This window comes from Myotis yumanensis, unplaced genomic scaffold, assembly GCF_028538775.1.
Source record: "Myotis yumanensis isolate MYYU_CA2020_CCGP unplaced genomic scaffold, mMyoYum1.0.hap1 SCAF_13, whole genome shotgun sequence".
NCBI classification, from domain to species: Eukaryota; Metazoa; Chordata; class Mammalia; order Chiroptera; family Vespertilionidae; genus Myotis; species Myotis yumanensis.
The window spans coordinates 27,229,623-27,373,801 of record NW_027223764.1 but is presented as its reverse complement, the minus strand read 5'-3'; the positions used below and the strand labels follow the sequence as shown (position 1 = coordinate 27,373,801).

Sequence of the window (144,179 nt, the reverse complement as noted above, 5' to 3'; positions counted from 1 at the left end):
TGCTCAGACTGACACCTGGAGGACACGGAGCGGGAGCGGGGGGGAGGAGGGGGGAGTTTTCGGCCAAGGCTGCCGGATACAAATCTTTGCGAAGGACTGTGATCCCACAGCGGTGCCAGAGCCAGCCCGCAGGCCGCGCCGGGGAAATCAGGCGCGGAGGCAGGGGGAGGGGTGTCCCCGCTGCAGGGACCGTCCCGGCATGTCCCGGTACCATGCCCTGGGCTGCCACCCGGCCCTGTGCACCTGTGCGCAGGTAACTTCCCACCCGATACAGTGACATCACTCCACGCACCCGCCCCGGCTTTCACCTTCAGCGCCCCGCCACCGCCTGCCCCGCCTCCGGCCGGGTCTCTGGGCGCAGGCCGAGGCTCAGCTCGTCGCCCCCGCCCTGCGTGGCTGCAGAAGCAGCCGCGGCAAGTGCACCTCGGAGCCGGCCCGAGCGAGCCCCGGGCGGCCACGCTGGGCATGCTCAGTGGCGCCTGCAGGCTGGGCGTTCGCACCCGGGGCTGCCCCCTCCCACCACCCTTCGCTGCCCCCGTCCTTCCCTCCCCCGGCGCGGCCCTGTCCTCCGCCCCTCCTCCCCCCGGGCTCCCGAGGCGCTCGGGCTCCCGGCGCGGCGGCGGAGGGGGCGGGCCCGCGGCGGGCGGTGATGTGGCGGGACTCTTTGTGCGCCGCGGCAGGATACACGCGCGGCGCGGAGCGCGGCGGCCCTGAGCTCTCCCCTCTCGGAAGCTGCAGCCATGATGGAAGTTTGAGAGTTGAGCCGCTGAGAGGCGAGGCCGGGCGCAGGCGAAGGAGATGAGAGACGGCGGCGGCCGCGGCCCAGAGCCCCTCTCAGCGCCCGTGAGCAGCCGCGGGGGCAGCGCCCTCGGCGAGCCGGCCGGCCGGAGGCGGCGGCAGCGGCGGCGTCCGTCGCCTCCTCTCCGTCTTCTCTTCTAACCGTGCGGCAGCCTCTTCCTGGGCTTCGGCAGGGGACCGTGGAAGCCGCGGGCTCGGGCGGGAGCCGGCAGAGGCGCGGCGGCACCTCCCGCTCCTGGAGCGGGGGGCAGAGGCGGCGGCGGCGGCGGCCGCGGCGGCGGCAGCTCCGGGGAGCGGGTCGGAGCCGCCCGTCACCATTTCCAGGGCTGGGAACGCCGGAGAGTTGGTCTCTCCCCTTCTCCTGCCTCCAACACGGCGGCGGCGGCGGCACAGCCAGGGGCCCGGGCCGGTGCTGAGCCTCCCCTCCGCCGCCGCCGCACCCCCCCTGGCCCGGGCTCCCGAGGCCGCCGGCGGAGGCAGCCGCGCCGAGGACTGTTCGTCTTCTCCCCATTCCGCGGCCGCCGCGGCCAGGCCTCTGGCCGCTGAAGACAAGCAGGCCCCGCCGCCGCTGCAACCATCCGGCGGCCGCCGCAGCAGCCATTACCCGGCTGCGGTCCAGAGCCCCGCGGCCGCCGAGCGAGGGGCCTCCGCGGCCGCCAAGTCCAAAGCCATTTCCATCCTGCAGAAGAAGCCTCGCCACCAGCCGCTCCTGCCGTCTCTCTCCTCCTTCTTCTTCAGCCACCGGCTCCCAGACATGACAGCCATCATCAAGGAGATCGTTAGCAGAAACAAAAGGAGATACCAAGAGGATGGATTCGACTTAGACTTGACCTGTATCCATTTCTGCGGCGGCTCCCCTGTGCCTTTCTGTCACCCTCTCTCCCTTTAGAACGTGGGAGTAGACGGAGGCGAGACATTGCCATACATAGTGGGGTGACTATTGCACTGAACCCCGGTCGAATTTCTAGATTTTTTTTAAATGTGTATATATATATATATATATATATATAGTGTCTCTTTTGAATGCATTCAACCTGGGGATGTGTTCGGCTAGACGGGACGCTTGCCTGGTTGCAAGTGTCAAGGCACCGTTTGGTTTCTCGGTCTCTATATCTACGGGGTCTCTTCCCTAAAGGCTATTGTCCGTTAATGCAGAATACAGTGCGCTCTTAGGGAGGAGGGAGCTTGGGGAGCCGGTCCACGAAATGAACAGAAAAGTAGGCGCTTTGAGGTCGAGCATGTTTCGATTAAATCTTGGCTGGAGGCCCCAGATCAAGGGTATAAGACCAGATTAAGATGAAAATTAGTGTTGCACGTACGCATATTGCATCAGAATCTTGCAGTGATTGTGCTTAGTTTCCTGGGTTGCCTTGATAGATTCTTTTGAAAAAATGTGAGCTGTGAGCTGATTTGCATAATTTTAGAAGCAGAATCATTTGCAGTCTATATGGTGCTCATGGGAGGGCAAAAGTGGGGTTTGCATGTTTAAGCTAAGTTAATGGCAACTTTGACCTGCATGTAGAAGTTTTGTCCTTTGAGGTGAATAGTGCCATAATATACCTCAGAAGGTGCTCTTCCTAGATCTTTGTTAAATTTGCCTTTTCTCTCCTGATGGGGTGATGTAGGATAGAGCATGAAATTTGCAGTTCAAGTAGCATTTTATATTCAGTGCTCTTGTTACACCTAATAGAATGGAGATTGAGTGGTTTTTGATCCCAGATAATAATGTGTAGGTTCAAGGGATTGTGTGTAGCAAATGGTGATTGCAAAGATTAAACTTAAGTTCTCACTTGAAATTTAAGTATGGTGATGCCAGAATTGCTACTCAACCTTATTTAGGTTTCAGGCCCTCTGACATCTTTCTGAATCCCTTAAATTTACCCTGACTCGTGTAGGATGTCAAGTATAATTTACCAGCTAATAACCAGAAATGCTGGTGAGAGTGGATTTCTCCTGCTTCAGATGGTAGGTATGTTAGCTTTTTTCAGTGTTAAATTTACTGAGTCAGCTTGTTGAATAAGACAGAAGCCCAAGAAATTTTAACTGTAGTGTATAGTTTTTTGTTTTTTTTTTTTAAATATATTTTATTGATTTTTTACAGAGAGGAAGGGAGAGAGATAGATAGTTAGAAACATCGATGGGAGAGAAACATCGATCAGCCGCCTCCTGCACATCTCCCATGGGGGATGTGCCCGCAACCCAGGTACATGCCCCCGACCAGAATCGAACCCGGGACCTTTCAGTCTGCAGGCCGACGCTCTATCCACTGAGCCAAACCGGTCCTGGCTGTAGTGTATAGTTTTGATTGTCTAAAAGTTAAGCCTTTGTACTTAGAACAGATAGTGGTTATCAAAAGGCAGTAATCTTTGCAGTTTCAGATATAACTGGTTTTGATCAAGGATGGGGATAGAGCCCCTCCTTTTTTTTTTTTTTAGAATGGAAAGTATCACAGGGATTGAGAGTTACTGATAGGCCAGTGTATAAGGCATGAGAAAACAGAATTAAGTTATTGGTTTGAGGTGACTGAAACATTCGATTAAGGCCAAAAATTTGGTGGTGTGAATTGTAGCAGTGGACAGTAGTTAGTTAAAATTATGTAATTGCTTAAGTGCTAATAGAGTATTCTTAGTAAAAATGATTTTAGCAAATATCAGTAAACATTTTGCTTTAAGGTAGAATGACACTAACGTGTATATGTCCTGCTAAATATTATGGGGAAGGTTTTTTTTCAAAGAAAACATTTTATATTTGAAGAAGTTATATTCCTTTGGATATGTAGTTTCACATAAATGTGCACAGCTAATTTTGCCCAAGTTTTGTTTTGAAACAATGAAAGTTCTTGAAAAAATAGCGTTACAACACTCAAAATGTTAAGTTTTCTAAGTTAAAGATAATATTAAAAAGATAATTGGAATTTTGGAGGTTGCATTAATTGAAGAACTTCATTAAGGCTGAATTTGACCCACTTGCCTAGAAATAATTAGTTGTAGGAAAACTCTTCTGATTTGTAGCATTTCAAATGTGTGTGTCATTGACAGTCATCTAGATATATAAGAACAAATTAATTAAATGTTTGTTTAACTTTTTAAAAAAGCCCATTCAAAAAAACTTCTAGAATGCCTTTTGGTACACAAAATTCGTTTATGCTATTTATACTTTACCTATTTGATTTAAAATTATTAGGATTATAAAACTAAAATTATTCTACCCGGTATTTATATGTGAGTGGTGAGGTGGTTGGCTATTTCTCCTTTCATTTCAGAGCATGCGTGCCTATATGTGTGAAATTTTCTCTAAAACTTTCTCTAAAACTGTATATTTAGTTATGGAATGCATAGATAGCAGTATCAAATATTGCATCAAATGACTAATAACATTTAATTTCTAGAGTTGTGGTTTTATTGAGCCAAATGTTGATACGAAAAAAATTACTTAGGAAAAAGTCAGTGAAGGGCTCTTTTTGGATAGTTCCACTTCCAATAATTTTGATATACAAAAACTTTGGTTTGCTTGGTTTCACTTTAGTGTTTTGTGTTTATTGTGGGGGGGTGGGAATTAAAATGGCCATTGAAGCTTTTCTCTGGCAGATTGTAGGATCTGTTTCAACAGCTAGCCTGTTGAAAGTTAAATTCTTTTATGAAAGTAGCAATTGGAGTATTTTAGTTGATAAAAATTAACAATGAAGTGATTTCTCAAAGAAAAATTGAAGACCATAATTGTAAAAGATTTTTGCAAAATTGAATTATCCTAAAAATAATTTGTTGGCAGAGTTTTATTCTTAATGTTAGTCTAGAAAGTAGTGCTGAACATGACTCTATAAACTATTTAATGTCTTTAGATTTTATGAAAACTTGAGGCTTCTGGTATTTTCATTGTTTGGTAAGTTTGTGTCTTTTCAAATAGTAACCTTCATAGGAAATATTTTTAACTTGTAGAGAGTACAGTAGCTATTGAAATTAGCTGTATTATCTCTTAAGATTAGTGATTACTAAAATGACCGTATTGTGAGTTTTTTTTTTTTTTAAGATTCTACTTACAACTTTTATTTTACCCTGTTATGTATCAAGTTGTATTTCTTTCCTAAACAACATAAGTGGGCCACCTAATTGCTATGTGATAATTGACAAACTTTATTTCATATAGATTATTTAAGAATAAAGTGCATCTCAAAGGATTGAGTAACTTACAGTTTATATGATTCAATATAAGGAAAAAGGAATTTTATTGCTGTCTACTGTAAATATTTGCACAGTAGTTGTCATCAATGCAGCTTAACATTGTTTATGATATACTAAAATGCTAAAGGAATACTATGATAAAATATGGTGAGATATAACCACCTTAATTTTAAATTCAGTTTTCCAAAGATAGTAGAGAAAGATGCATTTGTGTGTATTACCTTTAAGAATTTTAACAACATGAGAATGGTAGCTGGGGATATTATTTTAATTTTTTGTGTGGAGTAATTTACCTACTTTTTCCTAATAACCACACATAATGTACTAACCTCTTAATGTTGCAAAATTCCTTGCTTTTTGGAAGTGAAGTCTTCAATTCTTTCTTTCAAGGGTTCTTATTTTGAGATTTGCCCCATTTGCTGTTTTTCATTTGGTGATAGCTTAATACTTTTAAGTAATTTTTAAGGCCCTTAAGAAGTAATCACTTGAGTGACTTTTGATGGAGGAGTATTTATTATGGGAAAATCAATTCACAAAGTTTCAACGTTAATTGACACTCAGTAAACATTCTATTTTTAAATTTTTACCTCAGCCTTTTTAGTAAGACAAAAGTATGGGAAATGTTTTTATATTAATATTATCTGTGAAATTGGAGTTTGTAAAGAGAGATTCAGAAGTGTGTATGCATATAACAGTTTTTTACTTATTTGAAATATTAGGTCTTGGCTGTACTATAAGGATTTAGCTTCCAGAATATATGTTATTAATATAGTATAAGAAATTTATTTGGTATCATGTTTGTTTGTTTGTTTAAGACTCCATTAGTTCTGAATTTTTCTATTTCATAGAACCCTCATTCTTATTCTTTCTCTTCTCCCAACCTCCTTCTTAGATAAACTTGATTTTAAGTATAGTCATAGAATTCTTTTGTGGACTGAATTCATTAAGGGAGGTGTTAGGATTTGTTCTAAGGATGGTGATTTAAGACATTTGTATCACCTTGTGAGATTGGGGTCAGTAATGATTTTAGTAAATACCTAGTTCTGTTTTACAGTTGCTTTTTATCTGTTAGTTTTGAAATTAGTGCAGTTGCTATCAAGGATATCAGTAAAGTTGAGGTTAGACTTAAGTTGGTAAGGATTTATTGAGTAAATTGATATCATAATTCTTTCATATAAGCCATATGCAGCCACATGCCATCTTTGCTAGATGGTCAAAAGTATTTTGGTCTGTGAATTATAAGTCTCTTTGGAAGTATTGAATGCACTTACTGATGTAAAATGCTTTGATTTGTCAGGAAAGGTGAAATTAGTGTATTGGATTTGACTGTTTATCCCCTAATTTTTTGAAAAATTTTCATTGGTTACAGATATTAGCAAGTTGGTTCTTTTAATATAATTTGCACACGAATAAAAATAAGGTTGTTGGAAAAATATTAATATAAAAAGAATAAACATAATTTAGGGGGTGAAATAATTTTGGTTGGGAAGTCTTAATTTAATTCCAGTATAGTTAAGGCCGATACTCTTCATTTGCAACAGTTGGCAGTTAAGAAATGGGTGGGCATCTTCAGATTACTGGGATTACACTTAGTGTTGAGAATATTGACAGATGGCTGAATCTGTCAGCAAAAGGATAAATACTTAACTTGTACACAGAATTTTCAAACACTTACAAGTTAGATTCACTGTCCAAAAATATGAAGAGTGAATCTATATGGACAGTGTATCTAATTTTTAAGTGTGTGAATATTCTCTATATACAGGTAAATAAATACAGTTAACAAATTACCATAATATTTCTTAAAAACTTATTTTCTCTTTAAAGAAGAGATTACCTTGGTAGATACTGTTTTAGAATTTTTAAATGAGGTTAAATCTATTTTAAATTACATTAAAACATTGAGTAGTGGTTTTATTTACACATTATGTGTACATTGTTTCATTTTAGATTTTATGGTGGCAGTATACACTCTGGAGCCAGCCTGCCTTGTGTTGGAATCCTGGCTCTGTCCCTTAGTGTCTGGATGACTTTGAGTAGGTTACTTAAGCCTCTTAATCTGTAAAATAGGGATGATGGTAGCTAGTCACATAAAGTTTTTCTTCAGTAATAAATGAGATAATGCAAGTAATTCACTTAGCATTGTACCGGCCACATTGTAAGTGCTTAATTGATACCTGCTTCTCTTCAAAATTATAATTTCAGATTATCCACATATTAGAAATTATTTGTATTTTCACTAATGGGAGGAGCAGTGATCATAACTGAATTTCCTCTGTTTTGGATATGTTAGAATATTAATTGATTCAAGCTCTGAATATTTTTTAAAATAGGGAATATTCCGTTAGGAGCTTTGAATATATGTGTATATATATGTAACATGTCTGTAATTTTGCTGTTTCATCATAAATAGAATATAAATCTCTGCTTACTCATACTATTGACCAAACAAGTTAATTATGCTAATCAAAAAGTATTTGCTGGCACACTAAAGTGGAAGTTTTAGGATAAAAATGTTACGATATTAAATTTTTTTTAGTGTAAAAGATAGATCAGTTAAAGTATATTTTTATTCACAAAGAGTAATCTCTGCCTCAAATGAAAGAAAACATGATACAAGAGTTATCTAAACTGTTTATCAGAAAAGGCAGAAAAGGTATATTTCTTAGCATTTCTTTTTAAGTTCAGATTTTGGGGGAGTTCTGCAACTTTGAATGCCAGTTACATTTATTACAATACAGTTTACACTTAATCTGGCAGTGCATTAATACAGCATAGGAATTTAAATTTAGTTTTAAACTATTGTATTATTGTGTCCCATTTTCACATTTAGTCAAGATTCTCAATATAATTTTAGGCCCTAGAAATTGGAAGAAAGAGCTAAAGGATTTTTTTCCTTCATTTATTCTTACCAGGTATGGAGAAGATTGAATAAGCTTGAGATCTGCCTAGTAAAGACTATTACGGTATCCATAAAAATAATTTTTTCTGCCCTAACCGGTTTGGCTCAGTGGATAGAGCGTCGGCCTGCGGACTGAAGGGTCCCGGGTTCGATTCTGGTCAAGGGCATGTACCTTGGTTGCGGGCACATCCCCAGTACGGGGTGTGCAGGAGGCAGCTGATTGATGTTTCTCTCTCATTGATGTTTCTAACTCTCTATCCCTCTCCCTTCCTCTCTGTAAAGAATCAATAAAATATATTTTAAAAAATAATAATTTTTTCTCCCCTTTGCCTATTCTGGTCTCCCAGCTGTATCACAGTACCTCTATATGAAGCACTTGATTATCAGGGTTATTTTGCTTATTTGTTTGGCATTGCAAAATGATTGGTGCCCTGACTAATTATATATTTGACTATCTGATTATGTGATTTTTAACATTTTATGTGTTGTAAAAACTGGCTATATTTTGGTCCAAATCTAGGTTGTAGAATTGAACTGTGCATTTTGACATCTTATAGGAAAATTGAGTTGTCTAAAACACTTTCTCACTTTGTGTCTCTCTTTAATGCTACATGGACCGATGTTTTGCTTTAAATCACTATCCAAAACTTAAAGTTAATTTAGTATTTTGAAAGCCCTTCAGAATAGTTTTGAACTTTATTGATTTTTGTAAATTTTCAGGCTAAAATACAATAAGGTTCTCTCATTCTGCTATTTTTATATTTAATATTTCTGATCTTTTAAAGAGGATGCAATTATTTAAGATTTTAGGAAATGCGTTGTGATTTGAATTAAGTATTCAAATCAGATGTGTTCTTAAAATTATTTATAAATATAGCATGCATATTCAAAGATGCAAACAACTGCTTTAAAATGTATGCAATTTTTTTCTATTTAAAATGATTTTGTTCTCATGAATAAGTGAGAATCTTTGAGTGTTCTAATTACTCTGCACTGATTGGGGATTAAATAGAACTGAAAACTTTTTCTACTTTTAAATGAAATTTGGGGGATATTACTGAGCTGGATTTTTAGGTATTTATTTTTCAAATGCATATTTATAAATTACTCTGAGTCTTTCCTGGGCTTTTCTGTTTTTTGTTTTTGTTTTTTTTGGTTGTTGTTTGTTTCAGTAAAGTGAAAACAGTGCTTTGCCAGGCTTAATTTATCTGTGTTATGAAATTTAACATTTTTATTTAATTATTATTATTTTTTAAAATATATTTTATTGATTATTCACAGAGAGGAAGGGACTGGGATAGAGAGTTAGAAACATCGATGAGAGAGAAACCTCGATCAACTGCCTCCTGCACACCCCCAACTGGGGATGTGACCGCAACCAAGGTACATGCCCTTGACCGGAATCGAACCTGGGACCTTTCAGTCCACAGGCCGACGCTCTATCCACTGAGCCAAACCGGTTAGGGCTATTTAATTATTTAGAAACATGAAAAATGAGGATTTGAGCCAGAAGGATCTTTTTCCTTTTTCTTTTTTTAATATGTTTTTATTGATTTTTAGATAGAGAGGACGAGAGAGATAGAAACATGAATGACAGAGACACATCCATTGGCTGCCTCCTGCATGCCCCCTACTGGGGATCAAGTCCACAACCTGGACACTTGCCCTGACTGGGAATCAAACCTGGGACCTCTTGGTCCATGGGACGACACTCAGTCTACTGAACCACATCAGCTGGGTGGATATTTTTCTTTTTAATTGATGTAACAGAATTAGCTAGCATGTACCCTGTCTTATATTTGTTTAGGTTTTTTTTTTTTAATCAACAAAGCCTATTTATTTGGGTAGATTGAGAGAGAGACATCAATTTGTTGTTTTACTCATTCAAGCATCCATTGGTTCACTCTTGTATGTCCCCTGACTGGGGATCAAACCTGCAACCTTGGCATATCTAGATGATGCTTTAAACAACTGAGCTACCTGGCCAGGACAACAATGCCTTTTCTTAAAAGCTGGTTATCAGCTTGTTTGATTTGGCAAAGGAAAAAAGAGGCAACCTAAGAAATAGGGTAAGCATTACTTTCTTTCCTCTTTTATAGTATAGGAATTGTAGCTCTAGTAGAATCAGTAATTTGTTAAAAGCTGGTAGAAGATTGAGTGCAAAGAAGGATGCAGGGTTTGGGGGCACTTGGTGCAGTACTTTTCTGATTCTGTTACATCTGTAGTTCTCAAACTTTAGGAGTATCAGAATAACCTGGAGGGCTTGTTAAACCATAGATTACTTGTGCCACCTCCAGAGTTTGTGATTTATTAGGTCTGGGTTGGGGCCTGAGAATTTATTTCTAACAAGTTCACAAGTGATGCTGATGCTGGTGGCTGGGGATCACACTTTGTGAACCACTGTATTTCACGATGATCTGTTAACCAAATTCTTGATGTGTTACTTCCTTTAGGTTAATAGAATTTACACATATATTATCTCTAACTCCTAGTTCAGCATGGTAAATATTATCCTGATTTTGTAGATGGGCAATGCGCTTAGAAAGGCAGTATAGTGGGGTGGAAGAATAGATTTGGGAATCAGTCGGACCTAAAGTCTAGCTTAAATCCTTGCTTAATCACTTTATCAGTTGTGTAATAAAAGCTACACTAAGCCTTACTGAACCCTAGTTTCCAGGTCTCTAAGGATTGTGGTAAAAATCCTTAATATGTGGGGTGGATTTCTAGGCTTATTGGAAGTGTAGAATAGATGTTTTCAGAAATTGGAAACTAGGGGTGATCACCCCCTTCCACCTCGTCTGGGCATTTGTCAATGTCCAGACATTTTTGGTGGCCATAGCTGGGAGGTGTGTGTGTGGGGGGGGGGGGGGTGGGGTGGGATCAGGGGGGCCAGAATGCTATTAGCATCAGTGGGTAGAGGCCAGGGATGCTGCTCAACATCTTACAATGCACAGAACAGTCTCTCCCACAACAAAGAATTTTATCTGGCCCAAATTGCCAATACTGCTGTGGTTGAGAAATCCTGGTTTAAAGGTATAAAGTGTCTGGTATATAAGAAATACAGTATTCAATAGAAGTATCTTTGCCCTTAGGTTGTGGTATTTAAGGTCAAATTGATAATAATTGATGGAGTTAGGCTTTTACTATCTAGGTTTTCTGACTGCTGCTAGACCAGTATTCTTTATAATAAGAACTTTGTCCACAAAAGATATCTCTGCTAATAAAAAAAGATTTATTTGAAGAAGGCTCATGTGTTATTAGGCTGATTGTGAAATTGTTTCTTACAAATTCTGTTAGAAAAAAGGCTGAAGATAGTTTCCATAAACATGTATAAGTGTAATGCACTGGAAGGATGCTTCATAGAACTGCTCTAACAAGATGGGTATGCTTCACTTAAAAAAAGCATTAACTTCTTTTATATTGCCAGTAGTTTTTAAAGTAATCCTTTACTTGTTTTCTTTAATTATGTAGTTGTTGGGAGATATTTTGCTCCCAGTATGCTTGTTTTTTATTATTGTTTAATGCATTCTTTAAACTTAAACTTTCCTTTATTCTAAAGCTGCTTTTGTTACAGTCAGATATAGTGAAATTAAATCACTGATGTAAAATGCCAAAATTTGACAAGTTATAAAAGCTTCTCATCTCTTTCCAGATAAAGAAAGTAAGGTTGACTCTAAGACTCGCTGATGCATGTACTACATTTCTTTTCTTTTTTAAAATATGTTTTATTGATTTTTTTTTACAGAGAGGAAGGGAGAGGGATAGAGAGGTAGAAACATCAATGGGAGAGAAACATGGATCAGCTTCCTCCTGCACACGTCCTACTGGGGATGTGCCCGCAACCAAGGTACATGCCCTTGGCCGGAATCGAACCTGGGACCTTTCAGTCCGCAGGCCGACGCTCCATCCACTGAGCCAAACCAGCTAGGGCTACATTCTTTTCTAGACCCTAAATTTTCTCTCAGCCTGTTGAGTTAAAGTGTTTTATCTAAATTAAAAACTTGCATTAATGTGAAGTTTTTGGGAAAGTTCAGGACAGAGTCTTAGAATAGTTCAGATAAGCTGCCAAGGGAGTAACTTAGTGGATTCTCAAAATATTTTTGCTTTGTTTTGTTTTTAGGGCAGACAAACATAATTACGAAAGTGTTCTAGGAATAGATGGTTTGCTATGTTTTTTTTTTTGTTTGCTTGATTTTACAATTTATTTTGCCTAAGCAGAGTAAAATGTCAAGGCCTATTATAAAAATTCTTATGAAATTTAAGTTTTGACTGAGTGTTATGATTCTTTTTGAAATTACAAGAGATATTCAGAGATACTGATAAATATTTTAAGTTTTTTCATAACAAGCTACATGATTAGCTTATGGTATTTCAGCATATGAATAAAAAGCTCCATTTGCTTACTGTACTTAAAATTTCTTTTATGAAAACAATTAAAGAGAATTTAAAACAAATTTACCCATTGTACTATTTCTCTGCAACTTCATGCTTCCATAGCTTCTTGATATGTTCAGTTGTATCTGCGTATTTTAAAATGTAATGTATCCTAGTGAACTTAAAGGATGTGTGTTTGAACAACTTCCAAAGCACCTCATAATTGCCTGAAGTAATGATTTTTAAATGGTGAAGTCATCAAAAATATTTATTTCCCTTTAGTTATACATTAAACTTGTTTCCAGCATTGGCTAATTTTATATATATATATATGCTATTCTCTTTTTTTTCCCAGAGGGCCAATATCTTTCTAAATATTAAGAAAGATTTTCATCCATAAAATCATAATCTGGGATGGATGGGAAGAGATTCACTGAAGAACTTACATGCAAAAAAAAAAAAAAAAACACCAAAAAAAACTTACACACAAAAAAAGACAGCTGAAGTGTTAGAGCCTTGAAGCTTTACTTAAGGGAAATTATTGCATATTTAAAATTTAAGCATATTTTACTTAAGTGAGATGAAATAAAATTTGGAATTAAAATGGATATAGAAGTTATTAGGATAAACTGTATCACATCATTTTATATTAAAGTAGTTATAATCTATTGCTTTTCTGTCTTTAAAGAGAAAAGGGTATGACTCATGATGTTACTGTTTCCTGGAGCATATTTTGAGTGATATAATTTATATTTGCATAGTTACCTCAGTAATTGGTGATATTAACTGATGAAGGTTTGCTGTATATTTGCGTTTATGATCAATATTAATTTTTGTGGTCAAAAATTGCATGTTATGTCCAGTACTATTTGTGTCACATATTACAAAATTTAAAAAGGGTAATAATTTTAACTATATTAGTTAAATGATAATTCTTTTTAAAAAAAAAATAGATTTTTATTGATTTCAGAGAGAGGAAGGGAGAGGGAGATGAGACAGAAACATCAATGATGAGAGAATCATTGATCTGCTGTCTCCTGCATGCCCCCTACTGGGGATCAAGCCTGCAACCTGGGCATATGCCCTGACCCAAATCAAACAATGACCTGATGGTTCATAGGTAGATGCTCAACCACTGAGCCACACTGGCCAGGCAAATGATAATTCTCAGTGAATTTATTAATTCATGTAGTTAGAATGAAAAATATTGAGGAAGAAACAAATTCTTTTCTTTTTAAAACAAAATTACTTGTTAGAGTAACATTTTCCAAATGAAGAAAAATTGTTTCAATTTTTAAACAAGGAAATTTTGATCTAGATGTGGTATATACCTTCTTGATGTTAAAGAAAACACTGAAGGCAAAAATATTTTTTTTTGTGAGTGCATGCAAATATGTTTTTTGAACAGTCGAGAAGCAATCTAATATCTGAATAGTTTTCATAGATTAGTTGTAGGAAATCTGTATAAAAGAAATAATTTAGTCACTGAAAGTGTACAATCTTGCATATCTAGATTTTGTCTAAGGTAATCAAGATTACTTGTAATATTGTAAAATAGCTAAGGTGCTCATTATTAAGGTTGTTTTGGATTCTTTTTAATACTGAAAAGGTCACACAGATTGTGATTATTGTGCAGTGTCCAAGAGCTAAGGCTTGCCATCTGTTACTTAAATATAGGGAAAAGTTAGGAAAATCTAGTGATAATAAGTGGTTTTGACACTTCTATTTTTGGAATTATCTATTAATTACGAGTTTTAAAGACTAATATCAAAATTTTAAACTTTTACAAAAATGAAACAATGGTTATGCTGCTGTTTACATTTTTCTACTAAAATACAAAGATACTGGTTGGGAACTAATGATCATATAATGAAAGTTTGTCTTTTATTCATTTACCTTTATAAGATTGTTTTGATATTTAAGTTGAAACATCATATTTTAATTTGATATTAAGGTTTACAAGGCTATGATAGTTTTAAACTGTAGTTTTCTTAACAGTTTTATATATAGGAATTTATTATTATAAAACTTAACCAGGCAACTGACTTAAGTATTCCTTGAAGATTTGCTTTAAATATTTTTCAGCTTTTTTTTATTTTCCTACAACTCAGTTTTTGTCTGTATGCTAGTAAATAAGTTTCCCCATTTAAAATTTTACTGTTGTATTTTGAGCCACTACAAAATTTGTTTCTATAACTTAATTTCTTTTTACTCCCAGGCACTTGGTATTGCCAAGTCTTTAAACTTGCATATCAGGCCTAATAAGATCTGATTAATCTACTTTGTTTTATTTATCGTTAACATTGTTTTTTTATTGAGAAGTTTGTTTTCATACCACATGATTGATATGATCAGATATAATATTTCAGTTTAGATATGATTTTGAATTTATGTTTTCAAATGCAACTTCATTTCTGGGGCCTCTATTTTTTGTATAAGAAACACGTTGCCAATTTTAAATTAATGTCTGATGAAAGTGGATTGTTTTACTAACATCAGTTTATAGCATTTGTTTAGGCCTGAATTGTAGGCCATGAAAAGAATGATACCTTTTTGGATAGACGGATAATATGTACATAAATTACATATCTTACATTAAGAGAGGCACACGTGTAGCTGAGATTTTTATTTAAATATTAAAAGTTTAAAAGTCTTTACCTATCTACTTAATAGTATATAAAGGGTGTGGTGTTAAAGAGTTCCTTTTCCTTGTTTTCTTTTCTATCCGTCCCATCTATTGGTATTTTTGTCTTTCTGTATGTTAAATGTTGTTTTTTAAGTTCGTTTACTGGTTGAAAAAGTTGACTGCTTAATTTTTTTTCTTTTACATTTCAGCATAATTATTTTCTAAGATTTTTAGTATGTTCTCCTTTGAATATGAAGATTCCACAACTAACCATTATTAGTAATTGTGCTTCCCCCCCCCCCCCCCAATTACAAGAATTGGATTCATACTAAAATGGTATCTTTTCAGAAATAAGCAGTTATAGGTGGCTGATTAAAACTGAGTTTTATCTTTTTAAACCAAGAAATATAGACTAACTCATATCTGATATATTTTAAAATTGCATATTATTAAATTTTAAAACCGGAATTTTAACTAGAGTTTTGGTATATGTGAATTCAGATATTTTGATAACCACTTATTCAAGTGATTATAAAGTTGATACAATGATTAAAATACCTTCAGTGAGAATATGAATCATATTTTCAATATTAGAACAAGGCAGTTACAAAATCAGTAATTTGACTTCACCAATATAGTAATGAATGCCATTGTGTATGCCTTCATACTTTAAAATCCACAAGTATTTCTAGTTCATATTGTTCTTATCCAGATTAAAATACTGCATGCACTTAGGCAAAATTATTTTTGCCAATTGGGAAAAAAAAAAAAGAAAGCAAGTCCTTTCCAAATGATTTTTTGGCTTAAGGTACAGAATAAAGAGACTTGATTTTATATTAAAGCCAATATAAAAGGAAGCTGTGTAACACACACATATTTGGAGCTTTTCCCCATAAAGTAGTTCAAATTAACGGCTTTCTTTGAAACACAAATTGGATTGTTAGAAGTAAATTTTAAAAAATTTGCAGTTTCGGCTTAATTGGAAAAAGAAAGCCAACTTGCCAGAGACACCTTTGTATTAGAACCTTGTTTTCTTAGTACCTTGTGTATAGTAGTTTTTGAATATTAGAAAATTAGTTCATGGTTGTGTCTAAAAGATTGATACAGTTGGGAATCTTGTAATCTTTTATTTTTTCTGAATGCAGTTTGCTAATATTGAATGAATTTGTCATTGAATATTACTAGGTCTTTGTTCTCAGATTAGTGACAGATCCCTTAGCTTCTTCTGTTCCTTAATTGTTTGAATGTCTTTTTTTTCTGTGAAAGTTAATGTTTTTTCATTTTGTTTATAGCTAAAATTTAGTGTTTTAGGTAGTCACTTCTGGTAAAAAAAAGTATGGCTTTTATAATAGAATGATATTACAGTAGTAACATAAATCTAACATTAAATATAAAGATTAGAGTTAAAAGATACCCCCTTATGTTCTTTATAGTAATGCTGGACCAATATTATAATTTTAACTTTCATAATCTTTCATATGCTTATTCTGATTTTTGCTGTAGAAAATTAGAGTTAGTATTTGGCTTGGTTCAAGTATATAATGTTGACAAGTATGTCTAATGCATGTTGTTGAGCCGATAATCTTTTTGGTGGTAGTTATATAAGTTATAGTCATATTTTTGATTTGTTATTGGTAGTCAATCTTAGATGTTTTTTAGTGGGAGCAAAACGGTAGAGAGGGGTGTGTGTGTGTGTGTGTGTGTGTGTGTGTGTGTATTTTAACAGCAACAGAGTTCTGAAACAGGAAATCAGTCTTATCATATTCATCCAGAGACCTAGGAAGAAGGTAATTGTTTGGTATACTCGTTAAAACCAGTTAGTTGGGCAACCTAAATATTTAGAAGTTCTCAGATGTATCCTTGCCGAGTTGTGGACATAATTTTTCAGGATTAACAACTACTCTCAAGAAAAATTGATTAAATTAACTGAAGGGACTAATAGTGCCTCAGCTAATACACTAAAAAATTACCCTTTGGATTATAGAGTATTGCTAGCATTATCAATGACTTGACAAGATATTTTTCAGTGATTAATTTGTTTCAATTTAAAAAGTTAAAGTTAAGAGTGCCATTATTGTTCCTTTAAAAAAGATTTTTTTTTAACTCGGTGTAATTTTACTATATCTGGTTTGAAATTCTTTCAAAATGATTCTTAAATTTAAACAATTCAGTAGAAAAAAGTTAATTCTATTTCAAATGTTTGTTTTTGGAAATTATCTTTCCCTGTTTGCTAATGTACATATGCACATAATTACATACTTGTAATCAGTATTTTCCTACTGTTCTGTGAGCTTTTTTCCCCACAGACTTTCATCTGTCAGTGGGAACTTGTTATTTTTAAAGCTATATGGGTAATATTTCATCAGGCTAACTATTAGTATTATGCTTTGCGTAGGGCACTGTGTTAGGATTCTCTTCATTTTTTTCTTTTATAAACAGCATTGTTGTGAATATCTTTGTATAGTTTACTTTTGTCTTTGTGTTTTAGAGGATAATAGAGTGGGATTGTTGGATTAAAAGGTAACAATATTTTATAGCTCTTTATCTCAGGTTGTAGATTTCTTTTTAAAAATATATTTTTATTGATTTCAGAGAGGAAGGGAGAGGGAGAGAAAGAGAGAGAGAAATATCAATGATGAGAGAGAATCACTGATCAGCTGCCCCCGGCACACCCCCTACTGGGGATCGAGCCTGCAACCCGGGCATGTGCCCTTCACCAGAATCCAGCCTGGGACCCTTCAGTCCACAGGGGGGGATGCTCTATCCACTGAGCCAAACCGGCTAGGGCATAGGTTGTAGATTTCTTGCCAAAAGAACCAATTTATAATGTGGCTTAGTAGGATTACTAGAAATTCTTGATGTTTTCCTTTAGAAAGTGAGATCTAAACTTCTATTTCAAAGCAACAATATGTGTAAACTTTTCAGTCAAGACGGGTTGTTATAAACATGTAAAAGTTGTGAGGTTTGAATTGTTTAGAAAAGTAGAAAATTTAAGCAGAGTTCATAAATTATTTGGCAGTAAGTTTTCCTTTCTGGGTTGGCACAGCAAGCAGATAATTTAAAAAGTGTTAAAAAGAGCCTGGCCAATGTGGCTCCATGGCTGAGCATTGACTTATAAACCAGGAGATTACAGTTCGATGCCAGGTTGTGGGCTTGATCCCCCGTAGGCGGCGTTCAGGAGGTGGCTAATCGATTCTTTCTCATTATTGATGTTTCTATCTCTCTTCCTCTCCCTTACTCTCTAAAACCAATAAAAATATGTTAAATAATTTAAAAAATTTTAAAATGGGATATTTTAAAGTGTTTAAAAAAACTAAAATTTCTGCTAAAGTGAATTTATCATATTGGAATTCTTTTTATAATTTGTTTATAAAAACACTGTTTTGAGTTGTTTTGTAATGAGACATTTAAACTAAAAAAGGACATTTCTAACTCATGCAGTCTCAGATAATAACCCCTTATTTACAGTTATAAAGCCCTTTCAGTTTTACGGATTTAAAGATATTTCCAGATATCCCATTTGATCCCTAAAACAGCCAGTGGTGAAGTTACAGCTAGAGTTACTATCATTATTTTATAGAAAACTAAAACAAAAGTATGTGAGGCCCAGAGATATTGAGTAACTTAACCTGAAGTTAGGCTTTTAAGGTATAAAGCTGAGAATAAAATTATGTTAGTGATGATATGCATTAACTGCTTAGTACAAGGTCTGACATTTGTAAATATTTTAAAGGTTCCTGTGTCTTGTGTTATACTTGGCCATTCTTTATTTTTAAAATCCCTAATTTGGGGAGCATTCTTAATATTTTTGTAGTTCCTTCTTTTTGTACCATTTCAGTTTAGAAAATAAGAGTTTAAGCTGCGTTATTTGGTATGGATTATATGCCTTATATATTAGGAAAAATTGTTATTAAATAATGAACAATTAGCACTTCATTAACTGGAAAATTAAAGGAACTATTTCTGCTTTTCTCCCAGTATGAATCTTCAATTTAGAAACCAGATCCAAACATTTACCACACTTAATAGGGAAAAATAAAACCTAGTAAGAAATAAAGTCTTTCATTTAAATGAGAAAGTCATATAAGTCCAGACAGTGGCTAGTATTTAAAGCATAATTTGAGTAGAAGAGATAATGTGGATATAACTGACATCCTTGGAAAGTATTTGTTAAATTCAAACTTGTTAAAATTTTTTGAGAGAAATGTAAACTTAGTTTCATTTCCTTTCACCTGGCCTTAAGTGTCTGCTGGTTGAAAGCACTAATGGAAAGCAGGGAAAATCTCCAGAAATTCTTGGAAAATAAAATTAAATGGTGAAGTATTGGTATTTGCTAACTTGCTTTGATTCTTGTTTTCTCTTATTAGTCTGACTTCATTCTTTCACTCTTTAAAAAAAATAATATATTTTTATTTATTTCAGAGAGGAAGGGAGAGAGAGAGAGAGAGAGAGAGAGAGAGAGAGAACGAGAACAATGATGAGAGAGAATGATTGGTTGGCTGCCTTCTGCACGATCATTGAGTGCCGTAATCCAGGCATGTGCCCTTACTGGAATCAAACAGTCACCTCCTAGTTCATAGATCGATGCTCAACACTGAGCCACACCTGCTGGACTCTTCCTTCACTCTTGCTGCTGTTTTTAGTTCAGTGTTCCTCTGGTGAACCAGGCAACTTCAGATTTGCTTTTGATGCATTTTGATCACTACCTCTCTAAATCTGTTTATCACTTTCTGTTTGGCCAGTCATGTTTCGTGTATGTTATAGCTTCATGTTGTTACTATAACTTGCAGTTAACTAGAATTTTAAGAAAAGCTTGTTATGTGATCTATGGAAATAATTTTCCTTAAAATAATTATGAGGGGAAAAAAGGCAGTTTTTGTTTTGTATACTAGCACTGCATTTTAGTTTATAACTTGTTCAGGGATAAGCATATTTATGTGTTATATAGAGTACAACAAAGAAACTGTTCAGAACTACTTTACTTTCAGTAATCATCATAATTAAAATAAGATTTAGTCGTTAGATGAAAATTTCATATTAAATACTACTTATTCAAAAGTATATCCAGTAAGTGCTGGTTAAGGCTGTTCTGTATTACAAATCACTTTTCTCTCAGTCTTGGTTTAAAATGTCTAAAAACATGTCATAAAAATTTTAATGTATGGGAAAGCAAAACAGTTATATTAGAGATTTTGTTTATTGGTATAATACTTGGCATAAGAAGTATTTGCCTCACAATTCAGCACTCATTAGTTGCTGACATCAGTTTTGAAAACGATTTTTGTCTTGTCTCTTAAATAAGATTTTAAGTTTTAACATTTGATTGGTAAATCACTTTGATTTTTGCCTACTTCCTTGAAAATTTTGCATTTTCATTAATGATTTGGAAATATAAAATAATTATAATCTTATGTGAGGCAGCATGGTATAAAAAGTTGGGGCTTTGTAATTATGTACATAATGGGTTTGAATCAGAACATTACTTACTGGCTTTGGGATCTTGGGCAGTTACCCAAACTTTTGTCCCTCAGAATTTTGTCATCTATGAAATGGTAATATTGTTTCATAGGATTGTTAGGATTACATGAGAATTTATTTGGCATACTGTTTGGCACACGTTCTTTCTAGTTTATGATGAATGCCAAAATCTTGGGTAAAATCTTAAACTATAAATAAGGAAGGTGAGAATCTGAAGCAAATGAAACCTTAAAAAGACTGAATAGAAAGATTTCTCTTTAAAGAAAGGATTTGATAGTTACCCTGCAGGAGATTACAGGGCAATGGACTGTTCCTCTGCAAGAGACTGCCAGGGTGATGTAGGCCTTTGACTAATTATTTCCTAATTAAATTGAATTCCCTGCCATGGCATCCTTAAACTAGGCCTAATGTTCTGCCAGTCCTGCTCCTAATCTAACAGTCCTGTTGCCTTCTCCATAAAGCTTCGTGCATGAGCTGCAATGGACTGCTCAGTTTTTTTTGAATATTTTATGTATTTCCATATCTGCTCTATACTTTGCTTGGAGTGTTGTAATTGCTCTCCTTTCTTCTGTCTACTGTCTGACTTCTTAAGGATTATCTAACATGTTACCTACTTTGTGAAACTTTATCTCTGCCCCTACAGAATTAATCCCATTTTCTGTAGCTCTTAAAACATCTTGATATGTACATAATAGGGCTTTTGGCACAGTTGTAGGTCTTTGTGTCTGTCTTCTCTGATAAAATAAGTAATTCCTTGAGTGCAGTAGTCTTAACTTTAAATTCTCAGTGCCCCTTCCAGTGTTTGATATGTGTTTGAATGGTTAAGTGAATGAAGGAAGAGGCCAATTGAGTTTAATGAGTACTTAACAGTTTTCTTAATTAACTGAGTTTTTTGCAAACTTATTTACTTTATTAGAATTCATAGTGCAAGAATAAGCTTGAATTTAGTCCTGCTTAAAATGACTACATTTAAAGGGGTTTTATACTTCTGTGCTTTTTTTTAATAAAGCTAAAATCAGCATTCTCACTGAAATTAATGGTTAGGCTAGGTAAGTGTTAGTAGAAGTAATTACTACTTAATAAGAAATAGTTCTCTTGTATTAGTCAGGAAAACTTGCATGTTTTGAATAGGTATTTTGAACTAGAATGTATTTATAATTTTATAGATAGGCATTCCAGATTGGTGGTAGCTGCCACTGCTTTGGTTTTCTCCTTCTGCCTCACTTTCTTTTGTTAGCATCACATTTTCTTGCCCTGGCCAGGTAGCTCAGTTGGTTAGTGTGTTGTCCCCATACACTAAGGTTACGGGTTTGATCCCCTGTCAGGGCACATAAAAGAATCAACCAGTGAATGCATAAATAAGTAGAACAACAAGTCGATGTTTCTCTCCCCCGCTTCCTCTCTCAAATCTATAATAATAAAAATGTATTTTTAAAAAGCCCTACTTTTTTTATGTTTGTGCTTCAAGATACAGTTAAAAAGAAAAGATTATTCATTTTCAGGAATTGTACTGCTATAGGCTTGATTTGAACCTCTATTCTCTTCTGCTTTTTTTCCCTCATGAATGAACATAATGCCCTAAAGCAGTGGTCGGCAAACTGCAGCTGGCGAGCCACATGCGGCTCTTTGGCCCCCTGAGTGTGGGTCTTCCACAAAATACCACGTGTGGGCGCGCATGTACAGTGCGATTGAAACTTCGTGGCCCATGCGCAGAAGTCGGTATTTTGTGGAAGAGCCACACTGAAGGGGCCAAAGAGCCGCATGTGGCTCGAGAGCCGCAGTTTGCCGACCACTGCCCTAAAGCATGCCAATAATTGACCAAGAGCTACATTTTCAGTGGGTCTACTTTATTATATGAGAACTAGGGGCCAGTGCATGGATTTGTGCACTGGTGGGGGGGTCCCTCAGCCTGGCCTGCAGGGATCGGGCCGAAACTAGCTCTCTGACATTACCCGAGTGGTCCTAGATTGTGAGAGGGCAGTTCTTGGATGATGCACCCTGGAATCGGGCTCCCTCCTCTCTGGTTCCGGGTGCGTCACCTGAGAACCGCAGCTGCCAAGTCACCGCAGTGCTGCAGCTCCTGTGTTGAGCGTCTGCCCCCTGGTGGTCAGTGAGTATCATTGCTACCCATTGGCTGGTCGCTTAGGCTTTTATATAGTAGTACATATATAAAAGCCTAAGCAACCATTATGACCGTTTGCTATGATGCACACTGACCACCAGGAGACAGACACTCAATGCAGGACTGCCCCCTGGTGGTCAGTGCGCTCCCACAGCCAACTTCCCGTGGCTGGCCAACCTCCTGTGGTCCCCCCCCCCCCCCCGCCCCCCCCCCTACCAGCCTGTCCGGATTGGCCCTGATCAGGACTGGGCAAGATGGCTCCAATTGGCCGTGATCCCCAGCCAGGCCGAGGAACCCCACCGGTGCATGAATTCGTGCACTGGGCTTCTAGTATATAGATAATAGATGATAGCTAATATTTGTGATGTTAAAAATGATCATCCTAATAGTTTTCTTTTGGGAATTTTTACAGTAGAAGAACCCTTTGAGATTTGGGGTGATTTTATGTATCTTAAAGTGGCAAGAATTGTTCCTGGCACATAGGAAATATTATTTAAATCATAGATACTATTATTATAATAATTTTGGGGGGTAGAAATTCAACATTTAAAAAAACTACATACAGAAATGATTCCTAGTCATACAGGCCAAGACAGTATTTTCTCATGATACTTAGTAAATAGACTTGGAGATAATTAAAAAACACAATTTTAAACATCTATTACAGAAACAGTGCAGGTGCATTGTTCCCAAAATAGAAAATACAAAAATTAGAAAAAATATATATTCCCACCACTTAGAGATTATTACTTTTAGTACCTTAGTCTGTAATCTTTTTGTGTACATATACTATTTGGATTTTTTTTTTTTACATTTCCTTTTACCAGGATGGTATCACACTGTACATTCTCTTTGACAACCTCCCACCCACCCATTAATGTCTACTTATTCATTTCAGTAGATTTTCATTTCATCTAATACTCAGATTATATTCAAATTTATTTAGTTGGCTCAAAAATGTCCTTTATGGCTGGTTTGCTAAAACAGTATCCATAACAGCATTATACCTGTGAACTTGGCTGTTAGACCCTTTAAGTCTTTTAAAATATATGTGTAAATATTTCTTTACCCAGAAAGAAAATGTTATTTCTTTTATAAAATATTTTTATCCAAAATATAATGTATACATTGTTGTGCACATTTTTTTCTTAGTCTGTAAATCTATCCAACCAGTACATAGTAATCATATGAATAGAACATAGATTATACATACAACCTTTTCTTAATTATCAAAATAAAAGCTTTCAGTAATTTGATAATTGTCTTTGGTTTGAAAATAATAGTGAAATCAGCTTAATAATGTGAGCAAGCAGAAAAAAAAATTTAGAAAAGGGCACTGAATATGGTGAATTTTGAATTGTATTTGGAAGATGAATGGGCCCAGAAGTAGGTGGGCAGAGAACTTTAGAGATGGTCTTGAAGGGAGGCTTTAGGCAGATTAGTTTGGCTCATCTGAAAGATTCCAGTCAGAAAATCCTGGGATTAGAGAGGATTGATAGAGCTCAAGAAGAAATGAGAGCTGGTATGATGGACACAATGCATAGAAATGTAGATTGTTGGTAGTTTTTTAGAGTTAGCCTGATATAAATTATTCTGAAGTGTAGATGTTTGTTGTTATGCCAACTGTAGTGTGTAGCAAGGGACTAGAATAAGGCATGCCAAATATTGATTACCGTGATAGGAAATGAGAGTAAGTTTCTATCCCAGTTCAGTATTATCAAGTCATAACACTAAGGGTGAGGAGATCTTAATGGTTGTCTCAATGTAATCATGTGGAATAGGAATTGAACTCTAAAAGGGTTAAGTGACTTGTCCAAATTATATGTTTTAAATCTGATGTCCTAATTCTTAATTGTATCTACTTTTCTGTAAACCATGGTGTCTTTTATAATCAGGAAAATTGGAGGATGTGTACATTTTTGTTGTCTTGTTTTTATTTATTTATTTATTTATTTATTTATTTATTTAAAATATATTTTATTGATTTTTTACAGAGAGGAAGGGAGAGAGATAGTTAGAAACATCGACCAGCTGCCTCCTGCACGCCCCCCACTGGGGATGTGCCCGCAACCCAGGTACATGCCCTTGACCGGAATCGAACCCGGGACCCCTCAGTCCACAGGCCGACGCTCTATCCACTGAGCCAAACCGGTTTCGGCTGTTGTCTTGTTTTTAATTGGCTTTTTGGTTTTTGTACCAAGACATTCAGTATTTGTGATTATAAAGTCTGAGGTTTTCATTTTCTATATATATCTAAATACTATAGTATGGCAGCTACCTTAGGTACATTTTTAATGTACTAAGTAGAGGGATTTTAAAATTATTTTGCCAAAAAATTTTGAGTATTTAAAAAAAATTAATGTATTTAACTGTATTAATTATACATGATAGTTTATAGATAAATTGACAATTTTCATTAGCAAAGCTGTAGTGGGGAAAGCTTCCCAGATAATGTTTTAAAATGTATACATGTACTTTTCATTGTTCCATATTTCAGATATTTTCTTAACTTAAGTACTCAGATATTTATCCAAACATTATTGCTATGGGGTTTCCTGCAGAAAGACTTGAAGGTGTATACAGGAACAATATTGATGATGTAGTAAGGTAAGAACTCTTAATTTTTAATTTTGAATATTGATATATTAATGTTGTATTTTCATTTAGAAAATATATCTAAACCACCGAAAAAGATGTACTTTGTCATGTAAACTTGATGTGGATATTATGTTGGTGTTCTATAACTATTTTTTTTCTTAATATGTCTAATGGGCCTCAATAGGATACAACTCATTTGAATTTGATAAGAACAAACTTTTTACTTAATCAGGTGTATGTGCTATGCTTTCGTGGACTCTATACAAAGTGCCCTTCAGTAGGTTAATGCCTGGATTCATTACACTGTGATTTTTATGTATTTATTTTTTATTTTACAATTGGGGGTTAGGCTTAAAATTCTTGAGTGTATTTATTTACTTACATATATTTATCCTAAGGTATATACACTGAGTGGCCAGATTATTGTGACCACCTGATGTTTGTAGGCAAATTAGCTATAATTTCGCACTGAAGTTGCTAGAGGGCCAGACCATTATAAATAGGGAAGCAGGTTGTTTACCGCGACAGTAGAAGTGATTTTTTTTCTGAAGATATGGGTAAACAACGTGATTTGACAGCCTTTGAACGTGGGATATATTTGAATGTGAGTCGCCAGATTATTATGACCACCCCATCAGTACTTCGTTGGGCCACCTTTTGCCTTCAATACTGCGGCGATTCTTCTTGGCATTGACTCCACGAGATGTTGAAAGGTGATGCAAGGAACCTGACACCATGCCTGATGAATAGCACTGTCCAGTTCTGTGAGATTTGATGGCTGTGGAACCAGCTGCCTGATGGCTCTTTTAACTTCGTCCCACAAATGCTCAATTGGATTGAGATCTGGTGACTGTGGGGGCCACCTAAGCAAGGTAAAGTCTCCCTCGTGTTCTTGAAACCACTCCTGCACAATACGAGCACCGTGGCATGGCGCATTGTCTTGTTGGAAGAAGCCATCTCCATTGGAATACGCCATCAACATGATAGGATGAACTTGATCAGCAACAATACTTAGGTATGTTGTGCTATTCAGACGTTGTTCCACACGAATTAAAGGGCCCAAATCATGCCAGGAAAACATGCCCCCAAACCATAACACTGCCCCCACCAGCTTGAAGGGTTGCACTCATGCATGTGGGGTGCATGCTTTCATGCTGTTTCCGCCAAATTCTCACTCTGCCATCTGCATGATACAACTGGAAACGTGATTCATCAGACCACATGACTTTTTTCCAATGCTCAACTGTCCAATTTTGTGTTCCTGTGCGAATTGGAGACGTTTTATCTTGGTAACTGCAGACAGCAAAGGTGTTCAAACAGGCCTTCGGCTTCCATATCCCATACGATGCAGTGTATGGCTAATTTGCCTACACACGTCAGGTGGTCATAATAATCTGGCCACTTTGTGTGTGTGTGTGTATCCCAAGTTCAAAGGCTGTTAATTTGCGTTGTTTACCCATATCTTCAGGAAAAAAACCAATTCTGTCGTGGTAAACAACCTGCTTCTCTGTTTATAATGGTCTGGCCTTCTAGCAACTTCAGTGCGAAATTATAGCTAATTTGCCTATAAACGTCAGGTGGTTTTAATAATCTGGCCACTCAGTGTATAATCAATATACCATGTAGTTTTACATATAGCAGTTTATAATGGGTCATAAATGTACCAAACACCTGAAGAAGTATTTGGTGCAAAGAATCTTGAAAAAAATTGCTGGGCATACCGAGACTAACGGTCCATTTTGTAATTTTGCATAATTTTCTTAGTGTAATTATCATTCAGCTCAGAACAAGGCTGAATGAAAAGGCCCATTTAATTAATTTTAATGTGTTTATGACCTAACAGTACATGCTATATTTTATGAGAGAAGGAATTTGTATCTGCTGTGTAAATAGTCTTAGTATATTTTCTGATGTCAATGCAAAAATCTGCTATGAATAAGTTAACTGTAAAATATTACTAGAAACTATAATGGCTTTTAAAAGTTAAAATTTGGGTTATTTTTGAAGATTTTCAATTTAAATATTTGATGGTTATGAGAATTAAATGTTATAATTAGTTTTAAAGCATTATGCAATGTAGAATTCTTTTTATAATAGTTGTCTAAGTATATAAGCCTACTTATACCCTTATATGAACTAACCATAAGTTGTTAATTTTTAGCAATTCTTTTGAACCAAAGTATATTAATATTTTTGCAGTACTGAATTGTGTCCAATTGGGTTTTTGTAGTGTTCACATTGTGTTCAGAATTAAATTTCAGTTTCTACAAGAACTACAAAAGAACCCAAAACTATTTTCTTTGTGGTTTCTGTTAGAATATAGATAGTATAGATGAGGCTGTCAGAAGTACTACTTACACTGAAAAGAGGGAAATGAACTTGCCCTTTTCATAGGCAAGACACGGGAAGGATGCTTAACATTGAAGCAGTTTGAGCTGGCTTAGTCAGTGGTAACACATCAACAGAAAATGCAATGGGTGATAGAAAAAAGAATGAGCAAAGTAAATTTTGATTGAGAGATGGAGAGTCTGGGAAATGAGCAGTGCAGTCACCAGGCATGTATTCTCTGTTGTGCAGGAGTATTTATCGGGCCTCTTTATGGCTTAGATGAACTATCTCATAAGATGATCTACTACACATTACTGTAATTCTGTATTCAATCAAATGATGATTTAACCAAGTCAGATTAGTACTTATATTGGGAAAGAGTAAAGATGAGTTCTGTGATCATTGTGAGGATATTTTTTGTGGTAATCTGGTGTGCTAGTTTTTTCATTATTCTCTTGTGAATGTGAATTAATCTCTTTGAGTTAGTCACTGAGGCTAAATGATCCTCTTTTATGTTACTGATAAGTCAGTTTCTGAAGCAATACATTTGATTATCAGACCTTAAACTGTAATAACTTCACCAAGAAAATACTATGCTGGGAAGTATTTTGATCTTTGATCTTTTGACTTCATAACCACTGCTTTTATGCTTCTGAATTAAGATTCACACTTTTAGTTTGTGTAACCAAAGTTGAAGTTTATTCTGTCTGCTTTAATGTATCTAGTTTATTTATCTAGCTTTTAACTTTTCAAATCTGTTATTCGTAAAAATATTTTATGTATATGGTTGATTATGTAGTCAATGGTTGCTTTAGCTGATTACTCTTGTCACCTAATGGTAATGATAATAGCATATAAAAAATGAATTATAAACTGACTGTAATAGTTGCACTGTGCTTATTTTTGTTTAGTCTTTATTTTAATTTGGGGGATAAATGGCTAGTAAGACTTTGTTGGCTTCAGTTGCTTAACTCCTCCCACCCTCAAACTCCTTTTTTTTAAGGAGGAAAGGCTGAACAGAGACTGGGAAAGGAAGATGTAGTTTTTTCTGGAAGCTAAAGTGAAAATAAATAGTTCCTAAGTAATTTGTCTGTTAGGATTAACCTTGATTTTCTTGATTAGTTCACACTGTATTGGAGATAGTAGTTATAATTGGTATTTTGCTTTTGGTCCAGAGATGATAACAGCAGTGAAAAAATGTCTATTTCCTTATACCTTTTCTGTTAATGAAACTATTTCTAGTTGGATTGTTCCTTACCCTGTTATTTGGGATGTCTAAAGAATATTATCTTTTTTCCTAATTCCATATTTTTTCTATTATTTTCCCCCAATCAGTAAATATTATGTAGAGTTCAGACTTTGTTGTTGTACATCAGTGCCTTGAGTAAAAGAAATTCCAATTGCGAATACCTTAATGCTTAAATTGTCCAGCATTATTTAACTGTTTTGGGATATGATTTATTATAGCAATGTGAATTTTATACTTGAGGTACTCAAAGTATATTTGTGACAAATATTTAACTTCTCCTTATTAGGTGACTTCCTAGGATCAGGAATTAATGTTAAAAAATAAACAAAAAGGGAGAGGAGGGGGAAAGTGAACCAAGGTGAAATTTTTTTTACAATCCTAATTGCAAATTTTTAAAAATATTTATTTTTATTTCTTTGTAAAAAAAAATCTTTGCTCAAGGATATGTTGTTATTGATTAATCAGAGAGAGAAAAGGGGGGAGAGAAAACATCAATGTGAGAGAGAAACATTGATTGGTTGCCCCTCAACCTTTTGGTGTACGGGACAATGCTCCAACCAACTGAGCCACCCAGCCAGGGCACAAATGCTTTGTTTAATAAACAATCAGGATTGACACTGCAGGACAAGGACAGCTCATAGAAGGGAAGTTGAAGAGCTAACTCTTCCCAGACTGTTTTTCTTTTTTTTCCTCTTATTACCACATTTTATCCCCCTTCCTTCTTGCCACTAAACTCTTGCTCCAACTAGCTGGTAATATGAAACAATGTTTTATTCAGATAATTGATTATTCTTTGATATGTATATTAGTCTTATGTCTCAGGCTAATACTGAAGATATCTAATTTATATGTTATCTGCTATAGATCTAAGCAGTCTTTAACCAATTAATACTTCATGTGTTTAACAGACATAGCCCGAGAACTGTTCTGTACCTAATAACATCTGGGAAATGTAGGTTTAAAGAGGTGAACTGGCTTTCTTACTGTAGATTCTCAAGTGAAATTATAATATGCTTTTCTCTCCCCCTTCTTTTCCTCCCTTCTTTCCTCCTTGTCTCTTTTCTTTTGTGTATTAAATAACATATTTCTAAATTGTGTTTTATGGAGCATAATTTGGAAATGCTAAAAATGAAAAAATGCATATAACAATATTTCCCCCTTGTTTGAATTAGTAGGAAATAATTTACTTCCTTCTCTTTTATTGGAAAGATTTTAGGTATGAAAAGATTCCCATATTTATTGTAAGGAAATGCTTAGAGCTCAGTTTTCTGATATATAGTGATTAAAAAAAAATCCATTATCTTGTATATTATCAGTTTTTATTCATATATAAGCAGCTGACTACAGATTTAAGAGTTCATCTTTTTTCCTGTTTTATGCAATTTTCTTATTGAAGACATTTTTCAAATATTCTTAATTATATGTTGATCTTTCCAATCAACCTTAATTGTATGTCGATTTTTCAATAAAAAGGAAATGTTTTTGTTACCCCTACATTATCATCCTTTGGCTATTCAGTTAAAAAGAATTGAGAGGAGATTATTTAGAGGATTTAATGTTTAGAGATTATATGGAGAAATTATTCAAAATAAATTAGAGGAAAGTATCAATTTCATTTTTCCTTTATAACAACTTTTGACCTCTTCTCTCATGTAGGAAATCATCAAGGAAGGTCTTTTCTGGTTTTATTATACCAGGAAATTTCTGTAGGACTTGAGTTTCCAGATTGGAAATACCTATATATTTGTATATAGGCCTAAATGAAAATAGGCCATTACCAGGCAAATTATTATGAAATTTCTCAAACACCAGAAATAGTGAGAATGTTTCAAAAGTTTTTAGGCTCAATTAGGAAGTTTTAAGAAATATGAATGGCATCTAACTTCTTGGCAGTAGAATTAAAGATAGAAGATGGAGAAAACAGCACTTCAAAAGTTGTATGTTCAGTCTAGAATTCTGTATCTATATAAACTACCAACCAAGTGCAAAAGTAGGAAAACAAGATGCTCAAGGATTAAAAAGAATATATCCATGTAACATTTCTCAGGAGATTACTAGAAGATGTGCCCCAGATATACAAGGGAATAAACCATGCAATAAAAGGGCTTCAGTAAAGAGAAAATGCAACTCAAGCGAAAAAGAAAAGTCCCAGGATGACAACTGTGCTACAAGCAGAAGAGCAACCAGTTCTGATTAGAGTAGCAGGATAGAGGGATTCAGGGGAAGAAAGAAAAAGAACTGATAGGTTGATATTGAAATATTTGGGGAAAATATGCAAGAGAGTTTTAGTAAAACAGGTAACTTAGAAACAGAAAGCAATTATTAGTATTTGTTGGTTGATTTAACCCAGTATCGTGATATTACCTATTAAGGGGGATTAAGAGGAGTGAAATGTGTGTGTGAGTTCTACTGGTTTTGTAAGTCTCCTTTACCATGACAGAAAACATGCAGGTAATTAGTAAATCTGTAAGATGCTGTATGATACTATATATTATATAGAAATGCTGAATTAAATGCCAGGAAAAAGAATCTGAGTAGTTGAGTGCGATTGCTTTTAGGAGAGAAGCAAAAATTTGGCTTTGAAGATGGATGAATAGAGTTGGAAATGAGAAACTTTTTTTGTGTGTGTATGATAAAATATATGTAAAATAAAATTTTACCATTTTAACCTTTTAAAAAATAAATATTTTTATTGATTTCAGAGTGGAAGGGAGAGGAAGAGATAAAAACATCGATGGTGAGAGAGAATCATTTATTGGCTGCCTCGTGCATGCCCCCTCTACTGGGGATCAAGCCCATATCCTCTGCATGTGCCCTGACCAGGAATCAAACCTTGACCTCCTGTTTCATAGGTTGATACTCAACCATGGAGGAACACCTGCTGGGCCACATTTTAACTATTTTTAAGTGACACTTCAGAGCACTAAGCACATTAATATTGTTGTGCAGTCATCACTGTCCATCTATAAAACTTTTTTATCATCTCCTACTGAAACTTTGTACCCTTTAAACAGTAACTCTCCTTCCCCTTAGTCCCAGCCTCTGGTAACCACTGTTTGGTCACTACATATTTGACTATTTTAGGTTCTGTATATAAGTGGAATCATACAATATTTGTCTTTTTGTGACTGATTTATTTCACTTAGCATATAATGTCTTAAAGGTTCATTCATGCTGTGGTATGTATCAGAATTTTCTTACATTTTATGTGTATACCATACAGTGGGGCCTTGACTTACGAATTTAATTCGTTCCATGACGGAGCTCGTAACTCAAATTACTCTTTTTTTTTTTTTTTTTTAATATATTTTATTGATTTTTTACAGAGAGGAAGGGAGAGAGACAGAGAGTTAGAAACATCGATGAGAGAGAAACATCGATCAGCTGCCTCCTGCACATCTCCCACTGGGGATGTGCCCGCAACCCAGGCACATGCCCTTGACCGGAATCGAACCCGGGACCTTTCAGTCCGCAGGCCGACGCTCTATCCACTGAGCCAAACCGGTTTCGGCTCAAATTACTCTTATGTCAAATCAAAAGTGAACGAGTGAGACACGTGATGCTGGGCTGATGTTGTGGCGTTCACTGTGATGTTTGCTGCGCCAACTAGCGGTGGGGTATCTGAAGCTGGCTCGTAACCCGAATTTTAGCTTGCAACTCAAAGCAAAAAATCGGCTGAGAGATGGCTCATATATCGAAAAACTCGTTAGTCGGGACACTCGTAAGTCAAGGCCCCACTGTATTCTGTTTATCCATTTATCTGTCAATGGACACTTGGGTTGCTTCCACCTTTAGACTATCCTATATAATGAAACCCTAATATGCAAAACGACTGAATGGTGGAACGACTAGTCGCTATTACGTGCACAGACCACCATGGGGCAGACGTTCAATGCAGGAGCTGCCCCCCGGTGGTTAGTGCGCTCCCACAGGGGGAGCGTTGCTCAGCCAGAAGCTGGGCTCATGGCTGGCGAGTGCAGCAGTGGTGGCGGGAGCCTCTCCTACCTCTGCTGCAGGCAGGTGGTAAGGAGCGAGGGGTCCTGTACTGTGAGAGCCCCAACTTAGGCCCAGTCCCCTCAGGACATCCCCCGAGGGGTCTCAGACTGCGAGAGGGCACAGGCCGGGGTAAGGGACACACACACACACACACACACACACACACACACACACACACTGCACAAATTTCGTGCACCGGGCCTCTAGTTGTAAATAATGCTGGTGTGAACATGGGTGTGATGGTATCTATTCGAGTCCCTTCTTTCAATTTGTTTCAGTTTACCTATAGCAGTGGAATTGCTGGATCAAATGATAACTATGTTTAATTTTTTGAGGATCTACCATATTGTTTTCTATAGTGGCTATACCATTTTACATTCCCATCAGCAATACAAAAGTGTTACAGTTTCTCCACATCATCACCAACACTTATTATTTTCTGTTTTTTAATAGTTTTTTAAATGAGTGTGAAATAGCATTTCATTGTGGTTTTGATTTCATTTCCCTAATGATAAATGGTTTCAAGCATATTTTCATGTGCTTATTGACCATTTGTATATCTTTGTAGAAATGTCTATTGAAGTCCCTTGCCTGTTTGGATGGCTTGGTTTTTGTTCTTGAGTTTTAGGAGTTTTAAAAAATATATTCTGGATATTAATCCCTTATCAGATATGTGATTTGCAAATATTTTCTCTCATTCTGTGGGTTGCCTTCTTATTTTATTGGTAGTGTCTTTTGATGCACAAAAGTTTTAAATTTTGCTGCAGTCCAATTTATCTATTTTTTTTTTTGCCTGTGTCTTTGCTGTCATGTCCAAGAAATCATTGCTAAATCCAGCATCATGAAGCTTTTCCTCTATGTTTCCTTTTAAAAGTTTTATACTTTTGGTGCTTTTATTTAGGCATTTGATCCACTTTTAGTTCATTTTTTAATATGGTGTAAGATAAGGGTCCAACTTAATGTTTTTTGTGTAGATATCCACTTTTCCCAGTTCCATTAAAGACTGTCTTTTCTCTATTGAATGGTTTTGGCACATCTGTCAAAAATCATTTGACCATATAAAAAGGGTTTATTTCTGGGCTCTCTTGTCTATCCATATGCCAATACCATACTTTGTAGCTTTGTAGCAAATTTTGAAATTGGGAATTGTGAGTCCTACAACTTTGTTGTTCTGTTTCAAGATTGTTTTGGCCATTCAGAGTCCTTTGAGAGTCCATATGAATTTTAAGATGGAATTTTTATTTCTGCAAAAAAAGTCTTTAAGATTTTGATAGGAATTGCATTAATCTGTAGATTGTATTGAGTGTTATGGAAATCTTAACAATAGCAAGTCTTCCAAACCATGAAACTGGGATTTTTATTTATTTATTTAGATCTTTTCAATTTTTTTTCAACAGTGTTTTGTAGTTTTCTGTGTACAAGTATTTTAACTCCTTGGTTAAGTTAATTCCTAGATATTTTATTCTTTTTGATGCTATTCTAAATATAATTGTTTTCTTAATTTTTCTTTTTTCAAAATTTTTCTTTGTTAGTGTATAGAAAAGCAACTGATTTTTGTATGTTAATATTATATCCTGCTACTCTGCTGAGTATTTATTCTAACACATTTTTTTTTTTTTTTTGGTGTGTGTAATCTTTAGGGTTTTCTACATGTAAGATTGTGGTGTCATCTGCAAATAGATAATTTTACTTCTTTCCAATTTGGATGTCTTTTTCTTGCCTAATTGCTCTTGCTTAAATGTTTAGTTCTGTGTTGATTAGAAGTGGCAAAAATAGGCCTCCTGTCTTGTTGACAGTAGAGGAAAAACTTTGTCTTACCATGGCATATCATATTTGATCCATATAGTCATGGAGTGCTATTTATTTATTTAAATAGACTATTTTTAAAGCCATTTTGTGTTCACAATATAGTGACAGAAGGGACAGAGATTTCCCACCCCCTTGCCTCCACACATGCATAGCCTCCCTCATTATCATTGTCCTCCACCAGAATGGTATATTTGTTGTAATTGATGTACCTACATTGACATATCCATTATTATTCAGAGTTCAGAGTTTACATTAGGGTTCACTATTGGTGGTGTACATTTTTGGGTTTTGGGTAAATTTATAATGATGTTTATTCATCATTATAGTATCATACAGAGTAGTTTGACTGCCCTAAAAGTGGTTTGTGCTTCGCCTATTCATCTGTCCCTCTAGCAAGTATTGATACTTTTCCGGTCTCCATAGTTTTGACTTTTCTAAGAATGTGATATAGGTGGAATCATTCAGTGTGTAACATACAAAACGACTGCTTCCTATACAATATGGCAGTATTTAAAAAACCTACAGCATGTAAATGATACAGCCTCTTTGGAAGATGGTGGTTTCTTACAAAACTAAACAGACCCCATATACTCAAGAATTTGCATCCCTTTGGGTATTTACCTAAAGGAGTTGAAAACTTATAAATGAACGTCATACTTCTTAAGTGTCTGTCTCCCAAAAGAGGAAGAGGGGAAAATTTTAAGAAAAAACGAGGTGGTGGATCTAAAATCCCCTGGAAGCTTTTTCCGTCAGTGGGGATTGCTATAATGATAGTCTTCTTCTGTGTCTGCACATCTGCAGTCAGAGGCAGAAGTCAAGGATAGGAAGGAACACAGATCCCTAGTATTTGGAGGACAAGGTCCCACATGCTGGTGCAGGATGCTCCAGGAATACTGAATGGCTGCCTGCCGGGTATGAGGGAGGGATGGAAGAGGTTGTTCAGGTCAGGAGCTGCTACCATAGTAAGAATTGAAATTGACTGAAATTAACTGTGATTTTATTGTCCAAGCCTACCCCTAGAAGCTACAAGCTTTGAAATAGACTCCAGAATTCTAAAATAGTTAATCAGTTATGCCAGTACAATTTTTGTCTAGGTGGGAAGATGGATTCCTGGTGCTTCCTGCTCTGCCATCTTCCATCAACTAATTTTTTAAATCAAACTTTTTATATCTGTTGAAATATATATGCTTATATATTATTTTGACAATAGGCAGCTTTATTTAGAACGATTTCATAGAAATTCTTTAAGAAATGTAAAGACTGAAAATATGAAGGCAATGTTTATTCTCACAACTTTTTAATGAATTAAGATTTTAATTCATTGACATTTTTTAAAGTAAGGTATAATTGTGTTGGAAAGATTTGTATTCTTGATTTTCCAAGTTTTGTGGGTATTACCTCTCTGCTCTTGTTTAAGTGTTTGTCTCTACTTTCCAAATATCTACAGCTAAATATTCTCATTTCCTTTTGGAAATGCTGTTTTCTTGCTTTTTTCCGCCTTTCCATTGTATCAAACTTATGAGGCAGTGAGCCAGTTGTGGGCATGAAATCCTTGGGAGGAGGGAGGAGGAAGTGGGAGGGGCAGCCACAGTGAATGTTTCCCTAAGTAATGTTCAAGTTCTTTAAGAGAAATTACCCTCCTTCCTTTTTAAAAATGCTGTGATATTTTCTTTTAAATAGATTGTTTATTCTCCTGCTAGTCTCACTGGTGCCCAAAAGTGCTAGATAAGAAACCATAAAATTCAGATGTTAAAGGCAGCACACCAAAAATATGATTTCATGAACCCTCACTAAAAAAATATAAGAACAAAGCAAAAAGAAAAAAAATCCTTACACAAAGCCTATAGGAAAATACTGTAAAGGAAAGAAGTCAGTGTTCTTAGTTGCACATGATTGAAAGCAATTCTAACTTAATCAGAAAATAATTTTTTGAAAAATATTAGGTAGTTCATAGCTCATAACTAGAGAACCAAACTTTGAAGATTGAGATGCTAAGGGAAGCAAGACATGGCCAAGAGGTTACAGTAAGAGTAGTCTCTGTTTAGGACATTGCCGCTTGGACGCATGCTGTCCCAGGTACCGCTGCCGTGACTGGGTATTATTGGTGACTGCTCATATACTTGGTGACCGCTCTGGAGATCTTAGAATAATCTCTGACTTCTCTGTACCTTATTCTCACTACCAGGACTCAGTGTCCAGAGCAGGAAGACCTGCATGGTCTGGCCTGCACACTTGAGAGAAAGATTGGGAAGGGAGTATTTGCTTCTCACTTCTTGAAATTCTCTTCAAATCGGAATTGTTTTAAATGCTTAGCAGCCTAAAGATGACAATATCCTTTACAAATTTCTCCTACATTACACTTCATATCCTCAAACCTCCTTCCCAAAGATATTTGTAATTAAAAGTTTTATATATTCTTTAAAAAATTGTTTTCATCTTATACCTGCATTTTAAGAAAAAGAAATGGGAGGGAATATACTGCATACTCTTCTGCATCTTACTTGTTTTTATTTAACATACTTAGGAATTTTCCATGTTGGCAAGAAGATATAATTGGTTCTTTTATTGGCTGTTTTTTATTCCATTTTATCATACCATAATAAATAGTCGCCTCTGATACATATTTGGGTTGTTTCCACTTTGTGGCTGTTTAAAACAGTGCTCTAAAAACCTTTTCACATGCATATCTTGGTATCCTTTTGCAAGTACATCTTTAAGGTAAATGCTTAGCAGTGGAGTTGCTGGGACCAGTGGGTCTGTGTTTTAAACTTTTACCCTCAAGAATGGTATCATTTTATATTCTCACCAACATGTAACAGAGTGTTGTTGTCTTCTCACAACCTTGGCAAACTGAATATTATCAAACTTAAACTTTTTGCAGTTTGTTATAATTTGACTTTTTAGTACATTTTTTCAGTTGAGGGGTAAACAACTTTGTGATGTTTATTGGCCTTACATATTTGGTTTGTAGGTGTGTACTGACCCTATCTTCAACTGATTTATTTATTTATTTATTAAGGGGCCCCCTCCCCCGCCCTGACTGATTTTTATGATCTCTTTGAAAAATAAGAAAATTAATGGTACTTTTTCTTTAGACACTTTTATAATGCCCTGCCTCTCTTGCCATTTTAATTTTATAAGATTCAGATGAAGCAGTGATAAAGAGCTTGGCGGACTATCTCTGTTTTGAATTATTAATTGCTTATTATCTGCTTTACAAATATATATAATCATGGAATATCAAAGATTTTTCTGTTGATAGATGTTTGTTAAGAAACATCCTTAAGAAATAGTCTTGCTTAAGTAGCAATTTAGAAAATGCTTTTAATTTAGAGAAATGTTGCGCACTCACCACTCTTGAAATCACCCTCCTTACAAATATGAATCAGAGCAACATTCTCTTGGACAGCGAAGATGGAAGTGAAAAGGGAATTTCCTGCTCTTTTTCTGCCTCTAGCATTACACAGCTGTCTAACTTGTGGAATTCTGCCCTCTTTATTGTTCTTTCTGGTCTAAACATTTCCCCAAGTCCAAGCCCTTTCTCTTGTATTTACAATTTTTATGTTCTTTTATGTACACTATTTTATATTCATTCATCTGTGATTATTTCCTTTCCCCCCACCTAGTTATTATATGTACCTTTTAAATCTGAACTTCGTGGATAAATTCTTTGCAGCTATGTTGATTGGTCTTCTTAGATAACTTTTGTTTTTTTCCTCTTTTGTGGGCCATTTGTAATTGTTTATACAGAATTCTAGTTATAGTCTTTCCTTTTTGATTTTTGAGTTATGAATTCATAGCCTGTTATTTAAATGAAGCTTTTCAAATCCGTTTTACTGATCTGTATCATATCTAACTACGCCAGTATTTCCTCCCTTCTCTGACGTGAACTCTAAAATTATATGAGCACTTTCTCCGTTTCCTGGCATTTGCACTCAAACTTGTTCTTCATTCTTAGTTAGAAATATGTCCAGTGTTGTAGTTCCCTTCTTTATTAATCTACTGAAAAAAGAAAATTAAGCATATCAAGAATTTAAAAAACTGCATATAGTTAAAAATATTTTGACAATTTTGAAGACCCCAGTTATTGTATCTTTTCCTCTGTTTCAGTTTTATGCTCTTTTCCAGGAATATGCCAATTTCTACCACCTTTCTAATAGGCATATATATTGTCTTCCAGTGGATTTTTTCATACCTATGTAACTTTTAGACTTTTGCTTTCCAATATAGTAGCTTTTAGCCACATGCAGCTATTTATGTTTAAATTTAAATTAATTATAATAAGATAGATTTATTCATTTTCATTTGTACTAGGTCACATTCTTTTTTTTAAAATACATTTTTATTAATTTCAGAAAGGGAGAGAAAGAAACATCACTGATGAGAGAGAATTATTGATCAGCTGCCTCCTGCATGCCCCAAGTGGGGATCGAGCCCACAACCCGGGCATGTGCCCTGACCGGGAATCAAACCATGACCTCCTGGTTCATAGGTTGATGCTCAACCACTGAACCACGCCGGCCGGTCCATATCTAATGCTCAGTATTTACATGTGGCTAGTGGCATTTTCATCACTGTGGAAAGGTCTTTTGGACTGTGGTATTCTAGACAATGCTGTTTTGCTTTTCATTCTAAAAAGTTATAATTCCCAAAGATCATGTGCTCCTTCTGTTATCTCTGATATTAATCAAAAGAAATTTGAAATTTTTTTGAAGTGGGTTGCATTTTACAAATTGATAGTTATCAAATTGTTTTTAAATAAACTATATTGAGTTATAACTTATATGCAATAAAATGTACCCATTTAAAATGTGCAGTTTAGTGAGTTTTTGACATATATATGCACCCCATGTAAACATCACTACAGTCAAGATTTAGAACATTTCTGTTACGATAAAAAGTTTCCTTTTGCCTCTTTGTAATCAGGCCTCAAATCCTGTTTCTAGGAAATATATAAATCTGCTTTCTCTTACTGTAGATAAGTTTTGCCTGTCCTAGAATTTCATGTAAATGCAGTCATATAGTATGTACTCTTTTGTGTCTGGCTTCTTTCTCTTAGCATAATAATTTTGAAATTTATCCCTGTTGTTGCTTGTATCGGAAATTTTTTTATTGATTAATATTATTCCATTTTATGGATATGATATGATTTATTCACTCACCTCTGATGGACAGTTGGGCTGTTTTCAGTGTGGATCTACTATGAGCAAAGCTGTTAGGTGCATGCATGTACAGGACTTTTGTGGATATATGGTTTCATTTCTGTTGGTTAAATACCTATGAGTAGAATTGCTGGACCATATGACATAGATTAGTGGAACAGAATAGAAATTCCAGACAAACTCACATGTACATATTTTTTTTATGAAGGTGCCAACATAATTTACTAGGGAAGGGATACTCTTATTAACATATGATGCTGAAACAAATGGATGTCATTATGCACATTAAATTAACCTTTACGTCTCATAATAGACAAAAATATCCTTAAAATGGATTATACATAGAAATATAAAAGTAAAATGTAAAACTATAAAATTTTTAGATAAAAACACAGATCTTTATGACCTTTGATTTAGTCAAAGATTTCTTAGTACATACAAAATTAAACATTATAAGAAGAAATAGACAAATTAAAATTTTCTTAACATTTAAAATTTCTTTTCTTTGAAAGATACCATTAATAAAATAGCAACCATAGTCTGGGAGAATTATTCACAATGCATATCTGACAAAGGACTTGAATTCCACACAGTATAAGGATGCTCGTACAAATTCATGGGGACAACTCCAAGAAGAAAAGGGCAAATATGCAAACAGAAGCATTTACAAAAGAAGATATATAAACGATCAATAAGCATATGAAAAGATATTCAAAATAAGTCAGCAAAAAAGTAAAATGAAAACAGTAAGATGCTGTTTCATGTTTACTGGGATAACTAAAAGTTTAAAGGTCTAATGGGTTGGCAAGGATGTAGGTCAATTGAAATTCACACACATGTTGGTAAAAAAATGCGAAGTGATACAACTTCTTTGGAGAGATGTTTGGCAGTTTCTTATTCATATTTTTAATAGCCCTCTGCATTTTTTCAGTGGGTTATAGGTCATTTGTTTCTTTTCCCTCTGGTACTGAGGATCACTATCTTCAAGCAGAATTTAATATACAGCTTATTTGTGCTTTTTTATTTAACTCAAGGTAACATAGGAGAAAGCAGGCAAGAGTTAAAAGTACGATTTTCAACAAGATACTTTATTTTCCTTGTAATGGATAATTAATTTTAATTCTGAGAACTTGAAAATGACTAGGAGAAAATAGTTAAGGACTAGAATATTTGGAGCTTGTCTGTACCAATGGGACTATTAAGGCAGAAATTATTTGAGTTTTGAAAAGAAAAACAATTCAATTTTATGTTTTAGTAGTAGCCTTTATAGGTATATTAGAGTTCTAAGAGCAAATGTTGATTTAACATAAATTCAGCAGAGGAAATAAATGGTTACCAAATAGTGTAGCTATAGAAAAATGTAGTAAGTAATTATTTTGCTTTTTTCTTTTCTTTCTTTTTTTTTTTTTTAATAATATATTTCTTTATTGATTTCAGAGAGGAAGGGAGAGGTAGAGATAGAAACATCAGTGATGAGAGAGGATCATTGACTGGCTGCCTCCTGCACACCCCCCACTGGGGATAGAGCCCGCAACCCGGGCATGTGCCCTTGGCCAGAATTGAACTTGGGACCCTTTAGTCCGCAGGTTGACGCTCTATCCACTGAGCCAAACTGGCTAGGGCTGCTTTTTTCTTTTCAAATGTTTTCTTTTTTTTCCTTTTTTTTTTTTTTTTAAAACCTATTTTTGGATTAATAGGAGCTGTCCAATGTTCTTAGGCTATTTTCTTTCTTTTTTTTTTTTAAGTGAGTATTTTCTTTTTTGATATATTTTGATATTTTTACAGAGAGGAAGGGAGAGGGATAGAGAGTTAGAAACATCGATGAGAGAGAAACATCGATCAGCTGCCTCCTGCACACTCTCCACTGGGGATGTGCCCGCAACCAAGGTACATGCCCTTGACCGGAATCGAACCTGGGACCCTTCAGTCCGCAGGCCGAAGCTCTATCCACTGAGCCAAACCAGTCAGGGCCTTAGGCTATTTTCTTAACTGGATACCTTAAAAAGAGGGTTTGCTGCTGGGTTTGTCTCAAGCTGCTAGAACCATTTGTTGTTAGGATTGTGGTTGTCAGACTTGGGGGTTTTTTTAGCCCTCTGTCTACAGTAGTGCTTGTCACATAGCATGTGCTCAATAAATATTTGTTAGATGAATTTTTATCAATTTCCCAAGCAATTGAAAATGATACAAAGCTCTGATGACTAGTATACAAACTTTAGTATTAGTATGTCCCAATGCCAAGCAAAGGTACACCAAATTGACCTTTAAGAAACACAATGACTCTTGGACTTTACAGTAACACTTGGATTTAACCCAGTGGAATATATCTAGTTTGTCTACATAAAACCTTTCAGTGGAATGAAGGATTAATTAGTTATTATTAAAACATGGAGAAAGTATGGCCAAAGGAAAGAAAATGAATGTAGTTAATGAACTTCATATTTTTGACAAGACCATTCCTGTTGTGGAGATAGAAACATCAGAATGTTAGTCTGTTAAAAATAGCTTCATTTACCTTAACTCTTTTCTTTTGATTCCACATTTAATCAGCAGCATTCTGATTTCACTTTTCAAAGGTCTGCTTGTGGTGAGATATTGAACTGGTGATAATGATATGAATAATTTAGTTCATGTGTCAATTGGGTTTTTCAAGTAAATGAATATATTTTGGTTATGGTCATTATGATATTTATAAATCAGTTATATAACATGAGTTTGAATTTGTCCCTGAAAAAAAGCACCAGTTAATATGCTGATAAGATGAGGTCTAAAGAGGTAGGGGATCAGACCCTGATCTACCACAGTAACTTCACCAAAGTAATAACTGAATTTCTTAGGCCTTTTCAGAGTCAATATAAAACTTACCTTGCAACTCAGACTCTTTTCCTTCTATTGGAGTAGTTAGTTCAGGAGCGTGGTATTAATGTATAGAGAGCCAGCATTTGATTAATGTAATCTTCTTTAGATGTGAACATTGAATAGTATAGTATTTTGCCTGTAGAGTGCTCCAACTTGTATAGCCAGAATATGTAAACATTTACTGTATTTCATATATAATCAAAGTCAATTTTGAAGTTGCTCTATAATCACTGACATTCTTAATTGGAGTGTTTAGTCCATTTATATTTAATGTAATTATTGATAATATTTTGTTTAAGTCTACCATCTTTCTATGTAGTTGTGTGATATTCACGCATTCATTCACTCTCATTCCTCTTTTTCTTTCCTCTTTGGAGTCAATAGAATATTTTTAGGTATTCCATTTTAATTCTATAGAATTTTTAGCAGTACGTGTGTGTGTGTGTGTGTGTGTGTGTGTGTGTGTGTGTGTGTGTGTATTTTAGAGGATACATATACGTATATATTCAGTTAGTGAGTCAGGAATTCAGAGGAGGTGTGGTGAAGATGGCTTATCTCTGCTCCACAATGTCTGGGGCTCTATAGTTGGGAAGACAGTGACTAGAGATGAGTTAGCAAGTTTGGGGCTGAGTCATCTAAAGGCGTTTTCACTCACATGTCTGGTAAATGCTGGCTGTTGTCTGTGTCTTCATTTGGCTGTTGGCCAGAAACCCCTATACTTGGCCTTTCCAAGGTGTCTTTCCACATAGTCAAGTTTCCTCACAGAATGGCAACTTGGTGCCAGGATCCATAGTCCAAGGTGGAAGGTGCATGGCATCTTTATGATCTAGCCTTAGCAATCACTTAATGTAGCTTCTGCCATATCTCTTGGTTGAGGCAATCACAAAGGTGCACCCAGGTTCAAGGGGGAGGAACCATATACTCTATCACTTGATGAGAGAAGTGTTAAGGTTATGTTGTTTGAAGAGCATGTGGGATGGGAGATGGAATCATTTTTGGAAAATAAATCTCCTACATCTTTCTTCTACAGTCTCCAATCTTCTGTTGAGACCATGCACTAGTTTGTTTTTTTCAGATATTGTACATTTGAGGCCTAGAATTTCTGTCTTTTATAGTTTCTACATCCCTGCTAAGACTTCAGCTTTTCACTTACTATAATCATTTTCCTTTACATCCTTGTATGTATTTGTAGTAGCTGCTCTAAAGTCCATGGCTGCTAATTCTAACATCTGGTTTGTCTTGGAGTCAGTTTCTATGGACTGCTTTTGTTTTTTTTTCTTGGTCATTGGTCATGTTTTTCTGCTTTGCAGGACTAGTAAATTTTAACTATATGTTGAATGTTGTGGATGAGATGTTGTAGGAATTATGGGTTGATACTTCATTTAAGGGTTCTGGATTATTGCTTTCTTTCATACCTGAGTTTTATTTTAGCAGGCATTTAAATTAACGTTTAATCTTCTGGTATTGTGAGGCTTAGTTTTCTTTGTTGAGGCAGGCCTATTTCAGTTTTCTCTTTTGTCTTAGGGTGTGGTCCTTACTCCTAGGTGTGGCCTTTCTGGGGTCCCAACTGAATACCTGAAGTTCTCAGTGAAATCTCTCTACTCTGGCTGGGCCAGAAAACCCCTCCCAGTACTGTGCTATCTCTAGTGTCATCTCTGTTATACTTTCAGATTCTGCATATATGCAGACCAACCCTAAGCCAAGGTCCTGAGGTGAATTTCCATACAGACTTCTGATAACCCCTTTCTGTTTATCCCCTTTTTTCTGCTACCCTGTTCTACAAATTCTTGCTGCTTTAGCACCCCAGAACCCTGTTTACCTAAGTGAAATCTTTGTTTTATTTCCTTTTGCTGTGTCAGAAAAGAGCCTGCGAGCAGAGATTAAGGCAATCATGGGTGTTACCTCTTGTTTCTCTCCTTATTTTTAAAAAAATTATTGTTGAAAGTATTACAGATGTCAGCTTTTTCCCCATTGACCCTCTCCTCCCCTTGACACTCCCCACAAGCCTTCACCACATTATTTTCTGTGTGTATGGGTTATACACATCTATATATATAAAAGTCTAATATGCAAAGTGTCCCCTCAGGAGTTCGACCGGGATACCGCGAGTTCAATTACTCGCTGTGACGTGCGCTGACCACCAGGGGGGCAGCGCAGAACATGGCGGGCGACCACCGGCATGGCAGGGCCTGAGGGAGCGAGGGAAAGAGGAGGCGGGGAGGCGGAGAACCGCACAGTGGCGGCACACAGGCGGTGAGGGAAGGAGGAGGTGCGGAGGCAGAGGACCTGATTGGCCCTGATCACCAGCCAGGCTAACGGACCCTACCCATGCACTAATTCTGTGCAGTGAGCCTCTAGTATACATATAAGTTCTTTGGTTAATCTCTCCCCCCATCACCCTACTTTCCCCCTCTGAGATTCATCAGTTTGTTCCATGCTTCTATGTCTCTCTGGATCTATTTTGTTCATCAGTTTATTTTGTTCCTTAGATTCCACATACGAGTGAGATCATGTGATACTTATCTTTGACTGGCTTATTTTGTTTAGCATAATACTTTCTAGGTCCCTCCATGTTGTCTCAAAAGATAAGAGGTCCTTCTTTTTTACAGCTGCATAGTATTCCATGGTGTAAATGTACCCAATCCTTTTTCTTTTTTTAAAATATATATATATATATGTGTGTGTGTGTATATATATATAATATATATATATTTAAATTAAATCTTTATTGTTCCTATTATTACAGTTGTTCCTCTTTTTCCCCCCATAGCTTCCTCTACCCGGTTCCCACCCCACCCTCTGCCCTACCCCCCTGCCCCCAACTGTCCTCATCCATAGGTGTATGATTTTTGTCCAGTCTCTTCCCGCGCCCCCACACCCCTCCCCCCCTGAGAATTGTCAGTCCACTCCCTTTCTATGCCCCTGATTCTATTATATTCACCAGTTTATTCTGTTCATCAAATTATTTATTCACTTGATTTTTAGATTCACTTGTTGATAGATGTGTATTTGTTCATAATTTGTATCTTTACCTTTTTCTTCTTCTTCCTCTTCTTAAAGGATACCTTTCAGCATGTTCAAAATTACTTTTTATTAAATTTTACCCATAAATTTGTATTGATTTTCTCTATAAATGGCAAATAGAGTAAAAATTTTTATATTTTCTCTCTCATTAATGACAGATATTGCTAATCAATCATGATATTCTTTCTCAGTCTCCAACCTCGATGTTGTCTTAATAGCCTGACTGTTGCATCTCAATAAGCCACCACCAATTTGATGCCTATTTGCCATCTCTATTGTATTTCCTTGTATTGTTTCAATCACTGTTACTTTGTAGGATATTTAATTTTATGGAAGATTATCTTAATACTTTTCTAGAACTGAAGTGATTTTTAAAAAATGATTTTTAAGGAATCCAGTGATTATTTAGTAAGTTCTTAGTACTTCTTAAATGGAGCATAGAAAAATAAAAAATTGGGAAGCAGAAATTCTTAGCAGTTATGCATATAATAAATAATATTTAAAATTTTAAAGAGAATAAAAAGTTTGCTTTGAGTATACATTATAGTTACCTAGCTAAAGTGACATAAGAAGTGTCGAGAAATTAGAGAATGGACTTTCTATGGCTAAAGTCTCTAGGAGGGATGTAAAAAGATAGTATATCCAGCATTTTAACACATTATTCTGTTTTGTTGGCTATTCTTTCTGACCCAGATTTGTGATTTTGTGATAGTGTGTGCCAATATATTTTTTTTTTAAGTCCTCAAGATAGATAGGTTTAGTATGGATGAAGATGTAATTAAGAACAGCCTCAGGAATCTTTATAAATAGGAATCTCATTAAAATTAATTATTTCTCAAGGAGGACTGTTGCCACATAAAAAGAACTCTGCTTCTTTTTCTTTAAATTCTTTATTGTTTGAAGTATTACATAAGTCTCCTTTTTCCCCCATTGAACTCTCCTCGGCCACCACCCCTCCCAGCACATCTCCCCCCAAATCTGTGTTCATTGGTTATGCTCATATGCATGCATACAAGTCCTTTGGTTGATCTCTTACCCCCCCTCACCCCACCGCCTTCTCTTATAGGTTGGACAGTCTGTTCGATGCTTCTATGACTCTGGTTCTATTTTTGTTCATCAGTTTATATTGCTCATTATATTCCACAAATGAGTGAGATCATGTGATATTTGATGTACCACAGTTTTCTAATCCACTCATCTGCTGATGGGCACTTAGGCTGTCTCCAAATCTTAGCTATTGTAAACTGTGCTGCTGTGAACATAGGGCTGCATATATCCTTTCTGATTGGTGTTTCTGTTTTCTTGGGATATATTCTTAGAAGTGGGATTACTGGGTCAGAGAGGAAGGGAGAGGGAGAGAGAGATAGAAACATCAATGATGAGAGAGAATCATTGATCTGCTGCCTCCTGCACGCCCCCCTCTGGGGATTGAGCCCGCAACCCAGGCATGTGCTCTTGACCGGAATCGAACCTGGGACCTTTCAGTCCACAGGCCGATGCTCTAGCCACTGAGCCAAACCAGCTAGGGCTTGCCCATTTTTTGATTGGATTGTTTATCTTCCTTTTGTTAAGTTTTATGAGTTCCCTATAAATTTTGGAGATTAAACCCTTATTGGAGATAACATTGGCAAATATATTCTCCCATGCAGTGGGCTTTCTTGTTTTGTTGATGGTTTCTTTCACTCTGCAGAAGCTTTTTATTTTGATGTAGTCCCATTTGTTTATTTACTCCTTAGTTTCCATTGCCCTAGGATCTGTATCGATAAAGATATTGCTACGACAAATGTCTACCATTTTGCTGCCTATGGCTTCTTCTAGGATTTTTATGGTTTCCTATCTTACATTTAAGTCCTTTATCCATTTTGAGTTTATTTTTCTGTATGGTGTAAGTTGGTGGTCTAGTTTCATTTTTTTGCATGTATCTGTCCAATTTTCCCAACACCATTTATTGAAGAGACTGTCTTGACTCCATTGTATGCTTTTGCCTCCTTTGTCAAAATTAATTGAGCATAATGGCTTAGTTCAATCTCTCAGTTCTCTGTTCTGAAGAACTCTGTCTCTTATTTTTTCTAATTTAAATATATATATATATATATATATATAATCTTCATCAATTCTGTACTCTTGGAAAATAGAATAGGACAGAACATTTTTTTCCCTTGAAAGTAGCATATGCTTATGTTTTAACAACACAATTGTAGAAGTGTTGAAAGTGAATTTGTGAAAACCTCCATCTCCGTCTCTGAAAACTAATGATAACCAATATGACCACTTTAGTATGTAGCTTATCCTCTAGACTCCAATTTAATATGTATGCATGGCTGCCAAATGTGGATAGTGTTCCCTGGAGCTGGGCAAAGATATGTACATATCCTTATTAATGTAGCGTTGGTTTATGTATTAGATTAAAAACTTTAAGTTACCAGACTTAGAATGAACTAAAAATGAACTGTTGACCCTCCAAAAGACCTTTTTTTTTCTGCTCACATTTACATTGTATTCTTTTTGTGAGAAAGTTTTTTTGCAGATCATTTGTTGCTTACTCACTTTCTCTCAAAAGCAACCCATGGAGAAAGATATGGCAAGTAGCAATGAGTTGTTTTCTAAATTTTATAATCACTTCAAGTAATTTGTGCTTGTTTTGGTCATTCCAATTACCCTCAGCACATTAAAATACTGAGAAAAGACTAAAAGTATAAAGCTTTTTGAAGAAAATGTAGAGGATATTTTTATGAATTTGAGGAGTAGGGAAAGATTTCTCAGAGAGGATACAAAATTCTAAACAAAAGAAAAATTTAGTATGTTGGATTTCATCAAAATTTAAAATTGTTGATTATTAAGACATTAAGAAAAGGAAAAGACATTGTCAACAGGAGCAAATTTTTATGATACATATATCTAACAAAGGACTTGTACACAGAATATATAAAAGACTCCCATAAGTCAGTAATAAAAAGATATTATTAATTTGAAGAAAAAGAGCCATTGACTTGAATAGACATTTCACAAAAGAAGCTATTACAAATGTTTAATAAGCCAATGAAAATAAGCCTAACATCATTAGTCATAATAGAAATGAAAACTAAAACCCCAACAAGTTATATCATACCCATTAGAAGGGTTAAAAAAAACACATAAACAAACAAACAAACAAAAACTAGCACCAAATGTTGATGTGACAGTGGAGCAACTGGAATGCTTTTGAAATGTTGATAGGATTGTAAAATGGTACAATTGGTTTGAAAAACTATTCAGTGGTTTTTCATATGGTTAAACATATATCTACCCTTTATACTCTTATTACCCAGCAGTTCTACTCCTAGCTATTATTTAATTAAAGGAAATGAAAGCATATGTCCCCCAAAAGACTTGCAGAAGAATGTTTATGTACTGTATTTATAGTAACTCCAGACTGTAAACATCCTAAATATCCATCAGAGAAAAATGGATAAACAAAATGGTGTTATATTCATTCAATGGAATAATGTAATAAAAAGAATGAATTATTGATATATGGAATAAATTGAAAAATATGAAAAACATTAGATTAAGTGAAAAGCCAGATACAAAAGAATACATATTATATGATTACATGTTTATGAAATTCAAGGCCAGATTAATCTATGGGAATATTGGTAGCTACCTGGGAGCTTGGTGTAGTTTTGAGGACAAATGGTTATGAAGGAGTTTTTCTGGGTGGGGGAAGTGTACTTTATCTTGATTGGGGTGGTTGTTAACAAAACTCATAGAATTGTACCCTTAAGATATGTGTATTTCAATGTATGTGAATTTTACCTCAGTTTAAAGAAAAGTCCAAAACTACAAATTGAAAATGTACAACAATGTAGAAGATAAAGAGGGTAAAAGAGACAGTGAAAGGGTGTGCAGCATTTTCCGACAAGTTCCCAGATCTAACACACATGTTGGCCAGCTTCAGACCACACCAGAGTACACACCCATCTCACATACAGATGGCAGACTCTGCAGGCACTAGAGCCCCACTAAAGCAAATCCTTTTTCATGGGGTTAGCCTCTTCACAATAACCCCTCTGCTATAACCGTGGTCATTCCTCACAGCCAGTCAGCCTGAGAATCAATCCCTCCCACTGAAGTACAAACAGCAAGCAAGGTTCAACTACAACAGGAGGACACACAATCCACACAAAGAGATACATGCACCTGAAGTAAGTACTCAGCTCGGGTGACCAAGGAGATTTTGTGCCCAGGCTAACTCTATCAAGATTGGGAGATGTAGTAGCTCAACCTAATACATAGCAGCAAACCCAGGGAGGCGGCCAAAATGAGGAGACAAACATTTCCCAAATGAAAGAACAGCAAAACTCCAGAAAAAGGACTAAACAAAATGGAGATAAGAAATCTATTAGATCCAGAGTTCAGAATACAGTGTTGTTGTTGTTGTTTTTTAAATGCTTTTATTGATTTTTTTTATATATAGAGGAAGGGTGAGAGATAGAAACATTGATGAGAGAGAGAGACATTGATTGGCTGTCTCTTGCATACCCACTATTGGGGATCAAACACACAACTGGGCATGTGCCCTGACCTGGAATTGAATCAGGGACCTCTTGGTTCATGGGTTGATGCTCAACCATGCCGCTATGACTGGCTGGGCCAAAACACTGGTTTTAAGGATGCTCAATTAACTTAGGGTAAGAGTAGATGAACTCAATGAGAACTTAACAAAAAGATAGGAAACATAAAAATGAAGATAGAAAACATAAAGGGCCAGTCAGAAATGAGGAATACAGTAACTGGAATAAAGAATACATTAGAGAGAATCAATAGTAGATTAGATGAAGCAGAGGATTGAATTTGCAATTTAGAAGACAAGGTAGCAGAAAACACCCAATCAGAACAGCATAATGAAAATAAATTTTAAAAAAATTGAGGATAGTTCAAGGGGCCTCTGGGATAATATCAAATATACCAACATTCATATCATAGGGAAACCAGAAGGAAGAGAGCAAGGAATTGAAAACCTTTTTGAAGAAATAATGTAAAACTTTCCTAACCTGGTGAAGGAAATAGACATACAAGTCCAGGAAGTGCAGAGAGTCCCAAACAAGATGAACCCCAAAGACACATCATAATTCCAATGGCAAATGTTAAAGACAAAGAATCTTAAAAGCAGCAAGAGAGACAATTAACTACAAGAAAACTCCCATAAGACTGCTGGCTGACTTCTCAACAGAAACATTTCATATCAGAAGGGATTGGCATGAAATATTCAAAGTGATGAAAAGCAAGGACCTACACTACATTACCCAGCAAAGCTATCATTTGCATGTTTTGTTTTTCCTGGAGTTACAACTCATTTTCCGCCCTTTCACTCCCTCTTTCTTTTTAACGTTAGTTTCTATGTTCTTAACTTTAATTCATTCTAAACTTGCCCCCAGCTATATAAATCTCTCAATATGTTTCAGCACATTTGATATTGCATCGATTTATTTTCTCTAGGAGTCTTCTGGTCTGCCTTAATCTGGATTAGTTGTTCTCTAGGCTTGATGTAATGCTGTCTGCTTGAGATGTTCCTTCACCATCATTCTTTTCCCTTCTCATGAGTTTGACTCTTCAGTTCCTGGAACTTGTCATCTTCTTTCATGGTTTACCATCATTATTTTGGTGTAGCACATTTTCTAGTAACTCCCTGAGAGAGAATATACAGGAAGCAAAATTATTTGAGACATTGCTTATTTAAAAATGCCTTTATTATATATTCACACTTGATTTATAGTCTCTCTTGGTATGGAATAATTTTCCCTCAGAGTAAGAAAGTTTTGCCCAATTTTCTTTTAGCTGCTAGTGTTGCCATTAAAAAGGGCGATGTCATTATGATTCCAGATTCTTTTTATGAAATCTATTTCCTCTCAAGTAGCTTCTAAAGTCTTAATGTTTATCTCTTCAATATTCAGGAACTTCACTATGATATGAATGCCTTTATTTGAGTCTATTTTCATAATTTTTGTGGATAGTCTTTGTGTCCTTCAGTTTGGAAACTTTTTTTTTTTAATATTTTTATTGATTTTTTACAGAGAGGAAGGGAGAGGGATAGAGAGTTAGAAACATCGATGAGAGAGAAACATCGGTCAGCTGCCTCTTGCACATCCCAAGGTAACACGCCCTTGACTGGAATCGAACCTGGGACCTTTCAGTCCGCAGGCCAACGCTCTATCCACTGAGCCAAACCAGTCAGGGCCAGTTTGGAAACTTGTGTCCTTCAGTTTTGGCTATTTTTCTTGAATTTTCTGTGCTTTTCTATTATTTTCTCTGGAACTCCTATTCATATATTGAACCTCCTGGACTTTAAATCTTTTAAAATCATACCTCCTGTTTTCCATTTGTCTTTTTATTCTATTTATCCTGATATTTCCCCAGACTTATACTTTTCTAATTCCTCATAGGATTAAACAAATGCATATACATAATGTACTTAGTTAACATAGTTCCTGGCATATAATAAGTTCTTGTGTTGCCTGTAGTTGTTGCTGTTGTTAGTTTCTTAACTATTTTGAGGGAGAGGTCTTTAGTCTTGATTCTTTGACTTATTAACTATATATGACTTTGATCAAGTTCTGTAATTTCTTTGATACCTACTTCCCTCTGTAAAATATGGATAAGCTCTATCTCAGATGTTTGTGAGTGAGCATCAAATGAGAATATATATGTGAAAGTTCTTAATAAACTTTGTAATAGTTTAAACTATTACAGAGTTGTTAGTTTCTACTTACATCTTTCAAATATCAAAAGTTTTTAGTTTGAAAAAATGATGGCTTTCAGGGTTATTTTTAAGATTACTTGCTTGCATGTGACTACTTCTTGCAAATCTGTATGAATTAGCTAACTAGCTAAATGCTAATACTGCCCTTTAAGAAAGTTATCTCTTAATATGGTAGGCTGATTATGAAAATATTCATCCTATGAAAAGCTATGGCTTTACTTCAGATTGTATAAATCTGTGTAATGTAATAATTATTTAAGAATGACTTGATTACTAATTTTAACCCAAGGAAGGAATATTTATTGGAGTTTATTTATTTCTCCTAAATGCTATTTGAGGTTAGGAAAAATAGAATCTGTCTTTTGGTTTTTCTCAATAATATTAATGTAATTTCAAATGTTAGCTCATTTTTGTTAATGGTGGCTTTTTGTTTGTTTGTTTTGTTTTAAGGTTTTTGGATTCAAAGCATAAAAACCATTACAAGATATACAATCTGTAAGTATATTTTCTTTTTTGTATGCTTCCAAATACTTCTAAAATAAATATTAAATGAAAGTTATTTTCTTAGAATGAGGTAGAGTTAAAGGTATATTTGAACAGAATGTATTCCTAAAACCTTTAGTTCAAGAAGTCTGATAGAGAGCATTGTTAGGTCATTTAGAAAGTGTAGTGATGAGATAAAACAGTGTTGGCACAGATTTATGTTACTTAATGTGCTTTAAATGAGTTGGCATTTAGCCCATCTTTGAGCCCATAGCCATGTAGTAACTTGAAGTGTAAAACACAGTAGAGCTTCTGTTAAAGCATTAATGACATCTTCCAAGGAGGTATGCTACACAGTGAATATAATTTTGTTTATTCTGTATCTCTAAGTCAGTTGATTAAAACAGCTTTTAGGGTAATCTCTAACTGTATATAATATAAATAAGTTACCTAAAATTGTTGAATTGGGTCATTTTTTTGTTTGAGGGAGGAATGTAAGGATTGCCCATTTGATACACCTAGCTCACCTTATCTTTATCTTTAACCTTTTGTTTTTTTCTTTTGACTTTGTGATTAGAGATGTGAAAAGGAAAAAAGGAACTAAAGAAAAATAGGAAGAAAATATTTAACCATTTCTGTCCTTGAAGACTATTTTCCTTTCCCCAAAATACGACTATTTTCTATTTTTTAAACAATGGCATATAATATGTGTTATTTTTCTCCCTGGCTCTTATTTTTTCTATGTGATCTATATAAATTATGCAACAGGAAAATTTTAAATCTGAATTTACTTATACTAATTCACTGTTACAGTTTCATAGAATTTATTTATCAAATGTAAGGACAAGATTCTTGTCTACCTTCAATGAGCATTTAAATCTTTACCAACAAGTATGAAAGATTCTCTGTCTGTTGGCTTGTGAGATGTTGCTTTTTTTTTTAGCTTTAATTGAGGATCTGATCTGATAAGACCTGAGAGTGAAGTAGACACCAATATTGTTCCTCCTAGTGAGTTTTCACTAATTTCTTCAGATTTACAAAGAAGCATTTATCATGTACTTGACACGTTCGACATGATAAAATATGTTGTGGGTCAAGGTGAATAAGATGTGGTTCTAGTTCTCATGTAAATTGTAGTGTAATGTGCAAGGTAAAGTATTATAGAAGAGATAACTCTTGTATAGAAGAGACTGTGTAGAGAACAGACGAAATAGTAATTGTACTCCAAAGGGATGATTTCACACAAAAAAGGATGTTTGAGCTAGGATGAAAAGAATCAGTAGAGGTTGACCTACAGGCCTAGTAGGAGAGGAAATGGCGTGGCAGGCAGAGAGAATGGCATGTGAGAAACTTGTTGGCATAATATGGCATATAATTCATTATGGTCAGATTATGGTGTGTGTGTGTGTGTGTGTGTGTGTGTGTGTGTGTGTGTGTGTGTGTGTAGGCTGTGGTAGAGGTAGATGACAAGATGGAAGAAAGTAAAAGGTGCTGTAGACACACATTTAGGTGGGCCCTAGCTTACAAATGATCTGTACATGTATCATCCTCTTTTCCTGATTAACTTTTCCTACAATAGTCCTTGTTTCAGATGCCAGAGGGTTTCTGTGCAGGACATAAAAAACCACAAAGCTTTGTACTTTTTTAACAACTGGATTTAGAAGTTAAGTAAAGAAAGAAAGGAAAAAAAAACAGGACAAGAAGTGGTCAAAAGCTGGAATCCATTAAATGAGTCACTTCAGGCTAAGACTCTCAGGATTGGGCATTTAGAGTCCCTGAAGGAAGGTAGAAAGAGATACTAAAGATAAATTCTTCCTTTTTCGAAATTTTATTCGAGTTTAACATTATGTTCAGAGATAGGAAAGGAAATTCTTTTCATTCGTGTATGTAGTGGTTTCCTGCTTCCAGAATTTAGGACTTCGGCTTGTACTGTCAGTATTGTGGTTCACTTAACATTATTATGGTTAAAGTTGGCATTGGGAACTTGACTGCCTGTTTGTTTTTGTATTATTGAACGTTGGACTCCCAAGGTAATGAACTGTCTTGTTACTAGTTGAGAGTAGCTTTTGGTGCATATATTTTAACTCCCTTTCTCCACTCTATTTAATGGAATCAGACTTTCAGAACTAGAAAGTATCTGCAAGAGATCAATCAGTCCAACCTCATTTTACAGATGGGGAATCTGAGGCCTAGAGAAGTTAGTGAGTTGAATAAGTTCACACAGGTACACACGGTAGCGGACCATCCAGTTTATGCCAATGTTCCCTTTCTGGGTAATTTTGTTTGTTCGTTTTTGTGTTGTTGTTGTTTTTAACCTCCCCAAATTTTACTTACTTTCAGAAGTTTGTAGCGCTACCCAGTTGTAGCATGTTTTGATTTCTGATGTCACTTTTCAGTCTTCGTCACCTGCTTTCTACCCCAGTTTATATTTCTGGCTCAGGATAAGTGAGTCTGGCAAGCAGTGGATGTTTCTATTTTATTTCTTAACTTTAAGCATATTAATTATGTGATATATATATATGAATTAGTATTACAAACATATATAAATTGAAAGATATTAAAATATTTGTACTAGACGTACCTGAATTTAATAGTATGTTAAACTTTTTATGGCACTTTCTGACATATATGGATGAAGAGGAGTTCTCAATGTAATATTGAGTTCTTTTTATTTTTTAAACGTATTTATTTTTTTTTATTGATTTCAGAGGGGAAGGGAGAGGGAGAGAGAGATAGAAAATAGAAACATCAATAATGAGAGAGAGTCATTGATTAACTGTCTCTTGCACATCCCACACTGGGGATTAGCCTTGACCAGGTATCGAACCATGACCTCCTAGTTCATAGGTTGATACTCAACTACTGAGTCATGCCGGCCAGGCAATATTAAGATTTCTTATTGTATAAACAGACTGTACCTGTTCATACCTCTATTAAGCATTCAGTAAGTTGCTTTAAGAAAGGACAAATTTAATCAGTCATTACCAAATTCAGGTATACTGATACTTAGTAAATTAGTTGTGCAAGTGTGTATATTTTATTTTTGAGTGTTCCTCTGTATAATCTGTATTCTGGTGGGAATAAGGGGAGGAGTGGGGAGATAGGGAATGAAGACATAGTATAGTTCTTGCCTTTGAGGAACTTAAATGTTCACTGGATACTATATATTCTATTTGACAAATAACTCCCATTATTTTGTGGTTAAAAAAAAAGCACCTCTCCATTATTTTGTGGTAAACATTTAGCTGTGGTTAATTTTTATCAATTAAGTTTTCTTTTGTAAGATGGGGATAACTCCATTCAAGAGACTACAGAAGATACCTACATGCCTAGCTAATTCCATGTCAAGTCTTACTTCAAAGGAAGCTTTTCCTGTTAATCTTATCCCTTTCTTAACTTTCTATTCGCTATTTCATAAAAATCCCTTTTAATGCCTCTTCATTTCTCTTGTCTCATATAAGCCAATATAGGGTGATGATAAAATATCTTTTAAGTCGAGTTTTAATTATAAAGAAGTATAAATCATTTATTCTAACACTTGTCTTAGTCAAATCCCATTTGCTTTATTTTTATGTATCTTCAATTTTGGTTTGTTGAGAGACTTCATAGCATACTGCAAAAAATTTACAAGAAACTTTGTGTGTGTGTTTTTGAGGGTGGATATGCAGTATCAGAGAAGGTTTTAAATAAGAAAATCTTTATTCTTCTTCTACCAGCCACTCCCCAGATCACTTTCATCACTACCAGCCCCAGTATTTATTCTCACACATTCCCTATCCACGCCTGTAGAGATTTTCATAGCCTTTTCATGTTTTCATCATCACTATTTGTTGGCTGTTTTGTGCCAGATATTGCTCTTGTAGGAAAACAGGCTTTGACTAAATTTTGTTTTTAAAACTATTTTCAATTTTTATTATAAATGAAAGTATGGAGCAGTACGAGAAAAGGTTTGACTTTTGTAATTATAGCTTGAGTTCTGGTTCTTCCATTTACTTATTTTGGTTTGGGGCAAGTTTTTTTTAGGTTTTTTTTTTTAGTGTGCTTCTAAATCTTAGCTTTTTCATATATAAAATGGAGATTATATTAACTATTATCATATGGTTGTGAGGATGAATAAAAAACATGGAAACTCCTTTGTAAGGTGTGTACATCTAGTAGACATTTAGTAGCTCATTGTTTCCACTTTCCCTCCATTTCTTCCTCTTACCAGTAATATTTGAGAATCAGTTTATAAGCACTATTGGTCAAAGCAAACATTTTGAGCTTCTGAGAAAGCTTGGGAATTGTAGAGAACTGAATCTGTATGAAACCTAAAATGTTTATTTTTTTGTTGTGCTATCATGAGGCCAGCTTCTTAGAATTGTTTTCTAGCTTATACCTCCCTCCTTACCTCCTAAGCCCTATCTTGTTTACATGATTCCTTATGAAATATTTCATTATAGATTCTTCACTTTTGACCATGTTGCTTCTTTAACCTGTACCAAAGAAAGTGTGCAATGTGACTATTTTCATTGCCAGTCCTCTTCTTTCTACCTTTCATGTCTTTTAATATGTGTATGAAATTATTTTGCAAGAATGAGTATATGTGCATATGTCATTCCTGGATAAATTTTCTAGCAAAACTCAATTTACTAAATTATAATAAGCTAAAACGGAAAAGCTTTGTTTTGAGCAGTAATATATAAGTTTATTTATTTCAGGTCTGACCAGTCAGAAACTAGTGAATTGTAGTTTGTTTATAATTAGTTCAATGGTTATAAATCTGTTTAAAGTAGAGAAACTATACAGATATTTTCAGGATTTCCAAACGCAAAATGTAGGTCCACAATCCCTTGTTTGAAACTTTTGGGCCAGTTGTGTTTTGGCATTCAGAATTTTTCAATTTTCAGAAAGGTAACAGGGAAGCATATACTTTATTATAACACCCCCAGTAGGGTTTGGAACAGTACCTAGAATGAAATATTTGACTCTTTACAGTAAGTGTATTAGTTAAGGACTACATATAATATCATAAATCCAGTTGGCCATAAATTTAAGAAAAAAATGGTAGACGTTTCAGACTTTGGAGATTTTGGAATTGTGGATTAAGGGTCTATGGATCTATATTTGCTTTAAAAAATAAAAAAATTTTAAAAAATATAATTTGGTTAGTAATTGGCGTTACCAGGATGCTGCTGACCACAAACTAATATATGGTATCCCTTTCTGAGCCTATTGATGCTTATAAACATGGCCTATTAATCATGAGTAAGCCAGTGCATGATAACAAACATGTCACTACTATTCAGAAGACAAGTTTGAGCATGACCAATGATAATGCTAACTCAACATTTACTATTCTGTATTGATTTTACTTATTACTATTTCTTTACTCTGAGACTTTAATTAAAATTTGTAACTTGAGAGGGTATTGAAAAAGATGACCTTTGGCTTATCTAAAGAGAGAAAGGTCTGGTTTTTAAAAAAAGTTTAATAAGTATTGTGTCTGAGTAGATTAGCATCATTTGATTCTTTACTTTTCCTTTGTACTTGTAATTTTACTATTTTTAATATATCTTTTAAAATAATAGTTTGAGGAAATTGTGTATGCTCAACTGTGAAGTAAAGATGATCTTAAAAACAGTTATTAAACTCCTTTAGCACGCAAAATTTCCATAAAGAAAATTTGAAGACATCACAAGTTTTGTAAGCAAATTGCATATACTTAACATTTTAAGCCTCAGTCTTCTTAATTGTAAAATGGGGATAATAACAGAATCTACTTCACAGGCTTAAAAGAAATAGTTAATATAAAACACTTAACATAATGCTTGGTACATTATAAAGTTCAGAAAATGTTTGTTACTATTATACTTTTTTCTTGATTGTAGAAGATAACTTTATATCAAATTTAAACTTCTCTTTTAGATGTGCTGAAAGACATTATGATACCGCCAAATTTAACTGCAGAGGTAGGTATAAATGTACTGTATTATGTTAAATAATGTAAAACTAATAGACTAACTCTTACTGTCATAGCAATAATGATAATCTCAATTATTAAGTGAGATAAATATTTGTCAAATTAAAAAATTGAAAAATATAATTTGGCTGTCGTGTTTTAGGAAACAGGCGCCATATAAACCTGCCAGAAATATTAGGAAAACCAAATTGCAGAAGGGACAAGAATTAGGAGAAATTTTTAGACTAACAATAGAATAAGGTGGGGTTTATATATACTTTTTAAGGTATTTGGTGTAGTAGTAAGAGATTATACAGAGAAAACAGAACAATTTAACTCTATTAAGGAGCACGATTTAAAAGGTGGAAAGGGTATAACAAATATGGGTAAGGGGAACTTGAAAGGTGAGAACAGGGAACCGCTTTAAATGAGTTTTTCTTCAGGTATAGTCAGTTCTATCTCAGAGCCCACAAAAACTTCCATTTGTTTTTGTGGAACCCCTTGAGGCATAAGAGAACTGGAAAGTTGAGAAATTTGGCAGATGCTGTTAAAAGTGAGTGCCATGAGCTACCAATTGATGTATTTGCCATTGATGCCTCCTGAAAATCTAGAATGGACTTTCAAACAGTTTGAGAATTCAGAAGCACTAATGGTGAGAATCAGTATAATCACTAAGAATGTTACTTTTTTTTTTTGGCAAATTTAAGCTACTGCTTATTGGGCATAGCATGTTTTAGTCGAGGTTTATCTAGCTTTAAATAGATGTTTAACAGGTTTTTGTGTGCCACTGGAGAAATGAAAATAGAATGATGGTAGTCAGGTAGATGACTAAGTGAAAGTTGTCCTCATGACACACTGTAACTGGAGAGGTAGGTATAGTTATTGGGAGCTGTAGTCTACCAGAAGAGCGCCTATCACAACCAAGGACTCAATGGATTTTATCCTGTGCCACATTATGACTTGATTGAAGATCTAAGACATACTTTTTACATATTTAGATGACACAGGATAATTAGGTACCTTAGATGTCAGAATATTGAAGGATCTTAATAGAGTAGAGCGGAGCAGAGACTAATAAGATAAAATTTAATTGTGATATATTTAAAGTCCTATTTGTAGACAAATGTTTAAAAAAAAACTGCTCTGACTATAGGATACAGAAAAGTTTTGGGTTCTTAATAAGTCATGTGAAAAGACCTAAAACTTCATTTGATAAACTTTACTACAATTACATACTTTTTATAAGTAGTTTTTTCAGTTTCTTTTATAAATGCCTTTAAAGTCAAGTGTATACAACAGTAACATTTGCTAGAAATAACACATTTAGCATTTTTATAACATGAAGTTTAAAATGCAGTCCTTTATGCAATCCTTTCTATTGTTGATTTATTAATTTTTCTTTTGAATATGTTTTGTGGTGATGCATTATCACAAGTATTATTCTTTTATTAGAAAATGAATTCGGAGTGCTGACAAGATATTTATGTGACATTTCATTTTGAGTTCACCTCCACCTCTGATATGTTGTGACCTGTGCTACGTCTTCATAGCAAAGTTTCCTCCTTCATAAAGTGGGGAAAATAATACTTGGCCTCCCTGTCCAATGGATAAGTTTAAGAGTTAACGAGAGACCATTTTTATTAAAAAATTAGAAAGTTATTAGGCAATAAATTATTTTTCTCTGAAGTTAAGTTTTTCTTTTAAACATCGGCAAAGCTTATACGTAGCATTTCTAAAATTAACTTACTTTTAATAAACAATTCAGAAGAGACTTTTCTCTTATTCTGAGGGTTTCTTTTTAACCACAGTTGCACAGTATCCTTTTGAAGACCATAATCCACCACAACTAGAACTTATCAAACCCTTTTGTGAAGATCTTGACCAATGGCTAAGTGAAGACGACAATCATGTTGCAGCAATTCACTGTAAAGCTGGAAAGGGACGAACTGGTGTAATGATTTGTGCATATTTGTTACATCGGGGCAAATTTTTAAAGGCACAAGAGGCCCTAGATTTCTATGGGGAAGTAAGGACCAGAGACAAAAAGGTAGGTTATATTTGCTTGTCTTTCCTCTTCCTAGATCTAAGAATTTATTGGAAAACCCAATTTTTAAAAAGAAAGCTGGTAACCTTATATCTTTCTCCTAAACATTTAAATCAGTTACTACCTTAACTTTTATGTGAGCAAATAACTGATTGAAATGTTCTGATTTATTTTTTTTGCTAGTATTTTTATGTCATGCTAGCAAATCTTATCTATGAACTGTATTGCATATTTAGTCTCAAAATACTTACAGAGCATTTAAGAGTGCTGCACATTGATCAAAAGTAAGCTTGATATTTCTGAAGCTTGATTGAGAATAAAATGTGTTTAGATAATAACTTGGATGCCATTATCTAGTAAAGTATGATCTCTGCTTTTATAATAGATAAAAATTATTTTTTGATATGGATGTTAACTTAAGTAGTTAAGATTAGTCAGAGGTTCTTTTATTCAGAAGACAAAAGACTTGAAAATCAGTGACAAATTTAATTTGTGTGGTAAATTTGAAAGCAAAAGTGAACTCTTGAGAGAACTTTTACAGTGATTTTTCAAGAGATTTATTTCTTTGTACAGTAAATATGGCAAAATGTTTCTTGCAAAGAAATTTTGTACATTCCTCTGTCTCCAAAAAGGGAAAACAAAAACCATTCCAAGATAGATGGGAAAACTCATTTTAAAGAGCCTCTATTGAGGGAGATAAAACTTAATGTGAAAAATTTATTCTAGTTATAATAATTTTTAAGCCAGGGAGATTCTCTTTTTAATTCAACTTCAAAACAGACACAAGTGATCATATCCGTTATTTTCAACTGCATAGTTACATTGATTCCTGATCCCTTTGCCCCTTCCTTTTTCTTGTATATGTCTGTGACTTTTTTGAATTATATCTAATGATGCCAAAGTACTGTTTATTGGTTGTAGTTTAAAAATTATGTTAGTGCATGATTTTGGTGACTGTTGGTTATGATAGATTGACTTACATTTCTGTACTAGAGGCCCAATACACGAAATTTGTGCAAGAGTAGGCCTTCCTTTCTCCGGCTCTCCGCACCGGCTTCCCTCCAGGACTTGGGCTTCCCTCTGGCCGCTGGCAGGCACCCAGGACCCGGGCTTCCCTCACAGCCTCGCTTCATCCGGAAGGTTGTCTGGAAGGACGTCTGGTCTAATTAGCATATTACACTTTTATCATTATAGATATGGTGTGTACCCTGGGTTAATAGCACTGGAATGAATTCCAGAGCGGAGGACCCGAGATGTTTACTTTGTTTCATCCTTTCATCATGTAGGGAAAATTTGCTTCTGCTGATTAAAATCATAGAAGGTAAATTGTTTTTCACTGACGTGAGTAAATGCAGGGCAGCGCAGGAAAAGAGATTGAATTGGAAGAAAACCATATAGAAGTGGATAAAATTAAAATAACAGTTGCAGGAGCAGTGGTAGAAATTTAAAACAGGGTTGATGAGCAGCAGCCATTTTGATAGTGGAAAAGAAATCAGGTAAGAAGAATTTACGTAAGAAAACAGAGAAGCTGTATAATGTGGCACCATAACACTAGATTTAAGCTAGAAGCTCTCAAACCATGTTATACACCTTTTAAAAATATGGTAAAAGCTATAAATATTCTCTCAAAATGTGCATAGTATACATGGACATAAAATTTTTTAAAAAAAATATATATATATTTTTATTGATTTCAGAAAGGGAGAGGGAGCAAGAGAGAGAAACATCAGTGATGAGAGAGGTTTGTTAATCGGCTGCCTCTTGCATGCCCCCCACTGGGGATCAAGCCGGCAACCCGGGCATATGCCCTGACCAGGAATTAAACTGTGACCTCCTGGTTCATAGGTCAACAATCAACTACTGAGCCACGCCAGCTGGGCCATAAAATTGTTCTTAACAGATTTTAACTGCACTGAAAACTATTTTTTAAACATAGAATGTGAAAGAAATCTTCTTAAGAATTATTTCTCCTTTTTTTTTTAATGCAAAAATCAGTGACTATGCCCTGGCTGGGTGGCTCAGTGGATTGGAGCATTGTCCCCTATACAGAAAGGTTGCAGGCTGGATCCCTGGTTGGGGTGTGAACGGAGGCAACTGATTGATGATTCTCTATTATTACATCAGTGTTTCTCTCTTTCTCCCTTCCTCTCTAAAATCAATAAAAACATCCTCGAGTGAGGATTAAAAAAAAAATCAGTGACTACTTTTTGAGAATGATAACTAAATCTAAGTGTTACAAATTAACCGAAATTAAGCATTTGTTCTGCTCAATAGTAAATTTTAATGAAAGGGCTGCTATTATTTAGCTTTTAAATAACACATGAAAGTATTCCATTTTCTTTGACTTGGCAACCTTTGTGTCATCTTTGATAACCAGTCAGTTTTGACTTACTTTTTTTGGTCAAAACAAGTGCTGAAAATCTTATCTTAAAAAAGAATGAAAGGACAAATGGAATCTGTAGATTCTTTTGACAGTGTTGTGTCAAGAAATAAGAATTTTCTAAGACTGCAGATAAATTCATATTGATTTTGCTTTCTAGTTAATAAGATCATTTTCGGCAAGATCCTGGCCTAATGCTATGTTGGGAAGGAAAGGATTATGACTACACATTTTAGTTTTAAAAATGAAGAGTTAAACTATAAATGAGTTCAGTTGATGGCAGCGAAATTCTGGCTATAGATTTGTCTTCTGAAAGCCATTGAACTTGTGTGTAGCAAATAAGTTGCTTCTAATTCTTGACAAAACCTCTTAAGGAACCCTTGATTGAAAGTCTTGACTTTTATAACTTTGGCAATTTTCACAACAGTAGATTTTTTTTATGACGAATCCTCTTGCATAGGCTATGATTTAAGGCTTGGCACTCATGAGGCAGTCGAATACTTTCACAGCAATAGATAAGATTTCTCTCAGGATTGATGGTAGAGTCTTGCACCTCAGTGTATGCTGATGAACAAAGTAGAGTCACAGTGACATGCACATCTCCTGTCTTTTAACCAAAGCAGAAAAACCAGATGTTTTGTCAGGTATTAAGGTATACTGTCTGTCTCTACAGAATACTGAGATTTCTTCAGGAGAGTGTCTTTAGTTTTTTTTTTCCCCCAAAGAGACTTCATTCACCATTCTGAAAATGTTGATATCCCTTGAAGTTTCCAAAAAGAACTCTAAAATAGAGTTTTTTCTTTGATTATGTCACCATGGATATATTTGATGAAAATTAGTAGCTGGCTAAGCTGAGAAGTCATATGCTGAAGGAAAGTGGTATTTCTAAGCCTTTCATGGCTTGCTTCATAGTTTTAGGAAATAGAAAATTTATTTGTTTTAAATGAATAAAAATTGTTTGATAGAGATACTACAACAGTCTTTCTACAAATACGTTTGATCATTTCTGAGGTATTTGCCTTCACCACATTCAACTGTGTGACTTTTTTGCTTGGTTGGCATTACAGCCAACAGCCTGGTAGCATGCTTTAGTCAAGAATTTTAAGTTGGGCTCAAATAAAAATTTTGTAATGGTTTAGCCCAGTGGTCGGCAAACTGCGGCTCGCGAGCCACATGTGGCTCTTTGGCCCCTTGAGTGTGGCTCTTCCACAAAATACTGACTTCTGCGCATGGGCCACGAAGTTTCAATTGCACTGTACGTGCGCGCCCGCACGTGGTATTTTGTGGAAGAGCCACACTCAAGGGGCCAAAGAGCCTCATGTGGCTCGCGAGCCGCAGTTTGCCGACCACTGGTTTAGCCTTTTCTAACTCAACTGTGCTCTCACATGTTCAATCATTTTCCACTCCTTCCTCCCTCTTACATCTCCACCCCAACCCCTAAACACGCACACACATATGCTCCCTTTCTGATGCAGGTGCTTGTGCAGGATAGTTACTGAATGCTTCTGACAGTGAGAACTAGCCATAGAAGAAGCACTTGGGATATTACATCTCATCATGTTCAGAGTTAAAAGTAAAACCCAAATATTCTTCAGCTTTATTATACTTTATTTTCTCTAAGTTAGATCCAAGAAACGTCTCCATAATAAAAAAGCGAGGGCATACTTTAATTTATATTGTCAATTCTGTTTCTCTGTAGAGGTGAGGAGAAATTTGATGAAATGGCAAGCCCCATGGGACATTGTTATTAAATAGGGGCCACAGTGAAAATATAGCAGAGAAATGTTTATGAAAAGAAAATGTAAAGTTTGTCATGTAATAGTAAAGTTTGTCGTGTTGAGTGTAATAGCACCCACATCATTGGCAGAACTGTTCTAGGCACAGCACATTCTTCATCCTCTTATGGATTGGATTTTCTCCCAAGTAAAAGGTATTGGGTTTAAAAAATGGAGTTTGTGCATACTGTTAAGGATGTATGCAGTAACATTATGTTTAACTGTCACATGATATTAAGATTCAGAGTTGAGTAATTTAGACCAGAATTGATGACTTTTAGCGTCTTGGAATGAAATAATTCAGATCTGTGCTTAGTTCATGATTGATTAATAATATTGGGGGATGAATTATTCACAGGCTCTAAGGAGTATCCTAATGTGTATATTTACCCCTTTACCCCGTGTATATTTTAAAAGGAAAAGAGGAATTTATGAGTAGTTGCTGTTGACAAAGCTTATCTTACTAAATGTTCTCATTTGCATTTTAGGTTGAAGCAGCATTAGAAAGCTAAATACAGTGTATAAAAGTCATAGGATTTTTTTTTTTTTTTGCAGGAATGTTTCTTATTGTATAGGTGATAAAACTGAGGCTCAGAAAGATGAAATGCTTTGATTAAGATTATGCAGTTAATGACAGCAGAGTGAAATTTTAGTTCCTCGGCACACTGTTGATCTTCCTTCTATACTGTTAAGTTCACAAATCCTGAAATTGCAAAAGAATTTTGGGGCTGTTCATTAATCTCTGTACAGGGTCAAACTCTTCTTAAAGGTCATGTAGTGCTGATAAAATTGGCCTATCTTGAAAGGTTCCTCAGTTTATACCCTTCTTGACAGATGCTAGGGCATTTAATGACCCTTGATTTAAGAAGTTAAAAACGTTCAAATATATTACATGTTTACCTAATAGTTGGAGTATGTACTAATGAAATAATATATATTTTTTTAAAAAACTTTTTTATTGATGAGGGAGAGAAAGGAAGTGAGCGGAGAGGGAGGGGGCATCAATTTTTATTGTTCCACTTATTTAAATGCATTCATTGGTTGATTCTTTTTTTTTTTTTAATAGATTTTATTGATATTTTACAGAGAGGAAGGGAGAGGGTTAGAGAGTTAGAAACATCAATGAGAGAGAAACATTGATCAGCTGCCTCCTGCACACTCCCTACTGGGTATGTGCCTGCAACCAAGGTACATGCCCTTGACCGGAATCGAACCTGGGACCCTTGAGTCCGCAGGCCAATGCTCTATCCACTGAGCCAAACCGGTTAGGGCATTGGTTGATTCTTGTATGTGCCTTGACTGGGAATCAAACCGCAACCTTGGTGTATCAGGACGATGTTCTAATCAACTGAGCTACCTGGTCAGGGCTGACATAATATATTTTTAAATTTTAAAGACTGTAACTTCATCATAAGATAACTTAGCTGAGCTTGAGCTGTTGTTATACAACTATGGAATTATTCCAGAGAAGTATGTTATAATGAATATAATTGATTATCAAAGGTTCTTTTATTCATAAAACATCTACTGTTGGATATATTCTCTTGCCAATATTTCCTTTTAGGTTGAGTCTGTAGGTTTGCATTTTTATAATTGTGAACCACTGTTATAGGAGATACATACATTTTACCAGTTTTTAGTTGTGTTTGATTAATTTTACTAGAACTGACTTTAAAGTTGTTTTGCTTATATCCTTAATTTTAATTATAGAGAAACATTAGAAGGCTGAATAAAATTGTGTTCTGGTGACATTTATATAGGAACTGAACGCTGCTTCTCATTCTCCTCCTTCCTCTCCTCCTTCTCTACCTTCTCTTCTCCTTCCCTCTCTTTTCTCTTTCCCCCTACCTTCCCGCTTCCAAGAAAGAGGAGCCAGATGTCATATTTTGGTGAAGAATTTATAGACTGTGCAGAGACTCTCCCCAAAATAATCTGGTGCAGAGTCTTGACATTTCCTCAGCTGACTTAATGCAAATTAGGTGCCAGAGTGGTGGGCGCCAGGTTACCATAAAATGTGCCATTGTGTTAGTAATGTGCAAATAATACTTTCAGGTTCTGAATGTTTGGTAGAAGTCAAAGTACAACTCATAACTCCTATAAAGAAAAATATTTTCTGAGAGTGAGATAACTTCTTGAGGAAAGGAAGACTTATCTTTCATTCAATAATTTATAAGAAGGCAACTGCGTTACACCTCCATAGGGCAACTCCTAGGGTGGTTTTCCATTTAGTCCTGTGTCTCACAATATGTGTGTGTTTGCACTTATGTTTCAGAATTGTAATCAGTAACTCACAATATTTATTGTAAGCGATTAGTAAAGAGTTAAAACATCCTATAAGTACTGGTAAGTATGCATTTAGAAAAGATTTTCAAATGTTCTGAATTTAAAGAGGCAAACTTTTATTATATGACAAACTCACCCAGAATCTCTGCTAGTCCCCTCTTTTTCCCTTGCTTTCTTTCTTTCAGTTGGTAGCAGGGAAAGAATGCGTTAACATTTATTTTCTTTGATTAAACTTTCAGGAAAAAAATATTTGAACTTTAGTTTTTCTTTTTCCAAAGCAATAATTAGAGAGACAGTTCCTATATGTTATGATCTCTGTAAGTGAGCTTATAAGCTTTACCTTTAATGAAGACTTAAATCTTTTAGAATAATTAATACTAACTTTATTCTAAGTGACCCAAGAAGATGGAATTTTCTCATTTTTCTGAGGAATGAATTTTTATGCCCTGTCATAATCAGGTTATTTTTTTCTAGTCTATATACTAAATTTCCCCAGATAGTAACCAAATGAAATTTTATCATTTTCTCTTTATTTAAAACAAAATAAGCTATAATTATCCTCTTTTTCAGCTTTTAAAAAACTCTTCTGCCCTGGCCTAGTAGCCCAGTTGGTTAGAGCATCATCCTGATACACCAAGGTTGCCAGTTCAATCCCCTGTTAGGACACATACAAGAATCAACCAATTATATATCTCTCTCTCAAATCAATAATTTAAAAAATTAAGAAAACATTAAAAAAAACCCTCTTATATAACATTTTTATTTTTTTCTAACATATTAATTCTCCTGGACTAAACTGTGTTCTAATACACAGTATGTAAGCCTTGTTATCCAATTTATATATTAATAAAATTATAAGATTTTTATACCTTGAAGGACCTTGATATTTAATTCAGTCCCATTCTAATATAAATGATAAAACAGATCTGCAAATATCAATCTGCCCTGGGTCATTTAATATCGCTGTATATCTCAAAACCATACTGCTAAACTCAAATCCAGTATTCTTTCTACTGTACTGTTCTCTTGTCTGAATTATTTTTCTTTTATTATTTTGATCCCCAAAGAAGTAGAAATAGAAACTGAAAAGGGGGAGGGGAAGCATTTGTACTATAATGTCTTAGCACTCTTTTAATTTCAAATTAACTCAAAATAACATAAAAGGAGACTTGCTTATTGGCTATATAACGCTAAAAATACTCTGGCCTGGATCTAGATGCTTAACAGATGTCAGGAATCTCTCTCAGCTCTTTCCTTTCTCTGTACTGTATATATATACTTTATTTTCAGGCAGGCTCTCTGTAATATAATGGCCAGTTATGAGTCCCAGTAGCTCTAGCTTTACATTCTGCCTGCTTTAGCAACTGCTGTGGGAAGAGATCAACAATTTGAGCTTAAATTCCTAGATTAAGTTCTGGCTTCACTGGATTAGGGCATGTACCCATTTCTTAACTAAACACTCTGGCCAGAGGCTTGGGACATATATCTGAAGCTGAAGAATAGAGCCCACCTTCCACACCCCCAAACCACAGGGAGAATGATAGCTTCCTAAAGGAGAAAGGATGCTGTGTGGAGAGAAAAATGGCAGTGGACTGCTTCATATTAGTCTCAAGGATTCTGTAATTCATGCACCACTGTTTAATACATTATTCTTTAGAATTAAAGCACTATAATACGCTGAACTTTGGAGATGCTTTATGAATAGAAAAAATAAGAGCTCAAAAAAGTCTTATTATTGTTTTTAATCACATAGTTAGTAGATATGCTATTAGTAAAACCCAGATGAGGGAATAAAAAGTTTTAGAATCAGCCCTGGAGACAACCAATGGATGTCTCTCTCTCTCTCATCAACAAACCTATCCTCAGATGAGGATTAAAAAAATATTTTAGAATCACATTCACATTTAGATTCAGATGCAGGTTTTGAGCAAAATAACTATTTTATGCTCAGACTGTTTATCCTTAAAATAAGAGGTGATAGGATCTTTTTGGTAGAGTTGTAGTAGTGTTAGGGATATATGTAAAATGTTTGACATGTCGTTTAATATACAATGACTGCTGTTATATGTTGTCATTGTAATAATAGCCATTCCTAAGAGCCACATTTCTTCCTTTGGTGAATTACTTTCCTGTAACAATCTTGTGATCATTCTGAAATGTAGTTTTCCAAGCTACAAGCAAACATTATATATTAAAATAATCTACATTATTTCTGAATTTAGAAGTGCCAGTGAAAAGTTTACTGAAGTAGAAAATTACGTTTTTAACTGAGAAATCTAGATTGTGAATTCATACTAGAGAAGATGATCTGAGAATATTGATGCATAGAATATGATCAAAACATTACATATTTTGTGTTGTGGTATCTAGGTAGTATTCTGGTTTGGTAGTAGTCTAGGTTTGAAATATGTGTATAACCTATACTTTAAAGTCTCTTTTAAAAGAGATTAATCATATACAAAGAGTTACATAAAACAACTAAGGTTAAAAAATAGTTTATTAAAAATGTATCAGACAAATGTAAATTTCAATGGCAGATGATGTTGCTCTGATTTACTTTGTTAATGAGCTGCATTTAAATATTAATCATTTAAGGTCAAATTTCTAATGTAAATTGTTCTTCAATGGGTACAACCCAGTTACCACAATAATTTAAGTGAAATGATTATAATGGAACATTTCTTTTGAATTTGGCTTTTCTCTTTTTCTGTCCACCAGGGAGTAACTATTCCCAGTCAGAGGCGCTATGTGTATTATTATAGCTACCTGTTAAAGAATCATCTGGATTATAGACCAGTGGCACTGTTGTTTCACAAGATGATGTTTGAAACTATTCCAATGTTCAGTGGCGGAACCTGCAGTAAGTGCTCCAAATTCTCATTCTTCCATGTACTGGAACACTTTTCTTAACATATGTAGAAGTTTATATAAAAATCGGCCCATGTCGCCCAGTGGTTGAGTGTCAGACCTATGAACCATGAGGTCACATTTACATTCCTGGTCAGGGCACATGCCTGGGTTGTGGCTCTAACCCCAGTAGGAGGTGTGCAGGAGGTAGTTGATCAATGATTCTCATTATTGATGTTTCTATCTCTCTCTACCCTCTCCCTTCCTCTCTGAATGCAATAAAAATATATTTTTAAAATATCTAGAAAGAAATTTATTGCACTTAAAATTTATGCAGGAATATATATATATTTCTGAAACATCCATATTGATTAATTAGCTCAGTTGTTTAGTGCACTGGTCTAAAGAAGCCAAGAGCAATGTTTTAATGTCTTTGAAACCAAATTGTATTTATGAAGGAAAAATTCTGTGCTGCAATTACTAATTGCAGCTTAAGTTTTGATTAGATGGCTAGAAAACCTGTCCTGTCACATCCAGCATCAGAATGGCAGTGGGGTTCATCAGTTTACTGGGGTTGAAGCACGGACCAATTTCTTCATATCTTAAGGAAGACTAGATCTTGATAGAAATGGTGACAGGGACAATAAAGAAGAAAAGAAAAAGTGATAAGACATGATGACGGGCTAGAGTATATTGACTGAATAGGGTTGAGTCAAAGTGTGTGCAGTATTAGAGAAAATCTGGATTTAGATTTGAGTATTTATAATGCAGTTTTGTAGTTTCGATATAAGATACCACCACATTATTTCTTTTAATAATTCTAATATCAGCGGTATTTTGCAATTCATTAGTGGTTTTAGTTTTTAGCTTTAAGTTTTGCTTAAACTTAAAATATTTATGTAATTTAAAACAATTTTTATCCCTAAATTAATTTATACCTAGGAAATTAATTTCTTGATGTTGTTTATCTTTGTCAGATAGGTATGATCACCTTCATCAAATATTTTCTGTATTCTTAGAGCAGGGCAATTTTATCAGAGACCACAGTTTTATTAATATAGCATGATAAAGGCTTCTAAGGGGCCTCTTTGATCCTTTTGTCATCTCAGTACAATTTTGAAGACTGCTGGATGCAAGGCACTAAGCTATCAGAGGTGATTGATAAAACCTAGGAGCTCAACAGATTCATAGAAGAGAAGGAAAAAGGAAGAAAAAACTCATGCTTTTCCTATAGTACAGATATCAGTATAAGAGCCAAAAGAAAGGCATAAAATATTAGAGAAATAATAAGGGAAAAAAGAGAACATTCAGTTTAGTAATCTTATATAATGTTTTTCACATTGCTTCTCTTAAAAAATTTCACCAATTCTCCTTTTCTACATTTAAATATTGTGTTTTTTTGTTTTTTGTTTTGGTCTCAGTATTAATTCATACTGACTACTGAAATCTTTTTAATCTTTACTAATTTTCTATGCACTCTGATTTAATACTATGTAGTAAAGCTATATATGATTAAGTAGGAGGTCGTATATATAAATTATAAATGCTAAGAAAAAGTTTTGGGGGATTGTCAGTTTCATGAAGGAAGTCCAGCTCTGTATTGAACACTGGGGAAAGCATACAGTTTACATTGACATTAAAACTGAGGGAAGTATTACAGGCATTAGGAAATAGCTGGAATTGAAGCACAGCAGAAGGAAATGAGCTGGACAAGAAATGCAGAGACAGAGAATAGAATAGGAATAGAAAGTGTGGCTCCCTGTTAGAGAACCTTGAATGAGGATTTCAGACTTAATATGATAAATACTACAGTGCCAGTGATAATGCTGTGTTGACAGTACAGTTGTGTAGAAAGTGATGATAGCAAGAGGTGGAAGATGGTGGACAAAGGAAGCCAGTTTTATGACTTGCTCTAAGCAAGATGTGCTTTGCTGGAGCAATAAAATGGAATTAGTTTATTTTTTCTTCTGCCATTTTTATTTGAAAATTTTGTCAGGAGTTTCTATTCTGGTCAGGTGAATAATTCACTTGGGGACATGAATGTTGACATTTTAGTTTTAAATATGTTTTAATTCAAGTGAAGGTAAGCTGTTCACCTGAAGGATAGGTATTCAGTGAGCACTTGAAAGTATGGGTTTGAATCTTTACACTTGGGTTGCGGGTGAATTTCCCGCCAAAATATAAGATGGCGCGTTAAAATGCCTATATCTTTTGAAGTATGGGTTCGATTGAAATGAAATATTTGGTAATACGCAGTTACAATCGGCCCGAGTTTACACGTTTCCCGCACTCCACCGCAAATCTATATGAACCGAGTTTAAGACGGCTCCCGCGGAGTACACGCAATTCACGCGAGCCGACTTAACTCGTTTCCCGCAACCCAAGTGTTTAGATGAGAGGATATATCAGATATTTTGGGAAGCATCAGGAAAGAGACATAGTAGTTAAGCCTTTCAATTAAATGTGGTGTGAGGCTATAGGATGAGAAGGCTCAGAGGGAAATGGTGAGGACTCAGACAAGGGGAGTTGGAACAACTGCATTCAAGAGGAATAAGAGGAATCAGTGAAAAAAACAAACTTGTGAAAAGAAAGTGTCTTCTGCAAAGTTGTCAGGGATTTATAACTTTTTTTCTTTAATGTTGGTCTTGTCTTATCTATCTAAATATTAAATTCATATTGTAAAGAAAATTATTTTTCTCTAGTGATTTGAGGAAATCTTTTCCACTGATTTTTATTACAACTTTTTGGCTTAGTTTTTGAGAGAAATTCTGAGTAACACTGATTTGTAATTAGCTTATTGTTATAATTTAAAATTCTTGTAGATACACATTTTAGATGAAATCTAACTTGTATAGTTAATTAACTTTTTAAAGTTCTAAAATCAGGAGTATCAGATTCTGAATTAGTGGAGTTAGAATTAATAAGGTTACAAAGCATTTTCATTCTGGTTGATTTTTATTCACCACTTTGAAATGAAATCATACCTTGTTTATTTGTTTCTTCAAGATAGACTTCCCAGTAAAATTTATCTTTTAAAATGGCTCATTGTACTTTGAGTCCTTAGTCAAGGAAGTAGAAATTGTTGAAAGATTGTTAGTGTAATATTTCCTCTTTTTTAGAGAGCTTTTTCTTAAGATAAATGTCTTATAAATCCAAATTAGAATAACCACATGTGCTTTGATCAGTCCTACTATTTATTATGTGATGGCTCATGTTGCTTTAGATATTGTATAGATGAGCTAGATCTTTATTAAACTGGGAAATTCATTTAGCTTGGATAGCATTTTGCCTTGTTCTTAATTGTTGGTCTTATTGATAAAGAATGGGATACTATTTTTTTTTTCATCTTTAAGGATAATGACTTTTGGTGTAAGAATTTTATTTCTATGTGTGTATGTACGTGTATGTGTATATATACACATATATATTTCTCATGCAGTTTATGCAAGCTTGCGTTTATTTCTTACTCATTTTCACATGTTTCCTTCAAAACCCACTTCTAACCCTCCTAAGGCTAGTCACTCTCTTTTTAATGAACTTGTTTGTGAACTTATTGTACCATAAATTAGTTATACTTTGTCATTACTACCTTTTAGTTGCATGGCTAATACATAAGCATGATACATTTTGAGAAATCATATTTTACCAGTTATTTTAATTCTTTTATTTTTATTTTTAATTTTTATTGACTTCAGAGAGGAAGGGAGGTGGGGAGAGAGATAGAAACATCAGTGATGAGAGAGAATCATTAATCGGCTGCCTCCTGCACGCGCCCCCATCAGGTATGTGCCTACAACCCCGGTATGTGCTCTGACTGGTAATCAAACCCGAGACCTCCTGGTTCACAGGTTGATGATCAACCACTGAGTCACTCTGGCTGGGCACCAGTTATTTTAAAACAGACATAAGCCAAAGTCAAAAAAAATACTTGTTAATGAAAAGTGGGGGTAGGGAGGTGGTGCACTTCAATTTGTACTTGATGTCTGTTGTATTTAGCAGCAGACATTTCAAATCCTCTCCTTCCTGTTTCTCATCATGTTGGCTTTATATACCTTTAAAAATAAAGTGTGAGCTATAGGTAAAATGAATGATGGTTAATATTTTTATAAATATTGAGACTTATGTTTATGGAATTTAGTATAACTTTGTAGAGAGTATATTTTTCTTTCCTCTTGTGAACATGTAATGATTTGAATTTTGTGGATTTTGTTACATGATAGAGACTTTAAAATATTGCAGCAAAATAACTTTTAAAACTTACAGTTCATAGATGTGCCAGAAAGTTATTTTAAGCATTTTTAACATCATTTTAGTGTTAAAGTTCTTATGTTACTATAGTGCTAGAAGTCTAATCTTGGGACTTACTATTTTTGAAATAGAATTGACTTTCATGCCAGCAATAGAACCTTATGTTGAAGGTTCAGATTAGGGAAAATCTTGTATTGATTACATTTTGACCTAATTTATATTTATTAATTTGTTTTAGATCAGGATTATAATAGCAGAATTACTATTTTGTATATATCGCTAATATTAATAATTAAAATAGTTTTTGACAGTTTGCTAGTTAAAGGCATTTCCTGTGAAATGATACTTATATGTATTTAACCATGCAGATCCTCATTTTGTGGTCTGCCAGCTCAAGGTGAAGATATATTCCTCCAGTTCAGGACCCACACGTCGGGAAGACAAGTTCATGTACTTTGAGTTCCCTCAACCATTGCCTGTGTGTGGTGACATCAAAGTTGAGTTCTTCCACAAACAGAACAAGCTAAAGAAGGTTTGCACTTTACTTTTATTTGGAAAAATATAAAAAATAACCGTACCTTGAATAGTAATCTCAGATCTTTTGTGTAAAGTATTTGGTTAGGCAGATCAGTCAGTAAGGAGATATTAAAAGGTTTATTTCATTTTATGACTGATATCTAATGAATTAGAATTGTTTTTCTGTTAGATTTCTGCATGCATTGCTTACTATGGCATTGATGAGCCATTATAATGGTAAATAATCCTATTAGAAGGAAAAGGACAAAAGACGTTTTAAAGTTATATGTAATTTGAGATGAATTTCCTTTAACTTGAGTTATACAAAGAAATTTTGTAAAAATACTAAAGATTGTATACATACTACGTGAAATCAGTTATAATCCTCTTAGAAGGGTGATTAATTACCTGAGAAGAAGTTAGCAAGGGATCATGAGTTTCAAATAAACTTGGTCTGTATGTATAAATAAGATCTGTTTCATGGTCTTGTATGACACAAACCACTCTCCCCCATTTTGGTTTCTGTTTCTTACAACTAGGTCATTTTATATTTTGCTTCCTCAAATTTACTAAGTATTCCGAGTTTTAGCTAGAAGAGAAATAGGTATGAAGAGGAAGTAATAAAGAATGAAAAAAATGTGGTATTATTTAAATATACAGCTTTTAAAAAGTGAGGTTTGAATCTTACTGATCTATATTTAGAAAATGTAAGCTCATTTTAAAACAAACTATCTTGTTTTAAAAAATAAGTGAACATTTAAGATGAAGCTAATGTACAAAATTTTTAATTGGTGATGAACAAAAATACTAGCTTTTGTATATTGTTACTGCCTCTTTAAACATCTGTATAGCACATTACCAATTTTTAGAAATTTTCAGTAATAGGATTGATTTAGTTTTCCTGATTTTTAGCTCTTTTTTTGAAAGAAGAGAAAGTTTCATTTACTACAAAAATTTTTAACTCTACTTTGACTTATTAGAAGAAATATAATTTTCTTTATTTAGAATCCAAGTAGTTAGGAAATCACAAAATGTTAAACTGATTTTTTCACCAGAAACCTAGTTCTTACCTGTCCTATATAAATATATTTCAGTAACTTTGAAAACTATTTTTTAATAATCCAAGAAGTGCCGGCCGGTGTGGTCACCATGTCCGTTCAGGGCACATGCCAGGATTGTGGGCTCGATCCCTAGTGGGGGGGTGTGCAGGAGGCAGCCGATCAATGATGTTCTTCTTTCATCGATGTTTCTATCTCTCTATCCCTCTCCCTTCCTCTCTCTCTAAAAATCAGTAAAAACCTACAAAAAGAAGATAACTATTTAAAAAAAAAAATCAAAGAAGTGTTAGCAAATGTTCTAAAATTAAGGTAGTTATTTTTTCTTCTATTCATTGTAAGACAAGTACACTTAAAATCTTATGTTTTGCTTTTAAAAACAAACAGGCACCTGAATCACTATTTCCCTGTACCTTTAGGAATGTGTTTATTCACATTTCAGTTATCACCTGTGCATTACATTAACACATGCATGTAAAATTAAAGATTCGATTAAATATTTATAATATATGTGTATTTTGGATTACTTACATTCATTTTATGTGATTTTTCTCTTCCTGTTATAAATGTTTGCAGTGATTTAAACAAAAGCAGGTTTAGTATAATCAGTGTATTTATATGGAATTCACGTTTTTGGAAATTTGAATATTACTAGCTTATTTTCTTCTGATTCTAAGTAAAAAATGTGTGTAGTTACTAATTAAGTGACTGGTAAAATAATTAAAATTAACAAATATTTTTTAAAAGGCAGTGCTAAGTACTGTTAAAAGCTACAAAGACATTTAAGATATGATACTTAAGATCTTTCATGGGTGGGATAACTTAAAGATAAATTAGAATGAAATATTTAAATGACTAGATAAGGTATCACAAGGCTGTACATCTTTAATTGTCAAATGATCCATGCAGACCAAATTCTAGTAAGCGAGGGAGCATTTTCTTGGTTGGTTAAGAAAGGTTTGAAGTAATGAACTTCTGATGCCATTTTTGATTAACAAGACCTCATATTATTAGTAAGAAGTGATTCCTTAAAAATAAGCGTTTTATAACAAAAAAGTCAGAAGTACTTACTTTATTTTATTATGAATTTTTTTCAAACATTCATTGTTACTTAAGAAACTAGAGCTGTTTAATGTTTGTATTGCTATAGCAGTAAAAATGTATCTGCCTTGCTTCATTGGGAAGTTGGACCTGAATACTTCAAGAACTTTTGTTAAAGTAAATTTTGTAATAGCTTTTTGAAACATAGAGGAAATTAAATCCAATTCTGAATTTTTAAATACATACATACATACAAACTCAAAACATTTTTAAAGGCTAATATTAGACTAGAAAGGAGATATTTTACTTAAGGTTTTAAAGCAAGAGTAAGCTATCTTATAACTTGTGGAATTACATTTTTGGTTAAATGTGAAGAAAAGAAAATCATGTGAATTAGATAAAACAGATTGCTAAGTATTAGTCTTTGTGTTTACCTTTATTCAAAATATTAAATAACATGGCTTATTTTGACTTCTTGTGGCAAATGTTGAATATAGGTAACATTTTCTTTTTAAAAATATGTCATTTTATTTTTTAGGACAAAATGTTTCATTTTTGGGTAAATACATTCTTCATACCAGGACCAGAGGAAACGTCAGAAAAAGTAGAAAATGGAAGTCTATGTGATCAAGAAATTGATAGTATTTGCAGTATAGAGCGATCAGATAATGACAAGGAATATCTAGTACTCACTTTAACAAAAAATGATCTCGACAAAGCAAATAAAGACAAGGCCAATCGATACTTTTCTCCAAATTTTAAGGTCAGTTAAAAACATTTTGAGGAGTTGGTGGGTGGCTCTGTGTGTGTGCTTCTTTTATTCTAGGTATATAGCTAGTGAAGGCCTTGCTTGACTAGTTTTTAAATTAAATATTATTTAGAAGTAATATTTATGTAGCAGCAATCTGATAGTTTCGAATAAAATTCAAGTTGTGTAAAAAGTCATGAAAACTGTACTTTCCCTATTTCTTTTTGTTTGGTTAAATTTGAGGCAGTCGTTTGGGAGGAGTTAAATAAGTGGGATATGAAGGAGAAATGGGTGTAGAAGAGAACTCTTAATTATTTGAGAAGAATTTATATGGGATGTTCTCACTGATTTTACTCTTGTACTCCTCCAATTTATTCTCAGTCCCTCACAGTGATCTTAAAAATAGATTGATTGTGTCACTCCTGTTTACAATTTTTAAGATGTTACAGTCTTTGTTATGCCCTACAGTGATTTGCATTACTTAGCACAGGCCTACTATCAACTGGAGACACATTCTCTCCCTTTTCCCTAAGTTTAACTCATATTGGTCTTTCTTCATCTCTTCAAAGTGCTAAGCTCTTCTGCCTCTGGTCTTTCCAGTTCTTTTCCTCTTCCTGTACCTCTCCACCCTCAGCCTTTTCCCTACCCTTCACATAGATACCCTTCTCATATTCTAATCTTCTCTTCAATTTTATGTGGCCTGAAAGGCGTTCTCTCATCATCCTCTCCTCTTATCGCCTTTCTACAATTGTTTCCTCTTATTATGGAATTATTTGGTTTGTTTTAATTTCATATATTTGTGAGTGTGTGTATGTGTTTCCGATTCTCTGCATAGGTAATAATTCCCCAGGTTCTGAAATGGAGGTTTGACATTTTTTTTTCTTTCCCTTTCCTATTTCATACTCTGTTTGACTTCCTCCCCTTGCTTTGACCATACCTTCCTACTTTCTCTCTTTAAAAATTCTTACTTTTTTTCTTCATTCCATGTATATATATGACAATCTTAATCATAGCTTATAAGTGTAAGAATATTGCTAGTAGTAATAAAATAAAGGGGGTGGTTACAGATTTTAACTGAAAATAGATCCAATATTAAGTACCTTTAGATCATATATTTCTTTAAAGTATTTAGAAGTAAGTGTCTTTTAGAATCCACAGGTTTCTGTTTACTTTCTTTTCTCTAAGTCTACATTTTTCTCAGTCACTAGCTTTTAAAGTATAACTTGCTCTAGTTTTATTGTTTTCTGTTTTAATATTATATTTTATACTTATGATTACAAATAAAAACTATTTTAATTATCAGTAAACAAATATCACATGTTGGTAAATACTATGAAAAAATAAAGCAGAGGCTCTCGGCTGGCGTAGCTCAGTGATTGAGCGTTCACATATGAACCAGGAGGTCAGGGTTCAATTCCCTGTCAGGGCACATGCCCAGGTTATAGGGGGCATGCAGGAGGCAGCCAGTCAAAGATTCTTTCTCATCATTGCTATTTCTGTCTCTTTCTCCCTCTCCTTTCCTCTTTGAAATCAATAAAAATATTTTTTTAAAAATAGAGATGTGATAGAGAATGATCTTGTGTGTTTTTTAACTGAATGGTTAGAGAAGGTCTCCCCAAGCAGCTGACATTTAATTAGAGGCCTAAATGAAATAAGTGAGCTACACAAATATCTGAGAAAAGAGGGAAGAGCAGGTACAAAAGGCCTGAGATATTAATGAGCTTGATGTATTTGAGGATCGATAAATAAGAAGTCATTTTGACTAAAGCACACTGGTCCGAATGTGAAGACATTAGAGTGTATTTAGCACAGGAAAGATGTAATTTGAATGTTCACTCTGTCCACTTCTTTAATATATATAGGCTGAAGAGGAGATAAGATTGGAAACTGTTGCAGTGGTTTAGTTCAGATGAGAAGTGGTGGTGGTTTGGACTAGAGTAGTGGCAGTGAGGGGTAATGAAAAGCTATCAGGTATACAGTTGACCCTTGAGTGACATGGGTTTGAACTGTGCAGATCCACTTATATGAGGATTTTTTTCAATAAATATAGAGTCGTCTCTCTGTAACCCCGAGTTTTGCATCCACAGATTCAACCAACAGGGCCAACTGTATGCATTGTTTTATGCCCTTCTATATAAGGGACTTGAGCATCCACAGATTTTTGGTATCCACTGGAGGATACTGGAACCAATCCCTGATGGGTACCAGGGGAATAGCTGTAAAGTTTTTGGGGAGTCGAAAGTTATACACCAATTTCCAACTGCACAAGAGTTGGTGCTCCTGACCCCTTTGTTGTTCCAGGAGCAAATGTTTATGGATTACTGGTGTAAAAGGAGAAAAATTGATGACTCTTGGATAATGTGGGGAGAGGCTGTAGATATAATAGAGGAAGCAAGGGATTCCAATTTAAATCCCACTAGATATGTGGTCTTCAGCAGGTTACCTAATCTCTCTGGGCCTTAGCTTCCTCTGCTTTAAAATGGAATCCCTGTCTTGTAGAGCTGTTTTGACAATTATTTCATCTAAGCCTGTAAGGCCCTTGGCTGTCTATTTAAACCACTGTATGATATTAACTTCTCCATCCTTCAGGTGAAGTTTTTAGGGCTAATGAGATCTTAAACATAATCGTTGATCAGTATTTTATATAGTACTAGAGGCCCGATTCACGGATTCGTGCACTGGTGGGGTCCCTCGGTCTGGCCTGCAGGGATCAGGCTGAAACTAGCTCTCCGACACCCCCCGAGTGGTCCCAGATTGTGAGAGGGCACAGGCCAGGTAGAGGGCCCCTACCGGTGCATGATCAGGGTTGGGGAGGGACTGCGGGAGGGCTCCAGGGCGTGTCCGGCCCGTCTTGCCCAGTCCCTGTCCCTATCGGACCAGACCCCAGCAGCAAGCTAACCTACCTGTTGGAGCGTCTGCTCCCTGGTGGTCAGTGCACATCATAGCAACTGGTTGAACCAATGGTCAAGACACTTGGCATATTAGATTTTTATTATATAGGATAATATTTGTATTTGTTTAGTATTTTTATATCAGAAAATACATTGATTTTCAGATAGGTAGTAAGTGAAACATTCTTTTGGAACTCAATTGTTAGTGAATTGAATTTTGTGATAAAAATATATTTTGTGAACTATTGATGAACTTCAGTCTCAGTGTATATTTCTTTTGTATATTTAGTTAATGCTTGAAGTTAATGCTTATTAAAAATATATATTAACATGCCAGTTTATCTTTTCAGCATATAGGAAAAGACAGTGTAAGAAATTTTAAGAAAGGGGGGGGTCATTTAAAAGGCCAGCTGCCTTTTAAAGATCATGTTTTTCATAGTACTTAAAAATGAATCTGCTAAAAGTATATATCTATACTAAGTAATTTAAGATTAGTCTGATTTATAGATTTTCCATTTAAACTTTCTCTTTTTCCTCTAGGTGAAGCTGTACTTCACAAAAACAGTAGAGGAGCCATCAAATCCAGAGGCTAGCAGTTCAACTTCTGTAACACCAGATGTTAGTGACAATGAACCTGATCATTATAGGTATTCTGACACCACTGACTCTGATCCAGAGAATGAACCTTTTGATGAAGATCAGCATACACAAATTACGAAAGTCTGATTTTTTTTTTTTTTATGAAGAGGGATAAAACACCATGAAAACAAACTTGAATAAACTGAAAATGGACCTTTTTTTTTTTTAATGGCAATAGGACATTGTGTCAGATTACCAGTTATAGGAACAATTCTCTTTTCCTGACCAATCTTGTTTTACCCTATACATCCACAGGGTTTTGACACTTGTTGTCCAGTTGAAAAAAGATTGTGTAACTGTGTCATGTATATACCTTTTTGTGTCAAAAGAACATTTAAAATTCAATTAGGATAAATAAAAATGGCACTTTCCCATTTTATTCCAGTTTTATAAAACGTGGAGACAGACTGATGTGTATACGTAGGAATTTCTCATTGTGTGTTCTGTCACCAACTGAAGTGGCTAAAGAGCTTTGTGATGATATACAGGTTCACATCCTACCCCTTTGCACTTGTGGCAACAGATAAGTTTGCAGTTGGCTGGAGGAGTTTCTAAAGGGTTTTGCTACATTCTAATGCATGTATTCGAGTTAGGGGAATGGAGGGAATGCTCAGAAAGGAACATATTTTATGCTGGACTCTGGACCATGTAACATCTCCAGCTATTTACACACACCTTTCTTTAGCATGCTACAGTTATTAATCTGGATATTTGAGGAATTGGCCGCTGTCACTGCTTGTTGTTTGTGCATTTTATTATTTTTTTAAAGCATATTGGTGCTAGAAAAGGCAGCTAGAGGGAGTGAATCTGTATTGGGGTACAGGAATGAACCTTGCACAACATCTTAAGAATCCACAAATGAAGGGATATAAAACTAATGTGGTCATAGATAAGAAACACAGCAACAATGACTTAACCATATAAATGTGGAGGCTATCAACAAAGAATGGGCTTGAAACATTATAAAAATTGACAATGATTTATTAAATATGTTTTCTCAATTGTAATGAATGCTCCATCTCCTGTGTAATCAAGGCCAGTGCTAAAAGATGCTCTTATTACCTACATCAGTCAACAACTTACACATATTTTATTAGTTTTCAATCATATACCTGCTGTGGATGCTTCATGTGCTGTCTGCAAGCTTCTTTTTTCTCATTAAATATAAACTGTTTTGTAATGCTGCACAGGAAATTTCAATTTGAGATTCTACAGTAAGCAGTTTTTTTTCTTTAAAGATTTATGATGCACTTATTCAGTCCAATAGCTGTCAGCCGTTCCACCCTTTTGACCTTACACATTCTATTACAATGAGTTTTGCAGTTTTGCACATTTTTTAAATGTCATTAACTGTTAGGGAATTTTACTTGAATACTGAATACATATAATGTTTATATTTAAAAGGACATTATTTGTGTTAAAAAGGAAATTAGAGTTGCAGTAAATTTCAACACTGCACAAACAATAAGGCATTTACTTTTTCAGTAGAAGTTGTCCCACATAATGCTTTTAACAATTTGCTATTGAGAGAATAGATTTTTTTTTTAGAGGTGCAGTGTTGAATTATTTCTTGATAGTGCTAGTGTTAGAACTAGGGCTTCTTTTTCACTTAAGTATCATATATTTGATATGCCCAGACTGCATACTATTTTAAGCAGAGTACAACTACTAATGTAAAGCTAATGTGAAGATATTATTTAAAAAAGAATTTTCCCCCAGAAATTTGGTGTCTTTCAAATAATAGCTTGCCCTTGAAACATTTGAATATCCAGCCAATTTATTTCTTAATGGTGTAAAATCTCATTTTCAATAACTTATTGGTGCTGAAATTGTTCACTAGCTGTGGTCTGACCTAGCTAATTTACAAATACAGATTGCATAGGACCTATTAAAGCAGCATTTATAGAGGTTGATGGTAAATAGATTAGGCAGAACTTCATCTAAAATATTCTTGGTAAATAATGTTGACATGTTTTCCATACCTCATCAGTTTTCATTCAGCAAATAAAATTTTTAAATTTTTAACAAAGTTCTTAGGATTTACACATTTATATTGAAACATTGTTATATAAAGAATTGATTGACTGCTCATAAATTAAATTGGTAAGGTTAGAGACAACTATTCCTAAGATCTCACCATTGGAATTTATATGCCACCTTTCGTAAAAGCTGAAAATTGTTGACTAAGTTGAAAATCATTGATGTTTTGAAGATAGTTATTATTACTGTTATTTGTTACAGTTTTGGGCACAGTATATTAAAACATAACTTGTATTGTTCTGATATGTAACATGGAGGGCCAGGTCATAAATAATGACATTATAATGGGCTTTTGCACTGTTATTATTTTTCCTTTGGAATGTGAAGGTCTGAATGAGGGTTTTGATTTTGAATGTTTCAATGTTTTTGAGAAGCCTTGCTTACATTTTATGGTGTAGTCATTGGAAATGGAAAAATGGCATTTTATATATATATTATATATATATAAATATATATTATACATACTACTCTCCTTTATTTCAGTTACCATCCCCATAGAATTTGACAAGAATTGCTATGACTGAAAGTTTTTTAGTCCTAATTAAAATTTTATTTATGACAGTATTCATAATTAGCCTGAAATGCATTCTGTAGGTAATCTCTGAGTTTCTGGAATGTTTTCATAGACTTTTTGGATGTGCAGCCGCTTACATGTCTGAAGTTACTTGAAGGCATCACTTTTAAGAAAGCTTACAATTGGGCCCTGTACCATCCCAAGTCCTCTGTAGCTCCTCTTGAATATTTTTTGCCATAATTGTTAAAGGGTAGTTGAATAAATAGCATCACCCTTCTTGGCTGTGGCACAGGTTATAAACTTACGTGGAGTTTACTGGCAGCATCAAATGTTTCAGCTTTAAAAAAATAAAAGTAGGGTACAAGTTACATGTTTAGTTCTAGAAAATTTGTGCAATATGTTTATAACGATGGCTGTGGTTGCCACAAAGTGCCTCGTTTACCTTTAAATACTGTTAATGTGTCATGCATGCAGATGGAAGGGGTGGAACTGTGCACTAAAGTGGGGGCTTTAACTGCAGTGTGTGGCAGAGTTGCCTTCTACCCTGCCAGTTCAAAAGATCAATCTGTTTTCATATAGAATATATATACTAAAAAATTTCAGTCTGTTAAAACAGCCTTACTCTGATTCAGCCTCTTCAGATACTCTTGTGCTGTGCAGCAGTGGCTCTGTGTGTAAATGCTATGCACTGAGGATACACAAAAAATATGTGTACAGATTAATGCCTCATACAAATCAGATGTCCATTTGTTACTGTGTTTGTTAACAACCCTTTATCTTTAGTGTTATAAACTCCACTTAAAACTGATTAAAGTCTCATTCTTGTCATTGTGTGGGTGTTTTATTAAATCAGTATAATTTAAATCGCTTAAGTTTGTTTAAATTTTAAATGACGGGCAGCCAAATGTGCTTAATACATTTTCTATTAAGTTTTTTTCCCCCCCTGCTGTCCTTCATAGTCTACGATTATTAAAACATGGGCTTTGTCACCTTGGGAGTAGAGTATCAGTCTACTCATGTTTGAGAAAGGCACTTTTTAGGGCTTTAGTCAACACTTAATACATTGTTTTAAGCACATTACATTACATAACATTCTAATCTTGAAAAACTTCAAGATTGAACATTTTGTGCATTTATTTTTTAAACTAAGGCAGACGTCTGCAGATAATTCCCCAGAACGGATTTGATACTTCAGATTTCAGTTTGTGGCTTTTTCATTCTTTATGATTCTGTAGTCTGCCATTAACATATGGGAAGCTTCATCTACTCATTGTGATTAGTGCCATTTAAAAATTTATATTCCAGAAGAGTTTAAAGAACTTGGTGTACTTGAATTCAACCTTGTTATTTCTAATCTTAAAAGCTTAAAAACTAAGGCATATCCTTTCAACAAAGCATAGTAAGGTAATAAGTGTGGCTGTACAAGTGTTTTGAAAATAAAGCAGAGCATTTATGTAACAGTGGAATTTAATGTTATTTCAAGTTTAAATTTTCTCCATGTGACTTTTTAAAAGTGAATGTGAATAATGTATAATATAAAGAAGTATGAGAAGTGTGTATACACACAATTTTTTCCTTTTTAAGTATGTTTAGAAACTATTCTGGAGTCTAAAATTGGTGATTTCTGAAAAATAGGATTTGCTGGCGATTTTGTTTTTGTTCATGCTCTTACTATAGTATAATTTGAGCTGCATAGTTAAGTGAATGCCATCACCATTTCCATTGAGAATTTAAAAATCACCAGTGTTTAACATGCAGGCTTCCAAAGGCTTACAAAAAATCAAGACCCTTAAATCTAGTTGATTTGCTGCTAATGTGAAACATTTTTTGTTCTTTTAGTCTTGCCAGACAGTTAACCTCGCATCTAAAACAGTCTTAAGTAGCGTAAGTATAAGTTTTGATTAGCAGTGCTATTACTAGTACAGAGAGAAATGTTTGTGAAACAATAATATTCATTCTGAACTGGTATAAGGACAGTACCTAAAAATTAGCAAAAAATAATAGAGAAAAATATTTTAAAACTTTTAAAGATGAAATGTTAGAGATTGATTTTCCTGTGGAATTATATAGCTGTAGGAAGCCTAATGGTTAAGTCGCTTGTCAGTTGTTTTCAATTTTTAGAGCAAATTTGTCTCTCTTTTTGGCCTGATGCTATTTTTCCATCTTTCAAGAAATCTTACAAGTATATCAGAATGTTGGTAGCCACTCTGACAAATTCATATTGGTTGGTAGCTTTTAAGTTTAAAGTGAAAACAGAAAAGGACAAAATAGTTGTGTCGGTGGTAAAACATTTGGTTCTTAAATTAGTTATTTTGAGAATACTTTCCCATAACTACAACAAAATCATTACTCATAATCCCACCACCTGGAGACAAAGCCATTATTAATACCTTAGTGACTATACAATCATTTTCCTATATATTCATGTTTATTTTCTTTAAAAATGAAATTTGTACTGTGTGTACTCTCAAAGCCTTTAAACTTAGTATTTCTGTCATGGGTTTGTAGGATGTGCAGTTACATCAGGAAATGGACAGTGGCTTAATTCTTTCTAATGCTACAGATGCAGATTGTGTGCAGCTATTGAGAGCCCTTTCCAATCGCGTGTGTTAACCGTGAGTGTTTAAATATTGTTGGCATCGGGATGGTATAGATGTCTAAGTAAATAAAACAGCCACATTTACTTAGCAAGAACAAGCTTAACACTAGATACGACTCTTTAAACACCATTTTAAATATTTGCACTTTGGAATTTATGTAACATAGATAAACAAGAATATGTGAAACACTATTAGTAATCTTCATCACCTTTCTATTTCCCTTATAGGTGGGAAAAGAAGGATGAGATTTTCAGTTTTTATAATTCCTAAGCAGTTGCTTAGAGTGAGTTATTTTAACACCTTAAAAAACGAAGGCTACTGCTGGTGTATCACTTTGTTGTCTTTAAATCTGTGTGCTCATGTGACTTCCATTACATCAAAAAATATCTCATGAATGTTTCACTATTAGCAGCTCTGGAACTTACCATGCTTAATATAATGGTGGGCTTTATACCAGAACATACAACTCTTGACAGTTATTTGAGAATTTTGGTGAAAAACAGTTTAGTTGGAGGGTAATACATAACTTATAAGCCAATGTATTGATATTTTAAGAAAATTTTTGCATACATAAGTGAAGTCAACTGCCATCTTTGAGCATTACCACATTATAAAATCTGCATATTTTTTAATGAACTTTTAACAAGGATTTATATTTTTTTAATTAAAAAATAATTTATTTCTCTTTTGTTGCATGTGGATTTTCATTTGTCCCTAAAATGGTCAGAGAGTTTGTTTCTGTGGAATAGAGCGAGACTTGTAGTCATGGCTCCAGTGTTTCAGTTTGTGAAATTTGTATACTGTAGTGAAATTCTTAAAATGTTTAGGTGTGGCTTTCTGTATCATTTATTGGCTTTATTTATGTGCACCTTTAGGATTTTCTGCCTACTCTGTACAGTTGTCCAAATGATATCCCTGGTTTACAAATTCCTTTGCAGTTTCTATTTTCTTTTGTTGTTGTTTTTCTTTGTTAGTTTCTAATTTTTTTTTACTATTTAAATTGCTCTAATGGGCAGATTATAAGTGTGTGTGTGTGTGTGTGTGTGTGTGTGTGTGTGAGAGAGAGAGAGAGAGAGAGAGAGAGAGAGAGAGAGAGAGAGAACTAGACTCCACAACTTTAGAAATTAAAATAGTTTTATTCAGGCAAACAGTTCTCACTGGAAGTTCACAGTTCATTGTAATGAAAATGTTACCCTGGATGACCTTTGACATACAGTAATGAGTCTTGGATATTAATGGGTATGTTAGTGGCATCTTGATAGGTGCATTAATGAATTATTTTCAAAGCTGTGCATTTAACCAAAGTTGGTGTATTGGAAATGTTTATATCAAGTTCCATTTGGCTACTGGTGGACATAAAAAATAGAAATGCTTTCGTATAGAGAGTATTTTTTCTTTAACAAATTAAGAGGATACTTATTTTGAATAATTGGTTTTAAACTTTTTATTCAGCAAGTATGTATCAAGTCCTAGCTGCATATAACAGAGGCTTGGAATATATTGCTAATCAAAACAAAGACCCTTTTTTGCCCTTGAGGAGTTTCCATTCTAGTAGAGGAAATAGATTTTATTAAAATAATGATAAATTGTGATACATGCTGTGAAATATGAGATGCATAAGTTACAGTAATAATCAAACATTCCATATGCTTTTAAAATTTCCACCTCCTTTTTTAGATGGGGCCTTTATAACTAGTTTATCCCAGTGAAATAGAACTGAAAGTTATGTGACATTTCTGAGGAAAGGCATTAAAAATGAAATTTCTTGTACAATCCTAAAGCTTCTGTCTTTCCGTAATGCGGTGACCAGAGACAACATGTTTTGTTCAGTGTGGGTCTTGAGTGACTTTTTAGAACTCCCTCAAATATTTTTGCTACATGGAATATGTTAGACATTAGCATGAGCAATAAATAATTATCTTAATTTACACTGATATTCTGGAAAATTTGTTAGCATAGCATAATTAATTATGTTCTAACTAATGCTTTGGAAGGATCAGGGATGAATTTCTTGAGCAACCAACAGGGAGGTTAGAATGAAACAAAATCAAAAGTGACATCTGTAAACAACATGATGCAATAAAGAAACTAAATTAAAAGTCACTCAGTAATGGCTGAGATGCTTGGGATATGAATGGGTGAACAGCAGATCCCTGCCACATGGAGCTTACATTCTAATAAGAGAGAATGGATGATAATTAACATACCATATATAAGGTAATAAGTGCTGTGGGGGAGAAAATGTGGACGAGGGTTCCCAGAGGTGGAGAGATTGCAGTGTTGGATAGGGGAGCCGGGAATAGGCCTCACTGGGAAGGTGAGAATTGAACAGACTCATCAAATAGTGGTGGAATTTTTTCATCCTTTAAATCAGCAGGAAGCACTCATTATCCTCTATAAAATTTTATTCTCACCTTTTACAACTCTATATTAATTCCTGATTTAAGATTATTATTGGTATATCTAGGGAGAGATTTTAAGGGTATCACCCCAAATAGTCACAATGTTCTACTATCATTTCTTCTCTAAACTGGTTTGGCAAAACCTATAAAAATCTTTTTCTCCTCATACTAAGAGTTAAGTTCATTTTTAAATTTTTCTTACAATCTACTAAATGTGGTTATATTTTGAAAATAATTGATAGCACTTTCAGTAGAAGTTAAAGTTATGGCCTCAAACATTTCTGAAAAACTGAAAGGAAATGTCATTTATGATTTATTGATGGGAAACAAGTTATAAATTTTTAGTTACTTGAAAAACAAGAGGGGTGAAATTTATGTCCTAGGCTAATATGTTTTAATTATTAGCTCATAAGCAGAAACCCCTGGAAAAATATCAGTATCTAAATAGTAAAAGAAATACTTTTTTTTCCTTTCACAAAGAGAGAATCCCCCTTTTCTACTCCATTTTAAGATCCAAGAAGTTTAACTTTGTGTTCAAGGGAAATAGTATAATTGAATTGATTTAATACAGTAGAAACTTATAATTATTTATCAGGGCAGGTACATATAAGTGGGCATGATATTTTGAAAGAAAGGAGTAACTATTAACCTTTAATTCTTTAAGATTCTACGTGATTTCAAAGACATTTTTCTTCGCAATTTTGCATCTTGTTTTTACTCGAGTCTAATGAAGCTTTTTATTTTTCCTTGCATTTTACTTTGCTTGAGAAAGAATTTAAGGTATAGCTAAATGTGATTCCTCAATGTGAGAAAACCTGTCATGTAAATTTAGAAAAAAATATTGCATATATCTTTTGGTCTTGACCTAAGGATAAACTTCACTTACTGGAAATGTCTCTTGAACCTACCTCATTGAGTTTGAAAGTATTTTCCAATAGTGTTGTGATTGCTCCTTTAAACATTGATAAATAACCTCCCCCTTAATTTATAAGGAAATATGTCATGTTTTTACAGTAGTATTTACTCTTTTTGAAATTTATAACTTGTTTCCTGAGACTTGGAAAATTTAATTTTGTGTTTCTGTTTAATAATATAGTTAAATGTGACCTGCAGATATTGTGAAACTTATCTAAAATATAATCTGTAAAATACTCTCTAACTATGACAATGCTAACTTTAAGAGAGCTAAAGAAGTTCAATTAACTGACATTAGAATACTCCGTGACATGCAAATTAGGAGGAAGTATTAGCAAATTAGAGTCATGTTTATGTTTCTCTTTTCAATTTGAATCATGTTTTTGAAATGAAAGATCTAATTTTCCATTTCTTATGATCTATAAAGAAGAGAAATGCATTTAAATTTTATAAGTAGATGTGAAAATTATCAAACTACTTAATTTTAAATATTACATGAAGTTGTTATTGTCAAGAAAGCCCACCATTTTACATAGTTAATTCTCAACAAGGGAACTCTGTGTTCTTTAGGTAATTAATTAGCTAATACTTTGTGTACTGTGTGTGGCCATCATAATTCATATGGATAATGCATGAGCTTCTTGAACTTATTAAGTAATGCTGTATATTCAATAAGTGAAAGGGAAAATAATAACTTCTAGTCTTTAGTAAAAGAGTAGACATAAGGTACAATTTCCCTTTGCAAGACTCAGCAGACACCACTTAATGTGTTTAGCTGTTCTTGGAGAAGATGGAGCATGCTGTTTCTATAAAAAAAAAATCCAATAATATTAAAGCAGATATATCACTCTGAACATGATTTACTGAGGTAACAATGGCTTGAAGGTATTTGCAAACCTCAAGCAACTTGAATCTTTCTCAAGAAAATTAAACACATTTCTACCTTAGAAAACCGGGAGGCCCATCTTTAACAATCATAGGAATTCTGTGATAAGTCAGCTACCTAGAGAACAAAATAAGGAGCTCAGAGAGGAAGGAAGCTGAAGAAAAGAAGTGCAGGGAGAGCTCAAACTAACTCAGTACCAGGGGGATGGTAGAAGGATAGGAAAATAATAAATATTATTTTGAGCTTTTAGTTCATAGACACTGTGATAGACATTTCGCATGTTTTACCACCCCCTTCAAGGTAGGCCTCAAATTAAGTACAAAACAAATCAGAGTACTTAAATTACCCAGGTGTCACAACTAGTACGTAGGAAACTGGATTCGAACCCAAGGCAGTCTGCTACCTCTTAAATGGAATCGAATTTACAAAGTAAACTAAAAAGCCTAAACAATTAAGGAGTAATGAAATCATGCTAATATTCTTTATTACTGACAAAGGTAAAGCAAACTTTAGTACAAGCTTTAATTCCTGAAAAATCAAAAGCAAAGAGAAGTATTTAACAATTGTTTGAGCCATAAAAGAGAAAACAAACAACTCTGTATCTTGTAACATACTTGACAGGTAAGATGCTAAGACGTTGACACATTTTTATATCAAGACTGAGCATGAGAGCTCTTTTATTTGCTAGTTTAGTGTTAAATCCATTGAATAAACTTGTACTTTAGTTTTGCTTGAACTAGAATACCCAGTTTTAAGTCCTTGGCTCTCAGTAAAGCAGGCCAACCAGCAACCCAACAAGTATGTTGCTTGTCTACTTTGTCTAATTGGAACCAGAAAAGGCCATAGCACTTACATTTTAGAGTGGGGAAGCAGGTTTTACACAGATGGGCAAATAAGTGCAATGGCATGGTGTAGGCCAGTGATGGCGAACCTTTTGAGCTCGGCGTGTCAGCATTTTGAAAAACCCTAACTTAACTCTGGTGCCGTGTCACATACAGAAATTTTTTGATATTTGCAACCATAGTAAAACAAAGACTTATATTTTTGATATTTATTTTATATATTTAAATACCATTTAACAAAGAAAAATCAACCAAAAAAATGAGTTCGCGTGTCACCTCTGACACGCGTGTCATAGGTTCGCCATCACTGGTGTAGGAACAAATGTGGCCATTTAGGAAATGAGAAAATAAAGACTAGGGCAGAATAGTGACAAGGCAGAGTGGTGGAAGATCAAATTTTTGAATTAGGCAGGGGAAACTCTGGTTCTAGCCAATGTGGAATAAAACTACTCAAGTCCACCTCTTTTTTTGTTTGTTTGTTTGTTAATCCTCACCTGAGAATATTTTTCCATTGATCTTTTTTGGAGAGATGAAAAGACAGAAAGAAACATCAATGTGAGAGAAACACATTGATTGGTTGCCTCCTGCAGGCCCCAACTCAGGCCAGGGAGGAGCCTGCAACCAAGGTACATGCCCTTTACCGGAATCTAACCCGGGACCTTTTCATCTGCAAGCTGATGCTCTTTCCTCTGAGCCAAACAGGCTAGGGCAAGCCCACCTCTTTTGCCAATGCAATTAAAAACTTCTGGACCAAATACAAAAGCAAGTACTTAAGAAAAGTAAACAGAAGCAGGCAGATTGTAAAGAGTCTGAAGTTGGAAAAGCAACATATATGAAGATATTCCTCATTTTTTTCTCTTTTATGGCTTTTCCCCAAGGTGGCCCCACCCCTGGAGCTGCACAACGGTGGAGAACATGAGTAACTGAAACTCAGAGAAATCCAGCTTTCTGGCCAGAAGACCCAGGAAAAGTTTTTTGTGGGCCAGGGAATGGGTGAGGGGGAGGGAGAAAATCCTGAAGAGAAGAGAGCTGGAAAGAGGATCCTCTAATTCTGTGTGGGAACTTCCACACATCCTGGCTCACTCCTGAGCAGGCATACACAGAACAGACCCAAGGAGCCACAGCAAAGTCCTAGAAAATGAAACAGATCTGAACCACCACTCAGAAGATGAGACAGAGCTTGGGTTCTGAGCCTAACTGGGTTGATTGTCTGCTTAAACCCAAAATATTTCCCAGAAAATTTTAACAAGATCCAGAATCGATACAATCTAGTATCCATAATTACTTAACTAGGAAAGAACCAGGAAAATGTGACCAACTCAAAGGAAAAGGCAAGAAACACAGGTCTCAAGATAACCCAGATGTGGAATTATCAAGTGTAAAAGCAGCAGTTATGACATGCTCCATGAGTTCAAGATAAACACACTTGAACTGAATGAAAAGATAGACTTTTCAGCAGAAAAACAAATTATAAAAAGAACCACGTGGAAATTTCATAGCAAAACGTACATCTGAAGTTAAAAATAAAAATCATTGCATGGCCAATAAAAAAATAGAAATGACAGCCAACAGAATTAAAGATAAATTAATAAATGTTTAATTCTAATGATGACTTTGAAGTCTTAAAGGTGGTAAATGAGGCTTTGAAAGCAAAATGTATTTGATTTGGAATTAGCTATGGGGAGCCTTAATAAGATACTAATCCAAGTACCTTTATGGGGCCCCCTCAGATACATGTGAAGAAGTTTCTGCTGTTTGTCAATTACATTTAGTAAAGAATTAGCATTATCGTAGGTCCACCATGATGATTATGAGAATTTTCTAGTAGTGTTTTATACAGGCTCAACATGTAAAAATGTTTCAAATGCTCTGTGACTTGCAGTGTCCAAGGTGAAGTATGCAATGACAAAGAAAAGCTCTCTGATTGGGCCCATTGAGTTGTGTACCTGTAATAAAAGCACTTTTTGAAACATAACAGACTTACCACTAGATAATTGCCACGCTCATTCTCAGAGTCGGTGCCTGGTAATTGCTTTGCTCGCCTGCTCATGCAAACTCTGATTCGGCCTTTGCAGTTAGCCCCAAATATGAATGTTATTACAGAGAGTGGAAATCAACCCATCCTGTAAGCACAATACATGCATTTCAATTTTGTAACAACAAAAAAGCAATGTTTAATGCTGCTAGTACCTAGAAATCTGTTATGATAAATCATTAAGGTGAGTTTGGAGCAAAACTGAACTGGTATTATGATTGGAGAAATGTCTTTCTGATGAAAGAAGATAAATTCAAGACTTTAGAATACCTCCCCCATTGTTATATTTAGCACCATATTATTCTTAAAAGTTGATACAAGTCCTTGGAGTGACAATGATAATTGTGGATTTAAGAGTTTAACAAGTGTTGCCATTTAATTCTCATAAGGTAGGAAGTACAATTATATCCATGTTATACATGAGGAATTGAGGTACAGGAAGGTTAGTAACTTATTGAACAAAGCAAAGCTAGTAAATTGTAGAGCCAGAGCTTAAATCCAAGTCAATCAGATTTCCAAGCCTAGGCCGTTGCCTACTGTGTTACATGTTACCTCCTAAAACAACTTCCTGAGACCTTTCATTTTCTTTATAAAGACCATAGTCTTCAAACTGGAAAGGCTACAGCAGTGGTGTAAGAAGCAATTCTCAAGCTTTTTGGCCTCAGGATTCCTTCACATCCTTAAATTTTACTGAGGACCTCAAAGAGATTTTGTTTGTGTGGGTTATATCATATTAGAAATTAAAACAGACATTCCTTATTACCTGACAAATATCTATTAATTAAAAATAACAATACTAAACATTACATATTAACATGAATAGCACTTAAATAAAAATATGCTTTCCAAAACAAAAAATTTAGTGATAAGGGTGGCTTTTTAAAATACATCTTTTCTTACCTATCACTTGGCTTAATAGAAAACAGTGGATTCTCATCTATGCTTCTGCATTTAATCTATTGTGACATGTTGTTTGGGTTGTAGTATATAAAGAAAACATGACCTTGCACAGATATGTAGTTAGAAAAGGGAGAAGTATTTTAATAGCCCTTCCAGATAATTGTAGATAATTTTATTTGATACTACCAAACTCATCAAGTTTTAATTTCTTGCAATATGGATTTGGAAACCCTCAATGAACTTTTGTACTCTGTTTAATTCAAATGCATTGATTTATCTTGTTCTTTGAATGGATTTTATTTTTTCATGATTTTGTAACATCATCAAGCATGAGTTATTTGGAAAATATTGGTTCACTAACTTGTGTAGATCTTCCAAATTTTGACATACTTATTATACAATGCCAAAAAAAAAAAAAAAATCACATTTGTTAATATCATCCTGAGCTCAGCATAAAAGTCTTTAAATACGAGGAAGCTGTCAAGTTCACAATGGCAGATGCAAGTTTTTAAAAATACTAATTTTTATTTAAAAGTTAGAATTTTATTACTAACAACAAATACTGTTAGTTTTCCTGAAAGGGTCTCAGTGTTTGGGGCTGCAGGCCACACTTTGGGGATTCCTGGTGTAAGAACTTTGTGGGGGAAGAAGCAACAGTTACCTAAAAGGCTCAAACAAATTAACTTTTCGGGTGCTGAAAGAATTTGAGAATAAGATCTCAGAATCACTAGGAGTAATCTATGATGGATTAGGGGAAATGGGAGAGAGTTCAGACACACAGAAAAGATTGCCTTAACTCTCCAGAGGGATGTATTCTGGGTAACAAAGGCCAGTATGTTTAACACTGATCCCCAGAAAAAGACTATGCTATGTTCTGTAGCAGATAGTTTAAGAACAATAGAAAATAATTCAGCAATTAGCAGATGTCATGAGGGCTGGGTGGGTCATCTCAAAGTTCATTTCCCCCATATGATCATGTGACACATGTTACACATGGTGTACATTCTAAAATGTTTAAATAACTATAGAAAGACAATTTAATAATTTGTATAGGTACTATTTATACAAACCGCACGAGTCTTATTTGATTAAAAACCATTTACACATTACCTGCCATATGCAAATGCTGTGTTAGGCAAACGGCAGGTCTAAGGGCCACATAGGAAGATAATTAACACTTGGAGTGGGGGAAACGAGTTAAGTCGGCTCGCGTGAATTGCGCGTACTCCGCGGGAGCCGTCTTAACTCGGTTCATATAGATTTGCGGTGGAGTGCGGGAAACGTGTAAACTCGGGCCGATTGTAACTGCGTATTACCAAATATTTGTTTGTTTGCCGTTCACAAAGATACCTACCTGCGTATGCGAACCGTTTCATACCCATTGGGGTAATAGGTATCATAAAAATCCCTGATTTTGCGCGGGAAACCTAAATAATTGCCCGCGCCATCTTATATTTTGGCGGGAAATTCACCCCACACCGGAGTGTTAAAAGGATTTGCCTTGAAAACAGAAGCCCAAGAATATTTTCAAATGTGAGAAATTTGCCTTGTGAGAGCAAGTAGCATGATGTTATGGGAAGAGGATAGATAGCATAGGAGTTAAACATCTGGGTGCTCATCCTGCCTTTAGCACCAACTCAATGGCTGGCCGTGGGCATTTACTTCAATTCCAGACCTGTGTCCATACCTGTAATATTGAATGAGGCTAAGGCCCCTGACAGGGTGCAGTTGTACCTTCTCACTCAATGGAACATAACCAGAGTTAGGAATGGAATTTTGGGGAGGCCAACTTTGTCTCACAATTAGTAACTTTCTAGCTCTGTGCTGTCCAATACTATAGCCCAGCCGTGGGCAAACTACGGCCTGCGGGCCGGATCCGGCCCGTTTGAAATGAATAAAACTAAAAAAAAAAAAAAGACCGCACCCTTTTATGTAATGATGTTTACTTTGAATTTATATTAGTTCACACAAACACTCCATCCATGCTTTTGTTCCGGCCCTCCGGTCCAGTTTAAGAACCCATTGTGGCCCTCGAGTCAAAAAGTTTGCCCACCCCTGCTAGCCACTAGCTCCAGGTGGCAGTTGAGCACTTGAAATGTGACCAGTCCAAATTGGGAACCGCTGAAAGTATAAATTGCACACCAGATTTTGAAGACTTACTAGGGAAAAAAATGTAAAATTTCTCAGTAATTTTTTATTTCAATTACATGTTAAAGTGAGAATTTGGGAATATATTGGGTTAAATTATTAAATTAACTTCACCCATATCTTCTACTTTTTAAAACATGGCTACTGGAGAATTTAAAATTATACATATGGCTTACATTATATTTCTACTGGACAGTGTTGTTCTAGCTAAGTTTCCAACAAAGAATATTAACTTGAATAAAAATCTAATTGTACCTTTTGATGTACGTGAGCGGAGGTATCTAAGTCACAGTTCTGACGAGAGCTTCACAGAAGACTCCATTCGCTGTGCATTTGGTCTGTATTGCATTCTCAATCTGTGCTCAGATGATGGCTGGGGCTCCAGCAGCTTTGCTTCCAGGATTCGTCAGTGGAGGGTACAGGAAAGGGCCTAGACTGGTTGCCTGATATAGGCACTGGGGGCTTTCTCTCCACCCCCCCTTTTTTAAAAATATATTTTTATTGATTTCAGAGAGGAAGGGAGAGGGGGAGAGAGAGAAACATCAGTGATGAGAGAGAATCACTGATCGGTTGCCTCCTGCACACCCCACACTGGGGATCAGGCCCACAACCTGGGTATGTGCCCTGACCAGGAATTGAACTGTGACCTTCTGGTTCATAGGTTGACACTCAACCACTGAGCCATGCCAACTGGGCTCCCCTCCCCCTCCCCACCTTTTTATTTTTTTTATTTTTTTATTGGAGCAGAGAATCATTCAATAAGTATTAAATGAATGAATGAGTGTACCGACTACATGTGTGTGTTTCAGGTAAAACGACTGATAGGGTTCAGGCTTTGGACCAGGTCAGGCAACTGGTTTTATTCTCAATGCCACTGTTTACTAGTTCTGTGACCTTACTTATCCGCTCCGTGCCTCAGTTTCTCCATATGTAAAACACAAAGTTTGCATGTGCAGTTTGAATGGAGCATAGTAGATTTCCCTGGAAGCATGGCATGCTACTGAACATCCTTGGCAATCCAATGGCCTAAATCACATCTTGCAAGAGAACACTACACACAACAACAACACCCTTTAAAAAGTACCTTGCCTGTGGACAAGTTGTTAAACGTGTTCTTACTTCCTTGCCTCCATCACCACCTGTGCAGCACGTTTTGGAGCAATTTCACATGGCTTGTGATTAAAGCCAGTTAGTACACTGCCTGGACACCCTTTGGAATTGATCTTTCGGTAGGAGGGCATTTGTGGGGAAGTGGAAACTTCATATTCAGTAAAGACCTGTTACGGGCAAAGTGATCCAAGGTGCGCTTTCTCTATTTCTGCGTTTCCCACCCAAACCTGGCAGCATGTAAGAGGAAGTAAGTGTTTATCTCATATGCCTACTCTCTGACTCTTAGGATTCTAAAACTTAGGGCTGGATTATGTTTGTAACCCACACTTCTTGGCAATACTATTATACTCCTCTGTCCAGCTCTCTCCCATTCCCCAGAACTTGACTGACCTGCTGGGTCCATTGCTCCCACCTCCTCTAGTCTCTTTCTCTCAGAACCTACCCTTGCCTTCTGCTGAGCAGAGAAAAAGAAAATAAAGGTTGTCATACTGCATGGACTGCCTCAACTTCCTGCCCCTCTTATCAGCCAGCCCTCTATCTCCTTCAATCTACCTCTCTGTAACTTTGACAAAAAAATATCAACCTCTTGTATAAGGCTAACTTTTCTACTATACTCTTATTCCTCTCTTTTCTGGGACCAAGACCATGTTGAATTGGATCATCTCTTTTGTATCATTTCTTGAAGTTTATAAATATTCTAAAAAAAGAAGAAAGCCTTCTTTATCTTGAATTCTATTTAGTTATCTGTCTCCCTTCTCTTTTCAAAAAGAAAATCTACGATTGTCTCTACTTCCTCACATATCATTCACTCATTTTTCTATTGATATTTACCATATTAACGTAGTTACTAATGCACATTCAAAAATCACACACATAAAATAATATGTCAACTTTGAAATATTCTAGACTTCATCAAATTATCAATCAAGTATAAAGGTAGAATATACAAACTTTCAGATATTTAGGGATGCAGAAATGTTATCTCCTATGCAACCTTTCTTGGGAAGGTATAGGAGAATGTGTTCTACCAAAATACAGAAGTAAAGTAAGAAAGAGGAAGACATGGGAGCTGGGAAAGGGGAGGGAGAGCAGCAAAGGGAAGTCCTAAAAATAAAAGCTGTAGCAGGCCTAGAGAAAACCCAGTCCAGGGTGACACAGACAGAGGGAGTCATCAGGGAGAAAGGTCTCTTAAGGGGAAATGGAACCAATGTGTTTGAATGTATGCAGTTATCATCAATACGTAGATGACAGAGATGTTTGAGCATTTTGGAGAAAAAAATGTTAGAGGGTTAGAGGTACATTAAACAAATCAAACATGAAAAGATGAGTAATTGTCAATTCTGGGAAAAAGGAAGGGCTGAACAAGACAGGGTGTATGGTTAACAAAGGACTATTGGTTCCTCAGAAGCATTACTACAGATTATTATAATGTAAACACTGATCAATGCTTTTACCGAAAATGGTTGAGCTGTTGGTTGTGGTGGATGATGAGCTGAGGAGAAGGGTGATGTGGAAGAGCTAAGTCCTCATCCACCATCATAGGAAGTCAATAGCTAACACCTAAAACTTAAAACTGATGAAGAAAAAAATAGAAGTATAATGTTCAGTTAAACATATAAAGGCAAATACTACCAAGGAAAACAAGAATAGTTGAGAATGGGTTTGAGACATTGCCTTTGGAATGTAGGGCCAGAGCATGGAGTGGGGGTAGAGGTATAAATCTGTTCTTTGTCATTATAAACCTTTTAGCATTATTTGAAGTTTAAAATTAGGTACATATGTTGTTTAAATATAAAATAATTGTGAATTAGGCATCCGATTTGGATGTCAATGCTCCCCAGGATGCTAATCTTGTCTCTCTCCCCTTCTTTTATACCAACAACCTTCTTCTATTTCATGATATTCAGTTATTAGTACTCTATAACTAATTTCTGGCTGCCCTCAAAATGCACTGCTTCCCCCTGCACCCCTCTGTAGTGGGAGCTGATTATACCTTAATGTTTCAAATAACTTGAGATTTGGTAGGGACAGGATGATAGGATAGGTATAAATCTTGTTCTTCATTGTTACCTCTCTTGTCAGAGGTAACAAAAACAAAACACGCACACTCACACACACACACACACACACACACACACACACACACACACACACCATATTTTCATCTCTTCTGAAGCTTATGGCATTAGATTTGACAATCCAATGGTCCTCCTGTCACAGTTGCCTGGTGATCTGGACTTCACTGATAATTTTAGTGTCTGGCTTACTGTTTTTCTGTCTGCCTTATAATTCTGCTGGGATTCTTGAATCAATACAGGCCCAGGTGGTGTGATCTAGTATACATGAAAACAGAAGTCCTTTTTAGGTTGTGAATTTTAAAAGGTCTATTTTTAATACACTTTACAAGAATATTTAGGTATGAATTAAGCACATTTAGGAGAATCAGGAAACCTTGCCAGTTGCCACACTCTTCTGGGAAAGATGGTAGCTTATGTATAAATTTCTGAAGTTTTTCTCAGAATTGGAAATAGCCAAGAGACATTAAAGAAACAAAAACAAAATACCCCTAACTCATTTGTTTGGAAACCAGGGAATAGTGCCAACCACATTCCACAACATTCAAAGAATTTCTATTAGGCATGGTGCAATGGGGTCAGACTGAAGTGACAGAAAAGAAAGAAATCCTGGAAACCCTATTGGCACCCCTTAAGATCAAGAGTGAGGTGAAAGATGTAGCTATAATAAGACTATGGTCCCCAGCTAATAGCAATGAAAAGCAAGTTGGGAACTTCTTTGATCCATCTTCTCAGTAACTTAGGGCTTCATATCAAGGCAAACAAGGACTTTCTGAGCAGGAGCGGTCCTGCTCAATGCCTACTTTCTCAGCAAGAGCTGCAGAGAATGTTCCAAATGGTATGCCAAGGGTGTCAATAAGCCAGAGAGTAAACTAGACATGAAAGATTGCCTTCCTATGACAGAGAATGAAATATGGAGGCCAAACAACAAAGACAAATTCCCCTGCTTCAATCTGGCCTCAGTTCTCTCCAGCCTTCTGGACACTTCTTTTGGAATGGTTATGAGAATATGTACCATCAGCCTTTCAGCTGGACTTAAGGGGAATTTTGAGGGGTGCCCAGGGTCAGTGAGGAGACTCAAGGAGAAGTCAGAAACACTATTTGGAACAAACATCTGGTCTGGTATTGACCTCCATATTTCTGAATAATTTGTCAATACTCAATCTCTCCCTTTTTTAATTTTAGAAATTATATTGACTTCCCATTTTGGTAGATGCCATTTAGTGCACATGTCCCCCAATGCCCAATTCTTATCTTTTTCTAATCCTCTTGGTACAGTTATATCACAGTTTGTAGTTAAATTGTGATTAAGTTTTTGCATCCCTGGATTAAACAGACATTGCTCTCTGCGTTGCCAAACTGTGTACTAATTGTTTTTTATAGAACTTTTGGGTTTTCCTGTAGTTAGTAATTGCCTTATTTATTTCCATTTGTGCATTTCCTTGTACCTTGTATCCTTTGCTAATTTTTCTCCTCTCTTTCAATATAATGTTGCGCATGGCCAAATCTGGCTGTCAACTATCCATTCCACTTATTTTCCGGAGACATTCCTTTGACATCACTGCTTGCCCTCTAGGCCTGCTACACTGCTGTGATCCCGAAACTTCTCTCTTATGTTAGATTCCCTATTTCCTGGCTACTGTTTCTTCCTCTTTCTTGGTTTAATTCCTGTTTTAGTGATTCTCATATTTTGGAGTTTCCCAAGGAAAAGATACAGAGGAAATAAATTTTTTTGAGATTTTGTATGTCTGAAAAGATTTTTTTCCTCTATTCTCATACTTGTTTAAAAGTTTTAGTTAGGAATTGACTTCTAGGTTTCAACTAATTTCCCTTAAAAATTTGAATTCTTATTTAATTTGGCTTTAAATTTGGCTTAGAAAATACTTAAGTAGCAAATATTAGGTGCTAGACATCAGTCTGAGCACTTTTACAAACAAAGTCATTCAATTCTCATCACAACCAAATGACGTAGATATGGTGATTAAACCAATTTTTCAGATAAGGAAACTAAGGTACAGAGAGGGTAACTGTTCAAGGTCACGTTGCTAGTAGAGAATAGAGTCGGGATTCAAACCCGGAAATTCAGGTTCCCAGCTTTTACACTCTGTTGCAATCTGTGATGGAACTATTATAAAGTCCAGCTTTTGGGACCCTCCTTTTTATTCTGGTGTTCTAAATTTCAGGATCATGTGTCCTAGGAATCTTTTTTATTCACTTTTTGTGATAGAAGACCCTTTGAATTTATAGTTTCATTTCTTTTAACCCTGGGAATTAAGTATGTGTGTGTGTGTGTATGTTTATTTGATCACTAGAGGCCCGGTGCATGACATTCATGCAAGGGGCTCAGCCCTCGAAGCCCTGGCTTCGTCCGGAAGGTCGTCCAGAAGGATGTCTGAAAGGTCGTTTGAATGTCTGGTCTCGTTAGCATATTACGCTTTTATTCTTATAGATTTCCCTCCCACTGTTTTCTCTGCTCTCCCTTTCTGAAACTCCCTTTAGTCATGTGGATTCCTGGACTGATACTCTAATCTTGAAAAAAGTCTTTTCTCTCCTTGTTCTATTTTTGGGGGTATTTTCTTGACTTTATCTTCCAATCCTTCTATTAATTTTTAAAAGAAATTTTAGTTATATTTTTACTTCCAGGATCTCTTTCTTGTGCTCTGAATTATTCTTTTGTGTAGCCTCCTATTGTGGACTTATACACACAACATAGTTTCATCATTCTTAGGGGAATAATTACCACTGAAAAAAGTTTAAGGTTTCTTCTGCTCTTTGCATTGCTTTCTTCTTCTCCTTCTTCAAGTTCCTTTTTGCAGTTTGTTTGGAAATCGTTTTTTCATGGCAATGGAGACATCTTTCCAGATGTCGCTTGGTTGTTCATTCATATTGAGGAGCCAGAGATCCCAGGTCCCAAAGCTTTGTTTTCAGTTTTACCCCCTGTCCCCCTTCTACACCTGACAACTGTGCTGCCAGCAGCTTTCCCAGGCCGGGCAGAATAAGTGGACTTGCTTCTCATCAGTATTTCTCACTGTGAGCATTTAAGTTTCACTGTCCACTGTTCTGATATGTGGTTACTACTCTTCTATGTCTTTACTATTCTTCATGTTTTTGTGGTTTACAAGTGTCTCCAGGATTCTTTCAAGTTGGAATTTGTGTCTCTGTCCTCCTCCTCTTTGTTTGGAGGAGATTCTGAGAGGAAACGTATGCAGAAGTGCCTTTGCTCTGCCATGTAAGTGGAAATCAACCACTCCTTCTTGAAACACCTTCCTTCTTGGCTTTGGAGAATCCATAGTCTTCAGGTTCCTCCCCTGCCTGTTTCTTCTCTGTAACATGTCTAACTTCTGACATCCTTCCGGCGATAGGTGTTTGGCTACCTACTCACCCCTTCTCTATACTTTTACCCAAGCTACTCTAATCCATTCACATGATGGTAAGTACCTTCTGTATCCCAACAACTCCCAGTTTACATTTCCATCCCAGATTTCTTCTTAAAGTGTCAATCAATCTGGTCTATTTTTCAGATGCATCTCAAGCTTAACAGATTTAGTTAATTATATAATAAATTTTATTCTTTGCAAAAAACTCTTCTTTTCAATGTCCATGGAACACTAAAGGATAAATTCTTAATTAAAAACAACTCATGTGTATAATTTCACATTTAAAATCCTATATACACATGTACAAATATATTAATATAGATAAAAATAAAGCTAATGGAGACTCCAGTGGTAATAGTGTTTTCTGTGGGTGGTGGGACTTCTAATTACTAACATTTTATTTTTATTTATATGTATTGTCTAACATTTCTACAATGAAGATGTATTGCTTATATAATTAAAAAGAGAACAGCCATAGCCAGTTTGGCTCAGTGGATAGAGTGTCAGCCTGTGGACTGAAGGGTCCTGGGTTTGATTCTGGTCAAGGGTACATGCCTGGGTTTCAGGCTCAATCCTCAATAGGAGGCATGCAGGAGGCAGACGATCAATGATTCCCTCTCATCATTGATGTTTTTATCTCTCTCTCTCCCTCTCCCTTCCACTCTGAAATCGATAAAAATATATTTTTTAAAAGTGAAGGGAACAGCTAGCCAACTTATGCTAAAATGAAATATTATTAGAAAAAAGACCACCATCATAAGAGATAGGTGATCAGTAGGAAGGAGTAAGTGTGCGCAGAGATTAACTAACACACACACACACACACACACAACTCCAGAGTATTTGGGAAGCTTTATTAAACTGCAAAAATTGAGAAAAATCCAAGAAAAATACATTATTCATTCATATATAGAAAAGGAAGCCATGGCAGTGCAAAACTGGAATGAAAGCTCTCAGAATGCTTTTCCAAGCACAGCATACCATGGAGTAAAGAACAGAAAGAGAAGCAGATCTCAAAGGAATAGAGATGTTAACATTAATGCTAACCCTAGAAGGATTATATTACTATGCTGTTGATTTTGGAAAGTGAAGAAAATTTCAAGCCTCTTGAATTGATCAGAGACACTGTGTTGGAGTAGAAAGGACCCTGTGGCATTAGCATATTTGAATTGGAATTCAAGGTCTAACACTCAACCAGTTTGTAATCTGATGACTTAAAGGTCTCTGACCCTCAGTATTCTCATCTATGGAAAGGGGAGAATGCTTTCTTTGGATGACTACTATAGTGAATTGTTCAAAGAAAGAATCTATAACAATAAAAGCATAATATGCTAATTAGACCGGATAGCTGAATGACCTTCTGGAAGACCTTCCGGATGAAGCCAGGGCTGCAAGGGCCGAGGCAGTTGCCGCGGCTGTGAGGGCTGAGCCCCTTGCACAAATTTCGTGCATCAGGCCTCTAGTATATACATAAATGTATACATATAGGGTGGGGCAAAAGTAGCTTTACAGTTGTTTGTATGGGAAATAATACAATAAGTAGTAAATAATAATATAAGAATAAACTCTGTGTTTCACATACTTACAACTGTAAATCTATGTTTGCTCCATCCTGCATATACAAACATATGTATGTATTTATGAATATGCATATATTACGCACACACACACACACACACACATATATATATATATATATATATATATGTAGCAACAGGCATGAATGAATCTGGGGTTGGTTAGAAAAAGCTTTTGAAAGAAATGAGCTACACCTTGAAGGATTAAGTTATATATATATATATATATATATATATATATATATGTATATATGTATATATATAAATATAAATATAAAATATAAATATAAAATATAAAATATATATATATTACTTAATACTTATTAAATACCAGGCATAGGGGCATAGAGGGGAACAGACCTTGTCTCTGCCCACAGGAAGCTCAAATTCTGGTGATGAGTAAGAGTTTTCTGGGCAGAGAAGGTGACTCTCTGAGCATATGAGTAGTGGAACTTGAATTACATTATAGTGTAAACATCAAATACTGTTCAAATAATTATAAAAACCTTGTCCCAAATCTCTCTTAATTATTCACTAAAATCTTTAAAGAAACAATTTACCTATGATAGCAATTTATATCCAAGAAAAATGTATTCATTCAACAAACACACAATGAGAATCATCTATAAATCCAATACTCTGGTATGTCCTGTAAGGATAATATAATAAGAACATGTGTATTTTTTTCTTTTTTTTTTTTTTAAATCTTTATTGTTCAGATTACATTTGTTCCTCTTTTTTTCCCCCCCATAACTCCCCTCCTCCCAGTTCCCGCCCCACCCTCCGCCCTCACTCCCCACCCACTGTCCTCATCCATAGGTGCACGATTTTTGTCCAGTCTCTTCCCACATCTCCATTCCCCTTCCCCCCCCCCAAGAATAGTCTGTCCATTCCCTTTCTATGTCCCTGATTCATTACAATCACCAGTTCATTCTGTACATCAGATTATTTATTCACTTGATTCTTAGATTCACTTGTTGATAGATGCATGTTTGTTGTTCACAATTTGTATCTTTACCTTTTTCTTCTTCCTCTTCTTAAAGGATACCTGTCAGCATTTCGTATAATACTGGTTTAGTGGTGATGAACTCCTTTAGCTTTTCCTTATCTGTGAAGCTCTTTATCTGACCTTCAATTCTGAATGATAGCTTTGCTGGATAAAGTAATCTTGGTTGTAGGTTCTTGCTATTCATCACTTTGAATATTTCTTGCCACTCCCTTCTGGCCTGCAAAGTTTCTGTTGAGAAATCAGCTGACAGTCGTATGGGTATTCCCTTGTAGGTAACTGAGTTTCTTTCTCTTGCTGCTTTTAAGATTCTCTCTTTGTCTTTTGCTCTTGGCATTTTAATGATGATGTGTCTTGGTGTGGTCCTCTTTGGATTCCTTTTGTTTGGGGTTCTCTGCGCTTCCTGGACCTGTAAGTCTATCTCTTTCACCAGGTGGGGGAAGTTTTCTGTCATTATTTCTTCAAATAGGTTTTCAATATCTTGCTGTCTCTCATCTTCTGGTACCCCTATAATTCTGATGTTGGTACGTTTGAAGCTGTCCCAGAGGCTCCTTACACTATCTTCGTATTTTCGGATTCTTTTTTCATTTTGCTTTTCTGGTTGGGTGTTTCTCGCTTCTTCGCATTTCAAATCTTTGACTTGATTCTTGCCCTCCTCTGGTCTGCTGTTGGGAGTCTGTATAATATTCTTTATTTCAGTCAGTGTATGCTTACTTTCTAGATGGTCCTTTATCACACCATCAAGGGTCTCATTAGATTTCCTGTACATCTCATCAAGTTTATCGACAGACTCTAGAAGCCTCTGGAGAGACCTCAACAGTGTGGTTCTGAACTCAATATCCTCCCTTGATAGTTTTGTCCTGTTTCTTTGTCTCCGCATTTTTTTTTTTAAATATATTTTATTGATTTTTTACAGAGAGGAAGGGAGAGAGATAGAGAGTTAGAAACATCGATGGGAGAGAAACATCGATCAGCTGCCTCCTGCACATCTCCTACTGGGGATCTGCCTGCAACCCAGGTACATGCCCTTGACCGGAATCGAACCTGGGACCTTTCAGTCTGCAGGCTGACGCTCTATCCACTGAGCCAAACCGGTTTCGGCTGTCTCCGCATTTTTTACGCTTTCTTGGTACACCCCCTAGTAGTCTTTGTGCGCAGTCTTGTTGTAGTTAAGCCCTGATTGTTGTAGTTAATACTAGAGGGATTTGACCACCAGGCTGACCGGCTGTGAGAATCAGCTGTGTGGAAAACTTCTGTCCTCTGGGGAGGTGCTAATCTAGCCTTTGCCTGAGGCGATCCAGCAAATGGCTCTGGGCAGGGCTTGGGCGGGGCGGGATCAACAGGGCGGGTGGAGGGAGCAGTTATGGCTGCTCTCAGTCCCGGTCCTAGATGCTCTGCTTCTCAGAACCCCGGCCGCCACTGCAAACCTCGGAGAGAAGGCTGCCCTCAGATTCCAACTGATGCCGGACAATCCCGCTTCTCCCGTCTGAGTCTGAGTCCCTAGAGACTCGCCCGGATCTGGAGCCCAGAGTCTGAGACTCCCTCCTGATTGAAAACGACAACCGCGCCCTCAGCCACCAGCCCGCTTTGCGCGCGCACCTCGGTACCTTTATATTTTCCACACTGCGCCTCTTCTGAGCTTCGGTATGCTGTTCTCTTTCCTTCTAGTTGAAGAGTCTCTCCTCAGCCAGCTTTCCTGTGGTTCTGGGTGATGTCCGTTCCGTCTTTTAGTTGTATTTTTGAAGTGGTTGTTTGCGGCAGCAGTCTCCGGTGTTTACCTATGCCGCCATCTTGGTTATTCTCTCAAGTTCTGTATTTTTTTCTTAAGGACATTGTAATGCAGTAGGAAAGTTAAGTCATAACAGTCATGTCCACAAATGCAGTCTAAGATAGTAGAGAAGGAACTACTTTGAGGAGAGAGAGATTATGTTGAGCAGGATATTACCATAAAAGTTTCATAGTGGAGATGTTGGCATTTGAACTGAACCTTACAGGAAAGTTAGACTCGGGACATACTAATCCATGGGCAGGAGGAAGTGTGATAAAGTGCACTCCTGGGATTTGAAAAAGGATGACAAAAGGCCCGAGAAGAAAAATAACAAGTTGTCAACACAGAGTAATTTAATTTGATTAGATCAACAATAATCACAGCATCATTTCTTCTGTATAATTGAAAAGACTATTGCTTGGGATGATGTTACAAGCCTATACAATTGAGCAGGTTGATTATGAGAAGTTGGTAAAAATCAAGTTCTCAAGTATTAACTTCTGCCTGCCTATGACTAGTATCTCTCAAAATGAATGCGAAATTTGTACCCACATGCTAAGATGTTCATGAGAATATCAGAGAGCTTGTTTGTCAACCTTAATTAACAACTGATGTTCAAAAGACAGTAGCGTAATTCTTATAGTTTAATGGGAACACATTGCTATTTAATGCCAGAGGAAGAAGAACTAATATATGCAAAAGCCTGTAGAAATGAGAAATGTGGACAAAATAATCCCCTGTTTGTTTCATAAAAATGTAAAATAGCGCCCCAGGGATTGTTGGCAAATATTATCCTCTTTGAAAGCTACTACTTAACACAGATTCTGGGAAACCAGAGGCTTCTGGGTAATGTGAATCACAAGGAAAGAATGCCCCGTTTTATGGCTGAAACTTTTTAATAGAATACTGGTTCATCTTAGTGAAGAAGGTCAGAGGTCAGGGCCAGTTTTGAAGAATTTTCTGCCATTGCCTGTAGCGGCCCCCTTCTTTCTTGGCCTAATTGGAGTGTTTCATATGATCACCTGTCTATGGGCACCACTCATATATTTGAGGATATGGTTCCTTCTTTTTTCTAATATATAGAGTTATATGTGTATGGCTGTTGCTTAACTTAAGACAGAGCTTTATAGGGCTCTACTTATTCTTTAAATGAACATTTATTAAGCACTGGTTGAACACATAATCCCACCTTTGAGGATCTTGATGTAGAGAGGGTATATATAAGTGAAGATCCACTCAGTAAAACACTCTACATGTTAAACCAAATGGAATATAGGAAATTGGTTACATGATGAGGGAAAAACCAAGATGCCACAGGGGATGGTGAGGCAACCCAGGGAATAATAAGGGCAAGAAATTGCTACTGCCCTAGAAGAGGAGTTAGAGGTGTGTGGCAGGGGATGGAACCCCGGTGGGGGTGGACTTCCAGAGGAGTAGGGCCAAGGGACATTGCCAGGAACATCATAGGAAGCTGAAGGGGAGGGGAGAGATATAACTTGACTCCTACCAGTTTCCAGCTTTTGTCTTTCACCAGTGGATAGATAAAGGACTTCTATGAAGCACCAATATTTTGTTTTTTAAATATTGGCCTTAAGATATTTTTATTATTACATCTCAAACAGGTATAAAATTGAGAGGATGGTATAATGAACTCCTTGGGCACCCAGCACCACACTTTAATAATTTCATTTTTACTAGTTATCTATTGCATATAACAAATTACCCTAAAACATAGCAACTTAATGCAATAAACACTTATTATTGTGTATTGTTTCGGTGGATCATAAACCCAGGAGTGGCTTAGCTGTGTGGATCTGGCTCAGACTGGAACTGTAGTCATCTGAAGGTTTAACTGAAAATCTGCTTCCAAGGTGATTCACTCAAATGCCTGGCAAGTTAGTGCTGGTTGTTGACAGGAGGTCTTAGCTTCTCTTCATGTGGATCTCTCCATAGCGTTGCTCAAGTGCCCTCCTGACAAGTAGTTAGTTGGCTTTGGCTCCTCCCAAAGTGAGTGATCTTAGAGACAGCAAGGCAGAGGCTATATTTGTGACCCATTCTTTGAAGTGAGACACCTTCATTTCCACAGTTCTCTTATAGTGGCAAAAGGTTGACCCTGTTGCATGTGGTAGGAAATTACTCAAGAGCATGAATGAATACCAAGAGGTGGGGGTCATTGGAACGATCTTAGAGGCTGGCTACCATAACACTCATAGCCAATCTTGTTTTGTCTATACTCCCACCCAGCCCCTTGCCTAGATGGTTTTGAAACAAATCCCCAACATTGTGTCATTTTATTAATAAACTAGAGGCCCGGTGCACAAAAATTTGTGCACTCGGGCGGGGGCGGGGGGGTCCCCCAGCCCGGCCTGTGCCCTCTCACAGTCTGGGACCCCTCGAGAGATAACGACCTGCTGGCTTAGGCCTGCTCCCAGGTGGCAGAGGGCAGGCCCAATCCCTAACTGCAGCCCCTGATCAGGCTCAGAGCAGGGCTGATTGGGGAGTTGGAGCGCCGCCCCGTCATGCACAGAGCAGGGCGGATAGGGAGGTTGCGATGCCACCCTCAGGGTAGACTGATTGGGGGGTTGGGGCACCGCCCCCTGTTACACTCAAGGCAGGGTCGATGGGGAGGTTGCGGCGCCACCCCCTGTCACGCACCGAGCAGGGCCGATCAGGGGGTTGAGGAGCTCCCCCCTCTCACTCACAGAGTAGGGCCGATAGGGGAGCTGGGGCACCGCCCCCTGTCATGCACAGAGCAGGGCCCATCAGGGGTGTTGGGGCTCCGTACCCTGTCACCCACAGAGCAGGGCCGATCAGGGGGTTGAGGAGCTGCACCCTGTCACACTCAGGGCAGGGCCAATGGGGAGGTTATGGTTCTACCCTGTCACACACAGAGCAGGGCCCGTGGGGGCGGGGGGTTGGGGCATCGCACCCTGTCACACACAGAGCAGGGCCGATCAGGGGGTTGTGGCCCCGCCCCCTGTCACACACAGAGCTACAGGGCAATCGGGGGATTGGGGAGCTCCCCCCTATCAGGCACAGAGCAGGGCTGATCAGGGGGTTTGGGCGCTGCCCCCTGTCACGCTGATCCCGGTGCCGGGAGGCATATTTCCCTTTTACTATATAGAATAGAGGCCTGGTGCCCGGGTGGGGGCCGGCTGGTTTGCCCTGAAGGGTGTCCTGGATCAGGGTGGGGGTCCCCACTGGGGTGCCTGGCCAGGCTGGCTGAGGGGCTGAGTGCTGTTTTCCCGCTGGCAGTTGACTAAAAGCTCCCAACCGCTCCTTGTTTTCTTTTTTTAATTCTGGGCCAGCTTTAGCTCTGAGGCCTCGCTGCTGAAAACATGGATACAATGTTGCGGTCCAGGGCTGACTGAAAGCCTGTTTTGTTTAGCTTCTTATTTGCAACATAGTAATAGTTGCTTAGAGTTGCAGTTGAGAGTCTGGCAAGGCAGGCGGGGAACGTTGGAGTCTGCGGTCCCTGGAGGAAGCAAGCCTCCCTGTTTGCTTCAGTGCCTGGCTGCCGGCCGCCATCTTGGCTGACAGTTAATTTGCATAAGGATACGCTGATTAGCCAATGGGAAGGGTAGCGGTCGTACGCCAATTACCATGTTTCTCTTTTATTAGTGTAGATGTTTCAGTGGATATCTCTGAAAAAGTAAGTACTCATATCATTTTCACACCTAAAAAATTAACAGTATGTTCTTTTTTAAAAAAAATTTTATTTATTGATTTTAGAGAGAGAGAGAGAGAGGAGAGAGAGAGAGAGAGAGAGAGAGAGAGAGAGAGAGAAACACTAATTTTTGTTCCACTTATTTATGCATTCATTGGTTGATTCTTATATATGCCCTGACCAGGGATTGAACCTGCAACCTTGGTGTATCAGGATGATACTCTAGCCAACTGAGCTACCTGGCCAGGGCCAATAGTACTTAGTAGAATCAACTACCCACTCAGCATTCAAATTTACTTGACTATTTTCTATGTACATACATAAATATACATATAAATATATTTATTTATTGTGCAATTTGTTTATTTGAGTAATAATCCCCCTAAGGTCTATATATTGCAATTAGTTGATATAACTATTAGATCTTAATCTGTGGGTTCACTCTTTAAAAAAAAAGATTACATGTATTTGCTAAAGAAAATAGGTTATTTGTTTTGTGCCACAGTCTGCTTTCTGATGATTTCAGTGTTACTTAACATTTCTCCTTCTTGCCTGTATTTTTCATAGTGACATCAATATTTAGTGAGTCATCAGAGGAAGAGGGCTTATAAATAGATACTTTTGTGGAATAGTCTAGTGTTCTAATTAGTATTTGACCAAAACTAATAATACACTGTCACAGAATGAAATTCTGACATGTAAGAATATATTTGAATTCTTATTTTTAAATGTACTTATTTGAACTCTCTGGTTGTTTAAAAGTTGAGTAGTCAGATTTGAAAACGATGATATCACAGCATAGAAGCCACCTTTCCTCAGTGCTGTCTCTTCCCAGGCTTCTCCTGTGGTCAAGCGTCTGTCCAGCTATATTGAACTGCTATTCATTCTCAGTTGAGGTCAGTGGAGAAGCAAAAGATTTGGGGGTACCCCAGGTTCTCTAATACTTTCTTCTTTTCTTTATATTCTTTATTGTGTTTGCAACAAAGATAATTGTTGTTGATAACAGATTTTGGAGAACCTCCTACTTATGAAACTTGGAGGTGGCAAAGGTGACATTTTCCTTTTAATTTATCCTCAGTAGGCATAGAAGGATTCCCAAGTAGGACTTCAACTTGAAAGGCTCATGGCCTAATGCAGTTAAGTAGCTGAACATTAAATATAATTATTCAAAATGATTTAATTTATTTTCTTGAGTGCTTGTATACCAGGAAATGCCACAAAGACTAAAATCATACTATCTTATCTTTACTATTTTGACCTGTATTATCATTATTTCAAATTTTATGAACATTTTTTTAAAATATATTTTTATTGATTTTTTACAGAGAGGAAGGGAGAGGGATAGAGAGTTAGAAACATCGATCAGCTGCCTCCTGCACACCCCCCACTGAGGATGCGCCCGCAACCAAGGTACATGCCCTTGACCAGAATTGAACCCGGGACCCTTCAGTCCGCAGGCCGAAGCTCTATCCACTGAGCCAAACAGGCCAGGGCTTATGAACATTTTTTGATTCAAAGGATGTCATAGTCTTGCTAAAGATACTTAGCAAACATATTGTATGCTAAATATGTTTATATCGTAAATTACTTATTTAACTATTTGAAAGCCTTTAATTATTTTGTTTATGAAAAAGACAGCTTTCACAATTATGGCTAATTATTGCAGCATTTTATTCTTGTAGTGATATCTATCTATCTATCTATCTATCTATCTATATATATATTTAAAGTAACTGGTAGAGTTTTTGCATATACAGCACTCCAAATTTTCACTCCAAATTATATCTAGAATGTTTAGTGATTGATTGACTGATTAATTCATTTCAGAGAGGAAGGGAGAGGGAGATAGAAACATCAATGATGAGAGAGAATCATTGATCGGCTGCCCCCTGCACACCCTACACTTGGGATTGAGCCTGCAACCCAGGCATGTGCCTTGACTGGAATTGAACCATGACCTCTTGGTTCATAGATCGAAGCTCAACTACAGAGCCATGCTGACAGGGCCAGAATGTTTATGTATATTTGAAAGTGAATACTTTGATATTAACAATAAATCTAAACAGCTGCTTCTTCTGTATTAGAATGGCATATGATCAGATGCAGTGGATACCTGTGCTACCATACGGTTATTGGCATGCGTGAGTGCAGGGATGCCAGAAATAACAATGACATTGGCATTTAGTTATTTGGCCTTTCAAAGCTGAAGCTGCATATCAGCTGAATACTGAGGTGGAAGGACACTGAGAATGTCCAGATAAGCAGGAGAACCAGGAAAGAACAATTCTTTCAACAAGCATTTATATGGAGCTTATTTATTTAGAAAAATTTATTTATTACTTATTCTTTCAACAAGTATTTATTTAGAGCCAATCCCTGCCCTAGGCACTTGAGATACATTAGGGAAAAACAGACCCCTGTCTTTATGTGGCAGAGTCAAGAAAACAGGAGGTTTGCAGATCTCCATACCAAGCTGTGTAATTAAGATTAGTCTGAGAATTCTCTATTCCTTAACACCCCCCGCCAGGACATTGTCTGTGAGATGTTCCCATCCCTAGGGTCATGCTCCAAAAGCCCTCTCCCTCCCTCTCCCTCCCTCTCCCTCCCTCTCCCTCCCTCTCCCTCCCTCTCCCTCCCTCTCATCCTTGAGAGCCAAATTTTTTAAATTTAAACTATATAGGTAGGTACATTGTTATTAACTTAATTAGGGTACTCCTAAGGCTTAGGCAGAGCCACACTCAAGGAGCCGAAGAGCCGCATGTGGCTTGCGAGCCGCAGTTTGCCGACCACGGGCCTAGGCCAATAAAAATAAGAGGTAAAAAATGTCCCTTGAGGTTGGCAGTTAAAGAGTTAAGCAGGCATCCCTGGTGAGAACAGTTCTAGAGGAACTGTTGGGTTGGAGGCCAGATTATGCTGGCCTGAGTGGTGAATGGGCTGTTGAAGGAGTGGAGACTATTGTGTAGGAGGTCCTTAGATGCTAAGCTGTCAAGGGAAAGAGAAAAGGCCGTAGTTAGAGGAGGGGCTGGGTGGAAGAAAGGATTTTTCTTTTAAGCGAGGAAAAGCTTTGAGCATGTTCTGCTGATGGTACAAATGAGTGTCAACATTTGGAAGAATAAGGAGAGTTAGTGAAAGGTCAGTGGGCAGGGCAGGCGAGGAGCCACAGCTGCAGGGAGGCTCCCTAGACTCAATGGAAATGACCTGAGCAATGCGCTCTCTCTTCTCACTAAAGGGACACAGTGACACACTTTCCAGAGCCGTGGCAGGAGATGCCCTCCAACTCCTGGATCCTTATTAGTCTCTCAGGGCTTCCTGCCTAAGCCCTGGGCCTCCTTCCCAACCACTGAAAAGACAACAAGAAGTGGTGGGGCCACCTCAAGCCTGAAGCCACCATGTGAGAAACTTAGGCCATAGAAATGGGGAAATGGCAGGATTCCTCTCGCTTCGTTCTGGTTTTCAGAAAATCAGGTGTTCTGTACAGGAACTGGGAGTGACAAACGCAGGGTGATAGGATAAGGTCAGGCAGATTTACTGTTTCCTGAGCTAGTGAGAAAATGGAGACCAAAACTCCCTGTTCAAGCCCCATGCCCGGATAAGGGAGGGCAACACTAAGAAGAGACATCTATCTTTTCTCTCTCTCTTCTAATTCACACAGATTCCATATGGGCTAGCCACGGCCCTGAGAACACTCAAAAAGATACTTTAATAGAAGCTCTACCAACGGCTCAGGTGAGAGACTGCTTATCTTGCAGATGCTTAATTCCACATTCTCATCCACTTGGAACATATCCAGAACACAGTTCTGTTTATGGAATCTAGTAGGAACTTCTTGACTGTTTTATAAAGTAATATCTCTGAAAACCAAGAAATCATCCACAGATGAGTCACACAAGAGGCAATGTGCATCTTAAAGAAACACATGGGAAAAATCTACGACCTCATTAGAAAACAAAGAAAGTAGAATAGAGCAGCCTAGGGGCAACATTTTAAACACATAAAAATGGAATGATTATGCCCTGTGCAGGGAAGTTGGTGATGAAACTTACGTTCACAGGACAGCTGGCATCATTTGAGGACAAACCCATCTGGCAAGCAGTATGGCAACATGCATCAAGATGTTCCTAATTTTTATTCCCCATCCAGTTATCCCATGCTTGGAAATGTATCCCATAGAATTAATTCAGAGGAAAAAAAAAAACCACCCAGATATATGCACGAACTTGTTCATTGCAATGTTACAGTGTCAGATAAATAATAGGAGCTTGGCTAATAATCATGCATTGATCTAGCAGTAAAGGAATATGTTTTTGCTACAGGAACATTCTATATAGGAAGCTCTGTGATGATGGGGTGTTTCTAGAGGTCATATGTGCAAAATGTGTCCTACCACTTTATAATCAAACTAGAGGCCTGGTGCACAAAATTTTTGCATGGGGGTGTGTGTCCCTCAGCCTGGCCTGCACCCTCTCCAATCCGGGACCCCTTGGAGGATGTCCAACTGCCAGTTTAGGCCCAATCCAGGCAGTCGGACATCCCTCTTGCAATCCAGGACCGCTGGCTTCTAACCGCTCTCCTGCTGCCTGCCTGATTGCTCCTAACCACCTCTGCTTGCTGGCCTGGTCGCGCCCTAACTGCTCCCCTGCTGGCTTGTCACCCCTAACCACCTCTGCCTCAGCCCCCGCCACCATGGCTTTGTCTGGAAGGATGTCTGGAAGACGTCTGGTCTAATTAGCATATTACCCTTTTATTAGTATAGATAGCATATGCAAATTAGATATTGTCTTCTTTTGTATTTATAAGTGATCTTAAGCAAACTTTTTACAAGGAAAATAATGTAGGCATTGCTTAATGCTTAACATAGAGTAGTGAGTGACGGTTCTTAAATTTAAGTACACATCAGAATCATATGCAAAACCCCACTCCCAGAGATCCTGATTCAGTAGGTTTGGAGTGTGATCTGAGAATGTGTATTTCTGATCAGTTTCTAGGAGATACTGCTACTGCTGCTGCTCCCAGGACCTCACATTGAGAACTACCAGTTTGGAGTAACTAGCCTTTGCCCATAGGACTGTAATCATCACTAAGTATCTGGAGTAGAAAACAAAAACCAAGACATACATTCCTAGAGGTCACAGACTGTGTCTTACTCATCCATGTAGGATCTAGGTAACTGCTTGTTGAATTGAGTTGCATCCATAGTCAGTAATTTTAATAAATAGTGCAGATCTTTACTTCACTTTCCAATGTCTTGCCATCCACTGGAGGTAAGATTAACACGACCACCCAGTCACAGTAGTGTTTATGTTGAGGCCATGTGGTTGGCACAGGCCCTCTGATCTGACCCTTGGAATATTTAAAATGCTGCTGAATTGGGGTAGTGGTGAGGGTGGTGAGTTCTGCTCTTATTCTTTTCTGTGCCTCTTAGATCCTGGACTCTCAGTTATGGGGGCTGAAAAATTGACTCCCAGTGCTGGGATGGACTCCACCTTTTCCAGCAGAATGGGAAAGAGGAGAGCCTATGAAGTCAAGAGGCTTGAATATCCCATATAATAAAAGCCTAATATGCAAATTTCCCCTCGGCTGGGAGTTCGACCGGGAGTTTGACCAGGGGGGCGGGGCCGGCTGGCCGGCCAACCACAGGAAGAGAGGCCCCGGCTGGCAGCCAGCAGCCTCCAGGGACCCTACCTGTGCATGAATTTCATGTACTGGGCCTCTAGTACTACAATAAAAAAATACTTCAATTAATTAATATATTTATTTAAGCTTCTTTGTGTTTTCACAAATTGTGGAAATGCTACTAACATGTTTTCAAATTGCTCTGCAAAAGGGTTTTGCCATGGTTTAAAATTTTTACTTCCAGCCCTGGCTGGGTAGCTCAGTTGGTTGCATGTGTCATCCCAATGCACAAGGGTTTTGGGTTCCATCCCCAGTCAGGGCACATGCAGGAATCAACCAATGAGTGCATGCCTGGGTGGAACAAGTCAATGTTTCTCTCTCTCTCTCTCTCCTTTCAACTCTCTCTGAAATAAATAAATAAAATAAAATAAATAAAATACTTCCATTAATAAGGCTTTTTTTACAGCTTTGCTGATATTGAATGTTATTAATCTTTGTAGTTCTTTCTATTTTGGGAAAAATATATATTTATTGTTTTAAGTCGCATTGTTCTGACTCTGAGTGTGGTTGAGCAAATCTCATGTTTCTTGTCCATTCGTGTTTCTTCTTATGTGACTGCTTGTTCTAATATTTTGCTTATTTTCAAGTGAGTTGTCTGTCTTTTTCCTACTTATTTGTCTGCTCTTTCTGAATTCTGAGAAGTAATTTATTGTTGGTTGTATGTTCTCTCAGTCTGTTGAATGTCTTAACATTTTTATGCTATTGGTATACACATGTTTAAACATTTATACAATCAAATGCCAGTGTTTTTGCTTTTGGTTGCTAGATTTTCTGACCCACACTGAACATTCATAAAATTATAAAAAGATACTTTGTTTTTTAAAATTTAAGTATTATTTTTAAATATGTTGTTCTTTTATCTACCTGCAATTTACTTTGGTATATGGTAGTAATCTAATGGTATATGGTAGTAAGCTAATGCATACCCATTTTTCACAATATCATGACTATTTCTTTTCCCATTGATCTGAAATGTACTTTTATGACATTTTAAATTCTCACATATACATAGCATTTTTGAATATTTTACTTCAGTGAGTCATCTTTGTATTTATCAGCTAATACTAACATATTTTCCCTTAGCCTTTTGGTATTCGTCAAGTTACGCTTTATTGTTATTTTAAAAACATATTTTGGCTTCTCTCATTCATTTTCCTTCATATGAAATTTAAAATCAGATCATGGTACAGAAAAATTTCTGTTAGAATTTTGATTAACTTTTTAAAATATTGTGTTTGTTGCCATTAGGAATAGTGTATTTTTTCTTTTAATTTTTGAAATGATTTTACAGGTAATTAGAGATAATGTTAAATTTTATGTGTTGATCTTAACTAACCTTTTCTACTCTCATATGAGTTTCATAAATTTTAGTTTATTCCCCTGAGTTTTATGCAAACAATTATATTATCTACAAAAAATAATTATATATCTTTTTCTTTCCCATATGTATGTTACTTTAAATTTTTTTTCTTATTTGTTAGCACTGCTAGTAAAATATTTAATAATGACAGCGATAGCATGTTTTCTGGTCTTTTGATTTAATGGGAATTCTTTTAATATTTCTGCATGAATATGGTGCTTTCTATAGGCTTCCCCTACCCTTCAACCTTTGTTAAAGAAATTTCCTCTTATTCCTTTTCTAGTTTTTTTTTTTTCTTTTTAAATTGGAATGTGTTTTGATGTTTACTAAATGCTTTTATAAGTATACTAAAACTCATATTTTCCCTTTGATCTGTTATTGTAGTGAATTTCATAAATATATTCTACATAGAATATAGAATACATTCTACTTGGTCATGAAATTATCCTCCTAAATTCTGCTGGATTCAATTTTCAAATACTCTTTGTGTCAGTTCATAAGTGAAATTTTTATGAACTATTAATCACATATTGATTGATCCAAGGCTCCATTTGCAGTTTGTGTTTATTCAATCTGAGTTGAGGTTCTTGTATTCTTTTCTACTCCTTGCAGTTTTTTCTCTTGTGTATGTTTCTATTTTCAAAGCATTACTCACAATTTCTAGTCATTAATGAGATTTCCCTCTATTTTCCAATGCTCGTTGGATTTATCCTTCTTAAATTTTTAAAAATTTGGGTGGGAAGCTCCACAGTCATCTGTGGTCAGTCTATCACCTTGATTGAATTCTAATATAGTTGCTGATGTGTGGAGGAAAAAAAATCGAATGTCTAATTTTATAAATTTCTGCTGTATTAAGTTCTCTTTTTCAGACTAACAGTTTTTTATGAATTGTTTCAAGCTTTTTAGATAAACAATAAAATTATATCCAAACAAGAATTTTATCTCCTTATCAAAAGCTACATCTTAGCCCTAACCGGTTTGGCTCAGTGGATAGAGCGTCGGCCTGCAGACCGAAGGGTCCAAGGTTCGATTCCAGTCAAGGGCATGTACCTTGGTTGCGGGCACATCCCCAGTAGGGGGTGTGTAGGAGGCGGCTGATCGATGTTTCTAACTCTCTATCCCTCTCCCTTCCTCTCTGTAAAAAATCAATAAAATATATTTTTTTAAAAAGCTACATCTTACTTTTCATTGTCTTATTTCGTTGACTAGAAATTATAGGCCACTCCAAATGCTTATTGTGAGAGAGAGCGTCTTTATATTATTTCTGATGTTAATATGACTCAATTTTTCACTGTGCATATAATATTTGCTGTTGGTTTCATATAGGCCTTCTTTATCTTGTTTGGGTTTTATATCATTATTTCCTTTATTTCTAGATTACTACGCTATTTTAAAAAATTAAGTATCTATGTTGAACTTTAATCAAATTCCTTTGGCTTTATTCAGAGGGTCCATGTTTTCCCTTGGACTCAATGAAATAGATACATTTCCTGGGTGAGAGAGGTTACTGCCATTCTTTCCTCCTCGGTTTTCAGTCCTTGCAGAGCAGGATGGTCATCAGGACTCTGACAAGTGTTAGGGTGTCTCCTTTCAGTGAAGATGGCAGAATGGATGGACTGAAGTGTGTTTTTCTAGTTTTGTTTTTTATTTTTTTCCCAGTGATGGCAATACATTCTCATCACTCTCCCAAAACCCGACCCATCCCCAAAGCGAACAAGAGAACAAGGGCCCGCAGAGTCAGCTTCCTGGCCAGGGTGTGCCAGGTACATGCTGTAGCCTTTGAACAAGATGAAGCCAACAGGATAGGATTTATGGACCTGGCTTTTTACCAACTAAATAACCAAGAGCAGACATCACAGCTTTTCTCCTTGCCAGTTCAACATGCCAAAAGGGCATGCAGGGGCTGAGTTCATTAAGATTCTCTCCAATGTAGCTTTTGTTTCCCCCCCCCTCCCCATTTTGCTTGTATTTTTTGTTGTTGTTTTGTTATTGCTGTTGTTTGAGTAGGGGATTTAATTCTGAAATGATTTAATTCATATTTAGCAATTTTCCCTAATGCCAAACTCTTAGAAGTAAATCTCTGGATTTCTGTGAGCTCTGGGCAAATGTTTTTCTCGTGAACCCTGCTCAGCAAATGTGCCCAATTATCTCCTATGCTTACACATATTTCCACAAGGTACATACTGGACCTTCCTAACTAAAGACAAAGCTAATGAATTGTGTGGGGGGGAATTTCTTTTAAAGTATTCCACAGAGTCATGGGAAGTGAGCCATCTTTCCATGTGAGTGTGATTGCAAAGACCTTTCTTTGTGTTTCACTACAGGGTAAGAGGACAGGCTAAACATTTTAAGGCCCTAGTGATGAGCCTGCAGGCTAGATTCCCAAACTGTGAAAGAGTATTCAAAGTGTTCTCACTACCCAAGAACATGTTCAATGATGGGCGGTCTAGGAGACTCTAAGATGGGCCCTAGGCTGCAGCACTTTTACTAACTGAGCCAGTGAAGGGTCTTATCTCCTGTTCTAACCTCAGCTACCTCCAAAGAGAAGCTTTGCACAGGAAGTGGTCACAGCTATGATGTTATTTGTCCTCATCACCATTGCCCCATCACACATATACTTAACAGGCTGGGTGGGTACCTAACTAAGGCTGATCAGTGACCTTGCTCTAAGTGTCTTTGGATGAGTCACATTGCCCTCTCAGTAAGGCAGAATTGGGGCCCTTGAGAGGCTGAGCCAGTTAGGGAATGGACACGAAGATCACAGGTGAAGCTGAGAAAAAAAGAGGTCTTAAGAAGCCAAGTACAAGTTAAAATGATGAAGGAGAAAAGACTTTGAAGAAACAGAGGGCAATGAATGGCAAAAAGAGGAGAAACGAACAGGTGTCTAAGGAAAGCAGATAAACCCTAAGAAATAAAGTGACCTTGATCTTGAGAGTTTCTGAGCTCTAGTTCTCACAAGGCACCAGGATGTACTGTAAGTTCCTGTTCTTGGTTTTTTTTGTGAGATGCCGATGTATTCTCACTATGCCCACCCACCTTTATATGTATTAGCATGAGCGTTCTTGCAATCAAAGGATCTGGCCCCAAATACTGACAATATGGGAAGCCTATTTTTAGGTTGACAATGGAATCAAATTTGCCTGCCTCATAGAAAATCTATAGCATGGGAGAATGAATTTTTTGGTGCAGGCCGGGAATGTCCAGAGCTTTAGGACTTAAGGTTTATGGGCAGGCCTGAGATCTCATCACACTCCAACCCACAAGGCCTGGTGATCTTCTATCCCCTCCAGGAGGGTTCATCGAAGGCTTTCAAGTCATGAGGGAGTACTTGCAAATGATGCTGGGTCTACTGTTTGCCACCTTCACCATTTACACCTCCAGAACTGTTCCTGGTGAAAATGCCACTCTATTCTTTGGTAAACAAAAATCAAAAGAGCAAAAGGTGAAAATTAATTGTATGGTGTGAGCATATTAGCAAATATTTCTAGTTTCAGCTTAGTGGAGAAAGAGAAGGCTTGAAAGTGATAGAAGTCCGAGCCAGGAATTTTCGAAACACTCTCAGATTCCTATGGGGCCTGCAGTCACCCTTCCAGGCCCAATGCCCAGAGCAACATTGCTTGAAGGGGGACTTGAAGGGTGGATAGGATTTGGATATGCAGACCTGAGAGGAATGGCATTCCTTATGGAGAAAATGGCATGACTGAAGGTGTGGACAGGGTCAAGTACGCTATGTATACAGAAACCCAAGGACAACTCAACCCGGCTGAGGTGCTAAGGATATAGGAAAGTAAACTGAGACGGAATCCTGCAATCCCCCTACGCAGGCAAAGTGAGTATCGGAGTTTCATGAACAAGAGAGTGATTCATCAGCGGCATTTAGGAATAGCAACTCAGAAGCAATGTGTTGTGAAGATGGGAGTAAGGAGAGAGCGACAGTCAGGAGATGTGGTGAAAGCTAATAAAAGAATAGTGTCATTAAAAAAAAAGATCAACAATCGCCCAGCTGGTATGGCTCAGTGGTTGAGCTTTGACCTATGAACCAGGAGGTCACGGTTCTATTCCCGGTCAGGGCATAAGCCCAGGTTGCGGGTTCACTCCCCAATGTTTGGCATGGAGGAGGCAGCCAATCAATGATTCTCTCTAATCATTGGTGTTTCTATGGCTTTCTCCCTCTCCCTTCCTCTCTGAAAACAATAAAAATATATTAAAAACAAACAAACAAAAAGATGGAAAAGAAGGGAGCAAATGAGAAAGAAATTACAGATGAATGGCTCAGATGGGCATGAAAAGACGCAGTCTGGGTTACTCTTGGATGCAGCTTGCTTGTGTTTTTGTAAGGATGGAGAGCCTTTTAGGAAAGTGGGGAATGCAGAGGAGGGGGGGATGGGGAAGAGGAGGAAATAATGGGGGAGGGGAAGCCATTCTTGAATCACTGTAAGTAGCTTCAAAGACTCAACTGATGCATTAACACACCCTGTCTCAGTTAGGGAAAGACTCAGAAAGATACACTTATGTCATGGCTAAATTAGACTGAATGTTTCATGTCTGCACTGCGGGAAGTATATGGGTCTATGTCTGCAACATATATGTCACTAAATTCTACAATGTGTTTGTAATTTGTTGAAAAAAGTAAAAAAACACACACCAAAACCCTAGTCTTACCCCCCCCCACCCCCCCCCACCCCCCCACCACAAGAGAATTGAGCTATACTATGGTCTATAGCCTTGGATTATTATTTCATTGTGATAATTTTCAAATCACCTAAAAGTTTCCTGCATATTACCAATTTATGACTCCAAATTAGAAAAATCTAAGGCCTTCTGTCTTAGCACATTACACTTCTGATAAGACCTTTTTTCCACAATGACATTGGAAGGATCTCTGGAGGTGACCAAAGGGACAGTAATATTGAGTGAATTTAGAGTTTTAATTACAGTTTTATTTCATTGCAAGTGGGTACCGTGGAAAAAAAAGCCACCAACAAAGGAAATAATTGTTTTAAAGAATCACATCTGCACAGCATTCTCTTTTGAAAATTTCTCATTAAAAATGTGTTTCTTTAAAAGTAACTCGAAGCAGCTGATGAAATACAAGAGCATGGAAAGTTTCAAATCCCAGTGCACATTTAGATTCATCAAGGGTCATTTGCCAGAGACTTGACTCGATGGCAAGAGAGCTTTTCACCATTTCTCACATCCCTTAACTAGGTTTTATACTTAAGGCCTGATGCCTGCAGTTTTATTTCCAAAGCTGGGTATTTCCCACTTAAACACTTCCTTTTCATAGTACTTCTAGTGTCTCTGGAGTATTATGAGTGTTTGATTTTCCCATTTAATAATGGCTCTGACTGTTGTGTTTCATTTTTTTAAAGAGAGTGGATAAGGAAAGACGAAGCTATAGACAGCATTCCTGAGAAGGAGACAGTCCTGAAAACCACTTCGGGATGTGTGAGCCGTCATCAAAGTGTGCGAGAAATGGCAGCTATGGAGACTGTTCCCAAACATCCCCTGGCTTTTCTGAAACTACAGGCCTGCCTGAGGGACCACCGGGACAAGTCTTACAAAAGAATGAGGCCAGTGAAAAATGGGGCCATCTCCTTGAAGCTGACGCTGCTGATGAAAGGGAAGGAAATACATGGGCAGAAGAAGAGAGGTCAATATTCAAATTCAGGCTGATGCTCACAAGAAGAGGGAAAGGCTCATCATTGACTTTATGAGCACCTATAATGCATGGGGATATTGCCAAATGTGGAGAAAATTCCCCCCTCCGCCCGCCCCCCCCCCCTCCCCCGCATCCCCACCTCAAGGCATTTCTAGTCTATGGAGGAGACAAAGCAAATATCACCATCTCCTTGGGCAGCTTTTCCTGGAGGATCTCTCTAAACAGAGTCTCTCTTGTTCTCTCCCATTAGAGAACATCACGGTTTCTTTCTTTCTTTCTTTCTTTCTTTCTTTCTTTCTTTCTTTCTTTCTTTCTTTCTTTTTTTTACCTCTTTTTGCTTTCAGAACATTTTCTACATATACGATTGTACATTTTTTGGTGTATCGATTTCTTTCTATTCCCTCCCTTCCCCACTCAGCTGTGAAAACAATAGGCACAGGGGCCACCTTTGTATTGTTATTGCTGTATATCCAGTAGCTAACATGGTACCTGGCACAGAGAAGGTGCTCAATAAATGTTTCTTGAGTGAGTGAGTGAGTGAATGAATGAATGAATGAATGAAAAATGGACAAGATGGCCTGGGGAAAGTCTCCAAGGCTAGCAGAATGCATTGCACACACAGCTAGAAAGAGCTTGTCAAAGCAATGCTCGACAAGGAGGAGCCACTTTATTGACCAGAATTGACTCCAAACTGCAGGTGGGCGTGTGTCCGGTCCCTGTGGCAGTCTCCTGAAAGGTCTCCTAACTGAGGACCTCGGGGAAACAATGAAGGAATCAATGAAGATGACGGACACGCTATTAGAAAAGAGGCACGCATATTTTGTCCCGCAGTAACTTCAGCATTATATATTCAGCGGGTGGAACTTTGATGACGGCGACCACTGCCTTCTCCCCGAGGAAGTGCTGAGAAACATCGCCCAGGGCGGCTCAGGCAGATTCCTCTTCTCTTGGCTTCTGCGGACTTCATTCTGAGGCTCACACCGGTCCTCAATGCACGCTGCCTGCTTGGGAATCAGTCACTTCCCTGTTTCAGGGACTTTATTACTATTTGTTCTGAAAATATTCTCAGTCTCTGAAAATGTGATTGCTCAAATTTCACTTTAAAAATATGGCCTGTATCAGTTGATAGCTATAGAAGTTTTACTTCCCTCTACTATCGGTTGCAAAAACCCTCCTGTCTATTAGAATTCTCTATCTGCCTTCTTGGCCTCCGCGATAATAAGGACAACACATGCAATAATAACACAGCCACTATTTATTTAGTACTGACAGTATGGCAGACATTGTGCTGACTCGTTCACGTCACTCATTTAATCTTTGCCATGGGTGAGGAAGCTCGGGCATACAGAAGGTATTAAATAAAGTGGGGTAACTACTGTAATATGCAAAGCCTTATTTTTTGCTCATGTCACTGTGCAGGTATTTGGTGGTCAAGGATGTTTACTGCACATAGCTGCTCAGGGATTCAGGCTCCTTCCATATGGAGGTGCTACCATCCTCTAACGCAGGGGTGGGGAACGTCCGGCCCGTGGGGCCAGAGAAGGCCCTCAAAATCATTTGGTCTGGCCCTGCCAAGGCATTAGGGGTGAGTTAGTTAAATGTTTGACCAAATACAGCAGGCTAATTTTTAAGTTGATAATTTTGTATGCCCGTGAATGATGTCATAAATATCCAGATGGCCCTTGGCAGAGAAAAGGTTCTCCACCCCTGCTGTAGTGTGTCAGAATCCTACCTTAGGTCCCCTGAATCTGGAGGCAGCGGCTAAGAGAGAGTGGTAGACCCCTTCTGCTCCAACGCCATGGGCCAGAAATCAATGACATGGCCCCATCTGAATGCAAAGGGGCTGGGGAATATGGTCTTGTTATAGACCCAGGAAGAAGAGGAAATGGTTTTAGTGAGTAGCTAGCTAGTTTCTGCCACACAGGGGTTAAGTGACTTATGAGACAATAAATAAGCGCAGACCTGGGACTCGAACCCATGTCAGTTGGACTCCAAGGTCAAGCTGTTAACCATGTGTCCCTATTTTACTCCCTTTACCCATCAGTTTTTGTTTTTGTTTATGTATATGGCCCTACAACCACGCCATGAAGGGAAGGTTATAATCTGCTCTTTCTTAAGAAGATTCAACCGCCTGATTAAGGGCTAGATATTCAAAGGGGCAGAAAAATGGATGCTGTGTCATTTCTTCTGTGAAGGCCTAAATCCCCCTCTTTATGTCAGCAGCTGAACCGATTCCTGCCAGATATCACGAGGCCAATTAGACTAAGGGTCTGAGACCCTACCCTGTGGCCAGCCTGCTTAAGCACTTAGCTGGATGCCTTAAAATTCAAGTATAGTCTCGCATTGCTGCATGGGGAGGGCCTCACACCTGTGTGATGGGCATAACTTTATGTGACAAGCTCATGTGTGCAACATAAGCACTTTAAGATGTTTCTTTAACTCGAATGATCATACTTCAGTAATTCTAACGCACGTGTCTGAGGCCAGGGTTTTATAATGGATGGCATCTTTGAATTGCTATAGGCCAGGTGACAGTGCTGAGAGTTGGGGTTGCTTGTGCACGTTCAAACTTGGTCACAGGTATTTACATTATTGTCCCTTCGGTTGAATTGTATACATTGTCAGTATTACCCAAGTCGAGTTTAGTTGCTGTTTGAAATGCTTTCAGAAAGATTTTCCTGAGTTTCAGTGTTGAAATGAAACAAAAAGTTAACACAAAGGGGATGCAAATACGATATTAGTGAAGCAACTATATATTTTTGAGATATGACTGTGAAGTAACTACCTCATAGAGGGTAATAGAAGTTGATCACTACAAGTATACGAAACTGGTAGATTTTGTTACTTAATTATGTAAAAAGGCATTGCCTGCTGGCATATGCCAAGGAAGAATGCACCCATTAGAATGGGGGGCAATATATTGGATGAAAACCTGGAGCCAATAGTAGGGCACTTGTAAGAAATGTTTCATCATCAATACAGATTACAATACTGTGCAGAAGAATATGAACATTGATTCAGAAGAGTTAGACTCTGAAAAGTGAAGATAATTTCAGGAATTTCTTAACTTTTTGTATATACACAAGAGTGATATGTAATAAGTCTAGAAGAGCTTTTTCAGCAAGTATAAAATAAAAATTGTAAGTGATGAGAAAGCATTATTTTATAGATTAATTGGCATCTCTCTTTCTTAGTGGTAATACAAATTAACGATGCATTTTGCAATCGATGGTTTCTTAGTATCAATGAAATAGCTACTTTCTCATTTGAGTTCCCATTCCTATGGGTATTAGAAATTAAGTTTCAGTCAGTTCAGTAACCCTCCTCCCTCATCCCCACGATTGCATTGCATTTCCTGGGGTTTACCTGTGGCCACCATTTAGACTCGGGGCAGTGCATTTGTCGAACTTTATTTCCTGTCTGTGCTGGCAGCCACTGAGGTGTCCACTCCTTCGGATCCACGTCATCAGGCCACACAGATCATTGCTGTGCCCTTTCCCCCCTCATCTCAGGGCTCTTTTGCTAGGTAGCTCTGTTGGTTAGAGCATTGACCCAGTATGCCAAGGTTTCAGGTTCAATCCCTGGTCAGGGCACATACAAGAATCAATCAATGAATGCATAAACAAGTGGAACAACAAATCAATGTTTCTCTCTCTCTCAAATCAATAAATAAAAATTGAAAAAAAAAGAGTTCTTGGGGTGTACCTCCTTCGATACAGAAGCTCTCTGAGGCTGGAAAGGCCCTGGGCCACTCAGGGGGCTCTCTGGAGTAAAGGGTATGCTGCTCCCACACATCCTGCTAGGTGGCTGGGTAACGGGTAGAAGTCACTCCTCCTGAGCTGTTCTCAGGCATGTAGGAACCTAGCCCTATTCTGTGTCACTGTGGAATGGGGAAACCCAGCAGCTGCTCTGAGCTGCTTGCATGGGCAATGCATCTTGCAGCCTCCCTGACTCTCTACCTAGAAAAAGGGCACATATACTCTCAAGTCTGTGTAGGGCTTGTGGCTTTCGCTTCCCATTCCTGCACAGCCAGGGAAGATGGCCCAGCTGCAGGACCCACTGGTGGGGACCCATCAGCATCCAACCTCTCCTAGTTTCCTCTCCAACTCTGCCCTTCCTCCTAGTCTGGGCAATGCTTTCTCAGCTTGAGAGCCAGCAAGCCTCTCTCTTACTTCATGCCCTAAATTCCTCCAGCTTCTCAGAGACTTTGGCTTCTAAAACTGAGGCCAAGAATAGACTCGTGGTTTTTCCTACCTGCCAAACAAGTGTCTAGGGCAAGCCACTGACTGAATAGTAGAAAGCTCTGGTGAAAAGAAAGACGAGAAACTGGTTAACATTTCAAAATATTATCCTAATGCAAGTTCTCACTGTGGTAACTCCTTCACCCTTATTTTGCCATACTCCTTTCAGTGTGTTTCTCCCATGGCTGGTTTTCTGCCCTCCATCCTAGTAGCCTGGTGCCTGGTCTGAATGATCCCTCAGCATTATTTTCCCCAATCACGTCTGAAACCAAGGTAAGACGATAGCCAACTCTCACTTTCCCCCTCCTCCCTCCACTTTAAGTTTATAATTTTTATTTCATTATAGAAAGTCAGGGACATGCAGACAAGTTAGAAGGGGGAGATAAAGGATGTACAAATTCATTACTCTAAAACATCCACTGGTTGGTGACATATTGTTATTTTCTCCTTCTAGTTGATTTTTACTGCTTACTTAGCTCGTGTATATTTTTTTTTGTAGTCAACATTGCATCAGGCCCTGGCCGGGTAGTTTGGTTGGTTAGAGTGTCGTCCCAATATGCCAAGGTTGCAGGTTCAATCCCCAGTCAAGGCACATACAAGAATCAACCAATGGATGCATAAATAAATGGAACAGCAAATCTATCTATCTATCTATCTATCTATCTCAAATCAATAAATTAAAACAAAAACAAAAACATTGCATCAGGCATAAAACCATATATCCTGCTTTGTTTATTCCACATTATGACTAGTATTTTTCCTTATTATTATAAAGTCTTCAGAAACATTAGTTAAATGTGGCAGTGTCCTGAACCATTGCCCTAGTGTTGAGCGTTTAGCTTATTCCCATTGCTATTATAAATAAATAAATAATAGCATTGTGATGACATCTGCATACATGAAGATTTTCCTACATTTCTGACTATTTTCTTGAGATAAACTTCCAGAACTGGGATCACTAGAAATGCTGCCATTTTAAAAACAAAATATTTCCCTAGACTCCCTGTAGTATCTTCCCTCCAAATATATATGTGTATATATATATACCTGAATAACCTATATACCTATATTGTATCAGGCTGTATTTGAGGTTTCTGATAGAAGAAAATCAGATTGCTGCTGATAAAAGAACATTGTTCACCTTTATGATAATCAAATTGGTGATGCAAAAAAATGTAAAGCCAAAAGCGTTGCTTGTTCTTTCCTCATGAATCAGCGGTTGCAAGTGCTTATCTGCAGGTAGTATATTCTGTTTGGCTGGGCGTTTTCCACAAGATGCTTTCTTTGATTTCCAGCTTCTATAGATCTTGATGGCTTTTTCTGGCGTCATTGCAACAACTTGGCATTTATCCATAGGAGGAGATGTACTGTACCTACAAGTACAAAGTCTGACTCAGTTACTTCTAAAGTTTTTTTTTTTTTTCCTAACCGAAGCTGTTGATAGACAACCTGTGGTATTAGAACCAGAGGATTACGTTGAACACTAGAAATTATATGGTGGATTTTGTTTTAAACAAACGCCCAAAGCTGATACATTCAACGCATTGTCCTTTCCAAGGAGCTCCCCTAGCCGGGATGAACACTTATTCCAATGATGTATCATCACACGAGATGTGTTAAGGCCTCCTCTTTTGAAACTGCTGTCAGAGTCTCTGGCACATTCTTTTGAGTATCCTCAATGAAGAAAAAAAAATCTTAACCCTTTGAGGAAGAATTGGATCTTTAGAGCCTTTCCATGGTATTCAGAATCACATTTGAGGGGTGAGTGGGCAGATGGACAAGATTAATAAAAATAAAGCACCAAGGCTGATAAAGCAAGAAGGCTGATTTCCTTCTGTGACTAGTAAGTTACACAATATGTGAAGGCAGTTCTCCAAGAGAAAGAAGTTACATTTTAAGCTGCAGCAGCAGCCTTGGGCCATACGAATGGCCAGGTTGAGGCACTATGTACTTGAATGTGTGCACATTTATATTTCACCCAGGCTTATTACTTACCGGTGATATCATTTCAATGAAAATATTTAATTGTTTTTAAAGAAAAGTCAAGTCTGAGAAAAATAAAATCTATCCATTGAAAATCATGGGATTAATTAATTCCAACAACTCTAGGAAGGATCCCACCCCTCTTAAAACGATGTCTTTATTCATTTAAAAAAAGCAGTTACAGACTCATTATAGAGAATTTGGAAAATCCAGGAATTTCTGTCCCTCGGAGATATTTCCTTGTCATATTTTGACGTAAAAAGATCTTAAATTGGGTTGCTGGAAACATACTCTGAGGGCGGAACTGCAGGCTGAATGTTTATTGGGCGAGTTCTGTCTGGAGACACCCTTTCGGAAAGTGAGGGGGAAGGGGGGTGGGGTGGGGGAAGGGGAATCCGACTGTAAATGCAGATGCCACTGAGACTTAGCAGATGATGTGGGGTGGCCTTTCAGAGTGGTTCCAAATGGAAGTAAGTGGGTAGGCCTTTGTATCCCCTCATCAGCAAGTCATTGGCTCCCTGGAGGGGCTAATTTTGGATGAGTCTGTTTCCTAGGGCCCAGAACAATTCCCAGTGAGGGGTGCAGCTGTGAGCTATCAGCAGCGGGAGACACAGCAGCTGGGGAGGGAACTTGCTCCAAAGAAGGGATTTGGGCAAAGACTGCATTATCCATTTATCCATTACAATGTCGTGTCAAAACGGAGATCGTCCCATACATACAAATTCACAGCCTATCTTTTCACTTAACATTATTTGCTGAATTTTCCTCATGTCATTAACTCCTTCTTGAAAACACTTCCGATAGCTGCCCATTTTATCACATGGGAATATCATTTACTTAACCATTCTCTTCCTAGTGAACATTTGACAAGTTTTCACTATCAAAAATAGTATTGTGATGAATCTCTTTGTGTTTTTGTCATGTACACAGTATAATAAAAAGAGCCTGCACTTAATTGAGTGCTTATTATTGATGAGGTCGGGCCAATGTTTTTCTTGCCTTCCTGATGGAGTTTTTATGAGGGATGAATGAGAAAATGATTGTAAAGAATATTCCATTTAAGAACTCATTCAATCCTCTTAACAACTCCATGATGCAGAGACTATTGTCATCTCCATCTTGCAGATGAAGAACCCAAGGCACAGAGAGGGTATGTGGCTCATGTTCCATAACTGGTGAGCATTAGAATACAGGCATATGCCTCCAGAGATGAAGCAATATGTTATACTCTTCTCAGCCTGCTTTTCTGGTGATTTTTCTACATTATGTCCTTGGAAGTAAACTTCAGAGCTCAAAGGGCTGGCCTTACTCTAAAGCTCATGATAAGAATTGCCAGATTATTTTACAGAAGCAGTGAGTGCTTCCACCAGCGAAGAAGGGGAGTTTTATTTCACCATCGTCAACAACGAAGAACTCCAATGCTTAATTAGAAGCATGATAAAGAACAAGTAATCTATTTCCTTGTCTTCCATCAGGCATCATGAACAATGGTTGTTCTTAAACCAAAGGCTTTCCTTTTGTTTTGTTTTTTAGCATGCCCCATTCTTTCAAGATTATCTTTTGTGTTGGCTAAAATGTACCACCTACATTTCAGAGTAAGGATTTTTTTTGTTTGTGGAATGAATGCACGAATGAGGCAGGGAGAGGGCGTGGACCTCGTACTGCATTGGGAGCTGTGTAGAGCAGGGTAAGTAAAAACCTTGCAGAACAGAGTCCTTCAAAAAACAGGGGAGTGATTTTTGACAATTGCAAAGTTTTCCCAAAATTCTTTAGTAAAGTCTTTCTGAGTCTCAGTTGAATTGAGTATTTTTTTTTTTTTAATATATTTTATTGATTTTTTACAGAGAGGAAGGGAGAGAGATAGAGAGTTAGAAACATCGATGAGAGAGAAACATCGATCAGCTGCCTCCTGCACATCTCCCACTGGGGATGTGCCCGCAACCCAGGTACATGCCCTTGACCGGAATCGAACCCGGGACCCTTCAGTCCGCAGGCCGACGCTCTATCCACTGAGCCAAACCGGTTTCGGCTGAATTGAGTATTTAATAAACAATTACTGAACACCCTTTACCTGCCACACTCTCTAATCTGCTTGGAAACATCCACTTTCAATACTGGAATGAAACTTCCCACAATGTATTTCAAGGAGGAGGAGCTTGAAGCCACTGCTGCTCCGTCAGGGCATTTCTGGTTTCTAGGTGGTGGGGCAGCAGCAGCTGGGGGTTCTGTTGCTCTTCATTCAGAGTCAGAGGAGCGCTTCAGAAATTACTTAGAAGGCACTCGAAGTTATTTTGAATTATTTTAGCATTAACTTAGACTGCCCTTACCTTCAAATTACTCAATATTTAATTTCTTTGTGAGTCCTGCAGGAATTCTTTGGAAAACAAAGTTTTTCTCTCAAATTTGACCTTCGACACGGTATTGAACCTCTCCAAGTTCATGTCTTTACCAACCTCTCTTCCACATAAGTTGTGAAGTTTAAAGGAGACAAGGTATGTAAAATTTTTAAATAAATACTTCCATAGAGTAAGCACTCAATAAATGTTGGCTTCACTCTCGATTCCCCTCCATACCTCTGCTCTTGTTTCTTCTTGGAATGTGTGTAGTTGTGTGACCTTTCTGAGCCTCAGTATCCTCATCTGAAAAAAATACAGATTATACTTTCTATATATTCATTCACTACATAGTGGAGGTCAGATAAGGTAATCGGTGTGAAGCAACTAGCACAGCACCTGGCACAGAGCTGTGATTACCTTAATATCTGTTAAGAGGTTGTTAATCAGTTGTTTGATTGGCTTGGCTGTGCAATGAATCCTAGGCACCTGATTAATATTCAGCCCTTTTGAATTTAGATAAAGGATAGAATCAATATAGAAAGAGTATAACATTTAGGTTTATGGCTGAGGCATTAATTTCAGCCCACTTGTCTTTGATTTTGATGTTTATCTCAACTCTTTCTAAAATTTCTTCTTTGCCTTTGTCACACTCTTTATTTTCCCCCCCTCTTAATGATAACTGAAGTGTGTTCTTCCTAATCATTTAGTTTAAAGTATAATTTGTGCCAGTGTTGAGTAGTTGAAATTAGGCCATGTGGTCTTGTAGTTGTCAAATCTGACGGATTGGTCCTCCTGGCCTTTGGCAGCATTCCCCGGGCCTTAGGGACAGACACGACTCCCTCCTTTTTTCCTGTTTTGCTTCTGCTCAAATTCTTTAGGGTCTCTTCCTCTTCCTTTGCCTGCCACTTAAGTTCTAAAATTTTTTCATGAGTTTTATGTGCAATCATCTTTCCTCACTTTCCACTCTTTTCCTGAGTAGTCTTCTGTCCTCCTATGATGGCTTCCTCTTTGTTATATTGGGTCCCAAATCTGTGTCTCTGACCTAGATTGCTTGGCAGTGTCCAGAGGTTGAACATCTCATCTTGGATATGCCACTGGTGAATCAAGTTCAATGTGTAGAGAATAGAGCCCATGATCAGTTTTCCCCTAACCAGCTCCAATTCTAACCTTTAACCACTATGCGATGTCTAATGCAGAAATCATCAGTCAAAGCAGCACAGGAAAGTGCATAAATTAAATATTTTGCCTTTTCTGAGTAAACTCTGTCTTACTTTTCAAACGGCTCCTCTATGAAGACTTTGATTCAACCACTATTCCTTTCTCTGTACTATCTGTGCATTATTACAATAATTACTAGAGGCCCGATGCACAAATTTCTTGCAAGGGTAGGCCCTCACAGCCCTGGCTGCCTTGGCCCTTGCAGCCCTGGCTTCATCAGAAGGTCTTCTGGACGGTCATTCTGCTGTTCAGCTCTTTGGTCGATTTGCATATTATGCTTTTACTAGAGGCGCGATGCATGAAGATTCGTGCAAGAATGGGCCTTCTTTCCCCCTGGCTGCTGGCACTGCCTTTGCTCCGGCCTGAGCCACCTTTCTGCCTTCCCACCTTCCCATGCTGCCCAGAGGCCTGGAGCAGTTGGGGCAGTGCGGAACGCCTGCGTCCTCAACATGGCGAGCGTCCCGCTCCACTCTTGGCTGCTCGGCGCCTGCATATGCAAATTAACCCGCCATCTTTATTGGGTTAATTTGCATACTCACTCCTGATTAGCTGGTGGGCATTGTGAAGGTATGGTCAATTTACATCTTTTTCTTTTATTAGTGTAGATTATAATAGATTCTATTGCTATGCTTCATTTATGTTTCTTTTCTTTGAGACTAGGGTTCAGTAAACTTTTTTGGTAAAGGGCCAGAGAGTAAATATTTTAGTCTCTGTGGGCCATATGGTCTCTGTTATAACTACTCAACTCTGTGGTTATAGTGTGAAATTGGCCACAGACAAAACATCGATGAGTGAGCGTGGCTGCATTCCAATAAAACTTTATTTACCAAAACAGACAGTGGGCTGGATTGGTCCCATGAGCCATGGTTTGCTGCCCCTGTTCTAGACTATGGATTCTTAAAGCATTATGTAATAAGAATTTAAAGTTTAGGGACCCATTTACCCGTCACATCCTATAAGAGGCCTGAGATCCAAAGTCAAATACAACTCAGTGCCAGTTGTAAGGAGCACATCTGGAAACTGAACACACGCTGTGATGCAGGTGTGGACTGGCCTCCAAGGGCTGCCATAACAGAATCTCATGAACTGGGCAACTTACTATCTCACAGTTTTGAGTCAATGTTTCGCAGGGTTGGCTCCTTCTGAGAGCTTGAGGGAGAATGTGTTCCATGCCTCTCCTATTTTCCGATGATTTGCTGGTGATCTTTGGCATTCCTTGGCTTGTAGATGAATCACTTCAATTCTCCACCCTCACATTGGCTTCCTCCATGTATCTCTGCACATAATTTTCCTTCTGTGCAAGTCTGTCTCTGTGTGCAAATGTCCCCATTTTATAAGGAGGACATCAGTAATATTGGTTAGAGCCCATCCTAGTGACCTCATTTAACTTGATTACCTCTATAAAGGTCTATTTCTAAATAAGGTACAGAAGGTTAGGACTTTAATATATCATCTTTGTGAAATATGATTCTACCCATAACAAGGTATATGTATTCACTGTGTGTATAACAAGGGTGCTGAGGTGAGGAGATTTGTTCTGCTGGACAGTCGGGGAGAAGAAAACAGAGGATACAAAACCCCTACAACATTTGGCCTGGAAGAATGACAGATATCTTTCTGGACTGAAGGAAAAAGAAAGAGAAGTCCAGACTGAGCAAACAGCTTGAGTAAATGCAAGAGGACAGGATTGTAAGAAATGTATATTGAATAATTACCCAGGTACAGTTACGAAATGGTGAGGTTGGTGAAAATGGCTCACCTTGATGTTAGAAAGATTAGCTGGAGCAGAGCAAGACTAAATGTGTGCAGGCTTAAAGAGTTGCTTGAACAATGTTTGTTGAGTGAATGAACTAATGAAGTAGAAAAGAATGGTTGTAACTAATTGGTAGTTTTGAATTCCTTCTTTTTCAATGTCAGGGGTCTCATTCATGTTCTGAGTACTCGTTAACATCTGGGCTGTTATCCTGCAGCCCCTCCTTTCACCGACACTTGCTTGGGCTCATGCCTCCCTCATAATTTTTTTTTGCTCCTATGTGCACTAGAAGAATAAGGACAAGAAATCTGGAGGTTTAACTCATAAGCAAATATTCTCTGATGGAAATATACAACATGTTTGTCCTTTGTCAATAAAAATAGCCAATATTTGTTAAATGTTTTCTCAGCACCAAACACTGTGCTAAGCATCATATATATGAACTCATTTAATCTGCACATATCTCCATGAGATCCTATGCTCTCTATCTAATACGTGAAGTAACTGAGACGCAGAGGGATGAACTGGCCCAATGTAACCAGGCTGGTAGATTACTGACCTTTCCTAACTTTGCCATTTCTGGTTCCATCCTAGGGATAACTTTGGAGAGAGCTTCTGGCTAATCATCCAACAGTGGCTTGCTAGAATGAAGGCCATGAACTTTGTGCTGAGGGAAGCTTTGGGATTTCAGAGGAGTAAGTCTTGAGAGGAATTCTGGGATGTTGGTGGGCAGGAAGAGGGATGGAAAATAGGGCCATTTTCAAAATCATGACACTAGTTAGATGTTTCTTATAAAATGTCCTTGAGGTGCCCTAGCGCTCTTTTCTGATAACTTTCTTGGGTAGAAAATAAACAGCAGACTTTTGGCGCCTGACCACCACGGTACCTACAGAAAGCAGCTGTTGAGAACGTGCAAGCGGCTTATGTGCGTCCGAGCGCGCGTGCTTGGCAGGGATTTTCTGGAGAGGCATGAAGCGCTACTTTCATTCCCATGGATGCTGCTTGTTCCTCAGAATGGAAACTGTTCTATTTTTGGCCACAAGACTATTTCTAAGGAAAAGGGGATTAAACAAAGCATTGGTAACAAGTTCATGTGTGTAGTTTTCTGAGATTGAAGAAATCATGAGTTTATTGCATTTGGGGGAAGAGGAGCAGCTTCTTCAACTGCACTGGCCTCAGAGTGATAAGAGGAACTGTTCAATTTGGATTCTCGGGTTAGGATTTGAGGGCCCAGGGCAGAGAGGCTGCATGAGTGTGTGTGTGTGTGTGTGAGTGTGAGTGTGTGTGCGCGTGTGCGTGCATGTGTGCATGTGTGTATGAGTGTGTGTGAGTGTTGTGTGTGAGTGTGAGTGTGTGTGTGCATGTGCGCGTGTGTGTATGAGTGTGTATGAGTGTGTGTGAGTGTTGTGTGTGTGTGCGTGTGTGTGTGAGAGTGTGAGTGTGTGTGTGCGTGAGTGTGTGTGTGTGAGTGTGTGTGTGAGTGTGCGTGTGTGTAGGGGAGTCGTGGCTGTGAAGGCTGCAGCTTGGCCTCTGTGAGCAGGCAGATTGGCTGGTGTGGAGAAAAACACCTTTGGCATCTGAAAAAGGAAAATCCGGCAGACTGGTGTTCTCTGCCCATCATAAACCTATCTCGGATTGTGAGGTGATTCGCACCCCTGCCTCAGTGTCATAGTTGGTCATGTGCCTTTTAATTAATTAATTATTTTAATGTATTACCTATTTTTTTAGAGAGAGGAAGAGAGAGACAGAGAAACATTGATCAGTTGCCTCCAGTATGCACCCCGACTGGGGATTGAACCCACAACCTAGATATATGCCCTGACCAGGAATCGAACCTGTAATCTTTTGGTGTTTGGGGGACACTCCAACCAACTGAGCCACCTGACCAGGGCAGCCACGTACCTTTTAGGGGCACTTCCAGGGGCTGATTTCCAGCAGAGTCTGATCTCAAGGCAAATCTTTGGGGGCCAGCTGCATGGTAAACTACATTTTTTTTACCTTTTCCCCACCAGACACCTTTCTAGGAAACACATTTTGCTGCCATGACCTCTTTTGCTGCTGTTTGGTATCCTTGACATGAAAAACGAGAAAGCAGACAGCACTCCATCAACCAGCAGCTCTTAAGGAGCATCTCCTGTTGAAGGTATCTTTTCACAGGAGGCCCGGAGCTGAATCAGTGCGGCCCAGGGGCCTGTGGGGGAATCTTGAAGGTGACCAGGGCATTTTGCACAAGTGGTTGGAGTGCCTGGGAAGAGCAATCACAGACTCTGTAAAACCCAAGCCCCAGGAAATGGAGCTGTATCCTTGGGCTCTGATTAAGAAACACAGACGAGTTTAGAGAGAGCCATGTAATCTGATGCCCTGAAGCCAACGGGGCGGGGTCTGCGAGACCTCTGGGATTTTTCTCTCCCCTTGCTGTTGAAATATTCTTGAATTCCAATTGGTTGTTTCTTTCTTCTGCTTCAAACCTAGCCCTCGGGTACAGATGCAGTAGAGTTTCTGGGTAACATCTAATTCTTGGAAGAAAGGGCTGTTCTCTTTTCCTGAAGACATTCCATATCTTCGGAGTTATGAAATGAAGTGCCTGGTGAGGAGACCTGTTATTACTAGTTGCTGAGGCAAAGCATTTCTGGGGAGTTCTGTTCTTGAAAGTGGCTCTGAGTTGATGCCTTGTGAGCTTGGAAAATTTTCTTCTTGGCTATAGTCTTTTGAAAATTTTGCTCAAGATTAAGGGATGGGACCTGTATTGGTCTTGTTCAGAAATGTATACAGACTTGGCACCAGCTACATTTCTCATGTCTTTACTCTCATTGATTCAACAAATATGTAGCAAGCACCTACTATGTGCCAGGCACAAAGGCAAACACAAGAGACACAGTCTCTGCTGATGTAGTACTCATGGTCTGGTTGGGGAGACAGACAATACATAAGCATATTCACATTATGGGGAGTGCTGTAAAGGAAAAGAACAGGGTATGGAGAAAGAGAGAAGAATGGTAGATATAAGGAGGGTGGGCAGGGCAAGTCTCTTTGGGAGGGTGAAATTTAATTTAACATCAAAAGAAAAGGCCAGTAATGTGGAGAAAGTGGGATGGAGATGGAAGTTTTAGGCAGAAGAAACAGCAAGTGCAAAGGCCCTAAAGTGAGAAAGCTAAGCATGTCTGAGAAAGCTAATAACACCTGGGAGAGCGGGAGCAAAGTGAGTGGGGGTGAGATGAGCTTGGAAAGTTAGCCATGGAGCTGGATCACATAGCATCTTGTAGTCCCAAATATAGAGCTTGAATTTTATCCTAAGAGTGTTGGAAAGCCACTGGGGAGCTTGAAGCAGGGGTGTGACATTATCTCTCTTACAGTTTTGAAAGCACACCAGCTGCTGTGTGCAGAATGGATGGGGGCAGAAGCTCTAGAAGGCCTATCTAATGTTCAGGCAAGAGGTGGCAGTGGCTTAATCTGGAGATGGCAGTAGCTCCTTCCTATCTGTGTTCATTCTAGTCTCCTGTTATCAGTGGGGAGAGGTCCTCGTCTCCACCAGTTGCTAGTGGAGTGGGCTTCTTGTGATATCCTGAGAAAAGGAATTTTCCGAGACTCCCATGGGAGGATGAGATATTGTAGAAAGCTTTATTTCTATGGGATCCAACCTCTGAGTTTTCAAAGTCCCATTTCCCTTCATCCCCCGGTCCCCCCCAACGCCCCCTCCCCAAGGAAGAAATGTAGCTGTGGCTTCAGAAGAGCTACAGTCAGAGCCATGTCGAGAATTTCCTTTCCATGTTGGAGCAGAGTTCAGTCCAGCATCAGGCTAGCTTAGCTTGTGTTCCCTGCTGCATTCTATGAGTCCATTGAGTGTGGCATCTTCAGGGCTACATAGCTTGGAGGGAACACAGGCCAATGCAAGGAAGCCAAGGGAGAGAGCGAACTACTTTGTTTGGGGGTACCCCCAAATTTCCCTAGGCTTTCATTGGCCCTGCCTACTCTGGCCAGTGATCTCTGTTCCCAGGTTTGACTGACAGGCACTTTCCTTAGTCACACCAACTTTACTATGCATGTGTCTATCTCTCCTTTGTTCAGTCCCTCCCTGCAGTGATCTGCAGGGAATGGACCAGTGGTTCCTTGGGGAGTGTAAAGTAGCTTCCAGGTGAAGCTGCCCAAATGACATGACTATAATGTCTGGTCTTCCTTTTGCTCCTTTCCTATTATTAGTAACTAACTAATGATAATGGTATCACTTCCATATCTTACCCCTTCCCCCCACCACCCATCACTGTTTTCTGGGGCAAAAGCTGGCCTTCCTTTACAACAGTGCTTCCTGGGGTTGGGGGTTCTGGTGCTTAAGACTTTTCCAAAATTCTTTAAATCTTCCCATTTGATTATTTCAATAGCCCTGTGAGGGAGACAGGGAGCTTAGCATATTGTCCCCATTTGTAAGAGAGAGGTTTTAGGAAATTCCTAGCAGAGCTGCTCCTGCCCAGGCCTCTCTTCTGCTCCATGGAACCTGCCCTGTTGACCTTTTGGTTTTACATGTCAATCTGTTTTACACCTGGTATAAAAAAATACTTTGCAAAACAAAACAAAACAGTACATTTTTAACCCTCAGAGAAATATAAAAGAAACATAAGTCAAAGATTTTATTTAACTCATTAATTAATGATAGAACCAGTAAGATGTTACATATGGCCTGCTCAGAAACTACCTATCAAATGAGGATATTTACAGGCAATTAAATAAAGAAATGTTAGGATGAGATTCCTGGGTTAGACATAAACTGGTTAATGTCTGACAAGGCCATAAATCTTAGGGATTATCTGTTCCACTGGACAGAAATTATTTGCATCTCTACTGGGCAAAAATGTGTAAGAGAATGGGCAACTTCACTAAGTTAGGAACCTTTAGTCAATAGCAAACAATGAAATGAACTAAATGTATATTCCCAGAAAAGGGGCCTTGGGTGATGTTGAAAAGATGTGTTAACCTTTTTTTTCGGTGTGCCTTATTTCAAAGTTTTGGCTATTTTTATTACACTATTTCTCAGAGCAGTGATCACTGGGTACAATGCCTTTGTGATGATGTCTGTAGAAAGGCTAAGGAGAAAAATAAAAATGAGGAAAGAAAGGATCAATTAAAATACAATCCTACTTCTCCCAGAATGAGTTGCAATTCAGTCGATTATCAGACCTATATTGACCGTGGATGTGTAGAACCCTTTGTGAGGCTGTGGGAGCACCGTGCTTCATACAAAACAGTTCCTGCCCTGTGGACCTCACAGTCTAGACAGGGAGACAGACATATAAACGGTACATTCCAATTCGTTGTGATTAAGGCCAAGTAGAGATGTGGGAACTGTGCAGGCGCCAGAGAAGAGAGCGAGAGTTAAGGCCACTTCCCAGAAAAGGTGCAGTGGAGCTGTCTTGAAGGCTGGGAAAAGGTTGCCGGTTGGGAAGGACTTGGGCATGGATAGCCATTCAGGCAGGACGTCAACTACCAACCTGAGAAACAGCATGGGCATGCATAAAGAGATCTACCTCTGTGGTTATGACAGATTTAGAACTTTCTCCTCAATTCTCATTGCTAGTTGCAGAATTCTAAGATTTTGTGGGGTAGGAATTGAAGTGGGTATGGAAAAGGGAAGAAGTTGGAGTTTCTTGGGCAAGCTTGTAAAATTTTCTTTAAATATTAGGTCAAATTCTCTATAAAAACCCTATTTAAAACTTTTTGAAAGACTTTGAAGTCCCAGAGAAGCAGGAAGTTAATTAGAGTGGCTTTGATATCTTCGGGTATGTTTTAACAGCTGCTTAAGACAGTTTAAACAATAAGAACTTATGTGGTTTGGGATGTTTCTGTGATAGTCAGCTCCGGCCAGAGTGAAATATCACTGCATCTGAGAGCAACAGCAGTTGGCTTTAATTTTAGGAAGAGTTCAAGCCAAAAAATCTCTCTAAAACCCAAGAGAGGAACTTCTAAAGAGGAAGATTGCTCCCAGAGAATGCATTTGGGGGTAAAAGATGAACTGAGTGGGGAACAAATGATCTTAACTTGGTTCTCAGAGGAACACAGGGCACACCCATTTCTGATTAATTCTTTTAAGGTGGATTTAACCAAGGGTATTTGTTGGCAGTTGCCATTTGTAAAGGGGTCCCAGTGAGGTGGCTTAGCATCTATAAGAAACACTTAAATAACACAAAAGGTGTCCAACCAATTTAAATATTCTGGAGATTGGTCATTGTACTTGAATTAACACGTAATTTGTTTTCCTGGACAATGCCTTCAGTCTCCTTAATTATTTCCCCAGAGCCTGCTCCTGATTGGATCTTATCCATGCTAGGGAAGAGCAGCTAGAGGATATCTATGATGAGCAATAAGGAGAGGACTATAGAGTGAATTTCAAGAAATTCTGGGCAGGCAGGCCTGCTCTGGAGGCCTGATGTGGGCAGCATGCTAAGCTGCTGCTGCTGCTGGTGATGGATAGTGGTGGTCTTGGTGGCAGTGGTGGTGGTGATGATGCTAGTGGCCCTGGTGGCAGTGGTGGTGGTGATGATGCTAGTGGTCCTGGAGATAGTGGTGGTGGTGGTGATGATGATTATACTGCCCAACTTTTGGAGAGCTAAGGATTGTATGATAGGCACCCTGTTGAGCATTTACACCCATTCTCATGTGTCAGGTATTTCATTTTCAATTTACTGATGAGAAAAGTGGGGCTCAGAGAGCCTCAGTGACTTGCTCATTCATCCATTCATTCACTAAGTCTTTTGCTTCCATCAAGTTCTGTACCTCCTCGAAATCTATACAATAGTGCATTGCAGCCTCTTTCTCCCTATGCAAAAACTGACTAAACCATAGAAGAGGTTTGAAGATAAGTGCTTTTGGTAATGGGCCAACTGTTGGCAGACAGGTGATTATATCATCCCATTCAGGAAACAAATTTATCTTCCAAAAATATTGCGTGTTATACCAACCTTCCAAGGATTTCCCATTTTCCACAGAATAAATACCAAATTGAGGCCTTCCTTGCTACTGCAATTGGAGATTGTGTTGTAAAGGATGTTGTTGTTTCTTTCTAAAAAAGTGTCACCATCGCATCTTTCCCAGAGAATGCTTGAGTTTATTTACAAAATGGAATAAAATAAAATGAAAGTTGCACGTAACACTCACACTGAATCTATTGAGAAACTTGTACAAAAATAACCAGTTTTCTTTTTCTTCTTAAAAAAAAAAGTATTTTTATTGATTTTTTTAGAGAAGGGGGAGATAGAGAAATATCAATTGGCTGCCTCCTGCACATCCCCTACTGAAACTGAGCTTGCAACCCAGGCATGTGCCCTGTCCAGGAATTGAACTAGCAACCTTTTGGTGCATGGGACAATGCTCAACCAACTGAGCCACATCAGCCAGGGCAAGATAACCTGTTTTTCGAAAGTTCCATTTTGGTGTAGTAGCTGCACAAAGAATTTTAACAGTTAACTCTCTGAGTGGGATACATTTGTAAAGGAGGACATTTGGTAAATGCACAGACAAAAACCTTCTAAAACAGTGACCTTTTCTTGATAAATTATTGTCCTTAAACTAAGTTGTTTTTGCAAGATCTATCTATCTCCTATCTATCTATCTACCTATCTATCTATCTATCTATCTATCTATTTATCTATCTGCATTTTTACTTCTCTATACAAGAACACAAGTGCATGGGTGGCCTGTCCAAGCCCAGTGGCGTACAAAAGATGCATAAGAAAAATTCATATAGAAAACATGATGTGAGTAATCTTCTTTCTTAAAGAACAGGCACTTCCCATACAGAGGAGTGGGCTATGACAAGGTGTTCTAGAACTCAGTGTTAGCCATAAACAGGCGGATGCACAAAAATAAGGGAGAAGAGGAGCATGTCAGGGGAGGCAGGTTCTCAGGGAGCCTTTAATGCTCACTAACTGTGGACTATTCCTCAAGGGGTCTTAATTTTCTCCAATTTTATAGCTCCTGGTAGGTTCTGACTCCTTTCTCTCATCTATTGAGGCACAAATTTGAGTGGAAAACTTTGTCTAAGATTCCCATGTTGTCTCTGGAAAATAGAGCTTGTTCTTCTTTCCTTTGGACTTAGGTTTGGCTTTATCTTATTTTCATTGGTCCTTGAAGTGCCACCCACAGCCTAGAGTTGAATGCTCCAACGGTATGGCATTGCTTCATGGCAAGCAGAGTGAATTCTGTGCACTGCAGTGTGCACACACTCTCACATTTTTAGCTGGTCCCAAGTCTCTTGCCTGACAGCCCACACCAGCAGCGACATGTTAACAATTAGCTAGTGGCTAACGTGGGTGCTTTTGCTTCCAAAAGCTATAAAGAATAGGCACTTCTGTGTGCAAAAGGATACTCTACCTTTTCCACTCCAATCATCTAACTTAAGAATTCTAGTGTTTCCAAATTTCCAACAGATATTAATCTTTGGGATTCAACGATGAGAAATCAGAACTCCCAAGAATTCTTAAAAATACCCCAATCCTAAGTTATTATTAAAATACCTCAGCATTTTTCAGATTCTTTACTTACTATCACGGATACCTAAGAAAATGTATTTAATAAATAAAAGCCATTAATTTAGTAGCATTTGTAAAGAACTGTAGACTCTTGCAAATATTCAAATGCTTGAAAATGCCAGCAAACATCATTGGGTAGTATCTGAATAATGTAACATTGGATCTCCAAGCTAGGCTGACAGCATAACACAGAATCTCATATTGAAACTGCCAATTTAAGGACTTGATTTACTTCCAAAACTTTTTATGCTTTAATATACCTCTAGTAGGATTTATAAAGTACAGTATATATGCATATATATATTTATTAATGTTACTTTCTTTTTTTCAAAAATGATTCACCATTGACAGCCAGCAGGACCATGAACACACACTTATAACATGACAGCAGCTACAGGCAAGATCAACTGATTGGATTGGGGCAGCCTCTTTTCCAGGGGTGCCT

At 37.0% G+C, this 144,179-nt stretch overlaps 1 protein-coding gene across 1 annotated transcript; it reads left to right on the top strand.

Annotated features, from left to right (window-relative positions):
* Window positions 1-24,985: 24,985 nt before the first annotated feature.
* PTEN (phosphatase and tensin homolog) lies at window positions 24,986-84,512 on the top strand. Its single transcript, XM_070432756.1, has 8 exons — window positions 24,986-25,085; window positions 52,690-52,734; window positions 58,630-58,673; window positions 60,472-60,710; window positions 69,864-70,005; window positions 74,609-74,772; window positions 77,391-77,615; window positions 81,032-84,512. The coding sequence occupies exons 1-8, from the start codon at window positions 25,024-25,026 to the stop codon at window positions 81,215-81,217; spliced, it is 1,107 nt and encodes a 368-aa protein (XP_070288857.1). The 5' UTR covers window positions 24,986-25,023; the 3' UTR covers window positions 81,218-84,512.
* The last annotated feature ends 59,667 nt before the right edge of the window (window positions 84,513-144,179 follow it).

Excerpts from the sequence above, each read along its gene's own strand:
- PTEN (XM_070432756.1), top strand. The coding sequence starts at position 25,024 with ATGGGGTTTCCTGCAGAAAGACTTGAAGGTGTATACAGGAACAATATT. Across the intron at positions 60,711-69,863 it reads TAAGGACCAGAGACAAAAAG|GGAGTAACTATTCCCAGTCA; the intron begins GTAGGTTATATT and ends TCTGTCCACCAG. Across the intron at positions 70,006-74,608 it reads GTTCAGTGGCGGAACCTGCA|ATCCTCATTTTGTGGTCTGC; the intron begins GTAAGTGCTCCA and ends TTAACCATGCAG.